General features: G+C 37.4%; 1 protein-coding gene across 1 annotated transcript; it reads right to left on the bottom strand.

The window, feature by feature from the left end:
* Positions 1-72,198: 72,198 nt before the first annotated feature.
* On the bottom strand, positions 72,199-73,688 carry LOC128572482 (zinc finger protein 98-like). Its single transcript, XM_053572530.1, has 2 exons — positions 72,388-73,688; positions 72,199-72,241 (listed from the first exon to the last, which is right to left on the bottom strand). The coding sequence occupies exons 1-2, from the start codon at positions 73,686-73,688 to the stop codon at positions 72,199-72,201; spliced, it is 1,344 nt and encodes a 447-aa protein (XP_053428505.1).
* Positions 73,689-144,179: the final 70,491 nt, after the last annotated feature.

Below are 144,179 nucleotides of genomic sequence, written 5' to 3'. Positions count from 1 at the left end.
ATAGTGAATAAAATTTTCACAGATATTTTTAAAAGATAAAGAATCAAACATGTGACTTTGTTTATCACAACTGATTATATTCATCTTGAAATATAGACACATAAATTCTAAGAAAGATGAGTAGAAAAAGTATACTTTCCTTAATTTTGACTTTTTCTTAAGGTAAGCTACGAAAGTCTAATAATGTTTGCTTCATACTAGAAATCAAGGACCAGAAGTACAGAAACAACAGAAACCTTATTGCAGAGAAAGAATTGTTATTCACTAAGTCAACATTTTGGAGTGTGTACATTACATTACACTACAGAGCTAACCAACTGAAGATAAGAATATAGGCTGAGGGGCGGTGCCTGTGGCTCAGTCGGTAAGGCGCCGGCCCCAAATACCGAGGGTGGTGGGTTCAAACCCGGCCCGGCCAAACTGCAACCAAAAAATAGCCGGGCGTTGTGGCGGGCGCCTGTAGTCCCAGCTACTCGGGAGGCTGAGGCAAGAGAATCGCTTAAGCCCAGGAGTTGGAGGTTGCTGTGAGCTGTGTGAGGCCATGGCACTCTACCCAGGGCCATAAAGTGAAACTCTGTCTCTACAAAAAAAAAAAAAAAAAAAAAAAAAGAAAGAAAAGAATATAGGCTGAGAACAGGGAATTATTTCAAATCACAAATTATAATACATATAAAAATGCAACATTTACATGTGTTCAAAGGGCTGAATTTAGATAAGTGGGTATTTTTATTGTTATTTTCAAAAGATGGAACAGGTAATTGTTGTAGCGCCTTGTTAAAATTTATGATAGAGGGCCAATGCTACACTAAGACAATATCTCATGTCTCTGGTATGATTTTTCTGTGGTTTCTGTCCCAAGTATTTATTGGTCTATCCATTAATTCACTTTTTTCATGTATTTGCTGTATAAAGAGGAAGTAAATACAGAGATAAATTTCTGATACACATATTAAACATTTTAGTTTATAAGGAATGTCTCTATTTCAAAACTTGAGTTTGAACTGTGATTCTACAATAACATGAATTCAGTATTTTAATAAAATAAGCTTATCAACATGGTGACACAATGTAAAGGACCACCATCAATGCACAATTCTATCATCGTGTTAAAAGAAAGGAAATAGTGATGGCTCCACCTGGAGGGGAAGTAAAAAGTGATTTTGGACTAAAGTATGTTAACTTAAAGGAGCTTCTTCTGTGTTCTGATAAATAGTGGTGTAAATGTGAACACCTGATGATCGTCCTGACGGCACTAGCAATGTATGACAGAAGCTAACAATTAAGTGTAGACAATAAAAATCCATTCAGTTGTTGGGCCCAGTGGCTCACACCTGTAATCTCAGCACTCTGGGAGGCCAAGAAGGGTGGATTGCTGGAGGTCGGGAATTCAAGACCAACCTGAGCAAGAGCAAGACCCTGTCTCTAAAACCTAGCTGTGCGTTGTGGTGGGTGCCTGTAGTCCCAGTTACTTGGGAGACAAGAGGATCACTTAAGTCAGAAGTTGGAGGTTGCTGAGAGCTATGATGCCACAGCACTTTACTGAGGGCAACATGGTGAAAGTCTGTCTCAAAAAAAACAAAAAAAATAAATTCAGTCAATTCCCAAACTTTTCATAGTATTATCAATAAGTGAAAGGAGAAGGAAAAAGAACTGGAGAAAACCAGTGATGAGGAGGATATAAAGAAATGTGAACAGGGAACATGCATTGTAATAGAAGACATATTTTAAGTTCCCTACTTACCTGCCGAAGAGCAGCTCAGAATTTTTAAGAATGTTTAAGCACATGGTTTCAGAGCCGTCCTTCTGAATCATCCATGGTTAGAATCACTTCAAATTACTTCCTTCTTTGTACAGCCTGTTAGGAAACAAATTAGTGGGAACAGATTCACATCTACAGGAGAGTTTATAAGGACTTTAAGTGGGAATGATGTGTCTTCTCCACTTATCTTGTAAGGACAATCAATACCATGAAGTTTCTATGATTACATCTGCAGATTAGTGAAATTTAGAAACAGGAGGTAAGCCTGAGTTTATTACTGCTGTGCCCCTGGAGAAAGGGTTTCAAGTGTAACAATGATCTCCAGAGAATAATTTATTATAAAATTTTTAATTAAAAGCAAAGTAAAAATTTATCAACTTGGAAAAGAGAAAATAACTGGTAAACACAACTTCCACAAGAAGTACATTGGACCTTCAGCAAAATCAGTTGAGATGTTTTGGTCAACTGCCAATCCATTAATTGTAGTGTAAAAAGTTGATTGCTATCTTCATCATCAACATCATCATCATAATCACTGTATTACCATATATATTTGTTGAAAAGTATGTACTAGATAATCTCCTAAAAATTGAACATGTATGTATATCATTTTTAACCTTATGGAACACAAATGAGATAGTACCATTACACTAAATTTACGCCAACTAACAAAAGTAAGTATATTAAAATGTCAGAAAACTGTAAAATCTGAATTTATTTAATATAAAAATTATTTTAAAAGGGAAATATTTAATACTTATTGTATGCTTGCTATATATTCTGATTCCCTGACACATACTTAGAATATCTTCCATCAGAAGCATATAAAGTAGTCTAAGCATTAAAAAAAAATGAAAAATTGGTAAAGATGTGGACAAATTGGAACTCTTGTGTACTGTTGGTGGGAATATAAAATAATGCAGCTGTTATTAAAAATCATCTTAAGTTTCCTCAAAAAACTTAAAACCTTAAAAATAGAGCTGCCATGTGATCCATCAATCCTACTTCTGGGTACTTATAATCAGGATAAAAAGATATTTGCATACCTGTGTCCACTGCAGCACTATACACAATAGCTAGGATACGTAAAAACTGTGAGCGTCCATCACATATGAAAGGCTACAAGATTAGACATCACAAGCTCATCCTAGAAAAAGTGCTACATACCTCACTGCTGAATATCACTATGGTCAACAGACCACCAAGGGGAATACTTTGAAGGTGATTATAATGATATTCAGCAATGAGGTATGTAGTACTTTTTCTAGGACTAACCCCACCTCTTGTTTGTTTCTCTATGTTCTATTGTCCTGCTTGAAGAGATGTACAAAAAAAAACTCCTTTGGTGGAGTCAGTCCCTGACCCCACAATGGTCTGCAACTGTTTTAAAGAGAGTCAAATGCTTTACAGAAGTTTTCTTAAATACATGTAGTGATTTATTGTACTTAAAGATTTCAGAAACTTAGTCTAAAGATTGTGCATTTAAGAATCTTATTCCTTACTATGAAGGAGCAACTGTTTTGTCTCCACATACATTTTGTAAAATCTATCCTCCCCACTTATTGGAACTGTCTTACATCTTTGCAACACTCACATATGTGTCATACATTTTTTTGAAGGATGTTTATTTCCAGATACTCTTTAGTTTTTCAGCCTGTTTTCCTGTTCAGTTGTTCACCATATTTCACATTGGTTCCAAAGTTGTCAAAGTCAATTTTTAACATTTTTCTCCCCTGGTCAATTCATATATGCCTTGTCCTCTCAGATAAAATTTAGAATTATTTTGCCAAGTTTCTCCAGGAAAAAAAAATTATTGGTGCTTTAATTAAGACTGAATTTTATTAGTTTTATAATTTTTTCCAAGTTTAACATATACCAGTTGCTTTATCGTTTTTATTGTGTAGAAATGTTTTGTTAATACTTTCTTAATATTATGAATGAATATTTGCTGACATATGTTGGGGTGTTTGACACTATTACTAACACCACAGTTAGTCCCTGCAGGGAGCATATGAGAGCTGAGACCAGAGGCTGAGGAACCAGATGAAAAGGGAAGAACTGTGCTCCAGGTGGATAGACCCCTGAGTCAGAATGTCCTCAGAGAGACAAGTGCCAGGAATCAAAAGACAGCAGAGGGCCGAGCATCCCAGCCCCTCAGGGACAAACATACTACACTCAGGACTGCAATAAATAGCTCATACACAGTGTAGAGAAGTGTTACAAAGTGTAGAGAAGGAGTGTATATGACAGATTTGAAGACTGATCATTAATCAATGCTCATTTAGGAAATAATTCATGTATAGATGTGAAATTGGTTTACAATTATGGGGATTTGTGTTTTGGAGGCTATGCAGATTTATAAAATAAATGAGAAATTAACTCCATACCCCCTACACACCGAACAATTTTAAAATGTTCATTTTTGAAGGTTTTCATGGGATGCTTTCTCAATTAGATCTATTAACATTTAACTTTTCCAAGTTTAGACATCTTATTATATTCTTTGCAATTTGACTTTATATATATGAGTACATTATCTACTTATAATCACATATGTATATTTAGTGTACACATGCACTTATATAAAATATATTTTAAAATAATCTTCCCTGAAATTTTGAATGTTAAAATAACTCTCATACTGTAAATATTTTGCCACTTTTCCAATATCCCTTCTTAGATAATTTTTCTTATTCTTAATGATGTTTTGTGGTCATTTTTCTTCCTCAAATATCATTACTATGGCCAGAAATAGGTCTTTTTTTTTTCAATTTCAAGAATCAACTATTCAAATATTCCATCTATTTAGAGTCCATGAATATCTATATAAATCTTTTATATTCTTTTCCTGTTATTTATATTTATCTTGTGGCCATTTTTCTAACTTACTGGGTTGAATATTACATTACATATTTTTCCTATACCAATTAAATTCCTATATGCTATAAAATTTTGTCTAGCTGTGACATCTTTGGCTATGTCCAAAGACATATGTATGGCTTCTATACATAACATAATTAACTTAAGGCAAGTTTGAGCTCCCTTCGATGTAAGTAGTGTTTTCAGCATACAGGAGTATCTAACCTTTTTTCTATATTATCTGACACTGGAAGAATAAGAGTTATATTGGGCTACACATTAAATACACAAACACTAACAAAAGCTGTTTAGCCAAAAAAGGTCTGTGAATACTTTTTGCAACATCAGACACCACAGGTAAGTAAAACAATCCTCAAATAATCTGCATGTAGCCCACGGACCCCAGATTAAACACCACTGCATATATTTCAATTTCTCTAATTTAGATATAAATGTTTTATAATTACTTTAGAGCTCTAATATATTTTAGAAAAAAAAAAAAGAAGAAGATTTTTCTATGGAGACCAACTGAACATATTAAGGACATCAAGCACCTCCATTTAAAATTAAAATTACAGAATTGTTCCCTTTGTTCTATTATAGGATTTTCTGAATTATAATCTACATACGCTTAAAGCACTTTTTCTTTGTATCTTTTAACTCTGTATTTTCAATTTTGTACTTTTTCTTTTTTACTTTCTTTAAAGAGTAAACCTAAACTTTAAAAGGTGATGTTGATCCCACATAACGTTTTAGCTGTGATTAATATAGGTGTTTTCTATCCTATCTTACTGTATGCTTTTCTAAATCTCCCATGCTGTTACATTACATTGTTATTTAATATTTTCAAATATTTTAGAGTACACACATGCATAAATATATGTCCTTGTAACTCATTGTAATACTAGTAACTAATTTTTAAAAGATTGTTCTCTTTTTTATAGTTGTCTTTGTCTTGCAATCACTAAGTAAAAGTCTATCTTTTTCATCTGATTTTCTGAAAAAAATGTTAATAATTCTTTATAATTGTATACATATTTATCATCAGTACCCTTCTGAGAAAAAAAGAAACATTGTGGGTGGTATCTTTTACTCCTAGAATAATGCTTGGTGAAAAGATAGGTCAAAATAAATAGTTGAATGAATGGATGAATAAATGAAAGCTACTTTCCGGTACTCTCCATTTTCCATTTTATTTAAATGGAATCTGCTGTTATGTAGATTATTAGCATTCCAGTTTAAGATTTTGTTTTATATCTGTCTGTCTCTTTTATATTTTTCTTTAAATTTCAGATTAATGGACAGGGTACAAATGATTCGATTCCATAGTTTGCACTTGTAAGATTATAGTCCAATTAAAAGGTGTGTCCTGCACCCAGGTGGTGTTCCACATACCCATACAATTTACCCATTGGATGGAAATTTATCCAATGATCTCTCCACCACTGTCCCTTGAATTTCATTGAGTTTTTATCCTTGTTGGTAAGAATTATGTTGCATCATATTGACATTATTTTTCAACCATCTGTAGAGTAGAACCTCCATAGCTAATCTTCTCTCTACATTCAACACCTTCTTAAGTTGACCTGATTTCCACAGACCAGACATATATCACATGTATTTATCAGCACAATAGGCATAGTTCCTTATGTTGACCATCTCAGTATTTTGACCAGTTTGTTACAGTCCCCTGGGTGGTCAACTTACAGAGGTTCTATGAAATTTCAATTGAAGTTGATGTTTACTACTAGTATTATATAATTACTTCACTTCTTCATTTTGTTTCATCTACATAAATATTGAGATGTATCTTTTTTTTATTAAATCATAGCTGTGTACATTGATCTGATCATGGGGCATCATACACTAGCTTCATAGACCGTTTGACACATTTTCATCACACTGGTTAACATAGCCTTCCTGGCATTTTCTTAGTTATTGTGTGTCTCAGAATGTCATACTGTTTGAGTTGGGGATATTACCAACAATTCAAATGTATCTAATAATATCAACAATAACCTTATTAAACACTTAGCACATTATATACACTATAGTCTAAGAAACTGACAAATATTGAATGATGTAGTCTTTGAAATGTTGCCCTTTCTTTTATCACAAAGCAAATGGGAAAACTGATGCAACAATAAGTTAATTGCTTGTGGTCACATATTTGGGTGGTGGAAAAAAGAATAAAACACAGGAAATTGTGGCATCAAAGCTCTCACTCCTTACTACAATACTGTTTATCTTTGATTTAGACATTTCTTTATTTTTATGTGGAGTTTACCATTTATAAGAAGACTTTTGTGGCTGGTGTGAACTTTAGGCAACTGTATATTTCCTTTCTTTTATTCTGTTTGTATGCTACTAGCTTCTTTTACTTCAAATAATTTTCCAGGATGTTCACAATTGTATGCACTTTTCATTCAGTGAAACTTATCCATATCCTATGGAGTAGAATTTCATACATAATATACTTAAATTAATGCAAGTTGACACTTTTTCTGGCATCATGCTTACGTTAAAGTATTTCAGGTTTTCTAATCTAGACATAAATCCTTTACTACTTTAGAAATCCAATATGTTTCAGTGAAAAAAGTCTTTTGTTCATTTCACAAAAGTATTCTTTGCAATCTCTATTACTAATTTTCTTCCACTGATAAAAATCACTCTTTTTAAGAGCACTATTTATACTTTCTTTTGTAGTCTCATTACTCCATACCTATCTTCCATTCCAGGAAGATGTATATACACCCATGTGTTATGATGTATTTTTCTTGTGTTCTCCACCCCTCACCCAGAAGAGTTTCCAGGACCCAAGGTTAGTGTCCCCATGTGATGGGCTCACAGGCTTTGATAATAAGACTCAACAGGCTGAAGTGTTGGTGGAGGATGGAGAAGCATGTGGACACCAGTAACTTCTCCTGGACAAGAGAAATCTACTCCTGCATCCAGACACACCTGGAGATTCCTGGGTTCTGCCCTTCCTGTGAAGTCATTCTTTGCAGATCACGTCCATGTTCCAATACCAAGGCAGGCTCATATGTAGTGCTCCAGGCAACTACACAGACAGAACACACCCCCTCTGACCAGAGCAGCCTATTAAGGACTGTGATATTCAAATAAGATCTCCTGTTCTGATTGGATAAAATAGACCCCATATGCCAACTCTGACTGTATAATCTTTTGTAACAGATTATCCAACTTGCTCATCCAATCAGAACATTTTCCCAGTACATGTCATTTGTATATAATTTTCTATAAATAGGTCTGCTCCTGGCTGTGCTTTTTTTTGTTTTCAAGGCTGTGCTTTTCTTGGTTGTTTTCTTCCTGGAAGATTCCTGAGTGGCACCTTTCATCAGGTGGCCTGGGCATGTGGGGCACAGCCTGCTTGAGGTGGCCTGGGAATATTTTGCTCTCTTCCACTATCACTGTGCAAGCACCTGACAGTCCTGCGTCCTGGCTGGTGCCTCATTGGAGCCCTATGGGCTCCAAGCTGTGCTCCAAGCAATGAGTGGTGTGGAGAGAGGCAGGTAAGGACAGACCCAGAAGGGACATGGGAGAGACCATGGCCCTGACAGGTGGTGGCCTGATGGACTGAGAACAGATGCCTGGGTGGGGACTGCTCACCAGGTGTGAGTGGCATGGAGAGTCCAATGTTTGGGTTGTTTCTTCTGGTGCTCAGAGATCACAGACCCTACCATTTGTGTGATGCCCAAAGCTATAAGCCCACCAGGCAAGTGCAAGGCTGCCATGGACAGCTAGGCTTGGAGGACAGTCCACTGTCCCTGCCCTGAGCCCCAGTTCCTGGCCAACATCAGTTAGTGAGAGAGGGTGGGCTTTGGAGAGCGGCTGTGAGTGGGTCAGCTGAATACCAACCTCTGTACCACAGCAGAGATCAAGTCAATATGACACTCTAGCACCATCCCCACCTCCACGCTCTTCTCATGCCGGGTGGGTTTAGGGGTCTACTTCCAGGACTAGGCACCCAATGCCTGATGGAGGTAAGTGGACGGATATCTCAGGTGTGTGGGTCAAGGTCTAGTAGAACCTGGAGGGACTTTGTGAGGTTGTGAGAACAGGGAAGAGGCAGGTTCACTGGCCCCAGTTTGCTCCCAGTCCATGCGCTGGATGCAAGCAAACCTTTCCCTTCCCACACCAGGAAGAGGCTATAGCCTAGTGAGAGGATAGGTGGCTGAACAACCCCAGTGTGTTAATAAATGAATGAGCCAGGAGTGGAGGCCCCTATGGCTGGGGGTTGGAGGCTGGTTGCTTCCTGGACCTAACAGCTTAGTGGCCCAAGAAGAGCCAAGTAGTCTCTGGAGGTGTGGCTGATGTCCCTTTGTCCCAAGGAATTCTCTGATAATTGGTGGAGAGGAAGGGACCTCAGGAAATGGTGCCTGAATAAGGGGCCCCAGAGCTGCCTGTGAAGACACTTGGGGTCCTCCTTTGTCAGGTCAGAAACTTCAAGAGGGAAAGAAACTGCCTCCACCTGAGAAACAGTGAGGGTTGGGATTCTCACAGGGTGAAAGAGGGGCTGGCCTTTAGAGCTGGATCTGGGTGTCTGGCTCTGGACTCTGGGTAACAGGCTAGGGGTAGTGGTGGGATCACCCATGCTGCAGATGGGGAGACCAGGTGCAGGGCTCTAGGAGTTCCAGAAGCAGTGAGGAGACCAGGGATGGCCTGTGAGTGGCTTCAGTGTTGACTCTGGGTGAGCTGACCACCACAGATGTGAGTACAGTGTGGGGGAGGGGAAGGCAGGAGTTAAGGGAACCAGCAGGTGAGTATATGGTCCAGCAGGAGAGGTAGGTGGCTCTGGGAATCATAAAGAGGGTGCTGGAAGAATTTCCTGATGGATGGGCTATGGTTGAGAGAGAGAGCAGTGGGGTACAATGCCTAGGTGGTTGGCCTGAAACAGTGGCAAGTGGACTTTGCCCAGCCATAGAGGGCCAGGGATGTGGGAGTGGGGTGAAGGGGTAGGGGTGAAGCCTCTGGTTTGAGATGAGCTCAATTTGAGATTCTGAGAGACCTGCAGATGAAGGTGTTGGTGGCATAGACTTTGGGGGTCCAGTTACAACTTGGGGACCAATAATATGTGGGCTGAACCCCTGGGTCACCTGGGGTGGAGCAGGAAAGGAGATAAGCAACATCTGTGGGTAAAATCAGAGGTACAGTTCTCAGGAGAGGAGCAGACCCATCTCAGAGAGAGGAATGGATGGGTAAGAGCAGGTCCCAGGAAGTGATGGAGATTTTCTGGCTCACTAGTCTCCTCAGCTGCTTCCCCAAACACACTCTCTGGCACCCCAACCCTGAGTCCCTGGTTGCCCCTGTTTTCCTGGCCATCCCAGGCAGGTGTTCCATGTTTTGTCTTTTGTGTCCTTGAGCTGTGAAGTCGCCTTTCAAAAGGCACCATCTGGCAGTGGGCAGCCTTGAATCTTTGTGGTCTCTCAGTTTGGGAAATGGTCCCTGCCATGGCCAGCAGAACTCTCTCAATCACCCCTGGGTCTCCACATCCCCAGTGCTAGAGGGGATATAGAAGGGCAACTCAGAGCTCCAGAAGGTTTCTCTTCTCAACTTCTATCAATACTCCTCTCCCATGGGCCTCATGTCTTCCGTCAAAACATGGGTTTGAACCTGTGGGTGGATTGCAGCAAGGCTTCCCCCTCCTCTATGGTGGAGCCTTGGTGCCTCCCTCCTGGGGAGCTGCAGTTCCCCGGGTCTTCATAGGAAGGCAACCCAACAGCAGCTCCCAGGAAGCATAAAAAACAGTTGGGCTATAAGTGTGGGGGGGTGGCAATGCTAGACACCAGACTCAGGAGAAGGTGGGGACTCCATCTCTACCAGTGGGTGCTTGCCCTGGAGCTCTGAAGTGAGGGTCTCAGATTCTAGTGGTTCAGTGTCACCCAAGCTGACTCCATGGCATCTGACCCTGCAGGTGGCTTGGTTCTGCCTCCTGGTATTGTGCTCCCCAGGCCTGTCCTGGCTCATTCACCAACCTGGGATGCCTTGCTGGACTACTCCCAACCCCGGTATGTCTGCCCCAGCACACCTCCCTGCAAAGACAATGGCTCCCTGGGAAAATGCTTTTGTACCATGAAGTCCCTAGGTCAGGGTAAAGTCATGCCTAAACACCCTGGATCTTTCAGCAGCAGCCGCTTTCAGATAGGGGACGAGGGGAGGGAACACATGACCCAACTGTGAAAATGTTTGGGGTGGTAAAAGATAATGGTGTCCATGTTCCTGAGAGCTTTGTTCAGCCCAAACAGGGGTCCTTGAAAGGGCAGAACTCTTTCTACCCACTAGGGGAAACTGAGGCTGGGGACTGGACAGAAGCTGCTTTAGAAAGGGAGTCAGGTCAGACAGGCATCTGTTCCTGCTTTGGTTATGATTTTCAAGTATACTTTGCCAGTAGAGGCCCCTTACCGGACTCAGCCCTGGTGCAAGGATAAGAAACTGTTGGCTGTACTGGCTATCTATATCATTTACTTCCACTGCTTGACCACCAGCAATCCTGCTCCCTCCACCTCCTAGCTAAAGAGCCCCAAGGAGTTCCATGAAGAACATCACATCTAGGCATCAAGGTGGGCGTGGCAGTGGCGATAGGGCCTTTGGACTTTAGAGAGCAGTGGGAATGGGATCTGTCTTTCTCTCACTTTCCCTTTCACCCAGAGCCATGAAGCCTGGTAATGGGGAGCCTCAGACTATTGTCACTCCATCTGTGTGGTGGAGAGTAAGTTTGGCAGCATGTAGCAGATGTACAGGTGAGGGTGAGGGCTGTGGGCAGGGGACAGGCAGATGGGCATCCCTTCACCCCCATTTTCCCCTGGAAAGCTGCTGTACTCATGGGTCCATTCTGCCTGCAAGGCTGCTGCCCAACCAGTGTCCAGCAGCTTAGCACAGGGAGGTAAATGGCAGTAAGATGGGCCCTCTGCATGCCACAGCATGGGGAGGTGCAGGGGAGTGGGCAGTCTTGGGGCTCCACTTCATTGAAATATAGCAGCATTGTAGATGTTTTTGAGAAGCCTCTGAAAGACAAAGTTATATCACCAGTCAGGAGACAGATGCTCTTTAGTGGGCTGTTCCGAATATGAACTTTCTGCTGACTTATAAAACATGCCAGAAATCAAGGCAAAATTAGATGCAGTTCCTATTAGAGTAAATATATATGTGTCATTCCGTAAAAGTTGGAATCACTCCAGTGACTTTTGTCCTTCACAATGTATTCAAAAATGTCTGCTCCTGTTTAAAAAATTTGAGGATCCATGTTCTAAACATTTGAAATAAGTGCTTTCCACTGCAGCTTTGTGCTCTCTGAAATCCCACAATGAGTGACAAACTCCTGGATAAGATTAAGTCTCATATACTTATCAAATATGGTGTGATCTTCAGATCCACTGTAAAATGATGGAATAAGGTCTATTTCAGCAGTTCTTAACCTGTGGTTATGACCCCTTTGGACAGTATTAAAGGTTTGAGGCATTAGGAAGGTTTAGAACCACTGGTCTATTTGAATTACAGCAGATGCAAAATGGAAAAATTAAGATGGGCTATTCTGGAAAATGTGGAATTATTTTTGCATTCATGAGTTTTCTGTTAACTTACATTCATTAATGGAAACACACTAAAACAAATCCTTAATTCTGACAAGTTTAAACTGATATCCTTGAAAATAAAAGGATATAAATTAAATTAACATTGATTTCTATTTATTCAGTTTTTCATTTATTTTTGACACAATTTTTGGCTTGTTTTTGGAGACAGGGTTAATAGTTTCTTTTATTAGGGTATTAAAAGGTTTACACTTGATTTATCAAATTTATTTCTAAATATTCTTTTTTTTTTAATTATTATTAAATGGTTTCCTTAATTTCATTTTCAGATTGGTCATTGCTAGTATATACAAGTACAGTTGAATTTGGTATTTTTGTTTTGTGTCTTATGACCTTGATGAACTCATTTATTTGTTCCAGTTGATTTTAGTGAAATCCTTATAAACGTTTATGTTCAAGTTCTCTCCATTAAGAGATGATTCTAATCTTTTATTTTCCAGTATGGATGATTTACTTTGGTTTTCTTATACTAGTTCCATGGTGAATAGAGTGGTAGAGTGGACATTCTTGTCTTATTTCAAATATTTAGAACATGGATCCTCAAATTTTTTAAACAGGGGCCAGTTCCCTGTCCCTCAGACTGTTGGAGGGCCGGACTATAGTTTAAAAAAACAAAAAAACAAAACAAACAAACAAAAAAAAACTATGAAAAAATTCCTATGCATACTGCACATATCTTATTTTGAAGTAAAAAACAAAATGGGAACAAATACAATATTTAAAATGAAGAACAAGTAAAGTTAAACCAACAAAACTTACCAGTATTTCAATGGGAACTATGGGCCTGCTTTTGGCTAATGAGATGGTCAATGTTCGGTTCCATATTTGTCACTGCTAGTTGTAACATGTGATGCAAGTGTGCATCAGTTAGTCTAGATCTGATTGAAGATTTCAGATGTTTCATTCTGGAAAAAGTCTGTTCACAGATATAAGTGCTACCAAAGATGGTTGCCATTTTTAGTTCATGGTCCCTGAAATTAGGATATGTCAAAGAGGGAAGAGATGCATAGAAATTAGAAAGGCTGCTTGACTTGAATGTGTCTTTCAGAGAGTCACAATTCTGCAGTTTAACCAGTTCTATTTGGTAAATCATATTCACATTTTCAATGTCAATAGAAAATGGGTTACAGAAAAGCTGTATGTCCTATTCATAGAGATGAAGCTCTTTAAATCTAAATTGGAACTCCTTTTGCAGCTTTTCCAGTGAATCCACACATGTTTTATTTGGGAATCCAACCAATGGATTTTCTAATAACAGAGTTTGAGTTGTGGGGAGATGGCAGAAATTTTCCTCGTTCACTTGTTTGATGAGGAGGCCTAATTTTACTTCAAATGCTTTCACATGCTATTGCATATCACAGATGAGCTTCCCCTTTCCTTGAAGGTGCACATTGAAACTGTTGAGTAGCTCTGTTATATCTGTCAGAAAGGCAAGGTGCCATTTCCATTCCGCATCATTGAGCTCTGGTACTTGTTTTTTGAAAGCACAAAGGCTGTAATCTGTGGAGGTGGGTCATAGAAATGTTTCAAAATTCTCCCTCGACTCAGCCAATGGACTTCTGTGTGGTATAGAACATCTTCACAGGCAACATTTAGCTCAGACAGAAATTCCTTAAATTGTCTGTGGTTTAGTGTATTACCTCTAATGAAGTTAACACAAGATATTACAGTTTTCATAACAGAGTCCCACTTCAGTGATTTACTACACAGCAGTTGTTGGTGGATGAGGCAGTGTATGGCTATTGGATGAGGATGGTTATGTTTGTCCATCTCTTGGTTAATGCAAGCAATTACTCCTTTCTCAGATCCCACCATGCTAGGAGAACCATCAGTTGTCACACTGGCTAGTTTTGCCAAGTCCAGCTCCAAACTATTCACAGTTTGGCAAACCTTTTCATAAACATCCTCTTTTGTAGTTGTTCCTTTGATGCTTTGCAGTGCAGCAAGCTCTTCTGTGACTTCGAAATAGTAATTCATACCAGGAATAAAAATTAGAAGTTGTGCAGAATCACGAACATCATTACTTTCATCAAGTGCCAAGGAAAAATAGAAAAGGTTTTTTGTGGAGTTTTGCAAATGCTGATGCAAATTGTCTCCCATTTCTTCAATCCTTCGTGTAATTGAGGCTCCTGAAAGACTCACTCGTACTAAATAAATCGGCCTTCTCTGGACACATCTCTTTGGCAACAAAAAGAAGGCATTCTTTAACAAATTCTCCCTCCACAAATGGTCTGCCAGTGCACATTGTTATCTTGGCAACTTGAAAACTTGCTCACAGTGATGAAGTATTTAGCTATTTCTGCTTCACGAAAGTATTTTGCTGAGTTTTCAATGTATATTTCAGTTTTAATATTTTATATTTTCTCACTTATCTGACCAAACTATCATATTTATCTTTATGTTGAGTTTGATAATATTGACGCAAATTGTATTCTTTGAACACAGACCCTATATTCTGGCATATCAGACACACAACTCTTTCCTTGTACTGCATGAAAAAGTAATCATAAGTCCACTGTTCTTTGAATATCCTATACTCTGAGTCAACTTTTCTCTTTCTTGATATCATTGTTTCCTAGGGATTCCAAATTGCTATTAGTAAAATACATACATACATATATATATATATATATATATATATAGTACTCCAAAAACAATATACCAGCAATAACTTTGCCCACACAGAGACATATAGACTGCACTGCCCATCAATGCAGTCTGATCAGTGTCCATCAATGAAGCTTTGCCAGTCCACATTATTTCAGCCTCACTAGTGCCTATATGGTGGAACTCCGCTTTTGCCTCAGGCTCACATTGGTGCGATGCAGGAACAGGCACAATTACAGAGCCTGTTCCTCCACCACCTTTCCAGTTCACACTACCCTGTGTGAACTGCACTGCAATCTGTGAACTCGCACAGGAATCTGATTGCATGGGTGGAAGACCCATGTGATCAGATTCCACTGCAGGAAAAAAGAAGGCACATATGCCTTTTTTCTTCCGAATTAAATGTGAGTTCAGCCATACAAGCATATGGCTGAACTCACACTGCTCAGAGATTGCAACAGTGTGAACCAGGGCTTACACAGAACACAATATTCAACATCATACACAACTGAATAGTAATCAGAATATAAATGCACTTACTGTCAATTAAATTGGGTTTCCTACTCCTCGCCTGTCTGCAGAGCCAGATTAAGTTCCCATAGGGCCCTAGGCAGATTATCAGTTTGGAGCCCCCATGTGATAACACTGAGCACTGATAATTTGCATTAACACTGACCACTGACCATTTGCGATAACACTGACTGCTGACAATTTGCATTAACACTGAGCACTTACAGTTATAATAATCACTGAGCATTGACTATTTGCATTACCTCTGAGCTCTGACCATTTGCATTACCTCTGAGCACTGACAATTTGCATTAGCACTGAGCGTTGACTATTTGCGTTATCACTGTGATGCAACCCCCCTAGAAACTATCCCCAACCAACTAACCAACTTAAAAAAAAGGCTCTCCTAACTTCAAAAAAAGGCTCTTCTAACTTCAAAAAGGCACCCCCATCTGCAAAAAATGACCCCCTAAGCTCAGAAAAGAAAGGCCCCCCTTAACTGCAAAAAAAAAGGCCCTACTAACCGCAAAATAATAATAAAAAAAAGACCTTCTAACTTCAAAAGAAAAAAAATCCTAACTTGTTCTTACCTCGGTCCTTAGGCAGCAGCAGGCTCTGCACATGCAACCTAGTGACTCCTCCGATTACACCAGAGACTGAGATGAGGAGTCGAGAGACAGAGAAGGAGGGGTGGGAAGAGATAGAGAGAAAGAGATGAGTCAGAGAGTAGGAGGGGATTTGGGGAGCGTGGGGCATATTCTACACATGTACACTGAGGCTGGACAGTGGGTTGCTAAGCAGGACGGCAATAACACCCAGTGGGGAGAGACAGTGAGAAGGATTGGAGTCGGAGAGTTGGCACACATTCCACACATGTGCACTGTGGCCCAGGACAAGTCGGCTGCTAAGCAGGACAGACAGCTGTGGCAAAAAAACCCCGGCGGGCCTGATAAATTCCTCGGTGGGCCACATGTGGCCCGCAGGCTATACTTTGAGAACCCCTGGTTTAGAAAAACACCCAGTATTTTTACCATTATGAAAGTGTTGTCTGTAGGTTTTTCTAATCTTTTTAGCACATCCAGGAATTTCTCTTGTATTTCTAGTTTCCAGGGAGCATAATCATGAGGGTGTTTTGTCAAATGCTCTTCTATTTCTATATAAGGGATCTTCTTGTGGTTGTTCTTTATCTGGATATTTTTGTGTATTATACCAGTTAATTTCTGAATGTTAAGTCAATATTGCATTTGTGAAATAGTCACCTGTAGTCATAGTGATCAATACTTTTTAAATGTTACTAGATCCAGTTCCCTAGTAATTTTTTGAGGTGGTCTATGTATGTATTCCTCAAGGATATTCGTCCATAGTGTCCTTTAATTGTGATACTTTGATTTTAGTAATAGGGTGCTACTTGTCTGATAGAATGAATTGGGAATAGTGTTTTTTATTTTATGGAAGACTTTTTGAACATAACTAAATGTTTAGTAAAATTATCAGTTAAGCTATGTGGCTCTGGGCTTCTCTTAGTGAGAAGACTTTTAATTAACTAAATATCTTTATTGTTAGATGTATATTCATATGTTCTATTTCTTTTCTTCTTCCTCTTTTTTTTTTTTTTTTTTAGAGACAGAGTCTCACTTTCTCACCCTCAGTAGAGTGCTGTGGTGTCACAGCTCACAGCAACCTCCAGCTCTTGGGGTTAGGTGATTCTCTTGCTTCAACCTCCTGAGTAGCTGGGACTATAGGTGCCCTCCACAATGCCTTGCTATTTTTTTGTTGCAGTTTGGCCGGACCAGGTTTGAACCCACCACCCTCAGTATATGGGGCCAGCACCCTACTCACTGAGCCACAGGTGCTGCCATATATATTCTATTTCTTCTTGAATTTATTTTGGTAATTCATGCCTTTCAAGATATTTAGTTTTACTTTGACTCTTCTTCCTTTCTTTTATTAAATCATAGCTGTGTACATTAATGCAATCATGGGGTACTATGAGAAGGTTTTATATACAATTTGAAATATTTTCATCAGACTGGTTAACATAGCCTTCCTGGCATTTTCTGTTTTTTTTTTTTTTTTTGTTTGTTTGTTTTTTTCCTGGCATTTTCTTAGTTATTGTGTTAAGACATTTATACTCTACATTTAGTAAGTTTCATATGTGCCCTTGTAAGATGCACTGTAGGTGTGGTCCCACCAATTACCCTCTCTCCACTCATCCTACCCGCTCCCCTCCCCTCCCTTTCCCCTTTGCCCATATTCTTAGGCTATAATTGCATTATAGCTTTTAACTATTCTTTCAAGTGGACTTGTCCTCCTTTATGCTTTCTTTATTTTCTTACATGAGAAAATTTACAAGACAACCAGCATTTGCCCTCCCTTAGTTTGTAACCATGAAAAGATGTCATTATTGGAGTATGAGTCTTTCATTGAATGTAAAATATATTTCCTCAGTAAAGACCTAAAGATAACATAAATATGTAGTTCTAATTTCATATGTTAAAGTCCTATGTGCTTTTTTCCTTCCCCTGAGCCTGGGTAGTAAGTTTCTGAGGTCTGTTCTTTAACTTTGAATGATTTCAAATGGAATTCCATGGATACTACTCACCAGGGAAAAGAAACAGGAAAAAATCTCTCCATTATGGCCACATTGTAATTTAAAAAGTGCGGTAAATACATTATAAACTGGCTGCTCAAGTCTCCTCTGCCATTTTCTCTTCTTCAAGGCCAGAGCAGGTCCTCTCCAGGCTGGGTCCTGCCGTTACCCAGAGCATGACTGAACAGTCTGCCATGAAGTCCAGGACAAGGCAGTGAGCTGAAGAGAGTGACTTCACAGGAGGGCTGATTCCCAAGTGTGTCTGCAGGTAGGAGCAGGTTTACCTTGTTTGGGAGAATTTGTGGGGGGTCCACACACTTCTCCATCCTCTCAGATATCTCAAGTCTGGTAAGTCTTATTGTCAACATCTGGGAGCCCACTACTTGAGGACCCTGATCACAGGTCCTGGACACTCTTTCCTGCCAGGAGGACACAGGAAGAATACATTGTAACACATAGGTGTGTGCACATCTTTCTAGAATGGGCCTCTGGCTGTTCCAGGTCTCCTCTTGTGGGTGCTGCCTGGATGTCCCAGCATCTCTAGGTGGGGAGAAGGGTCTTAAGCCCAGTGAGGAAAAAGAGCAGCTCCAATAGCCATGCTACATCACCAGAGCTCCAGCTTTATTTCTCTCAGGTCATGCTGGGTATGGGGATTGGGAGTGTTGCCTTATGTTGTCAGAGGGACCAGGTACAATCCTCAGTGGACTGAATCTGTCTGGCTACCTTCTATAGCTATTTTGGGGAAATGTCAGGTTGGTCTTTTTCTTCAGTTGGGTAGGGGCTGACTTAGTGTCCCCTACCTGCCATTGTGTTATTTGTTCTTGCTGCCACAACATAAGGATCCACTTTCAACCTTTTTGGCATATGAATATCATTTGCCACCACCTCAAAGGAGGGCCCTAAGTATAGAAAGTGTGCTCAGGGATGTGACCTGCTGTACCTGTACCCAGGCCAAGGGATTGTGGTCTCATATGCTCAAATACAGGGCAGAGGCCAGCCAGACCCTTGCCCACTGCTGCTCATGGGGCCCATGGGGACAGTGCCCTGGCCTAGCCTTCTGCCCTGCTGCTTTGTTCCCTGAAGGAAGAAGACGAATACTGCGCCACCTGCCTGTGCTCTTGTTGGAGGCTCCAGGCTCCTAGGAAGCAGAAAAACTAGTTGGGCTATAAGGGTGAGGGGTGGCAGCAATGCCAGACACCAGAACAGGGAGAATGTGGGTACCCTGTCCCTACCAGTGGGTACCTGCCATGTCCTGGAGCTCTGCAGAGAGGGTCTCAGGTTCTAATGGTGAAGGGGTGAGGCACCATGAGGCCCATGGGGAGGAGTGTGGACAGAAGCTGAGAAGAGGAACCTTCTGGAGCTCTGAGCTTCCCTTCCCCAGTTGTACTAGCACCCCCTTTATGATTCCCACAGCCACCCACCTCTCCTGCTGGTCTCAGGTTCTAGTAGGTGAAGGAGCAGGAGGTGGCTGCTAATTCTTGAATTAGTGGGATATATTCACTGGATTTTAGGGGTCTCTCAGGAGCCCAGATGTCAGGACCCAGCCTGTCCAGCCACTAAAATGCCATGTCTTAAGTGTTTGTTCATGCTTCTTAGTGTATTTTCAGAGAATGGAATTGTCATCTCAGTGTGCTTTAAGCACATTTCCATTAACTCTCTGCAATTAATGGTCACTCCCCATTCTCACGGTAGTGTTAGACAACCATTTATTTCCATTCTGTCTTTGGGCCTTCCCTTTTCTGGATTTTTCTTATATTTGGAATTATACAGTATGTGGCCTTTTGCTTCTCATTTCTATTAGTTTTTCTCATTTGTTTGTTTGTTTTTAAGGTTTGTTCCTGTTGTGGCTGCATTATTACTTAATTCATTGTGATTGCTCAGTTGTATTTCATTTTAAAGATATAACTCAATATTTTTCCTTATACTCACTGGTTGATGTTACAGTGCTCTTCCACATTTAGCTATCATGTATAGTGCTGCAATGGGCCTTTGTATGAACCCCAGGTTTCATATCATTGAGCAGAGCTTCTGAGTCAGTATGGTAATTCCATGCAAAACATTTTGAGAGATTGACACATTGTTTTTCAAACTGGATACACTATTTCACACTCCCACTAACAAGGTATAAAGATCTGTATTCCCCAAATACCTGCAGCACTTATTTTCTTCTTCTTCTTTTATTTATTTATTTTTTTTTTTTTGACAGAGTTTCACTCTATCTCCCTGACTGGAGTGCCAAGTGCTGAGACATCATAGCTCACAACAGCCTCAAACTTCTGGGCTAAAGAAATCTTCTTGTCTCAGCCTCCTCAGTAGCAAGGACTACAGGCATGTGCCACCATGCTTCACTCATTTTTCTATTTTTAGTAGAGACAGGACTGTCTCACTCTTGCTCAGGCTGGTCTTCAACTCCTGAGCTCAAGCAATCCACCCACATAAGCCTCCCGGAGTTCTAGGATTATAGATAGGCCTAAGCTTGTATTTTTCTGTTGTTGAGATCAGCGTCATCCTTAAGGGTATCCAGGGGTATCTCTGTAAGGTGTGGATTAGCATATCTCTGATAACTAATATTAAGCATATTTTTACATGCTTATTCACAGTTTGTATATCTTTTTTGCAAGGCAAAAAATGTTTATTAAAATTAACACTTCATTTTAAAAATTGTGATTTTTTTTCCTTTTTATTGTAGTTTTAAAAAACTGGTATTTGTAGAATATAAATGTCTTAAGACAATAACTAAGAAAATGCCAGGAAGGCTATGTTAATCAGTGTGATGAAAATATTTCAAATTGTACATAAAACCAGCGCATGGTACCCCATGATTTCATTAATGTACATAGCTATGATTTAATAAAAATAAATAAATACATTACAGCACACTTTGAAAATATATTCCATGTTTTCATTATTTTTGGTAATATTTTGAATGCTATTGTTTTCTCAGTTATATTTTTTAAATGTTCATAGCTAGTATGCAGAAATACAATTCATCATGTGCTGGGTCATGCTCAACAAAAATGACTCCAGGATCAGAGGCCAGATCATTTGACCATCTTGTGTAGAGAGCAAGAAGAGGAGAGGGTCCCAAAACCTAGGCCAGGCAAAAATGTCCACAAGGTGAAGATGGCCAACTGCTAATAGGAATGGCAGTTTCCAAAAGATCTTTGGGAATGAGGGCACTGCCATTGATTTCATAGGATGGGTGATGACCTTAGCAGGTGGTAAAATTCAGAATAGAAATGAGGTTTTAAAAATGCCACCCAAAGGATTAGTAGTTTTTCTGAAAGGAAAAAAAATACACTTTAAATCTCTTGTTTCTGCATATTACTTGGTGGAAAACAGAAATTATTTTTCTCCATGTAGTAAGTCACTTGAAACATTAAATGAGAATAACTATTATTATTACTGCCAATCATTATTGTAACTCCCTAAGTTATTGATTCCCAGGCAGGTATCTAATTCATATTATGTAATTTTTACCTTTCTTTTCAAAAGGAGGTCAAGTTTTTCTCTTATTACAGGTAGGAAATTCGCCTCAGGTAAATAAGTTAATATGACACTAGGTCCTAGAGAGCCCGTTCTTCCTGGCTCTGAAGCCCAGGCCTTTTCCACTAAACTGAGTGAGATGCCTCTTTAGATGGAGCAGGTAGACAAATAAGGACTTCAAAGCAGAGATTTATTATAGTTGTTAAAGGTGTTTAAGAAAAGGAGACAGTAACATGAAGTGGGTACAGATGATAAAGGAGGTAACCTTAGCTTTTTCATGAAAATGATTAACACTCTAATTATTTTAAATTTCAATAATCTTCAAAACTTTAGAGTGGCACACTAATGTTTATTAACATTTTAAATCCAAGAAAACAGTTGATGTGATACTTCATTATAAGAGTAATCATAGACTATGACCAGAACAGCAGTTAAGAATTTCCATTCTATTCATTAGCCTTTGAAATGCAGTTTCTGTAAATAAACCACAAGGTTAGGAACCCGTGGAGTGAGAGGAAGCTTCTTCATAGAGAATAGCCTCTTTTCAATGAATATGATGAGGGCTTGTATTGTATATTTGTTTCCAAAGGGATGTTAGCATTTAAAGATTAGAAGTGCTGCAGTCTTAACTAATTATTCTCTTCTGGCCCCTTTCTGCCTCTGCTTCTCCCAGATACCTTTCATGAATCCAGCTCCAGGCAGACATTGTTTCTGGACACCTGCCCTACTCCCATGACTCGTGCCCTCCTGGAATCCTATAACATTCAGGATGAATGTGGGAACTATATGGATGATGAGAATGTCAACAAAATCATGCCACATACTTATTAGTATTTTGGGTCCATTGACACTAAGGAGATGGAGGACATAGTGGTGAATTTCTACAAAGCACATATGTATGTTGTCATGATTCATGGAGGGAGATTGGTCATGGTAGATTGAAATAGTGTCTCTTGTAACATTTGGTAGACATTTGAGCACAGTTTTGGGGATTATCCAGGTTTCTTTTTGGATAACCTAGCCCTGATCAAGACAACCTGCACCCCACTCTGGGATCTCCTGTCATTGGTTTGGTGACGGTAATATAAGGACCTATGCTGATGTTCAAATGTTTTATTTACTTGATCAATGTACTTTTCCCTAGGATATCTCATTTTCCTTTAACCTATACACACTGGAAATAAACATAAACACATACATGTTTGTCATTTCTATTTCTTCTGCCTTTTTTCTTTTTGTCAGTAGAGTGCCATGGCATCATAGCTTACAGCAACCTCAAACTCTTGGGCTCAAGCAATTTTCATGCCTCAGCCTCTCGAATAGCTGAGACTACAGGCGCCTGCCACAACACCTGGCTATTTTTTTAGAGACAGTCTTGTTCTTGCTCAGGCTGGTTTTGAACCATGAGCTCAGGCAATCTACCCACCTCAGCATACCAGAGTTCTGGGATTATAGGCATGAGCAACCATACCCAACCATCTATGGTTTTATTACCGTGGTAAAAAGCCTGTATTGAGTATTACAAATTACTTAGATTTGTAAAAAGAAAAAAGAATGAAAAGACAAAGTATTGAAGTTTGAATTAGAAATGTAGGTGGTGATGGATGCAGGAATAGCAACAGAAATGTGGGGGTGGGGCTGGGTATGGTACTCACACCTGTAATCCTACCACACTGGGAGGCCAAAATGGGAGGATCGCTTGAGCTGAGGCAGTCCCAACCAGCCTGAGCAAGAGCAAGACCCTGTCTCTACTAGAAGTGGAAAAATTAGTCATATATCATGGCTCACACTGTAGTTCCATGTACTTAGAAGGCAGAGGCAGAACATTCACTTAGCCCAGTGTCGGTGTGCATCCACTATCCCATCCTCATGCCCATTATGTCAGTGCCCACTGTGGGCACCACGTCATTGCACAAATAAAAACATCCAGGACATGGATTGAAGGTACATGCCTGCAAGAGGTGGGCTTCCCGTCTGTCCTAGAACCCTGAGGAAACCTCTCTTGGCCTTTTATTGAAGCCTCATACAACAGAAGTGGGGGCTCATGTGCTAGGATCACATATTTAATGTTTGCTAAGTGTTCTTTCTGCCCAAGCTCAACTCCCATCCTGTTGCTATATGAATGTTACAAAGTGTAAAACTAGCTTGCTAACAAGCTATTGATCTTCTCTCAGATTTTATCTCATTAAGGTAGACAGCTGCTTGAAGGCTTGTCTCCAGGCTGCAAAACATCTCCATGCTGGCTAGGATATTGTCTTGCTCCTATTACCTTCTTCAAGTGTCAGTGGCTGCTTCTATCAGCCTGGTGCTTGGTCTCCTACAGCCCCGGAGTTGGAGGTTGAAGTGTGCTGTGATAATATCATGGCACTCTAGCTAGGGCAGCAGAGTGAGACTCTTGCTCAAAGAAAAAAAAAAAACAGTAATATGCAGATGGTTACTTTATGCACAGAAGATGACTCCTTTGGCTTAGCTAAATATTACTTAAAGTACATTAGTAATTAAATACCGTATTATACTTTGGGAATATTTGTATCTGCATGAAAAGGGAATGGGTTTTACACAAGTTTTTCAATGTTTAGTTACCCAATTATAATTTGATTTGTATTATAAAATTGTAGATTTAGAAAATACTTCGTAAATGTTCGGAAAGAAACTTTCACATATTACAAAACAGTCCACATTTATTGACTTTTCTTTACAAAATTATGAATACAGCTTGGCACCTGTAGTTCAGTGGCTAGGTCACCAGCCACAAACACCAGAGCTATTGGGTGGGTGCCTGTAGTCCCAGCTACTTGGGAGGCAGAGGCAAGAGAATCACTTAAGCCCAAGAGTTGAGGGTGCCATGAGCTGTGATGCCTCAGCATTCCACCAAGGGTGACATAGTGATACTGTCTCAAAAAAAAAAAAAAAAAAAGAAAGAAAGAAAATAATGAATACAATGTTTCACTCTAAATATGTTCTTACTGTGATTTAAGTTGTAATCAACAGGCCTTTATTGTGTAGTTCTAATATGAATTATCAGGTAGTGAAATACCTTGGGAAGATGAACATTAATAGGACATGGACTTGTTCTCCAGGAACTTAAAATTTGTTAAGTTAGGGATAAAGCTAAGAATGGAAATAATTGTAGTATGGACAGAATGTGATAATATATCAGAAGTATAAAATGAAATGCAAGTAATTTCAGTATTCATTATGGTCAGTCCTAGCAAAATAATAGTAAGGAGTAAGAATTTGTTCTATCTCAGAAAAATGTAACCACTTTTTTTTTTTTTTATTAAATCATAGCTGTGTACATTAATGTGAACATGGGGCACCATACACTAGTTTCATAGACCGTTTGACACATTTTCATCACTCTGGTTAACATAGCCTTCCTGGCATTGTCTTAGTTATTGTGCTAAGACATTTACATTCCACATTTACTAAGTTTCACATGCACCCTTGTAAGATGCACCACAAGTGTGATCCCACCAATCCCTCTCACTCCACCCACCTTCCCCCTCCCTCTCCTCCCTTTCCCCCTTCCCCCTATTCTTAGGTTATAACTGGGTTATAGCTTTCATGTGAAAGCCATAAATTGGTTTCATAGTAGGGCTGAGTACATTGGATACTTTTTCTTCCATTCTTGAGATACTTTACTAAGAAGAATATGTTCCAGCTCCATCCACACAAACATGAAAGAGGTAAAGTCTCCATCTTTCTTTAAGGCTGCATAATATTCCATGGTGTACATATACCACAATTTATTAATCCATTTGTGGATCGATGGGCACTTGGGTTTTTCCCATGATTTAGCAATTATGAAGAGGGCTGAAATAAATATTCTGGTAGAAGTATGTTTGTTATGGTGTGATTTTTGGTCTTCTGGGTATATGCCTAGTAGAGGAATTATAGGATTGAATGGCAAATCTATTTTTAGATCTCTAAGTGTTCTCCATACATCTTTCCTAAAGGAATGTATTGATTTGCATTCTCACCAGCACTGTAGAAGTGTTCCCTTTTCTCCACATCCACACCAACATCTCTTGTCTTGGGATTTTGTGATATGGGCTAATCTTACTGGAGTTAGATGATATCTCAAAGTAGTTTTGATTTGCATTTCTCTGATGATTAAAGATGATGAGCATTTTTTCATGTCTGTAGGCTGCGCGCCTGTCTTCTTCAGAGAAGTTTCTCTTCAAATGCCTTGCCCAGCCTGCGATGGGATAACTTGTTCTTTTTTTGCTTATATGTTTGAGTTCTCTGTGGATTCTGGTTATTAAACCTTTGTCAGAGACATAACCTGCAAATATCTTCTCCCATTCTGAGGGCTGTTTGCTTGCTTTACTTACTGTGTTCTTGGCTGTGCAGAAGCTTTTTAGTTTGATCAAGTCCCAGTAGTGTATTTTTGAACCTGCTTCAGTGCCCAGGGGGTCCTCCTCATAAAATACTCGCCCATCCCGATTTCTTCAAGGGTTTTCCCTGCACTCTCTTCCAGTATTTTTATAGTTTCATGTCTTAAGTTTAAATCTTTAATCCAGTGTGAGTCTATCTTAGTTAATGGTGAAAGGTGTGGGTCCAGTTTCAGTCTTCTACAGGTTGCCAGCCAGTTCACCCAGCATGATTTGTTAAATAGGGAATCTTTTCCCCACTGAATGTTTTTAATTGGCTTGTCAAAGATTAAATAACAGTAAGTAGCTGGATTCATCTCTTGGTTCTCTATTCTGTTCCAGACATCTACTTCTCTGTTTTTGTGCCAGTACCAAACTGTTTTGATCACTATCGATTTGTAGTAAAGATCTTGAAAAAACTATACTTTGTTTTTTATGGAATCAGAAAAAAACTCGAATAGCCAAGGTATTACTCAGAAATAAAAACAAAGCCAGAGAAATAACTTTACCAGATCTCAGACTATACTGCAAATTGATAGTAACCACTTTTTAAAAAAAAATCTTTGTTAACTTAAACCCATTATTTCTGTGGCTTTTTTCACCAGTAGGAATAATAAAAATCAACACTCTAACATAGAAATCGAAAGGATGGAGATATACCTCATTGCTATTAGTACATTTAGATGAGAGGATCTTAAGAGGAAAATGTTTGAAGTTGAGTCTGTTTTCCCAATTCCTAGTCTTCTGCCAACTTTCCTGAGTTATTTCCTCTACTCCAAGATTCCTCTATCTAAGCTTCGACACCCTGTGACCTGTTTTGAGCACATATATATGTATTTTTTTTTGCATTTACCCATAGCAACCATAACATATTTTTCTTTTGATTCTCAGTGGCATAGCTTCAGCAGAAGCTGATTATCAGTTCATAGAACACACCAGGGGACTGCCCATGTATGGAGTTCATCTGCATGAGGCTAAGGTACTATCATTGTCATGTTTTTTTTTGTTTGTTTGTTTGTTTTCACTGTTAGATGTGGATTCCCCTTTATTGCTTTTTTTTTTTTTAAATTAAATCATGGAAAGTAACATCATTCCAGTGTGTTCACTGAAGTTTTGAGAGGGCTCCGGCTTTAGAAAGGTCTAGTTAAAAAAAAAAAAGAATGGCCTAGTTAACTATTGGGAAAAGACTGTTGGCCTTCACTTGAGGGTTTATAGTATTTCTTCAGTTAATCATTGAGTTTTTGATAGTGGGAGGAACCATTTATTCTCCTCCAACTTCTTTTCACAGTCTTTTTAATGAATACCTTTTCATGGGTAGTTATTCTAAGCACAACTTTTTAGCCTTTTTTACCTCTTATCCTGGGTTATACTGAGTCCCAGCCTCTGCTAGGTGAAGGTCTATGTCTATCCCAGCTCCCTGTCCTACATTTGTATTAGGAGAGGGGAGCAGAACTCAGCAAACCTAATGAGGCTAAGGTGGCACAGTTCTGACTCCTTCCAAAAGCTTCCGGGCTGTGAAGGAGCCCTAGCCTTGGGCTCATTTCTATATATCTGTTTTGTACTTTGTGAAAGATCAAGTATGCTGGGCCAGGCTCACATGATGAAGCACCCTCAGTCTCACGTGAGAGGTAGTAAGATGATGGAATAATGGATATATGGAGCACTGATCATGATCTTGAAAGACACAATTCTGAATGCCATAGTCCTGAAAAATCACAATTCTAAAAATAAAATTCCTGAAAAAATAATTACAGAACCATATTGAAAAGATATTTGTTTATAAGTTTAAAAGGAGATTGATGTGAGAAACATCAAAACATGACAGAATACTTCATAGGCCATTTTACACAATAAAATAAGCAATAATATACCTATTTTTGTCAGCATAGATACTCTGGTAGTCTAGTGACAGTCACTTAGATATAATAACAGTTAGAGTAGGGGAACCCTATTCATCAATAAATGAAAGTGAAATCTGTAAATGCATAATACTATGGTTGTTACCAGTAACAGATGTCACTTATTCATGATTCTAGCTTAGGTATTATGTGGTGGGGAGAGTCAAGGAAGAGAATGGGAGCCAAGGTGAAATATGGATTTGGTTACGAGAAATGTGTCCATAGTCAGTGGAATATACTGAGGGAACCCACAGTTGTGAGCTTTGAAAGGACTCTGTCAAAACCTACCTGCAGTTTAGAAGCCCAGGTTGCATAATTTAGGAAATCTCTAGGAAAGCTTCTACTGAAACATATGTTTTATTTCTATGCCTCAGATTAATAATGCTTAAATTATTAAGTTTTTAAATATTTATCACAGTAAAAATGGTGGTAAACAGAAGAAAATAAAAGGTACTAAAATGTCTTCATATAGAAATAAGCACTGTTAATATTGTGATACATTTTCTTTTTTTTTTTTTTTCCTAAGATCTGTGAGCAGTTAAATTCTGATGCCTTTCTGAAATAGGTTAATACTATGAGTATCATTTTTGTTAGGCTTTTCTTTTTTAAAACTTTCTGTTATAAACATTTTTTTCTATGTCACTAAATAGCATTGTTTTTAACTACTAGATGTGGTACATATTTAATTTTCAAAGTATTTTCAAAGCAGCGATCTCATACAATTTGAATTTTTTTTTTTTTTCTGAAATAAAGCAGAGTGCAGGGAATGACTTAATTAAAGCCATATGTTATAAAGCAGTCCCATCTGCCTGCTACCTTTGGATAAATTCTAGTAGAAGGTGAAATAAATCATCCCAACATTTAAGAGTTTTTCAACTAATTTCCAATGAGGACAGGCTTCCTTAGTCAAGACACAGAAATAAGGAAGCAAGGAGACAACAGATTTGGGTCCCAAAAAGACCTCCCAAGCACATCTCTCCTTCTCTAAACCCTACTACACTTGCCACATATAAATCTTGCACCTTGTGATCATTGAGAAATCAATTCTCAGATGATGACAATGTTGCAAGGCTTCAAGATACTTGTTTTTAAATGTTATATCTTAGAAAGAAAGCTGAAAAGTTACAGACCCTGTTATAATATCAGTGTTTGCTTTGTAGTTAGGAGAAGAACACTAAAAAAAATCAAAGTAATCTTCATTCTGTTTGTTAGCTATTTGACTTGTTAGGTAATATTTGATGAGTAAGATGTCTGTGGCTTATGGAACAGATTATCAGTAGCAATTGAAAAGAAGTTTTCATGTAGTTTATAGTTTTGTGCCTTTATCTATTTGTTCATTTTTCATTGTCTTGAGATCAGATTTATTTATTTATTGCTGTTAGAGGAGTTCTTAACGATGCATTCATGTTAGGACAATTTGAAGAGTGTGGAATAAAAGGACTCTTGACAAAGGTGCAAGAAAACCACAAAGTATTGCAACATCTGTAGTACCCCTGGGCTGTGTCAGCATCCCTTTTGACCTCCCTAGATCTGAAGGTTGCAGGGAAGACTGCATACCTGAACCCAGAAGGGCAGATGTGTAGAGATGGCTGTCAGAGGGACACAGGCAGTGTGATGCCAGCATGCAGGGAGAGAATTTGAGTGTAAAATACCCTGACCTCTCCTCCATTCTTCTCCATGATCTCTTGTGAGAATGTTCCAAACTCATTTGGCAGCCAGTCATCATGAGATCCTGTTGTTATCCACATGGGGCAGCTTCCTGAGGTGCTGAGCAAGGCAGAGCAGGTGTTCCTTTATAGACTCTCCTTTTCTGTTTTTGCTGCCTAGTGGCAGAACTCACATATGAGGGGTTAAGACATGCTTTTCCCCTTTCACTCACTGCCATTCACCTTGAATTCCTAGTCACACAAATGATAATAATCCTAAAACATTGCTGTAGAGCAATACCAAAATCAACCAATTTACTTGAATCTGCATTGTCTTTATTTTTAAGTCAGAAAAAATGGCTTCCTTGTCCTGTCCAAAGATTCCTTCAGACTAGAGATGTCTTGTGCAATGTTTCCAACCTGGGTTGCCTCCTCTCTTGTGGTGAGAACATGACACCATGGGCAATCTTCCACCTTGCTCCCTGTGGCTGTGGGCAGGGATGGTTTTGGCAAAGTTACTTGGGCCCATGCACCTGCTTCACTCCACCTTTTTATTCTATTCCTAGAGAGAGTTGTGGCTGCAAGGACAGGGTGAGTAAAGAAATAGACTAGATTTTTAAAAACATGCTTGGGTTGATCTAATATAGTTTTATTCGTATGAATTATTCAGGTATCACAGTATTCAAGTATCACAGCAGAGAAAGCAACTGGCATCAATTTCCTTGACCTGTGCTTGTATTGTTTAAAAGACATGTAAATTGTGTTGAATTTTTCTTAGTAAAGGCAATCAAGATATTTTGCTTCTATTGAAGTGGGAGTTAGACTGAATATGGTGTTTAATACAGCATGTTTTTCTGACAGTTTGTTTTATGTTAATGACTTCTAAGAATGTGAATACATTTGAATAGTATTCTTCAATTTTATATTTCTTTCTTCAATTTTGGAATGCTATAGGAGTAGACATAATTTACCCCTGATATGCTTTTGTTCATTTTCAGTCACAGTGAGAAGTGTTCCTCACCCTGAAAAAGGACATTATACCAGTTAGTTGTGAACTCACCCAACCCACCTTTCCATCTCCTATCTACTGGGTTTCTATTGAGTTTTACTTCAAGATGTGCACATAAGATTGGAATTTTATATGTCATGGATGAGATCCAGTTCTCCCCTTAAAGACAAATGAGGATTTGTACATTTTCAAGATTGTGCATCTTAGACCCTTAGCACTACTTGAAATGTGAGGGGGTAATCTGTCTCTTTGTCCATTGATCTGGTTTTCTAAAGGTCCTTCAGGCTCTTAATTATTCTCAATTGTCATCTATTTTAAATGAAAGCTCTGGGGAAAACAAACTATTAATAGCTTCAATAATAGTCTTTTAAAATATGCCAAGTCAAAGGAGTGCTTAATGAGAAGTCAACACTCTGACTTACTGAAAAAGTTCTTGAAAGAATTTAGAGATTTCAGTAAAATTTTCTGTTATGAATTTATGCTTTGTGAACTACTGGCATCATTTCAAGAGCTGTTGGGTAGGGTGATTTATCTGAAATAAACTGGCCTCAAATAAGATGGTTGAGTGCATCTTAGGGTAGACCAATAGATAATTTCTGATGGCTATAAGCCTTTGGGAAAGATGTTTCATCTCCTTTATCTTTGGGATAGTTGATCTAGTTGTTTCCTTTTTTCCCTGTTATTGTTTAAAAATTTTTCTTATGGCTCTTGAAGAATACTGTGTCCTAGGGATGGGTGTGGTGGCTCATGCCTGTAATGCTAGCACTGTAGGAGGATGAGGAGGGTGGATTGCCTGCCTTCATGGGTTCAAGGCCAGCCAGAGGAAGAGCAAGACACCATCTCTAAAAATAGCCGGGCATTGTGGCAGACACCTGTAGTCCCAGCTACTCAGGAAGCTGAGGCAAGATAATCGCTTGAGCCCAAGAGTTTGAGGTTGCTGTGAGCTATGATGCCAAAGTACTCTGCTGAGGGTGACAAAGTGGAACTCTGTCTCAAACCAAGAACAAAAACAAGAAAAGGAATATTTAGTCCTATATTCATGTTGCAATAAATGCTTTGCAAATCAAATCTGATTCCTGAAGATAAATAGATTTGAGATATGCCTGTGTCCTATGATTTCCATTAATTTATGTACTATTACCATTATTTAAATAAAAAGGGATTAAGTTGCCAGTCCTTCTTTGAAAGACCTAATTAGCTTCTTTGTCATATAACTTCGGCATCTCTAATTAATTGGGTTAATTGGGTTATGCTTGGCAGAACATCAAGCTGGGAGTGTCCGGTAATGGTGTGTTCATCTATAAGGAAGAGCTGACGTTCTGACACTTTGACTGGGGTAACATGTCAAAAGTCTCCTTTAAAGACAGTGAGTTTTGACTTAAACTGAGACTCAAGGTGGTAAGCCATGTTTTACCATCTTTGGCATACCTAATCATTTGTATTGGTTTGCTCCTTTACAGCCTTGAGTGAAATGAATTCTGTTCCACTAAAATTTTAAGAAAATGAACTATTCTTTATTCCATTATAAAAAGGTCAATCTTCTTGAAGATCAACCTACATATACATATTTTTGTTACTAAACACACACACACACTCTGACATGAGCAGAAAAAGTCATAAATTCCTAGCACACAGTAGGGAAAGAACAATAATTTTTTTCTCGTTAAATTAAGTGGTAGAGATAAATAGGAATATGATAAAAGTAGTTTTAATGGACATTGAAGTTGGTTTGTTGGTTGATGTTGAATAACTTATACTTGATTTTCAAAGAAAATGGTATATCACTCTATGAAAAGTTCATTTTGTATGATTACATTAGATATACAATATTTACCTTTTTCAAAAAGAAATACTTCTCAAATTAAAAAGCTTCTGCACTGCCAAGAACATACTACCCTGTTTCCCCTAATATAAGACAGTGTCTTGTATTAAGTTTTGCTCCCAAAGATGTTCCAGGTCTTATTTTCAGGGGACGTCTTATCGTTCCTGTAGTAGGTCTTATTGTCGGAGGATGTCTTATTTTCGGGGAAACAGGATAAGTAAATCACATAAACAGCTCTCAGAATGGAAGAGGATTTTTGCAAGTTATACTTCCAACAAAGGTCTAATAACCAGAATACACAGAGAACTCAAACTTATTACTAATCAAAAAACAACTGATCCCATTTCAATGAGGGCAAGAGACATGAACAGAAGCTTCTCTCAAGAAGACAGGCGCATGGCCTATAGACACATGAAAAAATGCTCATCATCTTTAATCATCAGAGAAATGCAAACCAAAACCACTCTGAGATACCATCTAACTCCAGTAAGAGTAGCCCACATCACAAAATCCCAAAACAACAGATGTTGGTGTGGATGTGGAGAAAAGGGCACACTTCTGCACTGCTGGTGGGAATGCAAGCTAGTAAGTTCCTTTTGGAAGGAAGTTTGGAGAACACTCAGGGATATAAATGTAGACCTTCCATTTGATCCTGCAATTCCTCTTCTAGGTGTATATCCAAAGGACCAAAAATCATTGGGCAATAAAGATATTTGCACCATATTTTTCATTGCAGCTCAGTTCATAATTGCCAAGTCATGGAAGAAGACCAAGTACCCATCGACCCATGAATGGATTAATAAATTGTAGTATATGTATACCATGGAATACTATGCAGCAGTAAAAAATGGAGACTTTACCTCTCTTATGTTTACATGGATGGAGCTGGGAAATATTCTTCTTACTAAAGTATCTCAGGAATGGAAAAAAATTCAATGTACTCAGTACTACTGTGAAAAAAATTTATAATCACTCACTCTTGCATATGAAAAATGAAACACAACTTTAGCCTAGGATGAAGGAGGGAAGGGGAAGGAGATGAGAAAGGAGGGGTGGGAGGGATAGTAGTGAATAGTAGGGGGACCACACTTATGAAGCACATTGCATGTAAAAGTTGTATCTATCATGTGTAGAACACAAATGTCCTAATGCTATAATTGGGTAAATGAGATGAAAGCTATGTTGATTAGTATGATTTGTACAAATAATCAATACATTGAAAACGGCATAAATGTATTTATGATCTATGTACAAAATAATTAAAAAAAGAAAAAAAAGAATTAACTCAGATTTAAACCATAAAAAAAAAAAAAAAGACTTCTCATAGAAACATCTAAATCCATGCTTCTCAGTAGCTTCTCATTGCCTGGAATATGCTGATGTATTTTGTGTATTTATTCTAGAAGAACAAATTTGATGGCACTATTGCATTTAAAATGCCAAGTCCCCAGGCAGCCAAAAGGTTCTGGAAGGAGTGTGTGGAACAACATACCTTTTTCAGGTAATTTTAGGAAGGTAGAATGTTATGGTCATTGGCAGTCTCTACTGATTTGCAGATGGTAATATGGATAATATGTTAAGGACATCCACCTCTGTGTCCTTGGGTTCTCTGTTCTACTCTGTGCCATACCTCCCTTGTCTGCAGTCCCTTCCACGTCCATTTTTGTGGTCTAAAGCCATGTCTTGTATTCACTCACTCAGACCTGAGTCACTCTGCAGCTGTCCAGAAGTCCACTTCCTGACTCAAACCTCTTTCCTTCCACCACTACCACTCTGCCCTGCACCTTCTACCTTTCTTCTTTTCTGCTTTCACTCAACTTAGATTCCATTAAGATGATCTTGTCAGCCCCCTCTTGGATTAACTTCTTTCCTAAACCAGCCTGAGGCCTGTCATCTGGCCTGCTGGCTACATTGTCAGGACTGTACTTACCCCCTCAAGCCCCAGCACTGTCTTCCCATTGACATTCCCAGTCTGTTGGTTCTGGATGAATCTTTCTGCTGACTGCACCCCTTCTGTACTTGTTCTGCTAGTACTACCTTAAGCAGCACAATGATGGCAACAAAGGGAAATGTTCTTTGTAACAGAAACTAGCACAACTCTGTGGATTAGTGCTATTACAGATAATTAATTCACAGCATAAGCCAGATCCTCAGTGGAACTGGACAATTAATCAGTCCTTTTACTTCCTTTGCCATTCCAGATGTCCATAGTCATCTTGAGTTCCTAGTCCCCCCCACCCGCCACTCTCCTCTGATGCCGTCCATCATGTGGGTCACTGATGGTAGGAGCTGTGGGTCATGAGTTTTCTAAGTATCATGCCCTTCTCTTTCTCCCTTTTTACCCTGACCTAAGAATCATTCCTCCTCTCTAAACCCCTTTCATTCTTTTCCTCATCTGTCACAAGGATGAGATAGCCATTTCTCTACTTCGGTCCCTCATTTCATGCCTCAAAGCAAAGCAAAGAATCCTGCTGTGTACAATAAATTGTTTATTCGACAGTGCATGCCTTTGGCTTCCTTGCCTAATAAACATACTCATATCTTGATTTTATGGAAACAAACAAACAAATCTACTTTCACTAACTAACCATCTTTAACTTATGTCCTATCTCTTTTCATACTTTACTTCAAGGACATATGTTAACACGTAGTTTCCTATGCTTCTTTTATACTTTTCAGCAGTTTTCTATCACTGCACTCTACAGAACTGTGTGTCTAGACCATTTGTCTTTAAGGTCTTTGCTATGGGCTTTGGGGCTTATGCTGTTCTACCACAAACTAGCTGTGTGCCTGTGGTAACTGACTCATCCTCTCTGGGCTCCACTTTCATCATCTATCTGTGGTGATAACCATAATATCTTCCTGATGGGATTTTTCCAAAAATAAAATGAGGTAAAACAAAAATATATTGTTAGTGGATTATAATCTTTATCCTTGTCATAATTATTACCATTATTTTTAGTTTGTTAACACAGTTTGCTATTTTGAAAATGAGTTATCAGCTGGCACAAATAACTTCTTCTCAAAATTAAAATAACCAATATTTTTGAGACTATTCAAGTATATGTCTTTCAAAGGAGAAATGTAATCTGAATCAGTTACACTGATCTGATAAATCTTTGACAAGTTTATAATTTCTGCTGGTAGCCATGACCAATTTCTTCTCAAATCAACAGTAGTCTTCCTGCTATAAATCTAGTTAATGACATTTATGACACAAGTGTAAGGCAGATGGACAGCAGCTTTTGCTGTGAAATAACAGAAATAGAAATGACTGACACATGCTAACATTCATTGAGAATTGCTTGTCACACACAGAATTGATTGGTTTCTATTGCAGTGATTCATTTATTTCTCAGCCTTGACAAGGAAGCTGGTGCTCAGAGGTAGGTGCCTGCACAAGAACACAGCAGCCACGCACCCGAGCAGAGGCAGAGGCCCAGCCCTGTGACTCTGAAGCCCACACTCCCCACCTTTGTGCCACTCCCCACTTTTGTGCTGTCCTTTTATATTCTACTAGCAAGAGTTTCTGAGATACTTTAGTACTGTAAAGCCTTATTCCCCTTCATTATTTTTGCTAATCTACCATGGACTTCAATGTAATGTAGACCAATGTGATCCTGCAAACCATTGAGATAATTGTTAATAACAGTCCTTTTAGCATTTCAAAGTTTGTATAACATTGTATTGCAAAACAAAGCTATGCAAAACAGTATATATGACAAAGAAAGGGCAAATATATTTTGCTACAAGTCACTTTGCATCAAATCAGTGGATTTTATTCTGTTTTTTGTGTATTATAAAAGGGGCAAATGACTTTTTCTTTTTTCAGTGGCTTGCAGAATAAAGCCATTAAATAAACAGATCTTTCTGTTGATATTAGTGGAATGAGAAGCTGCTCCCTGTGTGTGGGTATGTAATGGAATCTGTTACCATTGTAAGTGCTGTACAAGGAATGTTTTAAGGTTTATATCAAATCATTCCATGTGGAGAGACTGAGGAACAGAAGAGCTAAGAAGCATGCCCTAAGGTAGTAAGTGGAGGATGTGAAATTCAAACCCTGATAGTGTGGCTCCAAGTGTTCCTAAGTGCATCCACGATGTTATTCTGCTCATTTGTATTTGCAGCAGACAGGAAATTCCCTGTATTTTTCTTAATGCCTATGTTGCTCTTACTGGCACGTGAACTAGAGATTAACATGATAGTCTTCTAGCTTGACATGAAACTGTCTCTTAAACTTGGCATTGTAGGGCCCAGAGTAATTTTAAATGTGTTAGTGACAGTGGTGGCTTCATAGAGAGCCCTGTGGAAACATTTCAATTAGTTAAATGTATGAATAACTTTAGTAACTGATAAGTGGATTTTTTAATGTTCTTCTATATGCCATGTAAATCATTAATGATATTTGATTTATAATGACAAGATTTAAAAAATTCAAATGTTCATATACTTGTTATGTAGTAAGTATGAATTCCTTTTTGATGCATCATTGATGCACATCTTGCTCAAGGCCTTTAAAATTTTATTAGGCTTAGTCCTTTTTTGTTATTTTTATACTCCCCAAAGTGAAATGATAGATGTCTTGTATTGATTTTGATGCTATTCTTACAAAGGGAATTTTGTAAGAAATCTACATTTCTGCAGTTCCAGAATTCTTATGTGAGACTTTTCAATGTACAGTTGGAGGCCCTGGCCATTGGCAAATTGCACTTCCCTGTAGCATCACCTGTGTTTACTTTGAAATGTAAGAAACACCTCTGCTACCCTACATGGATAGATACAAGCTAGGAAAGCCAGAGTGTATGGGTTCTTCTTTTATCAATTAGTTCTGATGTGCTGTTTGTCCAGGTGAATAGAGTTGATGGAGGATCACTTCTTGTATTTATGACATTTAGACTCACCTGGAATTCAATAGCTTTCATTGCAGAAGATTTCTAAAAAATCATACAGAAAGTCCAGTAATACTTGAAATGGTAAAGAGCTCTTTAAGCAATTACTCTCTTTGGGCAAATAATAGGAAAATTTTGATGGTGCTCTCAATATTCTTGCGCTATCAACTATACTCTTAATGAACTGTACAAGAGTTTTGAGATTATCTTTCTGTTTTGTGAGCTCTTGGTCAGATAATGAAAACAAAACAATGTCCATTTTATTGCAAAAAGATTTTCTTATTTACTAAAAATATGTTTTTACCAAAGTCTGGATATATTTGACCTTAAGGAAATTTGACTTTATTGTGAACCCAGGGTTTAAACAGAATTGTGCTAACAAGACAGGATTGTAGTCATCTCTGTGGAGCAACAGTGTGGTGTGTTCTTTATGGGAAAGAATCAGTTGATGGAGCAAATTCCTTAGTTGGGCATTTTTTTCCCAGAAGAAATAAACTAAAGTATTAAGAATTATCAATTGTGGCCCTGCACCTGTAGCTGAAACAGCTAGGGTTGCCAGCCACATACACCAGAGCTGACAGGTTCAAATTCAGCCCAGTCCAGCCAAACAACAATGACAAGTACAACCAAAAATTAGCTTGGCACTGTGGTGGGTACCTGTAGTCCCATCTACTTAGGAGCCTGAGGCAAGAAAATTGCTTAAGCCCAGGAGTTGGAGGTTTCTGTGAGCTGTGATGCCACAAAGTGACAACTTGAGGCTCTGTCTCAAAAAAAAAAAAAAAAAAGAATTACTAATTGTAATGGATTGCTACTTAGCATGTACAGCTAGGACTAAGAATTCAAACACAGCTGTATATAGAAATTATTTAAGCTAATACAAATAAAGAACCTTTGATAAACACTGACAACAGCTGCTCCTTTGCTCAGGTTGAGAAAAACCTCTTATTTGTGCATCCACTAATGTAGATTTACTCACCTTATTCCTGTCATAAAGGTGTGTGTTTAGCAGCATTTATAATGTTCTTTTCTCATTAGAAAGCTTAGGTAGCCTTAGTTTTGAGATATTAGCTAAGAAACTGTGTAGTTTTAAAGTTTCTTTAAGCACTCATTTCTAATTTAGGTCCTTTCTTTCCCATATAGGTTGGAGCAGGCAACTAAGGCCAGATTTCTCACCTGGTCCAAATTTCAGTACAGTGGCTGGACCCTGGCACAGGTCTGCCAGGCAAACACCCTCATCCATAGGGAAACACCAAAGGTTAGGTATACTCCTCTCATGTACATCTATGCGCCTTTCATTGAAGGTAAATACATTTATGATACTTTTGGATTTCACTTACCTTTCTTGAAACCAGTGAGGTTAGAAAATATTGATCTAGTTAACAGTGTCACCAGAAACACTTTACAGGGACAGACAGTCCTTTTCTGAGTAAATAAAATGCTTATTACACATATTCACAAGGAAATAATTTTGTAGTGCTTTGAAATTGTCACTCTAAATACACATTTTCTTTGTTCAGGTTGAATATGCCAAATCTGAAATCCAAAGTTCTCCAAGATCTGAAACATTTTGAATGCCAACATGTTTTCAAGGGAAATGGTCATTGGAGCACTTTGGATTTCAGGTGTTTGAATTTGGGATGCTCTGCCAGTACATATACATAATGCAGGTATTCCAAACCTGAGAAAATCCAAAATCTGAAACATTCCTGGACCCACACTTTTTGGATAAGGGATACTCAACTTGCATTCTTAGTGAACAGTAATATTCCTTTGGAGTTCTTTGCATTAATGTACACAGCTATGATTTAATAATAATAAAACAAAGAGTTCTTGCTTATGACATGTTAGACTTCATTAGGTGTGATTTATTTGGTTCAATTTCTTGAACTTAGATTCAATAGTAAATGAACTTGAATTAATACCAAATGGAATACTAAGGGCTCTTAGCATATGCACCTTATTTCAAATTAACATAAAACATTTTTAGCATTATCATATTTTTGAGTTAAAAACTCCTACTGAATCTTATAAGACTTCCCATAATATGAAATGTTCATTGTTCAAGAGATTAATTTTAAGTACAGCATTTTTTACAAAAATAATGGAAATTCATTTATTTGTTCCTCAACCCAAAAGGAGGTATATTTAAATGTGAATTTTTTTCTATTGGAATTATATTCAGCTACATATTTGTAGTTTTATAATAGTTACACATTAAAATAAATTGATGTTACTTTTCTTCATATGTGCACTCATTACCTGGTCTACTTCTGGGTTAATATGTTTCTATAAAAAAGTTAAGAGTATGTTTATCTTAGAATGCCTTATGAAGGACTTGTTTTATTTCTGTGAAATAGAAAGTGATTAGTATAGATAATATTCTACCTGAAGAAATAGTTTTTCTACATTTTTCATTGACTATTCTCATATGTATGTATATATGTATGTATGTATCTATCTATATGTGTACACATACATTTTAAGGCATATATACATACTTATATGTATATATGCACACAGATATGTAATATCAATTTTGAAATTTTATTTTAATACTGTTTATTAACAGAAATATTTTTTGATTTTTACTTAATATTTTTCAGAATAAGTAACAACTTATATTTTAAATAATTGAGTAAAATAGACCAGACACTGCTAAGAGATAAGAAAGCTCTCCCATTAGAGCAGTTTTGGCATCCATTGGTCTTGATCTACTTTTCCTAGAAAATAGCTTGATTCACGGAGACACATACAGATATATCTATCCTAGAATTTGTTGGTGGGCATTTTTGTATATAATTATTAAATCTTGATTCTGGTGAATCTCCCATATAATATCATTAGGCCACGTAAAAACTATACAAGAAGGTCAGGTGCAATGGCTCACACCTGTAATCCTAACACTCTGGTAGGCTAGGCAGGTGGATTGCTTGACCTCAGGTGCTCAAGAACAGGCTGAGCAAGAACAAGACATGGTTGCTACTAAAAATAGTAAAAACTAGCCATGCATGGCAGCACATGCCTGTAGTCCAAGCTACTTGGGAAGCTGAGGCAGGAGGATGGTTTGAGTCCCGGAGTTTGAGGTTGTTGTGAGCTATGACACCATAGCACTCTACTCAGGGAGATAGAGTGAGACTCTGTCTCCAATGATCAAAAAGAAAATATATATAACTATATAAGCGAACCATGAACCATGCTTCAAACAAATGTCCATACTTTCAAATAGTAAGCACTAAAATTCAGTGAATTACAGTCTCCCAACTAACAGGCACAATGTAAAGGTATATGGCACACCTCCTGGGTGCACAACACAACTACAACAAGGACCTTACCTAACTAATGCAAACATTGTAAACTAATCATTTGTACTCTCATATTAATCTGAAAGAAAAAAAAGAAAGTGAATTATGAATGTACTACAGCTGTCAGAATATCTTTTAGCTCCTCAAAAACTCTGAGCACTTTTTAAGGAAATAAAAAAATAAAAAGTGCCAATCCATGTAATTATTTTACAAGCGTTGGCCTGCGCCACAGAAAATTTATACAAGTGCTGAATCAATGTAATCATTGTTGTTGAATGTCCCATGAGAAACCATTGCTCTTTCTGAAACTGTCTCTTTTTAGCATTTATTGGAAACTATTGGGCTCTTTAACCCTTATATTGCAAGTTTTAGTGTTTAAAAGAATCCAGTGGATTTTTTCTTCTTTATATATAAACCATGCTTCAGGAAACTTGGCATGTCATATGTGCAGTTAGCACAGAGGGTGACAGAATGTCTGTATCTAAGAACAAGTTTTTTTTTTTTTTTTTTTTTGAGACAGAGTCTCAAGCTGTTGCCCTTGGTAGGGTGCTGTGACATCATAGCTCACAGCAACCTCAAACTCTTGGGCTTAAGCAATTCTTTTGCCTCAGCCTCCCAAGTAGCTGGGATTACAGGTGTCCACCACAACATCTGGCTATTTTTTGGTTGTAACTGTCATTTTTGTTTGGCAGGCCTGGGCTGGATTCAAACCCACCAACTCCAGTGTACATGGCTGGCACCCTAGCCACTGAGTTATAGGTGCCCAGCCAAGAAAACAATAATTTTTATAAGGAAAAGCAGCCAACAGCATAGTAATCCCTTATTTTTCCATTTGTGTCTGGGACATTGTAATTCTTCAGATGGGCAAGTCATCAAAAGGATTGTTGTGTTACTGTAAAAAATAGGAGGGCTTTGATGCCAATACATAACCAGACAATCAGTTAACTCTTTGTTTAAGGCTGTGTTCTTTTTTTAACCCCATAAAAATCTAGGCAGTAACCTGGAACTGAGCATTATTTTCTTCACAACCTCTAACTAACTCACTTTTATCTCTCATTGACATGTGCTGTATTTTCTTTTTCTCTTTATTCTTTAAATTAGGCTAGAATAATTTAAGTATATAAATAATCCTCACTCTGAAGTTTGGCAAATTAAATAAACCCTCTATTAATTATATAGAAAGTAAAAATGAATGTCCTATCTAAAGATCAAATAACAAAATAAAAATCAATCTAGATCAGCAATTTAAAATGGTAAATCTTCCAAGATTAGAAAATCGAACTAAAAATAAGGGAAGGCATCCATTTAAGAGAACAAACCACAAAGCTGCATGGTGGCCAGTGGAGTGTGTGGGAGAAATTATTTTCTGAACGTTGAAAGTATGAGCTGGGCGCTTCTTAGACTGGATCACATGGGAAGGGAGGCCTACTGAGGAAGAAGCAGATCAGTTGAGACTTAAGTGTGAGAAGGAGGCAGCCAGTGGAATGGCCGGCGTTTCTAAAGCATTCTAGGAAGCAGAGGTGGCAGGACTAAGGGAATAAATGAGGGAGTGCTGAGTGCTTAAAAGTATGCAGAGTCAGCATTTTGTCAGCTTTTAATTTGACATTCCTACACATTTTAATATCATTAAATTTGAAACCATATTAGGTCTTTTTTTATTATTATTTCACAATATTACAGGGGTATACATTTTTTAGTTACATAATTTGTTTTATACATTTTAAGTCAAAGTTATAAGTGTGCCTTTTAATCAGAATGTGTGCATTAGACCAATAAGGTGTGAATTTACTCAACCCTTTTTTCCCCTCCCACCTACCTGATTTCTATTGAGTTTTATTTCCAGATGTGCACGTCAGTATTGATCTACTAGTTGCAATTTAGTATTAAGTACGTGTGCTGTTTTTCCCATTCTTGTAATACATCATGTGGAACGGCCTCCAGTTCCACCCAGGTTGTTAAAAAACATAGTAGATCACCTTTTTTAAATGAATGATTGCTACTCTATAGTATACATATATCACATTTTATTTATCCACTGATATATTGATGGGCACTTGGGTTGTTTCCACATATTTCCAGCTGTGAATTGAGGTGCTATAAACAATTAGGTTGAAAGTGTGTTTTTGGAGAACTTGGAGCTTAATCTGGCTGTTAGTGCTTGTTTATGGGGATGTCTCTGAGAGTACATATATCTGGTCCTGACAATGTGTAGGAGAAAAGTGCTGGTGTTGAGTTGCCTGTGGGTTGCTGTTGGCAGTGACACGTGTGGGAAGAGTAGGAACAGAAAAGACTCTGTATGCAGGAGTGCTAGTTCTCTGATGGGGTGGGCATCTACCCAGAATGTCCATGTTCTGGAGTCATGCAAATCACCCAGAACCCTGTGGATTTCACAGTCTGGGCTGGAGAAATGTGTGTGTGTGGACATTAGAAGAACAAAACCTGAGGAATTGAAGAATCTTGAGAAGGACAAAGGCCCAAGTTAGGTGGAGAAGCAATATGGCACCTGCCATCCCAGTTTGAGTCTGTGGGGGCAGAAAGTGTTCTTGTGGGCTGGGAGCTCAGTGACCACAAGCAGTTCCCAGCTCACTGGTGGCAACAGCCTCTGTATTCATGTGGGGAGAATGTCTCTCCAGTAGGTAAGGAGCCCAACAACAGCCAGAGATGTGGGGGAAAGAGAAGCAAATTGCTCCATCTACCCTTCTCACCGTACACCAGGTTTCTCAGGGGTTGTCTTCTGCTGATATCTTGCTCCATTGTGTTCTACTCTGCAACTTTCTCATGGAATCTCCTATAGGTTTTGACTCTTTTCCATAGAAATTATACCCAATCTCTGATTGATTCTTTCTTTTTTCTTTTTCATCTAAAATACTTTCTTTCTCAGATGATCCAGCAACTGGTGTCTCTGGTCAGCCATCTTCTCTCTCTCCCTGGCATATTTTTTCATTATCCAAAGATTCCTGAGTGTTTGTAATAGGTGCTTTGAAATCATAACCATAAGCTAAAGAGTTAATCATGGCCATATACATAATTTTCAAAGGAAAATTATTAAAATATTATTAAAAGTTAAAAAGAAAATTCCTGGAAAATTGTTAAGGGGTGCCAAGTTCTGAAAAGGTGAAGTAGAACTAGAGGAGGGAAGAATGGTTCACATTCAGAAATATATCCAAGGACCCTGTTGGACATGCTGGTGATGAGAGATGAAGAAGAGTTCTAGAAAATGTCCAGGTCACCGGCCTGAGAAAATACATTGGTGCAAAGATGAGCATAGCTTCCCTAAGGTGTCATTGAGTAGGAGAGATGAAGAGAGAGCACATTAGGGCCAGGGATGCTGGGTGGGGGAGGTGTCTATATATTAGATTTACTGTACAGTATATTGAGGCATGGAAGAGGGAGATTTAAAAAATGAAAAATATTAAACATGAACATAGAAGTTAAATTCCTCAACTTTACCTTGATTTTCTTGTCTTTTGGATGGTATTCACATTAATGATGGCCTTATGGAGTAGTTCTTAATATTTATTGAAGTAAATGATTTTAATAATTATGTAACTATTTGTTACAGTACATAGATTCAGAAATAAATCTAGGCAAGATTAAAACAACTCAAAAGAATTGCACTCTACAATTGTAATTCTGAAGTTTTGCCCAGACTGTGGTGTTTCAGCTGATGTTAGAGCCCCTCCCACTGTCAAGCTCCATGATCAGGGTATATCCTGCAAAAATCTGTGATTTGAGACCCTATGTAGTTCAGTTGGTTGCAATTTAGAGTACTTTCACAGTTTGGTAAAAATCTAAAACTTACTTTCTTTTGTATGGTGGTATTTTGTGAACTCGATCAATGTTCCCATTCCTATTAATTGTTTACATGCTGTTTACCTGTTTAAGGGGGATTTCCATAAAATGTTACCATTTATATATCCTAAAGTAATCCAAAATTTCTGTTCCTTACTAGATGAAATTGGTGTTGTGGACCAGTCCAAAGAGGGATGTTCTTGTCTGTGCTAGAGAGATTACATCAAATGGCCCTGGCATCATCATCATTGCCATCTTATGACACAGGGACAGCAGAAGAACATTGAGAAGCCTAATTAAAGCCCTGTACTTTTTGAAAGATGTAGAACATTAGTACCTTATGTAGTTTTAAATGTCCACCTAGACTTGAGGTTATCTGTTGCATTTTCTGTTTCACAAATCAAATATTTAAAATTGGTGATTGTATATTCTCTAATAGATAAAATTTTCCAACTTTCAAATATGTGTTGGCTCTTGATGGATCTCACTGTGGTTGCTATCCTTTTCTATCAAAATATTTTCTTTCATGAAAATTGTATTAATGCAAGTAGGTAATTTACCGGACTTTTCAACTCTCTTCATAATTATCTGACAAAATTCCTAAATTATAAAAGCTAGATGGTTCAAAATGTATATTTGGTTTGTTACAAGCAAATTTTAATTTACTTTTAATTGACTTACTGATTTTAATTATGTTGACTTCAATTTTCAAAAACAAAGGTATTCCTTATGAAAATTTTAATTTTTCATTAATAAACTATAACTGATCAAGTCACTCTCAAGGAAAGGTAACTGTTATGTGAAGAGTAAAGATGGTGTGTTGCCATTGGCTTTATTTTGTGCATACACCATAGTGAATGGACAAGTAATCTATAAAGTTTTGTTTTGCTTTTTTTTTTTTTTTTTTTTTGCAGTTTTTGGCTGGGGTTGAGTTTGAACCCACCACCTATGGCATATGGGGCCGGTGCCCTACTCCATTGAGCCACAGGTGCCACCCACCTATAAAGTTTTTAAAATGCCAGTAAAATCACTGGAATATTGATTTGAAGAGTCTTAGATTTCTTCAATTCTCTTTTCAATGTCTGCACGAAGTAACTTTTTTTTAACACATAACATGAGAAGTAAGCATACACACACACACACACAAATGAAATCTACCTGTGCATTTATTATGTTTTCTAATACTAACTTTGAAAATTTTAAAGACATGCAGCATGAATTTATAAAGAACCTGCTACATAAAGTAGCTGCATTAGTATCTTGCATTAGTGTGATCCCTACTTTAGAGTGAAAGTTTTTACTACCAACCCATTTCTTTTGTCCTTTCTCTCTGGCATCATTTTTCCTTTGACTGTATTCCAAGTGCCCAAGGAATCTTGTACCAATAGCCCCTAGTATGCAGCAGGGAGGAGGTCTCAAGGACCACGTGGACCTTGGCTCATGCCACAAGTACAAGTGCTTCATATAGCAGGAGACATTAAATTATTTGCATTTCATTGTAAAAGAATTTGTGTCTATCATCTTGAAATATTATTTGGTTAAAAAGTATATAGTTGAAAACAATAGAAATTCTGTCCAATAAGGTGGTATCCTTCATCTTCTGAGACACTGACAGATACTTATTTTTGTAGTCATTCCAACAAGGTACCCAGTAGAGTAACTCCTTACATCTGAAACAGAAGAGCACAGCATATCAGAAAGTCTCTGTTTCATTTTGCTTACTTAACTTGACACATGTAGTTATCATTTTTATTTTTATGTTCTTGTAAGTTTCAAAGGACATGCTGCTTGTCTGCAGCTACTGACTGGGTATGAGGGTATTTTTACTAATGCTTTGAATGTCTGTCAGCAACCAGGTTTAAAATTAAATAATTTTTTTTAATTTCATAACATGTTCTTGCAACCAGTTTGAAAATAATAATTCAGTTAGCTTATTTTTGTAAATTTTATGTGATAAAATTTGTCTACTTTTTCTTCTTTAAAAGTAGACCCTGTTCTTCATTTTATGAAGTATCTTGCATTAGTGTGATCCCTACTTTAGAGTGAAAGTTTTTACTACCAACCCATTTCTTTTGTCCTTTCTCTCTGGCATCATTTTTCCTTTGACTGTATCTGTTGTGTCGTTTGGCATTAACCATGGCTTTGCTCTTGAGAATAGATTGTTTTTATGAGCCCACCTGTAGCACTCATCCATCAGGCTTCCTCTTTTCCCTTAAACCTATTGCCTGTCCCTGGAATGGAGTTGCAGAAGAAGACCCCTTTGAGGAGGCTGACCAGATCATCCTGGACAGTTTAGCGTTCCTTTCCACAAGTGAAACATCAGAGCAGGGGTGGCCATGAAGTCACCACACCTGATTCGGTGTTGGATTCTATTGTAGTCACTCCTCAGCCTGACTGTCCCCCCATCCATGAGAAGACTCTTAAGTGGATGAGCATGACGATTCTGAGTTTATTGCTTTTCCATCCATTTCTACAAAGGTTGAACCTCTGGCTTCCCCTCCCTTCTTCATGAAGGTGAGTATCTTGCTTTGCTGGGTCTTCTCGAGGTCTGGGTCTCTTTCTTACACTCTGGTGTTCAGGACTATGTCCCCATCTCCTCCCCTTTATTCATTCCTTCCATTATTCCTATCTTGGGCTACTTCTCTCTGCTTCTCAGTCAGTTCCTTATTCTCTCACATGTCCCTTCTTCTAGCTCTGTCCCTCTACTCTCTGCAGAGCAAAGCCACTTCCTTTAATATTTCTTATAACTGTGACTTGAATGACAAAACAGAGGAAGAGGAAGCAATATCTGATACTCCTACATAAGCTTCTATATTAGTGCAGTCAATAAACTACACTTTATTTTCAATTTTTTTTCCTGCAGTTTTTGGCCAGGGCTGGGTTTGAACCCACCACCTCCTGCACATGGGGCCAGCACCCGAACCCTTTGAGCCACAGGCACCAACCAATCTTTTTTTTTTTTTTTTTTGAGACAGAGTCTCACTATGTTGCCCTCGTTAGAGTGCTGTGGAGTCAAAGCTAACAGCAACCTCAAACTCTTGGGCTTAAAGAATTTTCTCATCTCAGCTTCCCAAGTAGCTGGGACTACAGGTGCCTGCCACAATGCCTGGCTATTTTTTGGTTGTAGTTGGCCCGGATTGGATTAGAACCTGCCAGCTCCAGTGTACGTTTCTGATACCAATGAGCTATAGGCACTGAGGCTTCAACCTTTTTTTAAATAGTGTAAATATGTGCATAAAGTTCACCACTGATTATCTATAACATGACATTTTCTGCAAATTTTCACAAACACAATGTTTTAGTACATGAGAAATAAGCATGGATACTTCTCTATTGATATCTTTTGACCAGGTCCACACACTCTGAGTTGAGGGCAAAATTACAAGAATATTCTATAAATATCTAGATTAACTAGTTTAAAACTAAGGATCAGGGGTAGGGGAAACCCATGTTACACTTCAAAATCCATACTGGATTTCTCCATTTTATGGACAAACATTCTGTTCGTTTAGGATGGAAATTTTTTGTTTTGATGAAGAACTTTGGAGGATGCTGTGGACATCAACTGTAATTGATGTCTATTAGTAGAACTCCTTAGGATTTTTATTTCTCTGGCTTAAACCAAAGAAACCTTAAGATTGTCTTTGAATTTATGAGGATGTAACTAATCTTTACTCCTGACATTTGTTAGTCTAATCTCAGAAACTCTTTATCTCCCTATTATTGTAGCATCGAGGGACCAGATGAATTTTAACAATTTTTTTGGTCAACCCCACATTATGCAATTATATAAAGAGTCACTGCCTGGAACTTTATAAGAAAGAACTATTACTTTTAGCAAATATAGGAAAACTTCTGTAAGTTGACTGCCCAAGGGATTGCAACAAACTGGTCAAAATGTGGAGGTGGCCAACGTAAGGAACTAGGCCTGATGTGCTAACATGTCCTTGTAGTTTGATTTCCTGTACAGATTTTTAAGGCAATATCATACAAAATCTCATAATCAAAACACAGTAAAATCATTTATACAGTATCATGCATAATCAATACATTTACTGTGTTCTAAGGATTTAATCATTCTTTCTGAAAAAAAAAAAAGTCAATCCTGGTCTGTTTCTTACTCTCATAACAAACACAACTGGAGAAAGCACTGTCAACACTCGCCACACTGCTCAGCTTACCTGGGCATTTTCCCACAGCACAGGACTTCAACTGCACATCAGATGCCTTATATCCCCTTCTTTTGGAGTCTCTGCCATTTCTATCATCCTCATGTGCTTCTCCCTCGTCATCGACTGCTTCATGTACTTTTCTGTTGCTCTTTCAGAGAGGAAGAAGCAGTGAGGAAAACAAGGCATGGATACCAGAAAGAAGCAAGCCTGATGTGTCTGGAAAGGTTTGTTGAAGGCAAATTTTAGAAGGTCCATGTCCAGCTTAGTTTAGGGTTTGCTTTGTAGCTTATTGCATTGGGTATTTGAGTATGGCAATAGCAGTTTCAGCAGCATTCTTCAGTAACATTAACTTACCTGTGGTGGGCAGGATTGATGCCTCAGTGCTATATCAGATGAAGTACCCATAAGGAAATCATTATACAGGTGAGGCAATTATTATTTGTGAAATGGAACTGGATACGTCTATCATGAAGAGTAGAATTGAATTTAACTTGGAAGGTAAAGCAGGAATGAAATATCCTATGTGAAAATCTATAAAAAATGAATCTAGCATTTTTCTCTTTTTCAGTCAAATGACCTCAGTGTCAGTATTACTCTCTGCAATGAAATTGTACTAGTGTGCAGGGCTTCATGAGCAACAGAGCTCATCCAGAGGAGATGGTGCCTAGATATGAAACACAGGCCTCAAATGGCCTGTAAAAGGGCCTTGTGAGGAGACAGGAGTTCCAAAAGGCAATAACAAATTTCAGCAAACAAGGAAAAGCAAAAGCATTTTGCTGAGTCATTTGAATAACAGAAGCTAAGATTCATTTAACTGGAAAAAAATCAACTAGATTTCATTTCCCTTACCTGTCTTCAGGAGATACACAAATATCTATGAGAGAAAAAGACAGCAATAGGCAAGGGATAGCAGATAGCTGTTCTCAGGACCACTTTATACTACTAAAAATTATTTAGGAGCCCAAAGAGCTTTTGTTATGTGAGTTATGTCTACTGAAATTCCTTGTATTAGAAATAAAAGGTGAGAAGTTTAAAATTATTAAGTTAAAAATAATCAATTAGTGAAAGAAGCCTGTCTATAAATGCTATGTAGATTATATGATTTGAACTATATGACATTCTGGAAAAGGAAAAATGATACAATAAAAAAGATTGGTCATTGGCACTGATCTTGGAAGAGTCATAAAGTATTGGGAAGATATCAAGCTCATGGTGACTAAAACAGTACTGTCCAAAATTTTTATTTTCACCTAAAGGTTTGGATTTTGTTATTGGCAATAAGAACTGTTAATTGTGTTTCTTGAACTGGCAGGCAGACCTCATTTTCAAGTATAGGTCAGCCATTTATCCAAATTGAATAGCACAGTTTTTTCAGTAATTATTAAAAAAAAAAAAATGTTGGTTTAGGAAAAAAGCAGCTACTCACCTCACACTTAAAATACTTACACACTTTTCGTCTAGACATCTTTGTACTCCTGTATGCAGGGAGAGTGTTACCTGTGTACTCTCCATTCCATCACACAGAATAGTAAAAAGATGTACTTAAGGATTGAAGTATAAGAAATTAACATTTTCTCTTATGCATTAAGGCCATCTTTAAGTGAACCTGACTTAACTGTTTCACTGTCAGTTCATGCTGGCAAAGAATAAGGTGAATTCTAGTAAAGTTTGATGCTATTACTTTGACCTATGTATACTGAGATACCAACAGGTTTACTCACCATCCTTGTTGCACCATTGGTTAAAATGTTAACACACTCAAAAGGATGAACAATGTCTTTTTTTTTTTTTTTCTTGAGACAGAGTCTCACTCTATTACCCAGGCTAGTGTGCTATGGCATCATAGCTAGAAAGAATGTCAAACTCCTGGGTTCAACAATCCTCCTGCTTAAGCCTCCTGACTAGATGGAACTACTGGCACCCACCATGACAGCAAACTAATTTTGTTATTTTAAGTAGAGATGGGGTCTTGCTCTTCCTCAGCTGGTCTCAGACTCCAGAGATCAAGCAATCCTCCTGTCTCGACCTCCCTGAGTGGTAGGACTACAGGCTTGAGCCGCTGTGCTTGGTCTCAAACTACGTCTTAATATAATTTTGAAAACAGTTGTGACTCTCTGACCCCCTTAATGTGTGTTGACAGGGTCTGTAGATCACAATTTATCTATATTACAGTGGTAATATCAACATTTTAAGAATTGACTGTTTTGTAGGTTAACCAAATAGACGTTTAGCATACTTGCATTTTTGACTGTAACAGTTTTATAGTTTGAACAATGGAAATCCTGCTTAAAAATTAAAATCAAATATGCTAAGTGAGAACCAAATGAGAGCAAAATTAAAGCTTAGCACTAGAAATAACTGTCAGATTTATAAAGTATTATACTTAAAATTGAACTTTGCACCTGAGTACATGGACTATCTTTCCTTATACATATATTCACAATTCTTTATTATATTACTGCTCAGGGGCAATTGAATCTTCATTAATGTGAAGAAATGTTGCTTCCTTCCATTAGTATTTGTATTGTTGTATAATAGTGAAAAAAACATTTTTTATTGGGACTTTTTTAAAAAATAAGTCCTTTATCACAAAACGCAGTGTTTCTAGTGCCTGGTGTCAAGTAGCATTTAAATATCAGTTTACTAAATCAATTTCTAGAGTAGAGCATTCTCAAGAGGAAGATCCATATTTGAGCTCCTTGTGTCAGGAAGCTCCAGGGTTGGAGTTTATAGATAAGAATCTAGAAGTTGTTTGTGCAAACTGGTCTTGGGATGGTGGAGATAAATCAATAAGAACTCCCTGAATCCTCTGTGAGGGCTAAAGACAAGATACAAAATAAGCAAGGATCACTGAAGAATGTGCACATAGAGTTAGACCTGTATTTAGAGGAAGTTTAGCCATACTGGCCTATTCTCACTTTGGGCAAAAGAGAGGGACACAAAGTAGGTAGTGTGACTATAGTAGTTAGAATTATTTCCTGACATTGTAGAGTGGAAGTGGGAAACCAAACATGGTTCAGGTGTTTTTGTTTTTATTGACTTAACCAGAATTCTGATACATAAAGTATAAGCCATCTACTTAAACCTATGATCCTATCTAAACTCAAGGTGAACCTCATAATGTTGTAAAAGTAAAAGCAGTTGGAGTTAATGCCTGTCAATTTGTATTGACAAAGTGATAATGTCACAACTTCTGCAAATATGAGTAAAATTCAAGCTTTATATGATGCAGTGCTAGTTTTCATTTTGGTTTGGATACAGGATAAATTATTTAGACTTGAAATCTAGTCTGTTCAATATTGTCATATGTGTTAAGTTTCTCACAGCACTCTAGAGGACAGAAAAGTATGAAATGTCTGATGCTTGTGTAGCAATGACATTGGAAAATCCATCTTTGTCTGCCCCCTTCCTGACTTAAGAGCTGGATGTTTGATACTTATCACATTTCTACATATGTTTAAGTACAAGAAACAGTCAAAAAGGTTGCATGGATTGTAAATAAAATCTCCATACAATAGGTTATCCCCATTCATCTGCTACAGGGTGTTCTTGACACAATTAGTATCTAATTAACTCAGTTATACTCAATCTACTGCTTTTTAAAGAACAAGGAAATAAACTTAATTTTAACATTAGTGTTACAACAAATGGAATTTTCTTTAATTTTGAAGTGTTCGGAAGTCCAAGAACACTTCAAAGTTATCATGTATCTTACTTGTTACCAGAAAAAATGACTTTATTAAACTTTGTAGTGGTTTGATTGTAAATAAGTAGGAATACATTATATTTGAGTTTAAATGGGTAACTACATCTTTTTCTATATTTAGGTTAGTAAATGTTGAAGTTTTTGAGATCAAGATCTATTTTTTTCCAATTGTTAATATTGCTGGTTTATGCAATAACCTTGGAGCAAGTTTAATTTTAGCTTTTTCTTACAAATTTATGACTCATTGCAAAGTGAAATCTTTATGATGAAAACAGATTCACAGAAATAAAGTAACCCAGAGAGTGGATCCCTAAACATTGTTCTCCCTGTAGGTTTCCAGTCCCTGCTAACATCAGAGGTACATTTTCTATGATATCATCTAGGGTGGGTGAAATGGCAGCTGTGTTCAACAAATGCTGTACATTCACTGAGCAGAGAAACACAGATACCACCTTTCAAAGAACAAGGACAGGCAGGAGAACTGAAGGTCTCATTTAACTGCCAAATCCAATTTGATCAGTGGTTTTATCCATTTCCCCTCAGTGTCTACCACATTGCTTTTTGTAATTGTTAACCTGTAAAAAGACTTTGTGTTTTCTTCATTGATTTTTTTCCCTGCTTAGAATCAAGCAAATGTACTAGAGAATAACGAAACACCCTACTTTAGCAGACAATAGGGTAGAACACCATGAATTAGATTAATTTATCCTGAATAATCAAGAAGCTATAATATTATCTGTGATAAACCTAAATGTTGGGAGGTTCTCCATTAAATCAAGACTTAATTTTGTACATCTGATTGGCTTTAGTACCAGTGTTTCTTGGAAAGGGCAATAATTACCACTCTCCTTTGTCTTCTGTAATTACTTGTCATTTGCTAAAAATCCCATCAAGACCTACATTCACATGAGACTTAGTTCTCTCCTCTTTTTTTGAGACAGAGTCTCACTATGTCGCCCTTGTTAGAGTGCAGTGGTGTCACAGCTCACAGCAACCTCAAACTCTTTGAGCTTAAGGGATTCTCTTGACTCAGGCACCCACCACAATGGCCAGCTTTTTTTTTGGTTGTAGTTGGCATTGTTGTTAGGCAGGCCTGGGCTAAGTTTGAACCTGCCAGCTCCAGTGTATGTGGCTGGCCCCCTAGCTGTTGAGCTATTGTCCCTTTGATCATACTCCCAAATCTATGCCTCTAATACCAATGTCTCACCCATGCTCTCAGTCTGCATTCACTTTTTTAAGTTCTCGACTTTAAGCCTCATAGTCCTCTGTGATATTTCCTTTCTAATCACCACACTCTGATTCTTCTTCCACAGTGGCCCCACTCAGTTTTCTTTCTTCCACCTGATTTGTGTACAGCCCCTCAAGTCTGAGTTCTTGCCTTCCAACAGTAAGGCCTAATGTTAATCATCTTTCCAGCCAGCCTGGATTCCTGTATTTGTCTCCTGATTAGTGTTCCTACCTCTATGCCTCCATGCCTTCAGCCTAGTCATCACACTGAGGCCACAGCAATGTTTTCAAAATTTAAACCAGGCCTTGCCAGATCCTCTAAACCAAAGACATTTTCAACCTCCTTTACTAGGTTTATCAGACCTTGCATGAACCAAACAGCCCCCACCTCTTTGACCTGCCTTTGGCCTCTCCCTGGCCTTTGTCTCAATGTTCTTTCAAAATTCTTTTTTTCTTTTTGTCTATTAGTTGAACTTTATACATCTGAGTCTAGTATTAAAATTTAGGCCTAATATTTCTTTCCTCACATCATTCACTATACCAATACTTAGCTTTAATAATGTCTACTTCTTCACCTTTCTATTCCTCCCATTCATTTCTGCCTCCTCCCTTCTCTTACACTTTCATGCCCATCTTACTGTCATGGTGAATACCATGCACTTTCTCACTCCCACTCCCCATTCTTCATTTCCACATTCTGCTTCAACCACCTGAAGTGCCCTTTCTATTCATGTCAACAAAGTCATTTGGACTGTGGTATTCCCTCCCTGAGTGTAGCTTTAGAACCCACTCTGGTTTCTCTTCATTAGATTTTCTATATACAAAATTTCTGTGCTTCATGCTAATTAAATCTATCACAGTGAACTCTTCTTTGCCAGTGGCTTCTAGTGTGCTTGTCAGTTCTCCTGGCTTAGAATCAAGCAAATGTACTAGATATTCTAAGGCCCTCAAGGGTAGAATACCTTCTTGTGCTTGTCATTCAATAAACATAATATTTACTGTAGAGCTTGGTGGTTAGTAATTGTTTATTATTTGATTGTAAACTTGATTCATGTTGCTTAATATTTTTAAGGCTTTCTTTTTGTAATGTTTAACACTTGTCTCTTTTTTTCTGACCTAGGATATCATTTTTATGTCTTTTAACATTTGAGGCTGAAGAATTTTGACCATTCTAAGTTTTAATGTCCCACCACTACTCCAGCAAATCCATGGTATGAATTTATGATGATAACCTTAATCAGAAACCTGAAGAATAAAAACGCCCACACAAGGCCTAGTCTATATTGTTTCCCCCATTTTAATAAATTCTTTAGTTGTATAACCACTTTTAAACATTTTATGTTTTTTTTTCCCAAAAAAATTAACAGGTCTTGTTCTGCTTTTCTGCCTCCTTTGTATACAATTATCTGCTTTTTCTAGCTCATTTAGATCAAGTGACAGTGAACAAAGCCAGCTGTTCTGGGAAGGTGCTGCTCACATGAACAGGAGCTGTGGTGCAGAAAGGAAATGGTAACTAGTTTAGGTGGTTCTTTTCCTTCTTCCAGCTTTTAAACATTCTCCAAGGGATATCTTTGCTTTCCTTGTATATATTTTGTTTTATTTTCGGGAAATATATTAGCTGTACCATATCAATCTTGCTTCTCTGATTCACATCTTCTTTTATTTTGTGTCTACTAAGTCTTAATGTATCAGGCAAACCCAACTCTGCTGAGGGCCTGCATCTGAGTCTGATTGAGACAGCTTATTGGTTAGCTTTCTCCAAGGCACATCAGATTATGAGCTTACTTTTCTATTTTTTTTTTTTCTGAGACAATCTCACTCTTGTTTCCCTGTTCCCATGGCATCATCATAGCTCACAGGAACCTCAATATCTTAGGCATGAGCAATCATCTTCCCTTAGTCTCCTGAGTAGCTGGGACTATAGGCATGTACCACTACACCTGTCTAGTTTCTTATAATTTTAGTGGGGATGGGGTTTCACTCTTGCTCAGGCTGGTTTCAAACTCCTGAGCTCAAACAATCCACCAGCCTCAGCCTCCCAGTGTGCCAGAATCACAAGAGCTTACTTTTCTTTTAATACTATACAGCAAATGGCCAATAGGTATATTATTTTTTATGTGTTTAAATTTGTTCACTAGTCATTTAAAGTAAGTGTATTAAATATAATTTGCATAACTGTTATCTCTGAGAGCTTTTTCCATTAAATGATCTCAGTTTCTCTACAATTATTATAAAACAACTCTCTGGAGAAAGTTATTTCATCAAGCCAAGGCTTTTTGGTCACATAGCACTGCATTACTAAATGCAGTACTATGGAACCAAATGTCAATCTATAAGCATATTTACCATCAAAATATTTGTGATAATAACATTGAGATTGAGGTCATAGGTGGATCTTCCCAGGATGTTTAGAAAACTATTTCCCTCACACTTCTAGTGATAATAACAGTAATAGGAAGAGAGTTTGTCTTCACAGTACCCATGGACAAGTAAATACATAATTCAGTGAATACTCAATGTTAATTTAGCTGACACAGTGAGGTCAGGGTTTCATGTTGTGGAGGCACCCAGAACATTTACTGGGACATGGTACCCACAGAGCCCCTCAGAACAATGTTGATTACTAATCTCATATGACTGTTTGTTTGTTTGTTTTTAGTACTTTGTATTTCTTAGAACGTATTTATCTGGATGTTATAATCTCATCTGCTTCCAAAACCTCAAATACTAGAAGAAACAGAAAGATAAATCACTAAGATGTCATAATGTGGATTTGAAAAATTGTAAATGGAGAGAATATGTTTAAATTTCACAACTTATTTATAATAATTTTTCATTTGTTGAAATTTCTGTGCACGTTATCTGATATGCTCTATTTGTCATCCCTTGTTAGTATATATGGCGTTGCCTAAATTTTGATGAATTCAGAGGTCTCTTTTGATTGGCACATTAATTATTAAGTCAGAAAGCAAGATTCTATGAGCATACATTGAAAATTCTAATAATTATTACTAACAAAGAAGAAAATTCATTTCCAAAGAGTTTAACATTTTGAATTCTTAGGGTTGTCAGAGGTATGAATTTTGAGAGTTATCATAATTATGAATTCTGATGTCTGAGATTTACTTTTGCCTAAGAACTTAAGATTTCAAGGAAAAGCGGTTGCTATTGTCTAGAAGGGTTTAACTGTTCTTGGTTTCCTATTTGCTACCAAATTATGACTAGAAAATTCTGGACGATATTAATCTGGGCAGATTCATTATAATTTTTTTAGGGCTTTTAGGTTATATTCAGAGAACACAATATGTGCCCTCCCTTGCCCAATTTTATTTTGTCAACTTACACAGGTTCAGGGTGTGGACTGGACATGGACTCTCAGGTTCCCAATATCATAATGCTGAGTTACTAACACAGTTAACTGGAGAGACAGATAATATAAACAGCTTTGGGTGGGCTCTGTAACAGTTTTGTTAAATTTTCATTGTATAATAATGGGAACATGACAGTAATTAAAGAACCTATTATTTTATTGAAAGTCTCCAATTGGAGAAACATTATCCCTAGTGGGGATTTCTTTCAGATACTACATTGGAATTAAGATTAGGAGCTACTGGGGTAAGACCAACCTTTGGACCCTGGCGAAAGGCCTTAGGGAAGAAAATATAACTGGATATAGGGTCTTGTCAGGGGACTATCAGGCTGGACTAGGTGGAGGCTGAGACAGCAGCAATGGAGAGGATCAAAGCAGTCCAGGACTTTTGCATTGTAATTGAGTACAATAAACTGCAGAAATGAGTGTCTTTAGTCAGACACATAAGAATATACAATGCAAGGAGTGCAAATAATGACTTCTCACTAGATGGGTAAAAAGAATTTTAGGGTGGGCCTGAGAGGAAGAAACTGGAAATGTCTAGTACTAGTGGGGCATTCTTGCTTTTGGTCATCCAACAATCTTTTGAATTTTATTTAAAAAATATGCTGTTCAGAGATGACACAATCACAAAGTAAAGTTATCACATGTCCAATTTATACACCCAAGAAAATCTTTTTTTTTTTTTTTTAGACAGTGTGTCAAGCTGTCACCCTGGGTAGAGTGCCATGCACCCAATAACATCTTATGTTCTTGGTACTTTCTTTCTTTAAGCTTTGTCTCAGGAGTAAATCCTGAAGGCTGGACACAGATTGGCAGAAAGGAGCTGGAGGGCATTAGGGCTCAGTCTTAGGGTCTTCATATATTCTTTTAACCACACTTCGCATAGATGTACATAGCATAGATGTACATCTTTGCATAGATCCACAAGTGGAGATATTCACACACTTCTATTTAATCTGAAGTGCTGTAATACTTCAGGGTAAGAAATCACAATGGCAGAACTACTGGGAGGCCACATTTTCATTTACACCCAAACTAAACATACAACACCTTCACCAACAACTTTCTTACCATTGATCTCTTATCCTCCTGCTGCTATGGGAATTGAGAGTGTAAACATGGAAGCTAAGTGGTATCATCTGCCTGAGTCACATAAGGAGAGGCAGAGAGACGGCCTCTCCATCTGCTGGTAAGCACTGCACAACATGCTGTATGCCAGAGCACAGCTAGGGCCCAACCATGTCCAAAGCCCTGGCCCTAGAAGGCAGTGTTCAGGTGCACTGAGCAAGCTGCCTCCCAGAGGATTTTATTTTTTGTTTTTGTTTTTTTGAGACAAAAGTCTCACTTTTTTTCCCTCTGTACAGTATTATAACCCATAGCAACCTTAAATTATTGGGCTAAGAGACCCTCCTCCCTCAGCCTCCCAAGTAGCTGAGTCTGCAGGTGCCTGCCCAGCTAGTTTTTCTATTGTTAGTAGAGAAAGGATTTAACTCTTGCTCAGGTTAGTCTCTAACTTCTGTGCTCAAGCAATCCTCCCACCGCATCCTCCCAGCACACACACACTCACACACACACACACAAAGATTAGAACTGATAAACAAATTCTGTAAAGTTGTGGGATGCAAACTTATAAGTAGCATTTATATATGCAATTACAAATAATCATAAAAAATTAAAAAATGATTTCATTTACCATAGCTACAAATTAAATAAAATAGGAATAAACTTAACCAAAGGAGTGAAATATTACTACAGTGAAAACTATAAAATATTGATAGGAGAAATTTAAAAAGACACAGAATGAAAAGATATTCTGTGCACTCAAATTAAAAATAAATCAATATTGTTAAAATATCAATACTATTCAAATCGAAAAAAGAAAAAAAAATAAAATTTATATGGAATGAAAAGAGACCCAGAATAGTGAAAGCATTTTTAGAAAAAAATAAAACTGGAGGAATCACCTAACCTGACGTAAAACTTTATGATAGAGGTATAGCAACCAAAAGAGCATGATGCTGGCAAGAAAAGACACAGAAACCAATGAGAAAAAAATAGAGAACTCAGAAATAAATTCACACATCTATAGTAAATTTACCTTCAACCAAGGTGCCAAGAACCTACTGTGAGGAAATGTCAATCTCTTTAATAAATGTTGCTGGCAAAACTAGGTGTCCTTATGCAGAAGATTAAAATTATACCCTAATCTTTCTCCACAACCAAATATCAACCCAAAATTTATTAAATACTCAAATGCAAGTTCCCTGAAATGGGAAACTATGAAAAAAAAAAAATTTTAGAGCTTTTGTCTAAAGGGCAAGGGCTTCTTGAGTAGTACTCCCAAAGCACAGGCATCTAAGGCAAAACTAGACAAATGAGATCACCCCAAGCTAAAAAGCTCTATACAGCAAAGAAAACAACAAAGTGAAGATTTAATCCACAAATGGGAGAAAATATTTACTAACTAACCATATGACAGGAGATTAATAGCTAGAATATATTAGAAGCTCCCAAAACTCAGAGGGAAAAATTAAATAATTCAATTAAAAATGGGCAAACTAAAAATGTTTCTCAAAAGAAGACATACAAAAGGCCTTCAGGTATATTAAAAATGCTCAACATCACTCATTACCAGATAAATGCAAATCAAAACTGCAATGAGATACCATCTCACCCCAGTTAGAATGGCTTTATTCAAAAATACAAGCAGTCCAGTGTTTGGTGCCCCATGATCACATTAATGTACATAGCTATGATTTAATATTAATAAAAGAATACAAGCAGTAATGCATGCTGTAGAGAATCTGGAATGCAATGTAGTACAACCACTATGCAGAAGAGTACGGAGGTTCCTTAAATAACCAAAAAAGCAACCCCCCTGTTAGTTATACATATAATAAAGGAAAATTAATTCTATCAACAGGATATATTTATTCCCATCTTTATTACATTATTCACTATAGCCAAGATATAAAATCAACCCAAGTGTTCATCAACTTATTAATAAAGAAACTGTGGTACATATACACTTTGGCATAATACAGCACCACAAAAATCCTGCCATTTGCAACAATATGAATGGAACTGGAGAACATGATGTTAAGTGAAAAAAACAATCACAGAGAGAGAAATCATATATGTTACATGTGGGAGCTAAATATTAAAATTTGATTTTATATAGACACTGAGTAGAATTATGTTACCTAGAGGCTGAGAAGTGTAGCAGGTAGAGGGAATAATTTGAGGATGCTTAATGGGTGCCAAAGTATAGTTAGAATGAATAATATTTGATAGCACGACAAAGTGACTATAATCAACAATAAGCTAAAATATACCTTAAAATAACTAAAAGAGAAGAATTAGAATGTTCCTAACAACAAACAAATAATATCTAAAGTACTAGATACCCCAATTACACCTTTTTGAATTGTTCACACTATATTTCTCTATAAAATCATCACTTAACCCTAAAATGTTATAAATTATTTAAGCAATTAAAAATAAAAAATAGATAATAGACTTAAACACATCAGCCAACACAAGAGAGTAGAACTTATCTCCATGAATCAATCAATAAATAAACAAATACAAGAAAAAGAAGAAGACCTACAAATTGCTAGTGTACATATGAAAACAAAGTCAGTAATCATCAGGCAATGGGAAATATGCTATAAGATCTCAACTCTACCCTGTTAAATGGCTACTATTAAAACATAAGCTGAAACGAGTATTGGAAAACGTGTAAACAAAGGGAAGTTTTGCACATGATTTGTGTGAATATAAATCAGTAGATTATGAAAAAATAGTACAAATAGTTCTTTCAGAATTAAAAATAGAAATATGATATGATGTAGCAACCATAATATTAGATATATACCCCCAAAATTATAATCAGTATATTTTTATTTTTTTATTAAATCATAACTATGTACATGAATGCATTTATGGGGTACAATGTACTGATTTTATATACAATTTGAAATGCTTACAGTAAACTAGTTAACATATCCTTCATGACACTGTTTGTTGTGTTAAGACATTTATACTCTTAATAGTTTTAACATGGACCCTTGTGCACAATAGGTGAGGTCCCACCAAATACCCTCCCTCCTACAAACGTCCCCCCTCTCCTTTCCTCTCCCTTCTCTTCTCTCCTTCAATCTGGACTGTAGTCTTGTTTTATTATTCATATGAAAGTGTGGGTGATTATATATTTGTTTCATAATAGTACTGAGAACACTGGATACTTTTTCTTCCATTCTCGAGATACTTTACTAAGAATAATATGTTCCAGCTTCATCTAGGTAAAAATAAAAGATGTAAATTCTCCATCTGTTTTTATGGATGCATAATATTCCATGGTATACATATACCATAATTTGTTAATCCATTCATGAGTTGATGGGCACTTGGACTGCTTTCATGACTTGGCAATTATGAATTGGGCTGCAATAAACATTCTGGTGCAAATGTCTTTGTTGCAAAATTATTTTTTGTCATCTGGAAATGTACCTAGTAGAGGAATTGCAGGATTGAATGGCAATTCAATCCTGCAGTTTTTAGTTTTCTAAGTGTTCTCCAAACTTGTTTCCAAAAAGGATGTAAGAACTTGCATTCCCAACTGCAGTGCAGAAGTATTTCCTTCTTTCTGCATCCACACCAACATTTGAAATTTGGGGATTTTGTGATGTGGGCTACTCTTACTGGAGTTAGATCATATTTCCCAGTGTTTTTAATTAGCATTTCTCTTCTGATTAAAGATGATGAGCATTTTTTCATGTGTTTGTAGGCCATGCACTTGTCTTCTTCAGAGATGCTTCTGTTTGAGTCTCTTGTCCACAAAGAAATGGGATTATTTGTTCTTTTCTTATTAAATAGTTTCGGTTTTCTGTGGATTCTAGTCATCGACCATTTGTCAGAAACATAAACTGCAAATATCTTCTCCCATTCTGATGGCTGTCTGCTTTCTTTACTTACTGTGTTCTTGGCTATGCAGAGGCTTTTTGTTTGATCATATACCAGTAATATATTTTTGGTGTTTCTTCATTTGCCCGGGGGTCCATCTCATACAATATTCTCCCAGGACAATTTCCTCAAGCATTTTCCCTGCACTTTCTCCCAGTATCTTTATATTTTCCTCTCTTAAGTTTAAATCTTTTATCCAGTGAGAATAAATTTTTGTTAATGGTGAAATGTGAGGATCCAGTTTTAGTCTTCTATAGGTCACCAGCCATTCACCCAACACCATTTGTTAAATAAAGAATCTTTCCCACAATTAATGCTTTTGATAGGCTTATCAAAGATCAAAGGATGATTAAGTGGCTGGGTTCATCTCTTGGTTCTGTTCTGTTACATATATCAACCTCTCTACTTTTGTGCCAGTACCATGCTATGTTGATCACTATAGATTTATAGTATAGCATGAAGTCTGGTAGTGTGATTACTCCTGTTTTATTTTTATTTCTGAATAATGTCTTGGTTATTTGAGTTTTTTCTGATTCCATATAAAACAAAGTACCATGGTTAGTGCTTTTAGCTGGATGGTGGTTAGAGCACTGGCCCCATGCATCAGGAGCATCAGGTTCAAATCTGCCATGGCCCGCTAAAAAAGAAAAAAAAGAAAAGATTACTATTTTTTCCAAATCTTAAAACTATGACAATGATGCTTTAATAGCTATTGCATTACATTTGTAGATTGCTTTGGGTAGTATGGACATTTTAACAATGTTGATTCTTTCCAACCATGAGCATGGTATGTTTTTCCATTTGTTAACATCATCAGCTATCTCTTTTCTCAGTTTCATAGTTCTCTTTATAGAGATATTTCATGTTCTTTGTTAGGTAAATTCCCAGATATTTCATCTTCTTTGGCATCTTACTGTAAAAGGAATAGAGTCTTTGACTATATTTTCGGTTGACTATTGTTGGTATATATAAAAGCTACTGATTTGTAGGTATTTATTTTGTATCCTGATACACGGTTGTATTCCTTGATCACATCTAAGCATTTTGTAGTTGAGTCCCTAGGTTTTCTTATGCATATGTGCATAAGATCATATCATTCCTAGGTTTTCTGTGTATAAGATCATATCATCCATGAAGAGTGAGAGTTTGATCTCTTCTGTCCCCTCTGGGTACAATTGATTGCCTTCTCTTGAGTGATTAAAATAGTTAAGACATTACTATGTTTAACAGCATTGGAGACAATGAGAATCCTTGTCTATTTCCAAATCTGCGTGGAAATATTTTTAATTTTACTCCATTTAGTATGATGTTGACTGTGGGTTTGCTGTAGATGGCCTCTATCAGTTTAAGAAATGACCCATCTAAGCCAATTTTCTTAAGTGTTTTAATCTTGAAAGGATGCTAGATATTAGCAAAAGCTTTTTCTGCATCAATTGAGAGAATCATATGTTCTTTTTTTTATTATTTTATTTATGTGGTGTATTGTGTTTACAGATTTCCATATGTTGAATCAAACTTGTAACCCTGGAATAGAACCAACTTGACAATGGTGTATAATTTTTTTTGATGTGTTGTTACATTCTGTTTGCTAAGATCTTATTGAATATTTTTGCATAAATATTCATTAATGATGTTGGTCTATAATTTTCTTTCTTTCTTGGGTCATTTCCTATTTGGGGAATGAGGGTAATATTTGCTTTGTACAATGTGTTGGTAAATATTCCCCCTTTTTTATGTGTTGTAGAAGGTTATGTAATTTAGGTACTAGTTCCTCTTTAAAGGTTTATAGAATTCTTAGGTGAAGCCATCTGTTCCTGGACTTTTCTGTTCTGGGAGGTTTCATATAGTTGATCCTATTTCAGTGTTTGATATAGTTTATTCAAAATTTTGAATTCTTTCTGGATGAGTCTTGGAAGGTGGTGTGCTTCCAGGTATTCATCCATTGTCTTCAGATTTTCATATCTCTGAGAATGAAGTTTTTTCTACTAATTATTAAGGATTTTTGAATTTCTTAGGTATCTGTTGTTTAACCTTTATAGTTTCTCATTAATGACATTAGAGATTTTACTTCTCTGTTTCTAGTTAAATTAGAAAAGGGTTATCACATTTGTTAATCTTTCAAAAAAAACCCCAACTTTTTAATTTGTCGATCTTCTGAATGATTCTTTTGTTTTAAATTTCATTTAGTTCTGCCCTAATTTTGGTTATCGCTTTTCTTCTGCTGGATTTGAGGTTGGAATGTTCTTCCTTTTCCAGTTGCTTGAGATGACCCATTAAGTTTTGACTTCCCCTTTTTCTTTTTTCTTAATGAAAGCTTCCAATGCCATAAATTTCCCTCTTAGGACTGCCTTTGCAGTATCCCACAGGTTTTGCTAATTCACATCTTTGTTATCACTTTGTTTCTCCAATTTGATAATGTTCTTCTTAATTTCATTTTTGACCCAGCTTTCATTCAGCATAACCTTATTTAGTTCCCATGACTTTGACTATGAAGATTCCTGTTGCTGTTGAGTTCAAATTTTCTTCCATGATAATCCGAGAAAATACAAGGAACAATTTCTGTTGTTTTAAATTTGCTAAGGTTAGACTTGTTACCTAAGATTTTATCAATTTTAGAGGATGATCCATGGGTGATGAGAAGAATGTGTATTCAGTTTTTAGGATAAAATGTTCTGTAGATATCTGTTAAGTCCATTTGTTCTAGAGTTGAGATTAAGTCTGTTATTTCATTGTTTAGTTTATTCCTGGAGGATCTATCCAACACTGCAAAAGGGGTGTTAAAATCTCCAACTATTGTAGTGTAGGAAGATATCAAATTGTTCATATCTGTTAGGGTTTGCTTTATAAATTGAGAAACAGTCTGATAGAGCACATAAATGTTAATTATCAAAATCTCTTCATGTTTAGTTTTTCCTGTGACAAATATGTGGTGTCCATCATTATCTTTCCTTTATCTATGTTGGTTTGAAACTAATTTTATATGCAAATAAAATTGCAATTCCTGGTGTTTTCTGATTTTCATTTGCCTGTATTATAGACATCTGCCCATTCATCCTGCGTCTTTTTTATCCTGTAATGTAAGTAGATACTCTTCTATGCAGCATATATCTGCTCTGAGTTTTTGTATCCAATCAGCCAATCTGTGCCTCTTTGGAGGACAATTTAAGCCATTCACATTAATTGAGAGAATTGATAAGCATGGTAGTGTTTTGGTTGTCATGTTTTTCAAAAGTCCAGTGGAAATTCTTAATCCTTCAACATAGTGGATGATAGTTTTTGTTTAAGGCTTTCTGGGTGAGATCACTTTGGTAATAGACAACTGTGCTGTGCATTATATAAAATGGGATTGAGCATTTCCTGGATAGCTGGTATTGTTACTACAAATTTCTTTAACATGTATTAATCAGTAAAGTATTTGATTACTCCATCACAAATGAAACTCAGTTTAGCTGGATACAGGATCCTGGGCTGAAAGGTGTTTTCATTTTAGGAGATTGAAGGTCCATGACCATCCCCTTCTCACTTGAAAAGTTTTGGCTGAGACATATGGAGTCATTCCAATATTCTTCTCCTTGTAGGTAATGCTTTTCTTACATCTGCTGTTTGCAAAATTTTTTCCATCATAATACCTTTGGAAAAGTTAATTACAATATGTCTAGGAGTTGCTTTATTTGGATTGAGTTGAGCTTGGGTTCTGTGGTTCTGAAACTGTCTACTACCTGAATTTCTGTATCTCTTGCCATGCTTGAGAAATTCTCCTCCACAATATCTTGGAGTAGATCACCTGAACCTTTAGAACCATCCTCTTCTTCTTCAGAAATTCCTATAAGATGAATGTTTGATCTTTGGACATGGTCCCACAGCTCTCTCAGGGAATGATCAGTTTTTTCTCTCCATCTCTCTGCCTCTTTGAGTATTTGGGAGTATTTAAAAGCTTTATCTTCAACTTTGGACATCATTGCTTCTGTATATTCAACTGTATTACTCAGGGATTCTAAAGTATTTCAGAGCTCCTCCAACAGCTTTTTCATTTCCTTGAGCTCTGCTATATCTTTTCTCATTGTGTCTACATCCTTGGACATTTTGTCTTTGAATTCATTGATTTCTTAAGACAACTTTTCACAACACTTTGGATTTCAATTTCCATCTTTTCCTCCATTCTATTAATTTTATTAGCCATCCATATTATGAATTCTATTTCTGACATTTCAAGCATTTGTTTATGAATAGCATCTTCTGTTGTATCTCCTTTATCATTCTTTGGGGGAATTGATCTACTCTTACTATTCCTGTTGCCATAGTTTTTATGTTGGTTCCATCCCATGATTATTTACCACAGTTGGCTAGTAAAGCTGGTTGGGTGTAATTGGATTGAGGACTCCAGGAGTTGTAGTTAAGTAGCCCTTTACCAAAGACCTGAGACTGGTGACCGTGGCTTTTCTTGTACATCTGTATAAAGGTCTCTTTGAGTCCTGCTGCCAGAGACTCTGAGGAGCTGATTGATGTGAGGGGGCTAGATTGCTCTGTCTTATATTCAACCAGTCTCTATGCAATCCTAGTGAGTCAAAGAATTTGGGTTGTTATCTCAGTTGGGGGGAGATACAAACAACTTAGACAACTTGGCCCCCACCAACAACAATTGGAAGAGGAGAATCAGCCCCTGCAACTACAACACAACAAGGGCTCAACTTTGGAGGGTCTATGGGTGGCTGTCCCAGGTCAAGAGTTGCAAACCAATTGTCCCCAGCAGCAGAATCACTGATCAACTGGGAGTGTTCGAAAGGACTCTAGCAACCAGAGATCAAGGATCCATTGGCACCTCAAGTGTGGCTCCCAGCAGTGCTCAATGGTATAAAGAAGGCCCATCCAGCAAAAAAGTTAGTCCAGAGGTGTAAATGAGCCAGGGATATGTGCCTGCCAGAGTCAAAGGGGATTAAGTTCCTCCTTGTCTGAAATGCTGAAATATATGACCAGCAGGCTGGAGGACACCAAGTCTGGCTCCCTACAGTGCTCAATGGAGACTGAGGAGTATTCCAGCAGACTCTGTCCCAAGTCAGCAGTTACCATTACAGCATGAGTCTATGCATCTGCCTCAGATGTACTCCTCCTCTGGTACCCCTGCCAGGTAAGGTCCATGTCCCTCCAGCAGCACAAGAGAATCTGGGAGGTGTCTATTAAAAATTTGACCCCAGAGGAAGTAAGCCACTGTAACTGCACCGTGATCTGCTGTGTGGGTCACTGAGCCACCATTAGTGTCACACCACCACCACAATGCTGCTGCCACTGGCCCCACTGCCACAACTTTCATGGCCCTGGGCCAGTCCCTCTCTCTCCACATCTCCCCTCTTCTACTTGTGTCACAGTTTCTGTCCAAATGCACTGTAGCCCTTTAAAAAGGAACCACCAGACACTCTGGGATCTAGGCTCTGACTGGCAATTGAGGGCAGAAGGGTGGACTGGGAGTTCAGAATGGCAGGGAAAATATTCAACTTTTATTCTGGGAAAGATAATGCACAGGCTAACAGAGAGGTCTCTGTGTTGAAGTAGTACCAGCATTCAGTGTCTCTCTCCTGTAGTTTGAAATCAGAGGTCTTCAGTTCACTGCTCACTGGTATAGAGCACACAGTGAGCCACTGTCTTGGGGAAGGTTATGTACTGTGATCCTCCTTTGGATAGGTTTTGTACCAGAAGTTTGTTTCCTAGGAGTTGCAGCTTGTCTCAGAAGGGATAATGTGTACTCATTAAACTTCTCTTTCAGCTCAGCTCCCTACCCTCAGCTTTTTGGGGATCATTCTGACCATTATCTCTCCCTCTGGACAGGAGTCTCTGTTGAAAGCTGGCCTCACTTGGACATATTACCTATTCCCTGACAAATCAGTGTGTTTAAAAGGCATCATTACTTGCATGTTTATTGTGGTGCTATTCACATAGCCAAGATATAGTATCTGCAAGTCCACAACTGAAAGATAAATAAAAAATGATATATGTGTACAAAATTATATACTATTCATCCACAAAAAGAAAAATCCTATATTTTTAAATAACATAAGGGAACTTGGAGAACATGGTAATTAAAATAAGACATATGCCTCGTAATCTGTGGTATCCAAACAATTTGCTCTTACTCAAGTAAAGAGAAGAATGGTGGCACAGAGAGAATTTTAGGAAAGAATGGGCTTGAGGACATGTTTTTTAAAAAATACTTGATTTCAGTTAGATAGAATAAATTTAGGACATTTATGTATTGCATGATAATTATAGTTAATGATGATGTACACATTTTTAAAATATGTTAAGAAGGTGCTAAGTGTTCTTTATCAAAAAGGTTATAAGTATTTGAAGTAAAGCTTTTGTTAATTAGCTACAGTTAAGGATTAGAATATATATACATACATATATATTAGATTAGAATATATATATATACACACATATATGTGTCAAAACATTACATTTTACAAATTGAATACATATGTTATCTGGCAATTTAAATAAATAAAAATAATTGAAGTATATAGCAATGTTTCAAATACTGAGGCTGAGTCTTTGTCACAAACTTAGCTGAGCAGTATCAAACATATATCATTTTAGTGCTGATTTTTGTCATTTCATTTTTCCGTCATAAGCAAAGGAACTGTGATATTTATCAGCATATTTAGGATCCAGCAAAAAACATGAGAGGGGCCATGTGCTTTAAAGTTTTTATTTTACGTTCAAGTCACCAACATTCCTGGTGCTTATGGTTATGGTATGGAATATGGAGGTATGTGGTGCTTACCATTATATCTTTAGTCACTGCAAACACAGAAAACAAGATAGCATCTAAAATTACTGATAAAATTTTCAATTAGAAACCTTCCATAATCCCTGACATTCCTCTACAGAGAATGACCAAAACTTCAGCCACAATTTCTTAGTAAAGTATCTCCAGAATGGAAGAAAAAGTATCCAATGTACTCATCCATACTATGAAACTAATTTATGGCTTTCAAATGATGCTATAACGCAGTTATAACCTAAGAATATGCGGAAGAGGGAGAGGGAGGATGGAGAGGGGGAAGGATGGAAGGATGGGGGACGATTGGTAGGATTACACCTACGCTGCATCTTATATGGGTACATGTGAAACTTACTAAATGTAGAATATAAATGTCTTAACACAATAACTAAGAAAATGCCAGGAAGGCTATGTTAACCAGTGTGATGAAAATATGTCAAATGGTATATAAACCAGTGTATGGTGCCCCATGATTGCATTAATGTACACAGTTATGATTTAATACATAAATAAATAAATAAATGGTTTATGAAATACAAAAAAAAATGAAAAGAAAGAAAACCATGGACTGTGTGGTGCAACCACTGAAATAAAAAAGATGAAACAATGTAATACAAATTTGCTAAGACCACAATAAACAGCCATTGAATAGTATAATTCAAAGACATATTATTTTCTAAAACTAAAAAGATACACTCAAACATGATATGTTGGAATCATATGTTGTACTACATATTTAATGATAATTAAACTCAAACTTCTTCACTTACCATAAACCATCTTTCAAAATTCTTATGTTTATTATGCAGTGATTGTCATAAGCATAACATGGTTATGTATGTTTTTCTTATTTTATTTTCATTTTTATCACACTATGTATTAGGATAAAATAAATACACTGCTGAGTGCCTGATTTAAGTCTATGGCATTCACAATCATTTATCTTTATACTTTCCTGAAGACTTTTATTTTAAAAGACATTGAATTACACTGACTTCTATTAGGTAATCAGAATGCTGAATTTATAAAATGTAAATGGCCTCAAAATGTTTGGTTCAAAATAATTTTTCTCAAATGAAAAATTTCTAAGCTTCTGGGAAATTTTAGAGTACTGTGAGAAATTTCACCTAGAATATAGAACAGGGGGCAAGTTGTGGCCATATCACTGGCAAAAGAAGCCTGGCTGTGACACATATGTTGCTGGTAATGAAGAAAGAGAGATAGAAATAAACTGGGGATAATTACAAAATTGATGAAACAGAATTTCCAGTTATTAAATTAGAGAATTTGTTGAGGCGAATTTGCCCTCTCTTGATATGTGAATCAATGCTATTTATTTGCCTTGGATATTGTTAATTTCTTAGCTACAGTTGCAAACTCCTCCAGATATATTTACTGCCAAATATAAGGCATCTATTACTTACCTATCAATAGGCTATATTTGTTCCCCTAACTCAAATTTTAAAACAATTTCATGATTTATGAGGACTTCCTAGTATTTAACTGGACAAACTAGCCTAATGAAATCATTATACTCAACTATGTCAATGACAAACACTGTAAGAAACACTCACCAAATCAAAAACGGCTTAAATAGGATTCTCTGATTTAGAGGAAAAATATAGAATGCACTGAAGGACTGAAATATAAGTTAATACTCTGTGGAGTTACTTTCAGTTTCAGATTATTTCATGAGCACCTTTAAATGTTATAAAAATTATTGTTTTACTCCTTGAACAGGTCATATAAAGAACACTTCGTAAACTTTGAAATAAGAAAATTGTGTGTTAAATTAGATAAGAGTAATCAGTAAAAACAGAAGACTTGCATGGAGGAGATTCTGAGCCAGAGTCATAAGATTTTAGAAGAATGAACTGAATGTAGGGCATGAAAGAAATATTTACTTTCAGAAACTTAAATGTTTCTAGTTCATCAGCATATTATCAACACTTTTTAAAATATCTTTTTTCCCAATATATTTCTTTTTCTTTAGAAGTTGGTTATAAAACCAATTGACAGAAAAATAATTAATTGTTCTATAATTCTGTTACATGTAAAGATTTTCTTTAGAGTGATATATTTGTATATTTACTTACATGTAAGTAAAAAATGTGTGTTTCACAACCCAGTGAGGTAGCATGTTCAAAGAAAAATATAGGATAAAATCTTATAAATAGTCATTTGGGGTTCATAAATGTATGGAATTTTATTATACTAGGCAACCTTTATTTCAACAACTAAAGCAACAATGTAACTGAAAAAAGTAAGAAAACTTTAACCTATAGGAACATTATTCTTCTAAGTATTTTAAATGTAAAGCAGCTGGCAAAATGGATCACAAGACATGCTATTTTAGTATGTAACCCAATAGCACATTCTTATTATTCATTACCTACAACTTGGAGTAAAAAAAGATAAGTTAATGTTGGTCCAAAATAGTACTTCATTCAATCTATAACACTCAACACATTAAAAACATTTTTGTGAATTTAATAACACTGATTTCACATCTAGTCTAAAAAAAATCCCAAATCCAGTGTATTTTATTAGAGTAATGCACATGTTTTAAAATGATTTACTTCTAAAATGGTAACTGTTTTACCTTCTTATCATTATGCAGAAAAATATTATCAGGTAATGTTATTTCATGAATCACTTATAATATTTTCTTAGGTGTCAAGCACAAAGCACGTCTCTGCTTCATAATATAACATTTCAGTATTTTCAAGTTTCTAAAAAATGTACACAAATATTGACCACATAATATATAAAAACCTTTAATAATTCTAATGTAGCAAAAGTTAACCATGCATTTTCAAATGAACACTGGGAATAAAAGCAATAGCATTGCTGCATTGTGAGTTAAATTACATCAGTACATGCTTGTCAACAATGCAAAAAAGTATCTCATTTTTAGCTTTACCATGTCCATAAAAAGTACCTTTTACATGTCATTATGACAGGCAGAAAATCTATATCTGCTTTTTAAACTTAAAATCAATTACCAAACTATTTTAACCAGATTATTCACTGTAATTGGCAATCTTGTTTAGCATAATGTGTGAAAGCCTTAGTGCCTTAGTTCATGCTACTGTGAATCCCCTGATATTTGTTTACGCTAGTTTTTTTTTTTTTTTTTTTTTTTTGTAGAGACAGAGTCTCACTGTACCGCCCTCGGGTAGAGTGCCGTGGCGTCACACGGCTCACAGCAACCTCCAACTCCTGGGCTTAAGCGATTCTCTTGCCTCAGCCTCTGGAGTAGCTGGGACTACAGGTGCCCGCCACAATGCCCGGCTATTTTTTGGTTGCAGTTTGGCCGGGGCTGAGTTCGAACCCGGCACCATCGGCATATGGGGCCGGCGCCCCACTCACTGAGCCACAGGTGCCGCCCTTATGCTAGATTTTTGATTAATTTGTGTTCAACTTATTTCATCAGTAAAGTATTTTAAAATATATAAAATTGTTGTTTTCCACGGTTTGTGTTTTACAAAAATATTTTCCACATTTATATTTATTAAATTTCTAATAAAACTATTCTGATTTTAAATAATGTTTCAGGAAACATTGGCATGTCCATAAGATCTGTGATGTTATTAACATTATTTCCCCACTCTAAACTTTTATTGTTGTCTTTCAGTATATGCACTCATGTTCATGCTAATGCTAATAGTTTAAGAAAGCTCTTTTTGCAATCATTACATTTATCTTACTTTTATCTAATATGACTTTTTAATGTTGAGTAAAGTGTGAACAGTTATTGAAGACTTTGCCACATTTGCCACATTTATAACATTTTTCTCTAGCATAAATTCTTCTATGTAGAGTTTAGTGTGAACACCTGTTCAAGGTTTTGCCACATTCTTCACATGTGTAGTGTTTCTCTCCAGTTTGAATTACTTTACATGCTGTAAGAGCTGAAGACTTGTTACAGAGTATGTCACATTCTTCACATTTGCAGGGTTTATCTCCAGTATAAATTTTGTGTTGTAAGAGCTGAGCACTGGTTATTCACATTTGTAGGGTTTCTCTCCAATGTGAATTTTCTTATGCGTTGTAAGAGCTGAGCACTGGCTAAAGGCTTTGCCACATTCTTCACATTTGTAGGGTATCTCTCCAGTATGACTTCTTGTATGTCTTATAAGATGTGAGCAGTAGTTAAAGACTTTGCCACATTCTTCACATTTGTATGGTTTCTGTCCAGTATGAATTCTCTTATGTGTTGTAAGAGTTGAGGAGTGGTTAAAGGCTTTGCCACATTCTCCACATTTGTAGTGTTTCTCTCTAGTGTGAATTCTCTTATGTCTTGTAAGAGCTGAGCAGTAGTTAAAGGCTTTGCCACATTCTTCACATTTGTATGGTTTCTCTCCAGTATGAATTCTCTTATGTGTTGTAAGAGTTGAGGAGTGGTTAAAGGCTTTGCCACATTCTCCACATTTGTAGTGTTTCTCTCTAGTGTGAATTCTCTTATGTCTTGTAAGAGCTGAGCAGTAGTTAAAGGCTTTGCCACATTCTTCGCATTTGTAGGGTTTCTCTCCAGTATGAATTATTTTATGTCTTTTAAGAGCTGAGTAGTGGTTAAAGGCTTTGCCACATTCTTCACATTTGTAGGGTTTCTCTCCAGTATGAATTCTATTATGTTTTTTAAGGTTTGAGCACTGGATAAAGGCTTTGCCACATTCTTCACATTTGTAGGGTTTCTCTCCAGTATGTATTCTCTTATGTCTTGTAAGATTTGAGCACTGGTTAAAGGCTCTGCCACATTTTCCACATTTGTAAGATTTCTCTCCAGTATGAATTCTCTTATGTTTTGTAAGAGCTGAGCACTGATTAAATGCTTTGCCACATTCTTCACATTTGTAGGGTTTCTCTCCAGTATTAATTCTTTTATGTATACTAAAAACAGAGCACTGGTTGAACATTTTACCACATTCTTTACACTTATAGAGTTTTTGTCCTGTGTTAACTTCCTTATACGTAAAAAGATTTGACCTGTCATGAAAAGCTTTGGCACATTTGTTACATTTGAAAGTTTTCTTTCTTGTATTTCTTACCTTGTGCTTAGTTAGATTTGTAGATTTACTAAGGACACACATACATTTATTACTTTGAATGATTGTCCTATGTGTAGTTGAGAAGATTTGGGCTAGTCCACTGTAACACAATTTCTGCTTCTTACCCTCACCCATTCTATCCCAGTCTTTTCTTAGGGGTAACTTGTCCAGGCCACAACTTCCATATTTTCTCCTTATTCCTTTTTGTAATGATTCCATGATATCCTGCTTTAGCAAGAAGTCCTGGGTATAATGTGAAGACATTTCTAAAAGAAATGAAAATAACAATTTATCTCACTTTTGAAACTCAGGGGAATGCATTTCACCTGGAATTCTGTTGCCTTTCAAAGAACTGGTGTTTGTCTTCCTTAGACAATATGTAACTCTCTGTTTTAGATATGAACATATAAAAGAACTGTGGTATTATAATAATAATGCATAAAACATTTAAAGATTGTGCTATAAAATGTGACTGACAAAAATATTTTTTATGGAACTGAATTTAATTTGTACCATGTTAACATATGGTATAAATGTAAGAGATGTGGAAAGTCTCATGATAAATATAAGGAGTATTTATAGAAACATAGGGATGAAAATGTGAAAAGATAGCATATGTCTAAAAGTCAATGTGACAAAGGATATCAAGAGAGCAAAAAAGAAAATAGTGACAACTATAGAAAACAAATAAGTATAGAGAAAGTGTAAGTTCTCTACTTTAAAAAAATTATACAAATTGATACACTAGATGTTCCACTTAAAACACATACATTAAATAAAGGGACTAAAAACCCAACTATATTGTGGACATGGGTCTCAACTTTGTATCTAATGAAAAATGTATTAAAATTGGCAGGATAGGAAAAACATATCCAAAAAAATGTTAACAATATGAAGGCAGAAGAGGTCACAATTATGGTAGACACATTATATTTTATGTCAGTAATATTGTATGTTTTAAAATATACTTTATTTATTTATTTATTTTGAGACAGAGTATCATTATGTTCTCCTCATGAGAGTGCTGTGACATCACTAGTCACAGCAACCTCAAACTCGTGAGCTTAAGCTATACTCTTGTCCCAGCCTCCCATGTAGATGGGACTACAACCACCTGCCACAACGCCCAGCTATGTTGTTGTTGCTGTAGTTGTTGTTGCAGTTGTCATTGTTGTTTAGCAGTTTCGGGGCCAGTTTGGAACCTGCCAGCATCAGTTTATGCGGCTTGAAGCCTTCTCACGAAGCTACAGGCACCGAGTCAAAAAATATACTTTAAATACTGTCACAAGAGACAAAAGACAATAAATATTAAAAATATCATTCACCTGAAAGTAAAAATTGTATATGTATATAAAAATATGTACATTATGTATGTATGCATATATATGTATATCTATATACACACATATGTACATTATGTGTGTATGTATATATGTCTGTATAGATATATACACATACATATACATATATATCTATATACACATATATACATACATACATAATGTACATATTTCTTACATATATATACATATATACACACATATATTTACATTTATATGTATATATACACACATATATATACATATATACACACACATATATACATACATACATAATGTACATATTTCATTCTCTTGAATGAAAATTCACAAATATATAATGGAAGCACTGACAGAATTGCAGCAAGAGGGAAGAAACTATATAATAGGATACTTCAACATTCCATTTTCAGTAATGAATAATACATTCAGTCAGATGACTAACAATACAACAGAGGATTTGAAGATACTGTAAAGTAATGAGTTCCACCAGGTATAGAGACAGAGGAAAGAAGAATACACAATCTTTTCAATAGCTCAAAGCACTTTTCTGGAAAGACCACCTGTTCTGCCATGAACAATTTTTAAGTAATTTTAAAAATGGAAATTCTATACACTTTCATTTAAACATGACCCTAGAAGATATGGTCTTAATAGATATACAGTAAACATTTCTCTCTAATAAAACTAAATATTAGTTTTTTTCTCATCCGCCTATGGATCATCTTTGAAAAGTGATCATATATTAGGACACAAATAAAACCTCAACAAATTCAAAAGAATGGAAAATATACCTTGTATCATAGCAGAATATTGGAGAATAAAAATAGAATTCACCAACCACACAAATATTCATACCCACATAAAGGCATGGAAAATCAAAAATATTTTTCTGAACAACAGCTCATTTAAGGATGTGTTTAAGAAGAAAATCGTTAGATTTCTTGAACAAAATATAATAATGGAAAACTGTGGGATACTGCAAAGGCAACTTTACGAGAAAAAAATTATGGTATTAGATGCTTTCATCTAGAAAACATAAAGTGATCAACCCAACTACATAATGGGCTATTACAAGCAACTAGGAAAGAACATACAATCCAATCTAATACCATGGAAAAGAAAATAAATAACCAAAATGAGAGAAGACTCACATAAAATTAAAAAACAAAATAATTACTCAGAAAATCAGTGAAATAAAACATTGTTTCTTTGAAAGATTAATAAAATCAGTAAATAATTGGCCAGACTAACCAGTAATAGAAAAGTAAGATATCTAATAAACTTGATCAGAAAGGAAAAGGGGGAAATAACAGATGCCATGGAAATACAGAAGATCTTCTACAATTACTACAAAAAAGTCTATGACCAGAAATTTGAAAATATAGAGGAAATGGACAAATAACTGGAAACATACCACCTTCCTAAACTCAACCAGAAAGATTAGAAATTTTGAATAGACATATATCAGGCACTGACATTACATCAAAAATATAAAGACACACAAAAAAGAAAAGTCTTGAACTAGATGGTTACACACCTGGATTCTACTAAACATTTAAAGTGGAACTAGTACTTATATTGTATAATCTACTAAAACAGAGAAGAATGGAATCCTTCCTAACACAATTCAGAAAGAAAATATCACCTTGATTCCAAAACAAGGACAGCACCCAAGAAATGAGGAACATTATAGCCCAATATCATTAATAAATATTAAGATAAAAACATATAGTAAGATTGCTGTATGTAAGGATAAAAAAATTATACATCATGATCAAGTAGGCTTTATCCCAGGGATGCAAGATTGGTTCCACATAGGTAAATCCATAAATGTAATTAACCACATAAAGAACATAAAATGTAGTCTCGGAACCAGTAGCTCAGTGGTTAGGGCACCAGCCACATACAATGGGGCTGGTGGGTTTGAATCCAGCCCAGGCCTATTAAAGCAACAATAAAAACATTAAAAATATAGCAGGGCATTGTGGTGGGCACCTGTAGTCCCAGATACTTGGGAGGCTGCAGCAAGAGAATCACTTAAGCCCAAGAGTTTGAGATTGCTGTGAGCGTAAATGCCATGGCACTCTACCAAGGGTGACATAATGAGACTCCCTATCCTTCACACACACACACAAAAAAGCATATCAGAAATAAAGACCATGGGCAGCGCCTGTGGCTCAGTCGGTAAGGTGCCGGCCCCATATACCGAGGGTGGCGGGTTCAAGCCCAGCCCCGGCCAAACTGCAACCAAAAAATAGCCGGGCGTTGTGGCGGGCGCCTGTAGTTCCAGCTACTCGGGAGGCTGAGGGAAGAGAATTGCTTAAGCCCAGGAGTTGGAGGTTGCTGTGAGCTGTGTGAGGCCACGGCACTCTGCCGAGGGCCATAAGGTGAGACTCTGTCTCTACAAAAAAAAAATAAATAAATAAAAATAAAGACCATATGATTGCTTCAATTGATGCTGAAAACGCATTTGACAAAATCCAGCATCCTTTTATGGCAAGAACACTAAAGAATATAGGCATAGATGGGACATTTCCTAACCTTATAGAGACCATCTAAAACTAACCCACTGCCAATATCATAAAAACTGAAGGAATTTCCACTTAGAAATGAAACCAGACATGGATGACCACTGTTAATAATGCCTTTCGATATAGTATTGATAGTCCTAGCCAATGTAATCAGGCAAGATAAGAAGATTAAGAATATTCAAATGGGGACAATGAAGACCAAACTCTTGCTCTTTAAGGATGACATAATCTTATACCTGAAAAAACCCTGGGACTTAACTATGAAGCTATTACAGAAGTTCAAAAAATATAGCAATATCTTGATAGACAAAATCAATGTCCAAAAAAATATAGCCTTTATAATACACCAATAATAGACTGAGAATCAAATTAAAGACCTAACAAAATTCATAGTGGCTCCAAAGAAAATGAAATACCTGGGAATATATCAGCAAAAGACATGAAGTATCTTCATAAAGAAAACTACAAAACACTGAGAAAATAAATAGCAGAAGACATTAATAAATGGAAGAACATAACATGTTATTGGATGAAACAAACTGACTTCATTAAAATGTCCATACTACCCAAACTGATCTGCAGATTTAATGCAATTCTCATGAAAGAACCAATGTCATATTTTAAAGAACTTGAAAAAGTAGTACATTTTAAAATATAGAATCAGAAAAAATAGCCAAAATGGTTCTTAGAAATAACAATAAACCTGGAGGCATCATGTTACCATACTTCAGGTTATACTAAAAGTTTATAATAATCAAAACAGCATGGCACTGGCACAAAAATAGAGATATCCATCTATTGACTAGAATAGGCAACCTAGGGATGAATCCAGTCACATATCACAACCTGATCTTTGATAAACCAAACAAAAGCATGTACTGAGGAAAAGAATCCCAATTTAACAAATGTTTATGGGAAAACTTGTTAGGCACATGTGGAAAACTGAAATTGGACCAGCATTTCTCACCACTGACAAAAATTGAAGTCTGCTGGATAAAAGCTTATATTTAGGACATAAAACCAAAAATTCTAAAAGAAAGTTGAGAAAAATTCTTGACAAAATGGACCTGGGAAAAGATTTTATGAAAAAGAACTTTTTGGCAATTGCAGCAACATCAAAAATAAATAAATATCATATGATCAAGCTAAAAAAGCTTCTGCACAGATAGGGGTACCACAACTAAAGCCAAGAGAAAGACTTCAAAATAGGAGAATATATTTGCATGCTATGAATCTGACAAAGAGCTGATAACTAGAATCTACAGAGAACTCAAATTAATTGATAACAACAACAAAAACAAACGAACAAACAAAAAAAAATTATAAGGTGGCAAGAGACTCAAACAGAAAGTTCACTGAAGAAGGCAGATGAATAGCTAACAAACAAAAGAAAAAATGTGCATAATCCCTAATAATCAGAGAACTGGAGATCAAACACCTCTAAATATATTGCCTAACTCCAAAGAGTAGCTCACATCATAAAATGCCAAATCTGAAGATACTAGAATGGATGTGGAGAGAAGGGAACACTTTCACTGCTGGTGGGGTTGCAAACTAACTCAACTTCTATGGAAAGAAGTATGAAGAATTCCCAAATAACTAAAAAGACTTCTATTTGATCCCATAATCCCATTATTAAGTATCTACCCAGAAGAAAAACAATCATTTTACCACAAGGACATTTATACCAGAAAGCTTATTGCAGTTCAGTTCACAATTGCCAAGACATGGAAACAATCCAAGTGCCCATCAACTCCTGAATAGCGGTTTGTTGTTGTACCAACAAACTGTGGTACATATGTGCTATGGAGTACTATTGAGCTTAAGAAAAGTTGGATACTCTACATGTTTTGTGTTTACTTGGATGGAGTTGAAACAGAGTCTTCTTCATAAAGTATCACAAGAATATAAAATTATAAATTTGTAATGTGTCAGTGTACAACAAAAACACAATTTATTTAACTCATTACAAGATTACAGGACGTAAAGATAATACAGAAAACATGTCCCATTGGGAGAAAACAAATCTTAAGGAATTTAGAAATGGCGGTATTTATATTATCTAAAAAAAAATTAAATAATAATCTTAAAAATGCTCTACATTCAAAAACAAAACAGAATAGAATCTTCAAAATGATGCCTGATGAAATTGAGATATTAACAGACAGATGAAAGCTATACAATGCACCCAATTTAAATTGTAGAGGTGAAGAATATAACTGAGTTGAAATATTTACTAGAGATGTACAATAGTAGAAGTAATGAAGCAGAACAAACGCAAAAATTAAGAGTTATTATTGACCAGTATATTTAATAAATGAATCCTAGAAGGAGAATTTAGAGAGAGAATTACAGAAAGGTTATTTGGGAAATAAAAGAGCTGAGAATTTCTCAGATTTCTAACTGATAAAACAAAAAAGACCTACAATAAAGAATCCTTGGCCTGGGAAAATTTTACTTCAAAACCAAAAATAAATAAATAAAAATTTCTCAAAACAAAAATATTGATGATGTTTTTCTCTACTAGAAAAGTCCTACAAGAGACTCCACTATATGAAAAAATGAAATAATGTTGGGTAGTATTATAAAAAACACAAACACAAAAGATTTCTTTTTGAAAGCAAATTTATACACAGACATAGAATTCCCTATCATCATAATCATGCTGCATACAACCCTCAAAATTCTTCTACAGAATTAAAAAAAAAAAACATAAATGTGCAGAGTTTTCAATATATGCACATAATATAAAACTTATAATTTGTGACATTAATAAGTATGTCATATAAAGAGGTACAGATTTTCTATTTACTTGTAATTAAGTTAAGAGATTAAAATATATTGTTATAACTTAGAGATATTTTATGTAGTTTCCATATCTTAAGATGATCACAAAGAAAACACCTATAAAAAATCTTCAAAAGCAAATGAGAAGATAATTAAACCATTTTACTGCAAAATCAACAAAACAAACATGAAGGCAATGAGAGAAGAATGAGGAAAATTGTATCTAGAGGGCACATGGAAAAGAAAAAAGAATGACAAAAGTAAATTCATTTCTTTAAATATAAATAGATTAAACTTCATAATGAAAGACAAAATGAATATACAGAGACTTAAAACAAGACCCTACAACTGGCCACCTGCAAAAGATTCCCTTTATCTCTAAAATGTCAAGTAAGCTAAAAGTATGAGATAGAAAAAGATACATGCAAGTAATCAGGAGTGGATGAGATGTTCATACTTACACAAAATATAGGCTGGACATGGTGGCTCACTCCTGTAATCCTAGCACTCTGGGAAGCCAAAGTGGGTGGATTACCTGAGCTCACACGTTTGAGACCAGCCTGAGCCAGAGGGAGACCCTGTCTATTAAAAATAAAACAGCAAGCCATTGTGATGTGCACCTGTCATCCCAGCTACTTGGGAGGCTGAGGCAAGAGAAATGCATCAGCCCAAGATTTTGAGGTTGCTTTGAACTAAGATATGATGGCACTCTATTGGGGGCAACAAAGTGAGACTGTCTCAAAAAAAAATACACTTTGATTCAAAAGTACTAACAGAGACACAGATTGATAGTATATAATAGTAAAATGGGTCCATTAAAGCAGAAATTTATAATACACATTACAAAGATACTCAAATGAAACATATATGGATATATAAAATAAATAGGTAATATATATATGCTTCCAAATACAAACAGAAGTGTGGACAGAAGTGTAGTAAGATATATTTAGCAACACAATAATTATAAGACACTTTAAGATCTAATTTTTAATAATTAATAGAAAATAAGATAGAAGATCAAGAAGAAAACTGAAAAAAAATTCTAGACTGGTTAGACCTAAGAGGAGCATATTACACAATATTCCTTTATTTTTTATTTTCTCTATACATATACATGTGTTCATTGGGTTTCCACTTTCTGCCTTCACAAAATGAAAAAGGCTTAAAATTTAATAACAACAATAATTAAGATAAGGACCAAAAACAAAAACCATGTAAAGAACAAATGAAGATAAATACATTCAGAAAAGAAATCAGATGATTGCTACAACAAAATATTGAGCAATAAAAATAATAATAATGCAAAAGAAAGTAACATTCATATTGTCAGATAAAAGTGTGTCTGTTATAGAATGCTTTGACTCTGAGGTTCAATATGGAGTCATCAGTTAACTTTTTTTCTTTTCCAAAGTCTCAAAAAATTGACAACTAATATTTATAAATAAAAATAGAAGATAATTTCAAAACACAGATCATGCCAAATCTTATAAACAATAGAAAATGAAGAAATACTTCAAAATCCTTCTACCTCATCTGGATATTCCTGATATTAAAATTGGAAAAATATATTATAAAGGGAAATTACAAACATATTTCACTTATGAATGAGGCTGTAATATCCTAAACAACATACTAACAAGTTGAATTAAAAATTATTGTTCAAATAATGTACTTTGGTCAAAATAAAATCCAATTTATGTGAGAATTAGTCACTATTTTCTTTTTTTTCCTTTTCCTTTCCCTCACCCCCTTCATCCTTCTCTGTCTGCTGTCCCCTTCCCCCACCTCCCACCATGTCATTGTTATTAATTGTCTTCATATCAAAGTTGAGTACACAGGATTCATCCTTCTCCATTCCTGTGATGCTTCACTAAGAATAATGTGTTCCACCTCCATCCAGGTTAATACAAATGCTGCAAAATCTCCCTTTTTTTAAATAGCTGAATAGTATGCTATGATATAGATATATCACAGCTTGCCAATCCATTCCTGGATATAGGGGCATTTAGGCTGTTTCTACATTTTAGTAATTGTAAATTGAGCTCTGACAAACAGTCTAGTACAAGTGTCTTTATAATAAAAGGTTTTTTTTGTTTTGTTGTTGTTTTTTTTCCTTCTGGATAGATGCTCAGTAAGGGGATTCCAGAATCAAATGGGAGGTCTAGGTTGAGTTCTTTGAGGTTTCTCCATACTTCCTTCCAAAAAGCATGTATTAGTTTGCAGTTCCACCAGCAATGTAAATGTGTTCCCTTCTCTCCACATCAATGCCAGCACTTGCAGTTTTGAGATTTTGTGATATGGGCCATTCTCACTGAGGTTAGATGATATTTCAGGGTGGTTTTCATTTGCATTTCTCTAATAATTAGGGTTGATGAGCATTTTTTCATATGTTTGCTAGCCATTTCTTTGTCTTCTTTACAGAAGGTTCTGTTCATCTCTCTTCCCAATTGATGTATGGGATTGTTTGCTTTTTTCATGTGGATTAATTTTTCTATACATCCTGGTTATTAAGCTTTTGTCTGATTCAAAATATGCAAATATCTTTTCCCATTGGGTAGGTTGTCTATTTGCTTTGGTTATTGTCTCCTTAGCTGTAAAGAAGCTCTTCAATTTAATTAAGTCTCATTTGTTTATTTTTATTGTTGTTGCAATTGCCATGGCAATCTTCTTCATAAAGTCTTTTCCAAGGCTGATATCTTCCAGTGTTTTTCCTATACTTTCTTTGATTATTTTTATCATTTCATGCCTTAAATTTAAGTCCTTTATCCATCTTGAATCAATTTTTGTGAATAGAGAAAGGTGCAGTTCCAGTTTCAATTTTCTGCATGTGGATATTCAGTTCACCCAGCACTGTTTATGGAATAGGGAGTCTTTCCCCCAGTGTACATTCTTGTTTGATTTATCAAAGATTAGGTGGTTATAAATTGTTGTTTTCATTTCCTGGTTTTCTAGTCATTTCCAAATATCTATGTCTCCATTTTTGTGCCAGTACCATGCTGTCTTGACTGCTATAGCTCTGTAGTATAGTCTAAAACCTGGTATGCTGATGCCCCCAGGTTTGTTTTTATTACTAAGAACTGCATTAGCTATATGTTTGTTTTTTTTTTATGGTTTCATACAAAACACAGAATCATTTTTTCTCTGTCTTGAAAATATGATGTTGGTATTTTAATAGGGATGGTATTGAATCAGTAGATTGCTCTCGGAATTATAGACATTATAACAAAGTTGATTCTTCCCAGCTATGAGTATGATATGCTCTTCCTTTTTTAAAAGTCCTCTGCTATTCCTTTTCTTAGGGTTTCATAATTTTCTTTATAGAGGTCCTCCACCATTTTTGTTAGGTATATTCTTAGGTATTTCATTTTCTTTGGAGCTATGGTGAAGGGAGTTGTGTCCTTAATTAGCGTCTCATCTTGGTTGTTGGCGTATAGAAAGGCTACTGACTTGTGGACATTGATTCTATATCTTGAGACATTACTGCATATTTTGATGACTTCCAAGAGTCTTGTAGTTGAGTCTTTGGGGTTCTCTCAGTATAAGATTATATCATCAGCAAAGAGGGAGACTTGGATCTCTTCTGCTCCCATTTGGATTCCCTTTACTTCCTTCTTTTGCCTAACTGTATTGACTAGAACTTCCAGCACTATGTTGAAAAGTAATGATGACAGAGGACAACCTTGTCTGGTTCCAGTTCTAAGTGGAAAAGCTTTTGGTTTAAATCCATTCAGTAAAATATTAGCTGTGGGTTTATCATAGATAGCTTCAATCAGTTTAAGAATTGTGCCACCTATGCCTAACCTTTTAAGTATTCTAATTAGAAAAGGATGATGCATTTTATCAAATGACTTTTCTGCATCTATTTATAGGATCATATGGTCTTTGTTTTTGTTTCTGTTGATATGATGAGTAACATTTTTGCATTTATGTATATTGAACTAGCATGGCCTCCCTGGGATGAAATCTACTTGATCATGACATATGAGTTTTTTGATGATAAGCTGTAATCTATTGGCTAGGATTTTGTTGAGAACTTTTGCATGTATATTCATTAGTGAAATTGGTCTTAAATTCTCCTTTTTAGTTGGGTCTTTTCCTGGTTTTGGTATCAGGGTGATGTTTGCTTCGTAGTAGGGGATGATTCCTTCCTCCTCAATTTTTTATAATAATTTCTGAAATATGGGTATAAGCTCTTCTTTGAAGATTGAATGGAATTCTGGTGTGAAACCATCCAGACCAGGGTATTTTTTTGTTGTTGTTCTTGGGAGTTTTTTTATTGTTTCTTTGATCTCAGTGCTTGAAATTGGTCTGTTCAGGAGCTCTATTGCATCCAGGCTAGGTCTGGGGAGGGTGTGATTCCAGATATTGACACATTTCCTTCACATTGTCAAATTTCTGGGCATAGAGTTTCTGGTTCAGAGATAGAGAATCAGCAGAAAAATCCTGGCAACATGAAATACCAGTCCAGAGCAACCCCTTCAAGGAACCATGAGGTAGCTACATCATAGGATTCCACTTATAAAGAAATGTTAGAAATGACAGAGGAGAATTTAAAATACAAATGATGAAAACAATGAAGGAAATGGCTGAGAAAGTGGATAAAAAACAAAAAGCAATGAAGTAAATTGCTGAAAAAGTGGAAAATAACCAAAAGGAAGTCCAAAAGCAAAATCAAGGAAAAGATGAATGAAGAATATAGAAAGGATATAGCACAGCTGTATATCAACAACAGATTAGATGATACAGATGAAAGAATCTCAGAGGTTGAGAATAAAGCTCTTAAGATAACTCAAATAGTTCAAGAGGCAGAAAAGAAGAAAAGAGAGAAAGCAAAACATTCACTGACAGAATTATGGGACTCCATGAAGTGTACAAACATATGAGTTATAGGTATCCCAGAAGGGTGAGAAGAATGCACCGGAGGAATGGAAGCCATTCTAGAGATTAGTATAAATGAAAATTTCCCAAATGTTACCAAATACTCTGACATACACTTTTCAGAGCTACCTCAGTCCCCTGGTTGCCTCAACTCAAATAGAGCTTCTCCAAAAGATATTGTGATGAATCTATCTAAAGTCAAGACAAAAGGAAATATTTTGCAAGCTGCCAGGAGTAAGTGCCAACTGACCTACAGGGCTAACTCCATCATGGTAACTGTGGACTTCTCTAATGATAATTTTCAGGCCAGAAGACAATGGTCATCTACCTTTAATATACTTAAACAGAACAATTTCCATCCCATAATTCTATATCCCACTAAGCCAAGCTTTAAAATTGATGGAGAAATCAAATCTTTTACTGTTATGCAAACATTGAGGAAATTTGCCACCACAAAACCACCTTTACAGAAAATAATTCAACCTGTTCTACACACTGACCATCACAATGGACCTTCAGCAAAGTAAACACCCAGAATTAAAGAACAGAACCTAGCTTCCACAATGACGCAAAAGACAGAACTAAGCAATGGACTTTCACAAAATAAGATGAATAGAATGCTACCACATTTATCAATTATCTCAATAAATGTCAATTGGCTTGAATTCCCCACTAAAGTGGCATAGACTGGCTGATGGGATTAAAAAACACAAGCCAACTATTTTCTGTCTACAGAAAACACACCTCACATCAAAAGACAAATTAAAACTCACAGTTGAGTGTTGAAAGTCAATTTTTCAGGCAGACAGAATTCAGAAGAAAACAGGGGTTGCAATCTTATTTTCAGATACATATGGATTTAAATCAACTAATGTCAAAAAAGACAATGATGGTCACTTCATATTAGTTAGGGGAAAAATATAATAAGAAGACATTTCAATTCTAAATATTTATGCACCCAAGTTAAATGCTCTCAGATTCTTGAAATAGAACTTAGTATGAGCAATATGATACTCTATAACACCATGATAACAGGGGACTTTAGACCCCTCTCTCAGAGCTGGAAAAATCCTCTAAACAGAAATTAAAGAAAGATATAAAGGATTTAAAAGTGACCCTAGAACAACTGTGCTTGATAAATGTGTATAGAACACTCCATCTCAAAGATAAAGAATATACATTCTTCTCATCATTCCATGGAACATTCCCAAAATTGATCATATCCTAAGAAAGAAAACAAACTTCAACATAATCAAAATAATTGAAATTTTACCTTGCATCTTCTTAGATAACAAGGCACTAAAAGCGGAACTCAACTCCAACAAAAATGTTCAACCTCAAACAAAGGCATGGAAGTTTGAACAACCTTATGCTGAATGACAGTTGCATGCAGGAACAAATAAAAAAGGAAATCATTAACTTCCTTGAGTATAACAACAATGAGGATACAAGTTACTAAAACCTGTGGAATACATCAAAAGCAGTCCTGAGAGGAAAATTTATCACTTTAGAAGATTAAATTCAAAAAACAGAAAGAGAGAGCATCCAAGGCTGTATCAGAGGGTCAAACTTGGACACCTGTGATTTCCATCCTATAGTACCTCCTGTAAGAGATAAGGTAGTAACAGAGCTAGCACAGGGCAGTGTACTCTTACCTTCTCTATTCCCTTAACTTTTATTTAAGCTATGGTGAATTTTTTCTTCAAGAGAACCAGATTTGGTTCTTTATACAGAATTTTCCAGTGAAATAAAATGTGTTGCAGTAAAAAAAAAAAAAAATAGAGAGAGAGAGCATCAACAAACTCACAAGTCATCTTATGGAATTGGAAAAAGAAGAACAATCTAAGCTTAACCCAGGAAGAGGGAAGAGGGAAAAAGGAAATGCAGCTTAGGTGAAGACCACAGATTAAGAGAAATACTAGAGCCTTCCAGGGAGCTCACAGGGAAAAATTAAGGAGCAGAAAAATAAAGTAAAGAAGAGCATATTGGCATGGATTAAACACAGACCAGCTCAGAGCCCAGTGAAGAAATAAGGGGGGAATTCATTTTGCTTCTCATACTCTTTCAGTGTCCAGTGGACTGCTTAATTTTTTTGAAACTTTTCCACCCATAAGCCCAAGCACTGGGGTAAGCACATAACAGTGAGGAAAACTTGCATGATCTCAGAGCACGGGTATTTCATATGCAGTCTACCCCGCAAGTAGACTGACTTCAGAGGCCAGAGAACTGGCTTTATTCCATTCAGGTTCTTATTTCTCCTAATCCCTCTTCCACCCACTGCAGCTGAGAAAGCAGTTTGAGGCAAGAATTTGGTGAGTGGCCATCTCTCCCAAGATAGTACATCCTGCAGTCTGTGTTTTCCACAGAGATGGAGCCCACATCATTCACCTTAAGGAACTTCAGGGGACAAGGGCACATGACATGGGGGCTCCTTATCTTCCAGCATTTCACAGATATGAACATCATTAGGTCAGACATGCAAGGCCAGATCCCATAACCCTGGGCTCAATGAGGTGGTGGGGACACATAGTGAGGAGGATCAGGAGATAAGCTTGGGGAATTAGGGAGTCCACATGAACTGATTTGATGGAAGAACACTTTGAGAGACTGAAACATGGTGATCTGGATTAGTCCCCATAGCCCTGCTGGAAAGTTGGAGGATGGTGTGTTCCCTTGGCAGGGGAAGCTCCCAACACAGGATGATATAGTAAACGAGCATTCATGCCCCTCTACTATAAGGAGCCCTCCTGATATGGACAGGCCTCCCAGCAGCTCTCCCTAGTAGTCATGGAAATAAAACTGAGCCCTGATGAGGCTTTCAAAGCCTTCCAGGTTCATGCAACCTAACCATGGTTTGCTTTGCTCCTACAGTCATCTCTGCTATAGTGGAGATTAAACAACATTCTGGGAGATCTAGAGACCATCCTAAAACCTGGACATTCAAGTGCTGCACCCAAGGATTAAGTTTACTAGAAGTACAAAATAACATTGTGACAGTTGGCCCTTCTTTGCAAGCATCAACCATTGATGAAAAGAACAACTCCACACATCATTATACTATCCTCCAATTCAACCAAATATGGCATGCCTGACTATATAATTCACAAATTCCACCCACCACTTTGGAGAAGTGCAAAACAGGCATGCATATAGTGGCTCTGGCTCCAAATTTCCTCAGAGCAATATCTAAAGCTCTCACTTTTTCCATGACTGAGGTTCTGTCCCTATAGCCAAACAGCCACAGCTGGGTCTGAAAGTCCATCTCTGAGGCTCCAGAGCTGTGTCTGGACCCCAAGATCCCACTACTGAATAACCACTCCAAACATGGTGCCAGCAGAACCTCTCTGAGGTCCAACATGTCATTCAGGACTCCCAAGCACTGAGCAGCTTCACTCCTTAACTTGGATCAAAAATTCCTCATCAGGGGACACCCAGTGTCTTTCATTTATGTTAACCTAGAACTGAGAGAAGGAACCAGCAAAATAATTCTGTTGACAGTGAAAAGCAAAATACTTTGACACTCAAAAAGAATGCAATGGATTTATGGCAGTGAACTCCACCCACAAAGTGCCGAAATGACAGATATTAAATTTAGAATTTGAATAGCAAAAATGATGATTGGAATTATAAAGAAAGTTGAAAACCAACATGTAGAAGCCAAAAAAAAAAAAAAAAAAAAAAATCAGGGAAGGAACATCTGTGTCTCAAAGGAGTAGGGCACTGAACCTATATGCCGGAGATGGTGAGTTCAAACCCAGCCCTGGCCATTAACTGCAAATAAATAAATAAGTAAATAAATAAATCAGGGAATAAATGAAAAATAGATAAAGGCATTAGACATAGGTACATAAGAATGGTTATTACAGAACTTAAGAAAATTAAAGAGTCATTTAAGGAAAATCAATATTCAGTTTAAAGCTTAAACAACAGTTTGAACCAAGGAGAAGAAAACAACTGAGAGGTTAATGACAAAGCTCTTTACACAACCCAGTAATTAAAATAAGCAGAGAACAGTATAAAAATTCCAAAGCAATCATTGTAAGAGATGAAAGATGATGTAAATCAAATGAACATTTGGATTATAGGTATCCCTGAAAATGAGGAACAAGTTAAAAAATGGAAAACTTATTTGAGAAAATTATTAAAGAAAACACACTGGAATTCCCAGAAATTCAGACACACAGATACAAGATGTACATAGAACAGCAGGAAGATTCATAGCAAATAGGTCAGCACTAATAAAATACCTAGTAATTAACCTGAATAAAAACGAAATGAAGGAGAAAATTCTGCAAGCAGCAAGACGAAAGCCTCACATAACATACAAAAGAAAAGCCATCAAGTTAATAACAGACTTCTCAAAAGAAATCTTACAAGCCTGAAGGGATTGGATCCTCATCTTCAATCAGCTTAAACTGAAGAACAACACCACAGATTTTTGTATCCATGCAAATGGAAATGAAAATAGAGCAGGTATATCCATTCTCATATCAATAAAATTGACTTTAACCCAACAAAGGAAAAGAAATACAGAGGGTCATTATGGAATGGCAAAGGAAACTATCCAACAAGACATAAAAATCATAAACATATATGTGTTCAAAATGGGGGCTCCAAGATGAAGCAAATCTTGATAGAGCCAAGCAAATAAATAAATTGTACCATCATAAATGCTGGAGACCTCAGCACTCCACTGTCAGAGCTCAATAAAACATATAAGTGGAACATAAGTAAAGAAAAAAATACAAAAACAAACAGAAATTAAACCAACCTCAAAATCAGATGTACCTAATGAGGCATACAGAACATTATTTTCCATAAATACAAAATGCACATTTTTCTCTAGAGCACATAAGGTATTTCCAACACTGTTCATATCTTATCCCACAAAACAGGTCTCAACAAATATAAAAAAATCAAAATTATGCCATGTATCTTCCCAGAACCACTGCTAAATAAAACAAGAAATCATTCACAAGATAAAACTTACACAAAGTCATGGAAAGTAAACAACCAGCTGTTGAATGACCCTAAGTCATAGAAGAAGCCCAAGTGCCCATCCACCCACAAATGAATTAATAAATTGTGTTATATGTATACCATGGAATATTATGCAGCCTTAAAAATAGAGTCTTTACCTCTTTTATATTTACATGGATGGAGCTGGAACATATTCTTCTTAATAAAGTATCTCAAGAATGGAAGAAAAAGTATCCAATATACTCAGCTCTACTATGAAACCAGTATATAAGCAAGCACATTTCCATATGAAAGCTATAACTACAGCCCAGTTGAAGGGGAAAGTGGAAAGGGAGGATTGGAGAGGGAGAGGGATGGGTGGAGGGAGGGTGATCAGTGGGACCACAGTTATGGTTCATTTTACAAGAGGACATGTCAAATCTAATAAGTGTAGAGTATAAATGTTTAAACACAATAATTAAGAAAATGTGGTGAAGACTATGTTAACCAGAAAAAAAAAAAGAAGAAATTTAGATGGAAATTTAAAAAATTCCATAAAGGGAAGGGCAAAGAGGATGTCATCTATCATTGGAACACTGAAAAAGCAATCCTCAGGGTAAAGTTTACACCCTTAAGTGCTTTTTTAAAAAGGGCAGCATGATCACTAACAGCATATTGTCACAGGTCAAGGAACTCCAGAGGGAAAAACAAGCCAAATTCAGAAACAGCAGAATAAAAAAAGGAAAAAAAAAATTCATACCAGAACTAAATGAATTAGATGACAAGAAAAAAAAAGAGGATTGGCCAAAACAAAAAGTTGTTTATTTTAAAAGGTAAACTGTTTGGATGACTGAGGCATGTCCCCCATAGTCTGGTAAAAGCTACAGGAAATCGACTCTACCACTCCTATGGGGATTTGTCTCTCACACAGCTGGCTCCCAAGCCAAAAATAACATCAAGTAAATCAGGAAAACAAGACCAGGTCTCTTTGGTAATTAGCTAGCTAGTAAATTCTCACAACCACATGAAGAATAAAAGTAGTGAAGTTCACGCCATCATCTCCTCCCCACCACCCCTCCCCACACCGCCCCGGTTTTAACCATGGGGTACCACCTACTGTTATTAGGGTAATATTTTTTTCTTCTCTCTTTTTCTTCTCCTAATCTTGGAGCACAACCTGGTGTCCATGCAATATATGTATTTTTTTAAATAATGAAGGTTTTTGTCCTTTTTCATTTTTTTTTTTTTTTGGTTCACATCTTTGTTTTTCTCTTGTCTTTACCTTCTCAATTTTTTGGTTATTTTTCTACTTTTCTTATCTCCCTTAAACAACAACCAAGATAACCTTCCTTTCTCTCTCTCTCTCTCTTCAGTCCATTTGGTATGTTTGGTTTTTTTGGACAGAGCCTTTTTCTGAGGCCTGCATTGCAGTGCTGTAGCATTGGCCTAGCTCCTGTTAGCTTTCATTCCAAGGATCTGTAAATCCCTCCTGCTTTGGCTTCCTGAGGGGCTGGAGCTGGAGGTCCCACCATTGTTAATGGCTGTTGTCTTCTATATTTGATGGAAGCAGACTTTCACTCTGGCTCGGGCTGGTAATGAACATACAATCTTGTGTGATACCCTTGCCCTCGAACCCAAACCACTGGTATTGGTGGTATGGTTCACTATGCATGGGATGTTACCATTATTTTCACTACCTTTCTTCTTTCTATCCTTTTTCCTCATTCTTTTGCTCTCCTCTCTCTTTCATCCCTGTACCAAAGGGCAATTTTAATCTCAAAGCACAAAAACAAAACAGATTAAAGAAAAGTGAGAGAAGTTAAGTAGTGAAAGGAAGTAAACAAGAAGAAGCAACACATGTGGAGGTACCAACAAAAACATTCTGTCAAAATGAAAAACTGAAACAGATTAATCCTGCAACGGATTAACCAGCAGCTACCAAAGATGATACCAATTATGTAAAAATGGAAGTGAAAGAAGAGAATTTAGATTATGGATGGAAAAATTATGAAGGGAATTGAAGGGAAAGTGGAAAGCAACCAAAATGAAATTAAAAAATTGACCCAAGAAATAAATGAAAGATGGGATGAATTTATAAAAGATATATGAGTTTAAAGTACTGAAGGAGTCATTGAAGGAGTTTAAAGTGCAGTAGAAAGTTTTAATAACAGTAAAAAACAATGAAGAAGAAAGTATCTTAGAAGTTTAAGACAAAGCTCTTGGTCTAACTCAGTTACTTGAGGTGGAAGAAAAGAAGAGAGTAGAAAAACAATGATCTCTTAGAGAATGATCAGATTTCATAAATGATATAAAGATACAAATTGTAAGATCCCTGAAGGAAAGTGTGACCCAAAGCATGGAAGCCCTACTGGAGGATATCATAACTGACAATTTACTAAGTATAACCAAAGATTCAGACACACTCCTTCCAGATGGATATCAAATCCCAGTTTATCTCAATTCAAAGATAGCATCTTCTAGATACATTGTAATGAACTTGGCTAAAATGAAAGAAAATTTTGAAGGCCACCAGGAGTAAGCACCAATTGACCTACAAAGGCAAATCCATCATGGTGACAGATGATTTTCTAGCTGAAACTTAACATGCTAGAAGAGACTGGACTCTTGCTTGTAATATACTTAAATGAAACAATTTCCAACCTAGGATTCTGTGTCCTGCTAAACTAAGTTTCAAATTTGATGGACATATCAATGTTTTACCAACCTGCAATCATTGAGGAAATTTGCCACTAAAAGACCACCTCTCCGGGAAGTATTCAGACTAATACTACAAATATAACATAGCAATGGACCACAAGTTTTAAAGTCTCTCAAGAATGAAAAAAGAGCATCTCAGGTACTTCATAGTAATTTGAAACTAGCAGATAAACAACTACAATTTCACACAATTGGAAAACCACCATTTACTTCAAGAAGAAGGGACAAGGAGAGGGAAGGGGCAAAGGAAGCCTCTACTTAATAGATACAATGTAGAAGTATACAACATACCTCCTAGGTAAATAAATCAAAGACAACTTCAACTTTTCCTAAGAAATGCAAAAAATGGAGCTTAATTGTATGTACTCTTCTATTAATCTGAAATTTTAAAAGGATAAAATGAAATAAATTTGGGAATAAATTACATTATCATTTAGATATAGTTAAAGGAAAGTAGATGAAAATTCTACTGATTCTTCACTTCTGTGAATTAAATGTAAATTTATAAATTATTTTATTATATATGAGGTGCCTATTATCTAATTCACCTCATGTGTCATAAAAATTCCAGTATATTATTCTAACCTTTGCATAAAATTATAGAAATTTTTGAAATGAAACAAATTAGAAATTAAAAATATAGTGAAAGGATATTGCCAAGTCAGTGTATTGAAATTATCCACTTCAATATTTCCACACAACAAAAATCGTTTCACATCCATCCATGCAAAAATTTGTGTAATTTTGGGGGAGGTAAATAGAACATTGTAAAACCCTAATGGAACTCAGATCCCAGGAGGGCCAAGTTAAGATGCCAGAGTCTCACCCAGATGGCAAAGTTCAGGACACATGGTCTTCATTACAGATTAGAAAATGTCTCATATAACTTTATTCCATGGAGTCTCCAACTTTTTTCAGTCACAATCTGGGAGTGGTCCTGCTCATCCAAAGATGTGGCTGGAGACATGTCTATATCTACCCATGAGGCAAGCTGAATATTTATGATGGTGAATTTATATGTTTTCAACAGACATTATTTTCTTTCCTTTCTTTCCCTTCTTTCCTTCCTTTACCGTCTTTCCTTCATATATTTCTGTCTTTCTGTCTTCCCTTCCCTTCCTTCCTTTTCGTCTTTCTTTCTTTCCTTTCCTTTCTTCCTTTCCTTCTTCTTTCTTCTCTCTTTCTCTCTTTCTTTCTTTCCTTCCTTCCTTCCTTCCTTCTTTCCTCCTTCCTTTTCCTTCCTTTTCTTCCTTCCTTTCCTTCCTTCTTTTCTTTCTTTCCTTCCTTTCCTTTCTTTCTTTTCTTTCTTTCCCTTCTTTCTTTCCTTCTTTCCTCCCTTTCTTCCCTTTCCTTTCTTTCTTTCCTTCCTTTCCTTACTGTCTTTCCTTCCTGTCTTTCATTTCTTTCTTCATTTCCTTCCTTTCCTTTCCTCCTTTCCTTTCCTTTCTTTCCTTTCCTTCCCTTTCTTCCCTTCCCTTGCTTTCCTTCCCTTCCTTTCCTTCCTTCTTTCCTTCCTTCTCATCCTTCCTTTCCTTCCTTCCTTCCCATCCTTCCTTTCCTTCCTTCCTTTCCTTCATTTCCTTCCTTTCTTTTTTCTCTTTCTTTCTTTCTTGACAGAGTCTCACTATGTCACCCTCATTAGAGTGTGTAGGGTCACAAATCACACAAATCTAAAACTCTTGGGCTTAAGCAATTCTCTTGCCTCAGCTTCCCAAGTAGCTGGGACTACAGGCACCTGCAAAAATGCCCAGATATTTGTTGCTGTTGTTGTTGCAGTTGTTATTCTTGTTTAGCTGGCTGAGGCTGGGTTTGAACTCACCAGACTTGGTTTATGTGGCTGGAGCCATAACCACTGTATTACAGTTGCCAAGCCCATAAGTAATATTTAAATCACTAAAAGAGATGGAGGTGTAAATCTTTCTAAAAAGTATCTTCAAATGGCAAGTGTTATTTTTAATATGATAACACTGATTCATCACTAAACACAAGGTGAAATTAAGACTTGTTCTTGTGTGGTCCCTAAAGCAGTTCTCAGACTCAGTTGCAGCTCTTTTAGCTACCATCTTTGTCCAGTCCTACCTGTGCATAGTTCTAACAGGAATGCTTCTTAGGTACTCAATAGAACCATGCCAATCCACACCTCTGGTATCCGGTCCACCATATGTTAACCCAACTTCAGAAACCTACCTTAGTGCCTATTCTATAGAGATAAAAATTCTAAAGACAGGTTCAACACCTGTAGCTTGGCAGCTAGTGTTCCAGCCACATACACTGGAGCTGGGAGGCCTGCCCAACAACAATAATAATTAGAAAAAAAAATAGCTGGCATTGTAGGAGGCAACTGTAGTCCCAGATACTTGGGAGCCTGAGGCAAGACAATCACTTAAGCATAAAAGTTTTAGGTTGCTGTGAGCTGTGATACCACAGCGCTCTACTGAGGGCAACACAGTGAGACTCTGTCTCAAAAAAAGAAAAAGAGAATTCTGAAAACAGTCTACATTCTCCAGAAACCAAATATTTAGAACTACACAATCCTCTCATAAAAGGCCAAAGGCAGACTCCACTACAGAGCAAATGGCATCCTTGTAACCTTCGTACAACCATTATCCACTGAAAATCCAAAGGATATTACTTTATATCAAGTACCTAAAAACAAAAACAAAAAAAATATTTGCATGAAAAAAATTACAAAAACCGGAAGAAGTGTTTGAGCCTTTAAATGAACAGAGACCTATGAAGGTTATAGTGTTCCAACTCTTAATTCTTCTATCTTATCCCATACTGCAAGTTCTAAGCAACAAATTTAGGCAAGAACATGATGGAAAAATTCAAATTCAAAAGTAACAAGTAAAATTTTCACTGATTTCTAGACTAAGCAAGAGTGACACTCTGTTTCTAAAAATAGGGAAAAAATAGCTGGGCATTGTGGCTGACACCTGTCGTCCCAGCTATTCCAGGGGTTGAGGCATGAGGATCACTTGAACCCAAAAATTTGAGGTCACTGTGATCTCGGCCAAGACCATGGCACTCTAGCCCAGGCAACAAACTGAGATTATATCTAAAAAAAAATTACTGCTTGCAGACGACATAATCATATATACATAAACCCTGAAGATAACACCAAAAAAACAGTTTGAGGTAATGACCCAATTCAGTTAATTCTCAAAACAGGAAATTTACATACAAATATCAACTATGTTTCTGTATACTAAAAACCTGCCCCAAATATGGAAGAATACAGTCTTAATAGCATTTTAATAATACATTTTTAAGCAATAAATTATACCAAAGGGGTAAAATATGTTTCTAATGAAAACTAAAAGATAGTAATAAAAGGAATAGAAGAAGACACGAATAACTGTAAAAGATATATCATGTTTATATACTAAAGGAATAAAGTTCCATGTTATCCCAGTCTACAGGATCAATGCACACCCTATCAAAATCAACAAAACAAAAAGTTAGTTTTTGAAAGGACTAACAAAATTGATAAACTTTTGCTAGTGTAACCAGAAACAGAAAAGTAAAATCTCTATTATTATCAGTCAGAAATCATAAAGGAGAAATAACAGACATGTCAGAAATTCAAGAAATCCTTTATTATTACTACAAAAAAACTCTACTCTCAGAAACATGAAAATCTGAAGGAACTGACTAATACCTGAAAACACACCACCTTCCTAGACTTAACCAGAAACTATCTATAAATTTTAAATAGAACTATACCAAACGCTGAAATAGCTTCAACTATACGAAATTTCTCAAAAATGAAAAGTCTGAGACCAGATGGCTTCACATCAGAATTCTACCAAACCTTTTCCAAAACAGAGATAAAGGATGAATACTTCCCAACACATTCTATGAAGCAAATATCACCCTGATCTCCAACCAGGAAAGGACCCAAGAAAGAAAGAAAACTATAGACCAATATCATTAATGAATATCGATGCAAAAATACTCAATAAGATTCTAGCAAACAGAATTCAACAACACATAAAAAAAATTATACACCATGACCATGTTGATTTTATTCCAGGGTTACAAGGTTGTTTCAACATACATAAATCTATAAATGTAATACATAACATAAATAAAATTTTTAAAAGACTATATGATTCTCTCAGTGAAGGTAGAAAAAGCTTTTGGTACTATCCAGCATCCTTTTATGATCGGAACTCTTAAGAAAATAGGTTTAGATGGGAAATTTCTTAAACTGATAGAGGCCATTTACAGCAAACCCACAACCAATATCATACTGAATGGAGTAAAATTGAAAATATTTCCACTCAAATAAGGAGCTAAACAAGAATGCCCTTTGTTTCCACTGCTATTCACCATAGTAAGGAAAGTTTCAGCCATCACAATCTGGTAAGAGAAGGCAATCAAGGGTATCCAGATGGGGTTAGAGATCAAACTGTCACTCTTCACAGATGATACAATATTATTCCTGGAAAACCCCAGGGACTCAACTACAAAACTCTTAGAAGTGATCAAGGAATACAGCAGCATCTCAGGATACAAAATCAATACTTACAAATCAGTGGCTTTTATATATACCAACAATAGTCAACCTGAAAATATAGTCGAAGACTCTATTACTTTTACATTCATGTCATGTAAAATATGTGGTAATTTACCTAACAAATGATGTGAAAAATCTCTATAAAGAGAATTATGAAACACTGAGAGAAGAAATAGCAGATGTTAAGAAATGGAAAAATACAACATGTTCATGACTGGGAAGAATAAATATTGTTAAAAGGTCCATACTACTGAAAGCAATCTCCAGATTTAATGCAATCTCTATTAAAGCACCATTGTCATAATTTAAAGAGCTTGAAAAAATAGTACTTCCTTTTATACAGAATAAAAAAAAAAACCTCTAATATCAAATACATTACTCAGAAACAAAAACAAATCAGGATGTATCATGTTATACGATTTTAGGCAATACTACAAATCAATAGTGATCAAAAAGCCTGGTACTGGGATAAAAATAGACAGGTAGATGTATGTAACAGAATAGAGAACTAAGAGGTGAATCCAGCCCCTTATAATCATTTGATCCTTGTTAAGCCTATCAAAAGCATTAATTGGGGGAAAGATTCCTTATTTAACAAATGCTGCTGGGTGAACTGGCTGGCTACCTGTACAAGACTGAAGCTGGACCCATACCTTTCAACATTAACAAAAATTGATTCTCACTGGATAAAAGATTTAAATTTAAGACATGAAATTATAACACTATTAGGAGAGAGTACAGTGAAAATGCTGGAAGAAATTGGCCTGGAAGAATTTTTTATGAGGTGGACCCCCCTGGCAATTGGAGCAACACCAAAAATATATTATTGGTATCTGATCAAACTAAAAAGCCTCTGCACAGCCAAGAACACAGTAAGTTAAGCAAGGAGACAGCCCTCAGAATGGGAGAAGATATTTGCAGGTTATGCTTCTGACAAATGTTTAATAACTGGAATCCATAGAGAACTCCAACTAATCAATAAGAAAAGAACAAATAATCCCATTTCTTTGTGGGAAAGAGATTTGAATAGAAGCTTCTCTGAAGAACACAGGAACATGGCCTACAAACACATGAAAAAATGCTCACCGTCTTTAATCCTCATAGAAATGCAAATCAAAACTACTTTGACATATCATTTAACTCCAGTAAGATTAGCCCGCATAACAAAATCCCAAACCTTCAGATGTTGGCACGGATGTGGAGAGAAGGGGACACTTCTACACTGCTGGTGGGAAAGCAAGCTAATATGTCCTTTTTTGGAAAAAGTTTGCAGAACACTTAAGGAACTAAAAGTAGACCTGCCATTCAATCCTACAATTCCTCTACTAGGTATATAACCAGAGGATCAAAAATCATTTTAGAACAAAGACATTTGTACCAGAATGTTCACTGCATCCCAATTCACAATTGCCAAGTAATGGAAACAGCCTAAGTGCCCATCAACCCAAGAATGGATTAACAAATTGTGGTAAATGCATACCATGGAATACTATGCAGCCATAAAAAGGTGGAGACTTTACATTTTTTTATGTTTACCTGGGTATTCTTTTTAGTAAAGTATCTCAAGAATGGAAGAAAAAGTATCCAATGTACTTAATACTACTATGAAACCAATGTATAATAACCTACACTTTCATACGAATGATAAAACAAAACTATAGTCCAGAAAGAAAGAGGGAATGGAGGGAGGGTGTAGGGGAGGAGGGAGGCCATCAGGAAGGAGGGTATTTGGTGGCAGCTCATCCATTGTGCATAATGCAATGGAACATATCAAAAGTATAATGAATATAGTTTAAATGTCTTACCACAACAAATAAGTAAGATGTTGGTTATGGTAAAAAAGTTTGATGTAAGCTTTTCACATTGTATTTCAAATTCACATTGTACCCTGTAAATGCCTTAATGTACACAGTTATGATTTAATAAAAAAATAAAATAATAAATTAACAAATAAAATGTTAGTGGTATTTTTCACAGTTAAAAAAAAAATCTAACATTGTATGAAACCTTTGATGAGCCAAAGAAATCTTGAGCAAGAAGATAGTGTTTTTCTGATTCTGAAGTATATTTCAAGATTATAGTAATAAAAGCAGCATGGTATAAAAAAAGCACAAGAAACAATGAGACAGAATAGAGAGCCCAGGAATAAATGGATGCATGTAATGTCAACTAATCTATGATAGGAACACCAAGAATACAAAATGATGAAAGTATGGTCTTCTTGATGCTTGGTGCTGGGAAAACTGAGCACTCACAAGGAAAAGAATAAAATTAGACAATTTTTCTTATGCCATGCCTCCAAATTACAGGTATATAAAGAGGTGTTCAACACTAAGAATCATCAGGAAAATGCAAAGCAAACCATGATTAGGTATCACTTCATACCTACTAGGATGACTGTTATGAAAAAAGGAAAGAGATAACAAATGTTGACATGGGGGGCGGCGCCTGTGGCTCAGTGAGCGGGGCGCCGGCCCCATATACCGAGGTTGGTGGGTTCAAACCCAGCCCCAGCCAATTGCAACAAAAAAATAGCTGGGCGTTGTGGCGGGTGCCTGTAGTCCCAGCTGCTCGGGAGGCTGAGGCAAGAGAATCGCCTAGGCCCAGAAGTTGGAGGTTGCTGTGAGCTGTGTGATGCCACGGCACTCAAGGGTAATAAAGTGAAACTCTGTCTCTACAAAAAAAAAAAAAAAAACAAATGTTGACATGAAACCTTAAAATGTTTTAACGTAAACATGTCAATAAACTCTCTTGACATAAGTCTTGTAATGATTTTCTTTTTTCGGGGGGACATGACATAATAAGAAGTGGAACAAAATAAAAAAATCAGCAAGTTGGATTGCATCCAACTAAAAAGCTTCTGTACAAAATAAGAAAAGCTATTGGAGGAGAGAAAATAGTGGTGAATTATATTTCTGATAAGATGTTAACATCTAAAATTCTAAGGAATTTCAATCCAATATGCAATAATACCCAAAATATCCAAGGAATTCATATAATTTTTGATTAAAATTATTGATCATTATCCAATTGAAAAATAGACAAGAAACAGAAAACATTTTTTAAAGGAAAACTCACAGTGGACTACAGGTACATGAAGAGGTTCTTAACATTACCAATAATTAGGAAGAATCAAATCAAAACCATGATGAAATATCCCTTCATACCTATTATGATGTTTAATATCAAAAAGAAATGAAAACAAATATTGGCAGGAGCATGGAGGAAAGCAAACCCTATAAAATGTTGTTGTTCATAAACTAATAGAGTCATCATGCAGATCTGTTAAAAAAGGTAAAAATATATAACTATCACACAGCCCAGCCATCTCCCCTCTAGATATTTAATGGAATGAAATAAAATGAAATAAAAATATAAATAAGCATCACAAATGAAAAAATCTACACCCCAGCATTATGAACAATTGACAAGATAATAGAAACTACTGAAATGGCTGCTAAGGGTGAACACATTTAAAAAAGTATGAGTTGACACTTACCATAGACTATTATTCATCCATGATAATGAAGAATATCCTGCAATTTCAACAACATAGTTGGCTTGAGTGGGCATTATGCTAGGTAACAGATGGCTGGCAAAAAAAGAGAAATACTGCTATAGGTAACATTAAAATCTAAACTCCAAGAAGCAAAGACTACATCAGCAGGTACCAGGGCCAACAGGCATAAAAAGTGTAGCAATGACCATGAAGGGTAGAAACTTTTACTTGTAAGATGAATAAGTCTTGGAAAACTAATATATAGCATCATGACTACAGCTACTAAGATAATAAAGTAAAAATAATATAATAATTCTTTGTATGTTGAAAATTTTCTAAGACAGTAGACCTTAAATGTTCTCACTATAAATAAATAGTGAATATGGAAGATGATGTATACATTTACTACCTTGAGTGTATTATTTCACAATGTACGTACATATTAAATTAATGCATTATACACAATATTTAGTTGTACAATTTTATTTGTGAAAAGGTTCTCATATTATACACATGCACACACATTTATACATACATACATACATACATTTGAATGACACATTTCTAATAATTTACTACACAGGAGAAAATTATGAAATAAAAGTTATCAAAATAATAATTATCAAATGGGAGTACAATTCTAACCTCCTCAATGACATAGTATATTTAGGAATTATATGGGGCGAGCAAATAAAATTAACTTGCAGTTGAGAAATTTGGACAAAGAGGATCTAAACGTCTAATATTATTTTATCCTAGAAAAAAAGAATACTTAGCAGTAAAATAACTTTAATTTTTTTTTTTAACACAGAATCTTATTCTGTCACCCTGGGTAGAGTGCTGTGGCATCATTATAGCTTAGAGAAACCTCATATGCTTGGGCTCAAGTGATCCACCTCCCTCAGCTTCCCAAGTATCTGAAACTACAGGCACATTAGATTTTCTTTTTTTTTTTTTTTATTGTTGGGGATTCATTGAGGGTACAATAAGCCAGGTCACACTGATTGCAATTGTTAGGTAAAGTCCCTCTTGCAAGCATGTCTTGCCCCCATAAAGTGTGACACACACCAAGGCCACACCCACCTCCCCCCTTCCCTCTTTCTGTTTCCCCCACCATAACCATAATTGTCATTAATTGTCCTCATATCAAAATTGAGTACACAGGATTCATGCTTCTCCATTCTTGTGATGCTTTATTAAGAATAATGTCTTCCACGTCCATCCAGGTTAATACGAAGGATGTACAGTCTCCATTTATTTAAATGGCTGAATAGTATTCCATGGTATACATATACCACAGCTTGTTAATCCATTCCTGGGTTGGTGGGCATTTAGGCTGTTTCCACATTTTGGCGATTGTAAATTGAGCTGCAATAAACAGTCTAGTACAAGTGTCCTTATGATAAAAGGATTTCTTTCCTTCTGGGTAGATGCCCAGTAATGGGATTGCAGGATCAAATGGGAGGTCTAGCTTGAGTGCTTTGAGGTTTCTCCATACTTCCTTCCAGAAAGGTTGTACTAGTTTGCAGTCCCACCAGCAGTGTAAAAGTGTTCCCTTCTCTCCACATCCACGCCAGCATCTGCAGTTTTGAGATTTTGTGATGTGGGCCATTCTCACTGGGGTTAGATGATATCTCAGGGTTGTTTTGATTTGAATTTCTCAAATATATAGAGATGATGAACATTTTTTCATGTGTTTGTTAGCCATTCGTCTGTCGTCTTTAGAGAAAGTTCTATTCATGTCTCTTGCCCATTGATATAAGGGATTGTTGGCTTTTTTCATGTGGGTTAATTGGAGTGCTCTATACATCCTAGTTATCAAGCTTTTGTCTGATTGAAAATATGCAAATATCCTTTCCCATTGTGTAGGTTGTCTCTTTGCTTTGGTTATTGTCTCCTTAGCTGTACAGAAGCTTTTCAGTTTAATGAAGTCCCATTTGTTTATTTTTGTTGTTGTTGCAATTGCCATGGCAGTCTTCTTCATGAAGTCTTTCCCCAGGCCAATATCTTATAGTGTTTTGCCTATGCTTTCTTTGAGGATTTTTATTGTTTCATGCCTTAAATTTAAGTCCTTTATCCATCTTGAATCAATTTTTGTGAGTGGGGAAAGGTGTGGGTCCAGTTTCAGTCTTTTACATGTAGACATCCAGTTCTCCCAACACCATTTATTGAATAGGGAGTCTTTCCCCCAAGGTATGTTCTTGTTTGGTTTATCAAAGATTAGGTGATTGTAAAATGTTAGTTTCATTTCTTGGTTTTCAATTCGATTCCAAGTGTCTATGTCTCTGTTTTTGTGCCAGTACCATGCTGTCTTGAGCACTATGGCTTTGTAGTACAGACTAAAATCTGGTATGCTGATGCCCCCAACTTTATTTTTGTTACAGAGAACTGCCTTAGCTATATGGGGTTTTTTCCGGTTCCATGCAAAACGCAGAATCATTTTTTCCAAATCTTCAAAGTATGATGTTGGTATTTTGATAGGAATGGCATTGAATAGGTAGATTGCTTTGGGAAGTATAGACATTTTAACAATGTTGATTCTTCCCATCCATGAGCATGGTATGTTCTTCCATTTGTTAATATCCTCTGCTATTTCCTTTCTGAGGATTTCATAGTTTTTTTATAGAGGTCCTTCACCTTCTTCGTTACGTATATTCCTAGGTATTTAATTTTCTTTGAGACTATGGTGAAGGGAGTTGTGTCCTTAATTAGCTTCTCATCTTGACTGTTATTGGTGTACACAAAGGCTACTGACTTGTGGACATTGATTTTATATCCTGAAACATTACTGTATTTTTTCATGAGTTCTAGGAGTCTTGTAGTTGAGTTTTGGGGTTCTCTAAGTATAAGATCATGTCATCAGCAAAGAGGGAGAGTTTGACCTCCTCTGCTCCCATTTGGATTCCCTTTATTTCCTTGTCTTGCCTAATTGTATTGGCTAGAACTTCCAGCAATACGTTGAATAGTAAAGGTGACAGAGGACAACCTTTTCTGGTTCCAGTTCTAAGAGGAAAAGCTTTCAGTTTTACTCCATTCAGTAAAATATTGGCTGTGGGTTTGTCACAGAGGACAACCTTGTCTGGTTCCAGTTCTAAGAGGAAAAGCTTTCAGTTTTACTCCATTCAGTAAAATATTGGCTGTGGGTTTGTCATAGATAGCTTCAATCAGTTTTAGAAATGTGCCACCTATGCCTATACTCTTCAGTGTTCTAATTAGAAAAGGATGCTGGATTTTATCAAATGCTTTTTCTGCATCTATTGAGAGGATCATGTGATCTTTATTTTTGCCTCTGTTAATATGGTGGATAACATTTATAGACTTGTGTATGTTAAACCAGCCTTGCATCCGTGGGATGAAGCCTACTTGATCATGATGAATGACTTTTTTGATGATAAGATGTAATCTATTGGCTAGGATTTTGTTGAGAATTTTTGCGTCTATGTTCATGAGTGAGATTGGTCTGAAATTCTCCTTTTTGTTTGGGTCTTTTCCTGGTTTTGGTATCAGGATGATGTTTGCTTCATAGAATGTGTTGGGGAAAATTCCTTCTTCCTCAATTTTTTGGAATAATTTCTGCAGTACAGGAATAAGCTCTTCCTTGAAGGTTTGATAGAATTCTGGAATGAAGCCTTCTGGACCAGGGCATTTTTTGGTTGGAAGATTTTTTCTTGTTTCTTTGATCTCAGTGCTTGAAATTGTTCTGTTCAGGAGCTCTATTTCTTCCTGGATGAGTCTTGGGAGAGGGTGTGATTCCAAATATTGATCCATTTCTTTCACATTGTCAAATTTCTGGGCATAGAGATTCTGGTAGTATTCAGAGATGATCTCTTGTATCTCTGTGGGATCAGTTCTTATTTCCCCTTTATCATTTCTGATTGAGGTTACTAGAGATTTTACTTTTCTTTTCCTCGTTAGTCTGGCCAATGGTTTATCTATTCTTTTATTTTTTCAAAAAACCAACTCCTTGTTTCATGAATTTTCTGAATAATTCTTTTGTTTTCAATTTCATTGATCTCTGATTTAATTTTGGATATTTCTTTTCTTCTACTGAGTTTAGGCTGAGATTGTTCTTCTTTTTCCAATTCCATAAGATCTCTTGTGAGATTGTTCATGTGCTCTCTTTCTGTTTTTCGAATGTAGGCATCTAAAGCGATGAATTTTCCTCTCAAAACTGCTTTTGCAGTATCCCACAGGTTTTCGTAGCTTGTGTCTTCATTGTTGTTACACTCAAGGAAGTTAATGATTTCCTGTTTTATTTCTTCCTGCACCCATCTGTTATTCAACAGAAGATTGTTTAATTTCCATGCCTTTGTGTGGGGTCAAGCATTTTTGTTAGAGTTGAGTTCCACCTTTAGTGCCTTATGGTCTGAAAAGGTACAAGGTCAAATTTCAATTCTTTTGATTCTGTTGATATTTGTTTTGTGTCCCAGGATATGATCAATTTTGGAGAATGTTCCATGGGATGATGAGAAGAATGTATATTCTTTTTCTTTGGGATGGAGTGTTCTATATGCGTCTATCAAGCACAGTTGTTCTAGGGTCTCATTTAAGTCTCTTATATCCTTGTTTCATTTCTGTTTAGAGGATCTGTCCAGCTCTGTAAGAGGAGTGTTAAGGTCCCCTGTTATTATGGTATTATCAGATATCATATTGCTCAGACTGAGTAAGGTCTGTTTCAAGAATCTGGGAGCATTTAAATTGGGGGCATAGATATTTAGAATTGAAATGTCTTCTTGTTGTATTTTTCCCTTGACCAATATAAAGTGACCATCTTTGTCTTTTTTGACTTTAGTTGCTTTAAATCCACATGTATCTGAAAATAAGATTGCAACTCCTCTTTTTTTCTGAATTCCATTTGCCTGAAAAATTGTCTTCCAAACCTTGACTCGGAGCATTAATTTGTCTTTTGAAGCCAGGTGTGTTTCTTGCAGACAGCAAATGGATGGCTTGTGTTTTTTAATCCAGTCAACCAATCTATGTCTCTTCAGTGGGGAATTCAAGCCATTAACATTTATTGAGATAATTGATAAGTGTGGTGGTATTCTCTTCGCCTTATTTTGTGAGAGTCCATTGCTTAGTTTTATCTTTTGCATCAGTGTGGAGGTTAGGTTCTGTCCTTTAATTTCTGAGTTCTTACTTTGCTGCTGATCCATTGTGGTGGTCAGCGTGCAGAACAGGTTGAAGTATTTCCTGTAGAGCTGGTCTTGTTGTGGCGAATTTCCTCAATGTTTGTATATCCGTAAATGATTTGATTTCTCCGTCAATTTTGAAGCTTAGCTTCGCAGGGTACAGAATTCTGGGCTTGAAATTGTTCTGTTTAAGTAGATTAAAGGTAGATGACCATTGTCTTCGTGCTTGAAAAGTTTCATTAGAGAAATCTGCAGTCAATCTGATGGATTTTCCCCTGTAGGTCAACTGGCACTTACTCCTGGCAGCTTGCAGAATCTTTTCTTTTGTCTCGACTTTGGACAGGTTCTTCACAATGTGTCTTGGAGAAGCTCGGTTAGAGTTGAGGCGACCTGGGGTCCAATAGCCCTCTGAAAGCAGTTTGTCAGAATCTTTGGTGATATTTGGGAAATTTTCTGTTATAATATTCTCTAGTATGGCTTCCATTCCTCTGTTGCATTCTTCTTCCCCTTCTGGAATTCCTATAACTCATGTGTTGGAACACTTCATAAAGTCCCATAATTCTGACAGTGAACATTCTGCTTTCTCTCTCTTCTTTTCTGCCTCTTTTACTATCTGAGTTATCTCAAAAACTTTGTCTTCTACCTCTGAAATTCTTTCTTCTGCATGGTCTAACCTGTTGCTGATACTTTCCATTGCATCTTTAAGTTCCCTGATTGACTGTTTCATTTCCTTTAGCTCTGCTATATCCTTTTATATTCTTCATATCATTCATCTCTGATTTGATTCTGTTTTTGGATTTCCTTTTGGTTATTTTCCACTTTATTAGCAGTTTCCTTCATTGTTTCTATCATTTCTTTCATTGTTTTCAACATGTGTATTCTAAATTCCCTTTCTTTCATTCCTAACATTTCTGTATAGGTGGAATCCTCTGCAGTAGCTACCTCATGGTCCCTTGGTGGGGTTGTTCTGGGCTGGTTCTTCATGTTGCCTGGAGTTTTCTGCTGATTCTTCCTCATGGGTGATTTCTTTTATCTGTTTCCTTGCCCTAATTTTCCTTTCACTTCCTCTTGCTCTTTAAGTTCTCGTGCCTGTGGACTAAGGGTTACAGGACCAGAAGGGTGAGAAAGTTTAAGAACAAAAAAGGGATGAAAGAAAGGAGGACCGAGTGATAAGGAAAAAAAAGAAAAGAGAAAGGAGAGGGGGTGGGTAAAAGGAATATTGACAAAAAGAAGAGAGGCACAGAAAGAGGGAGACAGAGCAATATATGTGTACAGTAGGGTACTTTGATACAACCTTAAAAAAAACCCACTTTCTGGGGTTTCCCAGTTGGGTGGTTCCCTTGAGGTTAGCAGCTCTTTGCTAACCTGATCAGACACAGTACCCCACCTCCACCAACTAGAGAGGAAAGACAAAAATGCTATAAATCAAACCAAAACAATCAAACAGAAAACTTTATGGCATAAAATTGGCTGGAAAAAAACAAAAATAGCGGTAGAAACACTAACAAATATGTAGTTCTAATTATTAAAATAGGCAGCAATGCGAAATTATAATTAAACTAGAAAAATTGAGAAAGAGAAAGGATCTGTATTCAAAAGGTTGAACTTAAAAAACAAAACAACAATCCACAACATCAAAATAAACAAAAAAAAAACAACCAAACCAAAAAAAAAAAAAAAAAAAAACACAACGAAAAACAAAGCAGTATGTATATGTTATTGAATATTGTCTGGACAACACTTGGTCTTCTGGGGTATGAGATGTTAATCACAGTTCTGATACGACTGGAGGCTGCTAGTTTCTCAAACCCCAGCAGGTAGACACCCTAAATCTCTCTTCGGCCCACTTAAAAGGCACTTTGATCTTGTTCACTTACTGAGCAGAAGCTTTCTCAGGGAAGTGCTTGTCGCTGGAATCACTGCTGAAGTGGCTATCCACTTACCCTTTGTGTCAAAACTGGTCTCCCTCTGCCCCCGAGGGTTAGGGCTGCAAGGTGGCTCAGACCCCGCCCTTAGGCTACTTGGTCGCTGGGTTACCAGCTCCCACCCAATTCTAGCTCTGCAACCCTGAGGGCGGAGCTTGCCGGGGCAGATCATTCACAATGTCTTCCTGTGACCCAGAGCCAAACACTATTATCTCCGTCTGGCTCAGCGGCTCAGACTGGGGCCCTAGACAAAAACCAAAGTTCTCCGCACTCCCGCTCAGGCTCTCTCCAAGGCAGTTCAACTGAGTGCCAAGTCCAAAGACACCAAAACAGTTCACAGTTAAGGGCTTTCTGGTTTGCAGTCTTGCTGCTACTGAACTTACAGTTGCAGGCGGGTTAAGACGGATTGAACACACGTGACCACTTGCCAGTTTTCCACTTTTTTAGTCCTCCTCTTGGGGTCCAGAAGTCTCTCGCTGACTCCCTGTATCCTCTCAGGGGTGATGATAGGCAGATCCCACCAGCCAGAGATGCCTGGACTCCTGTATCCCCAGACTCACAGTACCCAGATGCAAGGAAGCTGTTACTCGGCTGCCATCTTGCTCCGCCTCCCCACATTAGATTTTCTTATATTTAGGATCATGCTATGTGTTTTTATAAAATTAATGAGACTGAAATTCTGTAAAACTACCTATGAATCCTCCTTAGAATTAAAAATCATGAAAAAGAAAACATAAAAAAAAACCTTTCCTAGTGTTTTTTGTTGTTGTTGTTATTTGTTTCTTTGTTTGTTTGTTTTAAGAACTTAAGAAATGGAGCTGGGCATGTTGGCTCAGTTTTTAATCCCAGAAATTTGTTGGTCAAGTCAGGAGGATAAGTTGAGATCAGGATTTTGAAATCAAGTGGGCATTGTCATGCATGCCTTCAGTTGTCACTATTAAAAAGCCTGAGGTTATGGCTTGGTGCCTGTGGCTCAAGTGGCTAAGGTGCCAGTCACATACACCTGAGCTGGTAGGTTCAAATCAAGCGTGGGCCCACCAAACAACAGTGATGGCTGCAACCAAAACCTAGCCTGGCGTTGTAGCAGGTGACTGTAGTCCCAGCTACTTGGGTAGGCGGATGCAAGAGACTCACTTGAGCACAGGAGTTGGAGTTTGCTGTGAGCTGTGTTGCTACAGCACTCTACCCAGGGCAACAGCTTGAGGCTCTGTCTCAAAAAAAAAAAAGCCTGAGGTTAGAGTACTACATGAAACCAGGAGTTTTAGGTTGCAGTGAGCTACAATCAACCACTGGACATCAGCTGGGGCAACAGAGCAATAATCTGTCTCAAAAAAAAAAAATGGTTCAACATAGAGCTCTTTGACAATATGTACAGTTATTCCCATATCCCACAAATCAAGAAAAATGCTGTCAGATAATTAATTCCCTTATAACCCAAGAAAAAATGTTTGGCTCTTAACTACATTCTAAGGAAGATCACTGCATGGGGTTTGAGGTTTTTTTAGAGAATTTAAGAACATGAGATAAAAGATGCTCCTCTGTGAGAAAAAGACATACTCAGCCCTCTCTAAATTTCTAATAAATCAAAGCTTCCAAAACTACTTTTGAAGTTTGGCTTTATTCTTGATCTTTGGACCTTTCCATTGTGTTATCTGCCTCATTCCCTCTCACCTACCTGGGTATTTAGCTGTTGTCTCAACTATCTTTACATTCCAGGTCTCTTTTCTTTGCTCCAGACATGTGATCAGGTCTGATTTGGAGGCAGCAAAACCTGTTGGATTAGAAAGAATTCACATAACACTTCCTGTGGATTATCCAATTACCAATCTAGTATTGTCCTTAGTAGAAAAGAGAGAACATTATAGAACCTTCTGCACATTGTTTCCCAAGTTATTATTTATTGATAGACGCTTTAGAATAACAAAATAGTTCATGGGTGCCTGTGGCTCAAGGAGTAGGGCGCTGGTCCCATATGCCGGAGGTGGCAGGTTCAAACCCAGCCCCAGCCAAAAACCACAAAAAAAAAAATAAGAAGAAGAATAACAAAATAGTTCAAATTGATAGCTCCTGAGCTCCTCTTTGCACTACCACCAAATCAATAATAAGTGGTGGAAACTGGATTCTAAGGTGCAAACCATTTTTAGAATTTCTAGAGTTACTACCAGAGTGAAAGATACAGATCAGGTTAAGAAAGGGGAATGTTTGCTCCAAGACAAGAATCTAAATTTTTTTTACATCAACAAAACTTCAAATTTTCTTTGAAAGCATGGATATAGAACTCTTTGCTGTGAAGCAGAAATTTCCAAGAAGCAATCCACAGGAAAAGAAATTGATGCCCTTAGTGTGGAATAGGAATTGACCATTGAAGTTATCCTCACCCAGGGAGACCAGGTTTCTGTAGTTCTCTATCATCACATCCCTATACAAAGTCCTCTGAGCAGTGTCCAGGCATGCCCACTCCTCTGGAGAGGATTCTATAGACACATCCCTGAATGTCAATACTTCCTGAAAAAGACACATATTTACCAAGTGGTCATGGAGAGAGTTCTTAATTTCACAGGGAATATGAAAGTTACAGGAACTGTTTCTGACATGTGATTGACTGGGATTATCCATAATTTTCTTTAAAAAGAGCAATGTCTATTCATCTTAGAAGAAAATGTGGGGAAAACTCTTGATGATGTTTGACTGGGGAAAATATATTTTTTTTATAATATATATATTTTCAGACACAGTCTCACTTTGTTGCCCTTGACAGAGTGCATGGAATCACAGTTCACAGCAACCTAGAAATCTTGGGTTTAGGTGATTCTCTTGCCAAAGCCTCCTGACTAGTTTTGACTACAGGCACCCACCACAATTCTTGGCTTTTTTTTGTTGCAGTTCGGCTGGGGCTGGGTTAGAACCCACCACCCTTGGTATATGGGGCTGAAGCCCTACCCACTGAGACATAGGCGCTGCCCTGACTGGGAAAATATTTTACGACAAAGAACTCAGCAGCCCTTGCAACAACAACAAAAATTAACAAATGGGACTTCATTAAGCCGGCAAGATTCTGCACAGCTAAGGACCCAAAAGTAAAACAAGAAGACAAACTTCATAATGGCAGAGGATATTCATAGGGTATTAATCTGACAAAGGGTTTATTCAAGAAAATGTTCTTGAAAGTATTTTCTAATTCAGAGGAATGAAGTTGGCATGAGATGCATGAAACTAGTATATATATATATATTTCTGTATGATAAAGAAATTAAAAGCATCCAGGTGTATAAATGATGAATCCTGTATTTATAACACACATAACAAGATGTATGTATTTCTTACATAGACAAATATGGTGAATTAAAAGTATCATACAAATTTTAATGCATACAATGAATTGAAGATTTTTCTAAAATGGAGGTTGTAACTTAGGAGATCTGAGTGAGGCCTAGGTTTCTACATTTCAAAAAAAGTCACCAGTAAAGCCAAAGCTTCTGGCCCAAAGAGAATATTATGTCAAGCATCCAGTAAGTGGTAGACTTTGGTTTTGTCTCAGTTCCTATGACCCATGAACAAAGACGATGGTACTCATTTTTTAAAGAAAAGGAGGACCCCTGGGGAATTGAAGCAACACCAAAAATACAGTACCAGGACCTGATCAAACTAAAAAGCCCCTGCACAGACAAGAACACAGTATATAAAGCAAGTAAAGAGCCCTCAGAATGGGAAAAGATATTTGAAGGTTATGTCTCCAAAAAAGGTTTGATAACCAGAATCCACAGAGAACTCAAACATATTAGCAAGAAAAGAACACGTGATCCCATTTCACTGTGGGCAAAAGATTTGAATAGAAAGTTCTCTGAAGAAGACAGGCACAGGCCTAAAGACACATGAAAAAATTGCTCATCATCCTTAATCATCAGAGAAATGCAAATGAAAACCATTTTGAGATATTATCTAACTCCAGTAAGTGTAGCCCACATCACAAAATCCCAAAACTATAGATGTTGGCATGGATGTGGAGCAATGGGAACACTTCTGCACTGCTGGTGGGAATGCAAACTAATGTGTTCCTTTTGGAAAGAAGTTTGGAGACCTTCTGTTAGATCCTGCAATTCTTCTACTCGGTATATATCCAGAATATCAAAAATCAGTTTATAACAAAGATATTTGCACCAGAATGTTCAGTTCATAATAGCTAAATCCTGGAAGAAATCCAAGTGCCCATTGATCCATGAATGGATCATTAATTGTGGTATATGTATGCCATGGAATATTATGCATCCTTAAAAAAATGAAGACTTTGTCTCTTTTATGTTTGTATGGGTGGAGCTGGAACATATTCTTCTTAGCAAAGTATCTCAATAATAGAAGAAAAAGTATCCAATGTACTCAGATCTACTGAAACCAATATATAAACTCCCACACTTCCATGTGAAAGCTATAGCCCAGACACAACTTAGAAGGAAGGGGAAAGAGGAGGAAGGAGAGTGGGGAGGGAGGAGGCTGGGTGAAGGGAGGGGAATTGGTCATACTACACCTATGGTTCATTTTACAAGGGTACATGTCAAATATATTAAGTGTAGAGTCTAAATGCAATAATTAAGAAAGTGAGGTGAAGGCTATGTTAACCAGTTTGATATAATTATTTCAAATCGTATATAAAATCAGCACATTATACCCCATAAATGCATTAATGTACACAGCTATGATTTAATAAAAAAAAATATAAAAAGAAAACCTAAGAAGTAAAGCTCCTAGATTAAATAGTTTGTGAACATCAGTCAGCAAATATCCCAGACATATATTAATGATAAAAAATGACTAAGATTATAGTGGAAGAATTAGAGAGCAACTTAACCCAATGAATTTAACATACTGTCATGGGCAAATTTTATTAGGTACCACTACACCCAGAAGGACACAACATCACTTCTGTGATAGTAGTAACCAAAAAAAATTAGCAATAAAAAGTGTTAGTTTCATGCAAAGTTCATAATACAGAAAACTCCCATTTTCTGTAATCTCTAATAGTTCATTTCAATGGTTTGTCTTTAGTATTCTACAGAGAATGTCTATTCTTATTTTTATCCTTTTCAGAACTTTCTTAGTTCTCTCGGTTAATCAATGCCATTTACTGTATGCATTTTCTTAATCCAGTTCTTTATAGATCCTAATGGATAATCCAGATGGAACCTAAACAGAACATGTTCCCCTATTCACTCATGCACCAGGATCAGTCCCAATCCCCCAAAGGAGTCCTGGACATCCACAATTCTCACCATTGTATGTAGACTTGTAACAAAGAGAACATTTTCAATATTACAGATTGTAAATTTATTGGAAAATTTGCCCAAGGCATGTATGGGAGTTGGACCTAGATAATGCTCTGGTACATAGAGGAGAAGGATTTTACAGGGCAAGTAGTGAAAAGAAACTCATTAGCACAAACATCAAAAGTAAAGAAGAAAGGATTTATAAATTGTAAGTTCCATATGACATTCCAGGAAGAATAATAAACACAGCCCCTCACTTTTGATATATTTACCTGAGAAACAGCTATGACTTCTCCTTTTCCTTGTCTGGCATTTCCTTTCAGGTGAGATTGCCTACACAAATTAGAATTATATTTAGAGACTAATCCCAGAAAGGAGTCAGCACAATCTCTTTACTTGCTTTTACAACATACGCAGGCATGAGGGCCTTCAAGAGCAGAAAAGACTACACTCCCTTTTACTTTTTCATAGAAAGCATCAGGAATGATGAACTCCTCACACAGACCAAAATGTGAGTTTCTTTTCTCTTACCCTCAGAAGCCCTCCCTTGCCACAGATACCAGCACTTTGTGATAGAGCAATTAGCATATGGATCACACTGACCAGCTCCCACCATACCAAAGCAGAACATATCCTGGTACCTCCCTCTGGAATAAAAGCTGAATTCAACTCTCTTGAAATGTACCTTGGAACACTTGTACTTAACCTGGCCTCACTTAGTGTCATGTTGGGCAATTAATTAAAAGCCCATGGATGTTTCCACCAGCCCAATAAACAGAAACTTTGGGGAGGGCACAGATGATGGTGTTTTTACAAAGTGGCCTTGTGATCCTAATTGAAAGCCTAGGCTGAGAACCACTTAGCTAAAAATCAACTCTGAATCTTTAATGAGCATACAAATCATGAGGAAATGTGATTTGCAGGTGTGGGAAGGGTCCATGAATTGGACTCTTTGACAAGTGTCCTATCAGTGCTGATGTTGCCCCCAAGCTTATTATCAGCAGCACTCAGCTGGAGACAGCAGCCATAGCACAGAGTCCCTTATTGCCAACATTTATCGCAACACTCATATTTATGTTCCACAAGGAAGACCACAAATCCCCATTCTGTAATGTGACATTCTCTGCTGGTATGTTAAGGATTACTGAAGCTAGAGAAGGTGGCAATATCTGAATACATCTGTGTTTGGAAAATTGCAACTTTCTCGTGTATTAATGCAATGTTTAGTGAGCAGGTACTATGTGCTCGCAAGCATGGTATGGTGCACACTGATGGGAACTTCACATTGTGTGAGTTACTCCTTATAATACCCTAAGATTGGTACAGTGAATCATTCCCAGCAAAGTTGGGATGTGGTGCCCAGTCTTTATATTTTTTATATCACATAGCTATATTAGCTCCCTGGGCAAGATGTATAAAATTCTGGGACCCCACTCCAAATGGTCCTTTATGTTTACAAAGTCTATGCTGATCTTTGACACTGCAGAATAAGTCTCCCCTGAGGTTTTATACATCCTCACCCAAACGTCTGACCTTATCTTGCTAATTCCAGGTAGAAGCCAGGTTATGTGGCTGATAGATTCTAGATGAGATTCAGCCTGCTCTGTATTCATGGTGCTTTAGTGAGAGAAGAAAAACAGGAAGAGATAATTCCCTATGGAGTCTGCTCTAATGTGTTCTGAGGAGCCTCTGGACTTGGATTCAGACTCAGAGCTTCAGATTTAGGTGACTGGAGAGACAAGAATTTGGTAACACCCACTGCATATTGCTTTGCTTTTGAGCAATAGGAGGAGGCAGAAGAGGAGTTTCGAAGATCAACTCAGTGCACATTCACTCATCCCAGTTGGAGTCAGAGACCCCACATCATTGAATAATCTTCAAGTCTGAAGATTCCAGGTACATTCAGAGAATACTGGAATGGCTAATTGCCACCTTATGAGAGAGTTTCCAGAGGAATGTGATCTGAGTATATTCTATAAGGGACAACAGACCTCAAACAGGTAGAGCGATCTTCCTGTGTGCTCACGTTGGGACAGCCAAATTCCGTACTGCAAAATTGTGAACAAAGACCTCTAGTGTGAAGCTTTATGGGCACCTTTTTTATTTTTATTTTATTAAATCATAGCTGTGTACATTAATGCAATTGTAAGGTAAAACGTGCTGGTTTTATATACGATTTGAAATATTTTCATCTAACTTTCATCTAACACATAGCCTTCATGGTATTTTCTTAGTTATTGTGTTAAGATATTATATTCTACATTTAGTAAATTTCACATGTACCCTTGTAAGATTCACTGTAGGTGTGGTCCCAACAATTACCCTCCCTCCACCCATCCTCCCCCTTCCCCTCCCCTCCCTTCCCTATCTCCTTTCCCCATCTTTTATTTATTTTTTAATTCTAAAATGTTTTCAGAAAAAAATGATGAAAATAATTATTCCCAACATAGAAACCCTAACTGCAAGATGAAAAGCATAAAAAAAAACCCTTCTTCCCCTCAATTAAAGCAGAATGTGATGTGCCTGATTAGCAATCTACTGAGAGACTTCAGATATTAAAAAAGTCACTTATTTATAAAACTGGGAAAATTCAATCTTTTTAAAAAAGCTCTCCAAACAAAAAAATAATCCCTTTTCAGGGATTTGAGGGGATGAACATTTGAGAGCACTATTTATCATACATATTACATCCTAAATGCATCTGTTAATTAATAATGATCATCTGTGTTTGCTAATTAGCTTTATTCAACTAAGAAATATGCATCTCAAGTATATATAACAGGAGGTAGATTTGCAACTTAAAGCTTGAGGTATACTGAGGTTAGAATCACATCTTCATGAGGAAACTGAGATAGGTCACTATATCCTTGATATTTCATTTCTAAGAGATGGAAGTCAATTTAAAAAAAAAATTCTGATAGTGCAAGCCTTTTTTTCTTTTGAAAGGATTTAAATATATTTCAAAGATGTAAAAATGAACTTGTAATTAAATATTTTCTAAATTAAATGATCTGAGGAAAGAGAAGGGAGAAAAATACCTTCCTTTATTTTCAAGTTGGAAAATTAAGCCTCTTATTTCTACTTTGTATGTATGTTTACAACAGCCAAGTCCAAGGGTTTTGTCTGCAACATATGGGCATCTGAAATTCTGTAGGCCTGAATTTAGTAAACTCAAAGGCTGTCTCAAACACAGTGCCTATGAAAGTAGGTTTGGTTGGGGTTGAAAATCCCCAAAGGAGGGGGTGCTATTAAGGACCACTTGCATGGGTGAGGAACAGTGCAAGGTTGGTGGAAGGCCTGGTTTGTGCTACAGACACTGGCTGAGGCAGGGCTGTTCTCTGGCTCATTTTTGTGTTTGCTGAGTCAGTCGAGATTATGATCAAGAGGTCCAGATTCCTAGACAAGGTGAAGAACCTCGTTACTGCTGCAAATTCAGTCAGTTGTGTGGTTATGTAGAAATTCTCTAGTCTCCTGTGAGTGTTTTCAGCCTTGAATTCTAGCAGGAAATGTGCGCTAGACCTGAATCTTGGGGATGGAGCTTTGTCCTGGGAGGAGCCTAATATATCCAGTCCTCTAGACACCTGTTCGAAGTTCTGATTGGAAACAAGTGTTCTGGAGATGGAATTCCTGAGGGTGGCCTCCTGTCTAGGATGGAAGATAGCCAAGTCATTGTCTACTGTGCATATGCAAAAATGGGAAGGAATTGCATGGTGGCAATGAGTTTTAGGAGGCAGAACCCCTCCTAAAACTCATTGCGAATTCCTTCACTCTGTGCCCTCAGTCCCCCTTAACCCCAGGAGGAGATGTGGAATCACAGGAAAATCTGTTATGTTACAGCACATGTAGGAGAACAGATCTTCTCTTTCTCAAGACACTTGAAGTCTCCCTTCAGCTCAGGTCTCTCCTGACCCACCCCAGGTGAGATTCACAGGTGCCCGGGTACTCTCAGCTCTGCCAGGTCCCTCACTGCAGACACTGAGCCAAAGTGTAAGAAACCTGAGAGCAGCAAACAATTTCTTTTTATTTGTTACTTCTCAGGGTGTGTCACCAGAAATTCTGGGTGAATGTGTCTTAAAATGTACAAAAGCAAATATGTAAGCAAAATTTGTGTACCTCTGCAATATTGTAAAACTTAAAAATAATTGGCACATAAAGCATAGTTCAGTAATGTAAGGTAGTACCTTTAACAATGCTGGAATGTTGCGTACATGATAATACAGAAAACAAATTATTACTCAAGGAAAGTAATGAAGCAGATTGTAACTACATTAAGAGAAGAGATCCTGTTTATTATTATTATTATTATTATTATTATTTATTTTGTAAGCATGTGTTTTCTAGGACTTAAAGAACCACATCCCACCTGTCCTTTAAATACTTATATTTTCTCACTCTTTCAAGTGCATTATATAAGATAAATTTTTGAAAATACATTTCAAAAACTGTTAGGACTTTACCTAACAAACACAATGTAACTAAATCATCTGTAGCCTCATAGCAAACTCAAATGAAAATGAGAGGTTTGGGGATACAATCCTGCCAGAAAGAGAGAAGGCCAATCCAGGGATTAAGGATAGGCTTTATTTTAAAGGAGCAGAATGGAGTCTGACCAGAAATCTGCTCAGCTCACACAGTTTCAAGGGAGTTTTTATTAGTGTAGTTGGAATGAGGGAAGGGGTCATGAGAGGTGAGGGAAATAATCTTTTCTGAAGAGTGAAAGATGCTGTGTTCAAGACTGATTTTAGGATTGCCACCTTCTACAAAAGGTGTTAATCTTGGACGGCCTTATCTCTAGTGCCATCCAGGAGCAGGGTAGGAGATCCTGATGCTTCCAAGGAACACCAGTACTGAATCATTTAAGGAGGGTAGGGAGGGGTTTCTGTGATTGTGCCATTTGGTCTAGGACCTGCTTTCTATCATTAGTTGTCCTCCCAGGATGGCTATACTCTTGTCAGTGTCATCAAGATTTACAGCAGTATGGGAAGGGGGTTGCCCTAATCATGCAATTTGATTTCTGGCCTGCTTTCATTCTCTCTTTTTCTCCCATATAGCTGTAGTTTTGTCATAGTTCTGAGGATTTCTTCCCCACAGAAGGAAAGAATCAATGCCTATGCAAATAATATATGGAATTCTTACATGAAAAATCAGAGACATTTTTTGGTTGGAAGATGTTTTATTGTTTCTTTGGTCTCAGTGCTTGAAATTGGTCTGTTCAGGAGCTCTATTTCTTCCTGGCTAAGTCTAGGGAGAGGGTGTGATTCCAAATATTGATCCATTTCCTTCACATTGTCAAATTTCTGGGCATAGAGTTTCTGAAAGTATTCAGAGATGATCTCTTGTATCTGTAGGATCAGTTGTTATTTCCCCTTCATCGTTTCTGATTGAGGTTACTAGAGATTTTACTTTTCTATTTATAATTAGTCTGGCCAATGGTTTATCTATTTTATTTATTTTTTCAAAAAACCAACTCCTTGTTTCATTAATTTTCTGAATGATTCTTTTGTTTTCAATTTCATTGATCTCTGATTTGATTTTGGATATGTCTTTTCTTCTACTGAGTTTAGGCTTAGATTGTTCTTCTTTTTCCAATTCCATAAGATGGCTTGTGAGATTGTTGATGCGCTCTCTGTTTTTCGAATGTAGGCATCTAAAGCGATAAATTTTCCTCTCAAAACTGTTTTGCAGTATCCCACAGGTTTTGGTAGCTTGTGTCTTCATTGTTGTTATGCTCAAGGAAGTTAATGATTTCCTGTTTTATTTCTTCCTGCACCCATCTGTCATTCAATAGAAGGTTGTTTAATTTCCATGCCTTTGTTTGGAGTTGAACGTTTTTATTAGAGTTGAGTTCCACCTTTAGTGCCTTATGGTCTGAGAAGATACAAGGTAAAATTTCAATTCTTTTGATTCTGTTGATATTTGTTTTGTGTCCCAGGATATGATCAATTTTGGAGAATGTTCCATGGGGTGATGAGAAGAATGTATATTCTTTACCTTTGGGATGGAGTGTTCTATATGCATCTATCAAGCACACTTGTTCTAGGGTCTCATTTAAATCTCTTATATCTTTGTTTAATTTCTGTTTAGACAATCTGTCCAGCTCTGTAAGAGGAGTGTTAAAGTCCCCTGTTTTTATACTATTATCAGATATCATATTGCTCAGACTGAGTAAGGTCTGTTTCAAAAATCTGGGAGCATTTAAATTGGGTACATAAATATTTAGAATTGAAACATCTTCTTGTTGTATTTTTCCCTTGACAAATTTAAAGTGACCATGTTTGTCTTTTTTTAATTTAGTTGCTTTAAATCCACATGTATCTGAAAATAAGATTGCAAATCCTCTTTTCTTCTGAATTCCATTTGCCTGAAAAATTGTCTTCCAACCCTTGACTCGGAGCTTTAATTCGTCTTTTGAAGCCAGGTGTGTTTCTTGCAGACAGCAAATGGATGGCTTGTGTTTTTTAATCCAGTCAACCAATCTATGTCTCTTCAGTGGGGAATTCAAGCCATTAACATTTATGGAGATAATTGATAAGTGTGGTAGTATTCTATTCATCTTATTTGGTGAGAGTCCATTGCTTAGTTTTATCTTTTGCATGAGTGTGTAGGTTAGGTTCGGTCCTTTAATTTCTGAGTTGCTACTTTGCTGCTGATCCACTGTGGTGGTCAGCGTGCAGAACAGGTTGAAGTATTTCCTGTAGAGCTGAACTTGTTGTGGCGAATTTCCTCAATGTTTGTATATCCATAAATTATTTGATTTCTCCATCAATTTTGAAGCTTAGCTTAGCAGGGTACAGAATTCTGGGCTGGAAATTGCTCTGTTTAAGTAGATTAAAGGTAGATGACCATTGTCTTGTTGCTTGTAAAGTTTAATTAGAGAAGTCTGCGGTCACTCTGATGGATTTGCCCCTGTAGGTCAAGTGGTACTTACTCCTGGCAGCTTGCAGAACCTTTTCTTTTGTCTTGACTTTGGAAAGATTCATCACAATGTGTCTTGGAGAAGCTCGGTTAGAGTTGAGGCAACCTGGGGTCAAAAAATGCCCTGGTCCAGATGGCTTCACATCGGAATTCTATCAAAACTTCAAGGAAGAGCTTATTCCTGTACTGCAGAAATTATTCCAAAAAACTGAGTAAGAAGGAATCTTCCCCAACACATTCTATGAAGCAAACGTCACCCTGATACCAAACCAGTAAAAGACCCAAACAAAAAGGAGAATTTCAGACCAATCTCACTCACGAATATAGATGCAAAAATTCTCAACAAAATCCTAGCCAATAGATTACAGCTTCTCATCAAAAAAGTCATTCATCATGATCAAGTAGGCTTCATCCCAGGAATGGAAGGCTGGTTTAACATACGCAAGTCCATAAATGTTATCCACCATATTAACAGAGGCAAAAATAAAAATCACATGATCCTCTCAATAGATGCAGAAAAAGCATTTGATAAAATCCAGCATCCTTTTCTAATTAGAACACTGAAGGGTATAGGCATAGGTGGCATATTTCTAAAACTGATCGGAGCTATCTATGACAAACCCACAGCTAATATTTTACTGAATGGAGAAAACGGAAAGCTTTTCCTCTTAGAACTGGAACCAGACAAGGTTGTCCTCTGTCAACTTTACTATTCAACATAGTGCTGGAAGTTCTAGGCAAGACAAGGAAATAAAGGGAATCCAAATGGGAGCTGAGGAGGTCAAACTCTCCCTCTTTGCTGACGACATGATCTTATACTTAGAGAACCCCAAAGACTCAACCACAAGACTCCTAGAAGTCATCAAAAAATACAGTCATGTTTCAGGATATAAAATCAATCTCCACAAGTCAGTAGCCTTTGTATACACCAATAATAGTCAAGATGAGAAGCTAATTAAGGACAAAACTCCCTTCACCATAGTTTCAAAGAAAATGAAATACCTAGGAACATACCTAATGAAGGAGGTGAAGGACCTCTATAAAGGAAACTATGATATCCTCAGAAAGGAAATAGCAGAGGATATTAACAAATGGAAGAACATACCATGCTCATGGATGGGAAGTATCAACATTGTTAAAATGTCCATACTTCCCAAAGCAATCTACCTATTCAATGCCATTCCTATCAAAATACCAACATCGTACTTTCAAGATTTGGAGAAAATGATTCTTCATTTTGTATGGAACCGAAAAAAACCCCATATAGCTAAGGCAGTTCTTAGTAATAAAAATAAAGCTGGGGGCATCAGCATAGCAGATTTTAGTCTGTACTACAAAGCTATAGTGCTCAAGACAGCATGGTACTGGCACAAAAACAGAGACATAAACACTTGGAATCGAATTGAAAACCAAGAAATGAAACTAACATCTTACAACCACCTAATCTTTGATAAACCAAACAAGAACATACCTTGGGGGAAAGACTCCCTATTCAATAAATGGTGTTGGGAGAACTGGATGTCTACATGTAAAAGACTGAAACTGGACCCACACCTTTCCCCACTCACAAAAATTGATTCAAGATGGATAAAGGACTTAAATTTAAGGCATGAAACAATAAAAATCCTCAAAGAAAGCATAGGCAAAACACAGGAAGATATTGGCCTGGGGAAGGACTTCATGAAGAAGACTGCCATGGCAATTGCAACAACAACAAAAACAAACAAATGGGACTTGATTAAACTGTAAAGCCTCTGTACAGCTAAGGAGACAATAACCAAAGCAAAGAGACAACCTACACAATGGGAAAGGATATTTACATATTTTCAATCAGACAAAAGCTTGATAACTAGGATCTATAGAGAACTCAAATTAATCCACATGAAAAAAGCCAACAATCCCATATATCAATGTGCAAGAGACGTGAATAGAACCTTCTCTAAAGATGAGAGACTAATGGTAACAAACACTTGCAAAATGTTCATCATCTCTATATATTAGAGAAATGCAAATCAAAACAACCCTGAGATATCATCTAACTCCAGTGAGAATGGCCCACATCACAAAATCTCAAAACTGCAGATGCTGGCATGGATGTGGAGAGTAGGGAACACTTTTACACTGCTGGTGGGACTGCAAACTAGTACAACCTTTCTGGAAGGAAGTATGGAGAAACCTCAAAGCACTCAAGCTAGACCTCCCATTTGATCCTGCAATCCCATTACTGGGCACCTACCCAGAAGGGAAAAAATCCTTTTATCATAAGGACACTTGTACTAGACTGTTTATTGTAGCTCAGTTTACAATCGCCAAAACAGGGAATCAGCCTAAATGCCCACCAACCCAGGAATGGATTAACAAGCGGTGGTATATGTATACCATGGAATACTATTCAGCTATTTAAAAAAATGGAGACTTTACATCCTTCATATTAACCTGGATGGAAGTGGAAGGCATTATTCTTAGTAAAACATCACAAGAATGGAGAAGCATGAATCCTATGTACTCAATTTTGATATGAGGACAATTAATGACAATTAAGGTTATGAGGGGAGGAAAAGCAGAAAGAGAGATGGAGGGAGAAGGGTGGGGCCTTGGTGTGTGTCACAGTTTATGGGGGCAAGACATGATTGCAAGAGGGACTTTACCTAACAATTGCAATCAGTGTAACCTGGCTTATTGTACCCTCAATGAATCCCCAACAATAAAAAAAAAAGAAAAATCAGAGACAGCCTCTTTTCTGAACCTGTGCTTTCCCCCCAGGTTCTGCATTTTCAGCAAGAGAGATTTGACATTAGAGATATCATGGAAAAATGACATCATAAAATAAATGAAGAAGATTTCTCTTATCTAGTGTCAGTCCATTTATTCCAGAAATATCTACAGAGCTTCATGATTAAGTAGTTGGGTTTCTTAGTCTGTGAAGCAAAGTTCCTTTCTAATCACTACCAATATGCTCATAAAACTAACTCAGTGTACAGTTGAGAAGAACCTATGTAGAACCCAGGAAGAAGTAAAAAGAAATCATGTATAAAATATAGAGTCTGCACTGGATGATCCACATGCCAAAGAATGAGTAAAACTCTGATCTCAGATGATCTGTGTCAAATACTAAGAATGAGTAAATCTCTGATTTCAGTCATTTCAACATCAACTGAGTTGGGGAGAGGGGTTGTCAGAAAATTATCGCAGCCTCCTTTCAGTCAGCACTAGAACCTTGGGCCCCTCCACAGCCCGCCATACTCAAGAGAAATGTGGAACCCAGGATGGCAGAATGAAGACTGTATGTGTAAAGGGGTGTGAGGGATACAGGAGAAGAGCAGAATCTTGCTCTTATTCAGGCTGGTCTTGAACTCCTGAACTCAAGAAATCCCAGAGGGCTAGGATTACAGGCATGGGCCACTGCACCTGGCCTGGAGCTATGCCGCGGACCGCCAAGTCGATGGGCCTCAGTCCGAGGGAGAGCAGGGGAGAACGGTTCAGGTTGGTTGAAAGGTCGACGCAGGAAAATGACAGACTGCCACACACCAGTTAGTGAGGAAAGCAGCTGTACTTTACTGAATTTTAAGATTGGTATTTATACATTTTTTACAAAGCATTACAGGTCACGCAAGGTATTTTTACAACTCACTGACCTTTACAGATTATTTTTAAGTTTGCAGACGGGAGTAGTCATTTATTGTTCTTGCTCAATGTTTTGTCCCCAAGGAGGGGAACAAAGGTTAGTGGTTATCAGTGAAACTTGCTTGAAACTTGCATGCTTTCTCTTATCTATGTTAGTCAAGCTTAACTTCTCTAAAGAAACTTTTCTAAAAGAAAGATTTTATATTGTCATTTGTATTTGGATATTTAAATTTACTATATTTGATTGTTAATTCTTTATGTGTGTAAGGAAAGTTTTTCTGTGTGAGGCACTGTAGGTGGTGGGTGTGCATATCGTGATGGAACATCTTGTTTGCTTGAAATTGCATTGTCTTAATTCACTGGCATTTATGGTGGGAACGTGCTGCTAAACAGCTTTTCTTGGAGTCACTAAGCCTGACATAGCCATACTTGCTGGTTTTAACCTGGATCAGTAAATCACTGTGTTTGTTTAAACTCTCATAGTTCATTCTGACAAGACAAACAAGTATTCAACAAACATAGAAAGGTTTGTTACCAACGTGCCATAGTTCTCTTGACTGATTGCGTTCATACAATAGTATGCTAGGCAACATTTCTGTCGCTGTGCACACTGGAGGTGCTGGGGGCTTCGCTCCCGAGAGCACTAACCACCTTTTCATGCGTTTTACAACGCGGACAGCGCCGCCTCGCAACGGCCACTTGCCGGGAAGCCGGCAGTTCTAGTTGCCGTGGGTACGGCAGTTCCTCCTTTTTTGTTTATGAAACGCAATTCAAAGAGGTCTTGGCGTATGGTTTTGATAGAGGAGAGTAAACAACGCATGATACAAGGTACAATTAAGACAACACAAAAGATTAAACATCCAATAATAGCTATAAACACAATGTACTGAATCCAAGTTAAAGGATTAAGGGCTTTAAAATTATTAGTTAAAGATTGAGCCAATGCATCAAGAGATGTGGTAGGTAGGTGGGCCTCACTTATAGCTGTAATGTCTTTCTGTAAGTTTTGTAAGTCATGTGTTATGTCATTATTTTTTCATACTTCTTGAAGATGTGCTTGTATCTTGTTCCAAGGTTGTGAAAGATTGTATGGTAAAGGTGTGATACAGATAGCTTGAAAAGCTGAGTGACACTTGGTTTGTAGCTTGTGTTGTATAAACTTAATGTCTTGTCCTAGAGCTAAAACTACTTCTTCTAAAATGTTTAATTTGGCTTCTAGTTTGTTGTCAATACTAGCCTGTGTCATAAGAGCTAGTGTAATATTGTTACTCAAAGAGTTAACAAAGTGTGCTGTATGAACTTGTTGCACCAAAGCCGTTGTGGCTACAGCAAAAGTGGTTACTATAGAAATTAAAGCTAGAATGCCTAAAATTAATGCAACTACAAATCTTTTGGGTCTAATTAACTCATTGAGTGTTTGTAAAACTTGTAAAGCAGAGTTATCATACCAAGGATCATCTTGTAAGTTTACAGGTAACATAACATACGACGGCCTTTTTACAATCAACACAGAATTGAATAATCTTTCATTAAACAGATCAGTAGAAGTAATACAATTTGTTACTTTACATGCAGTACAAGTTATATGATAAGAATTTTTTAGCTGAGTGATAGTTAGGTATTTACTAGGAGCTAAAAGTAAGGCATATGGATATCCAACACAAACTCTTACTGATATTGCTGTGGGTTTAGCCATACCAGGTTTTTTCTCTAATATTACGTTGGATGCAGCAACAAGTCTGAACAAATCATAATGTATTTGAGTTTGATTTTGATCTTGCGCAACCCATATGGGTTCGACTAAACCAGGTGAGAACCATCGTCTGATAGGTTGAGAGCTATCAGACCACTTATATTGATGATATTTTTCTGGATTAATTAACAAGTATTTGTTATGATCATAACAAGAAGTAGGAGAGTAATCCCAGATTATTACTGTTGAGTTAACAGGAAGATGTTTACTAGCTGCATCTGGAAATCCACAAGAAAGCTAAGTAGGAGTTTTTGTTAATGATGATTCCCAGAATTGATCTTTATCTCTATATTTTTCTTTACAATTTGGAATGGGTAGCCAGTTCACTTGTTGAAAAGTTTCATTATAAGTGGAAGTTCCAAGGGTTTGTAATTCATACTCCCACATATAGCGTTTATTTGTATTTTCAGGATCTGGGGCATCAGTTAAAAATACCCTATAACTAGTAGGTAAACAAAAGGGAGGTGTTTTGCCTCTTAAAGTAAAGCAAATGGGTGCAGAGTCTGCTCTTCCAGTAAAATTAATTATGGCTGCAGAATGTCCTCTAGACTCTGAATCTTGCAACCCACCTAAACGGAGGGTATCATTACTTAAAATCTTAATAGGTTCTTGATCTAACCAGCCCACCGGGTGAAGCAATGGTGGGTTGGGAATGTATGCCCAGTAGGCAGCACCTTCTGCTACAGGGCTAGATAGTAAGGATAAGAAGGCTGCAAAATACATAGCAGGAGTTAAAGGGTTATTCTGTGTTAATAACAATTGCTTAGCTTGCTTAGTCAAAGCTTTGATCTGAGTCCAGGTGATCTTGCGTGCTCCCGGTGGATCCACATTCACGTTGCTCATTTGGTGTGTCAGGATCTGAAGCCGCCGCAGACGCTTTCTTCTCCGCCGGAGTTTCCGGAGGCGCTGGCTTGACGAGTCGATCTGGGATCCAGATGGGGGATTCGGCATCCTGGGGAAACACACAAGCATATCCTCGTCCCGAGGTTATTAAAATATCAGGGCCTTTCCATTGGCCCGATAACAAATCTTTCCACATTACTTTTGGGTATATATTAGTTGATTCTGGTTGCCAATGAGTTAAAGCTGGAGTTTGATCATTAGAATTAACATTCAAATGATTTAGGACAAATAAGGCATGAGATAAAATATGATGAGGGGAGAAATACTTATGAGCCTTTTGTAAACGTTCAATTTGTAACTTTAATATTTGATTAGTTCTTTCCACAATAGTTTGACCCTGGGGATTGTAAGGGATCCCCGTGGAATGAGCAATTTTCCATTGAGCACAAAAATTTTCAAATGCCTTTGAAGTATAAGCTGGAGCATTGTCAGTTTTTAATTGAAGAGGGACACCTAGCTGCTGAAAGCAGCCAAACAGGTGTTGCACAACATCTTTATAGGCTTCTCCAGATCTTGCAGAGGCACAAATATAATGTGAAAAGGTATCCACAGTTACATGTACAAATGACAATTTTCCAAAACTTGGTATATGAGTAACATCCATTTGCCATAAAACATTGGGGCGAAGACCCCGAGGATTGACTCCAAATTTTAAAGGATGATGAGTAAGAGGGCATGCTTTACATCGCAAGACTATTTGTCTTGCCTGTTCCCTGGTGATGTGGAACATCTTTCTTAATGCATTAGCATTTTGATGATGTAAAGCATGGCTACTTTCAGCTTCAGTAACAGATGCCACTACAGTTCGTGTTAAGAGGTCCGCAGTGGCGTTACCTTGGGCCAAAGGCCCAGGTAACTTTGTATGTCCTCTTATGTGACCAATGTAAAACTGATTAGTTCTTTGTTGAACTAAAGTTTGCAATTTCTTTAATAGAGGTAAAATAGTGGAAGTTCCTGTTAAAAGAGCAGTTTCAAGGGCTGGAAATAAGGAAGCAACATATTTAGAATCCGTATATAAGTTGAACTTCTGTTTGAAGTTCTCAAAAGCGGTAATTAAAGCCCAAAGTTCTGCTTGTTGAGCAGAAGTCTGTACCACTTCCTTTATGAGAGGTGGCAAACCAGGGGTAAAAACCACAGCTTTCCCTGTTGAAGAGCCATCTGTAAATAGAGTAATTACTTCAGACAGAGGCTGTCTAGAACACATAAGAGGAAACACAAGAGAAACTGTTTTTGTAAATTCAATTAACGGATGTTTTGGATAATGATATAAAATTTGACCTGTGTAGCCTTGTAAGGCTAAAATTCAATCCTCATTGTTTTGAAGCAATTGTTCTATTTGATTTTTATTATAAGCAGTTATAATAACATGAGGCTCTTTACCAAATAATTCTCGTGATCTTTTTCTTCCTTTATCTATAAGCAATGAAACTAGAAATGGATAGTCTGCAATAATTTTAGCTTGTACATGTGGTAAATGAATCCATTCTAAAATGCCTTCCTGCCATAGGCAGGCTGTAGGAGTATATTCAGTAGAGAAAATAAGTAAAGACCATGGGTGTTGGTAATTAACTTGTTTAACTTTTGCTTGAGTTAAAGCCTGTTCAACAACTTCTAAAGCTTGTAAAGCCTCTTTAGTTAATTGTCTTGGGGAGCGTGGATTTGGGTCCCCCTGTAAAATTGCAAACAATGGACTGAGAGTGCCTGTAGTAATTTTCAAATAAGGCCGAATCCAGTTTATTTCTCCTAAGAGTTTTTGATAATCATTAAGGGTTTGTAATTTATCTCTTCTTATTTGTACTTTCTGAGGGGTGATATAATCTGAATGAATCCATTGACCTAAATAACTAAGAGGCTTGTCTCTCTGGATTTTCTCTGGGGCAATGACCAAACCGAATTTAGTTAATTGCTCTATGGCCTTTTCTAACATAAGTTGTACTTGTGATCGGTGTTGGTGAGCAAGTAAAATATCATCCATATAATGAATAATATAAGCATCTGGGAATTGTACTCGTAGTGCTGCTAAAGCAGCAGCCACAAATTTCTGACAAAGTGTAGGGCTGTTTTTCATACCTTGAGGCAAAGTTTTCCATTGATATCTTTTGTAAGGTTCTCGCAAATTTAAAGATGGAACACTAAAAGCAAATTGAGGGCAATCATCAGGATGTAAATTAATGGTGAAAAAGCAGTCTTGTAGGTCAATAATTATGAGCGACCACTTCTCAGGTACTGCTACAGGAGAAGGAAGCCCAGGTTGCAAGGCTCCCATATCTTCCATAATGGCATTTACTGCCCTTAGATCTTGTAAGAGTCTCCATTTACCAGACTTTTTCTTTATTACAAATACGGGCGTGTTCCATGGGCTGGTGGATTCTTCTAAGTGCCCTTTGTCCAATTGTTCTTGTACCAGAATTTGTAATGCCTGTAACTTTTCTGTTGTGAGGGGCCACTGACTAACCCAGACAGGTGTGTTTGTTAACCACTTTATTTTACAGGCATAGTTTTCTGCAGTGGCCCCTATGAAAAACACTGATCATTTAACTGATCAGCAGTAACCAATTTCATATCCATGACATGTAAAAGGTCTCTCCCCCATAAAGTATATGGTAGGGAGGGTAGTACATATGGCTGCATAAAACCTGTTTTTCCTTCATACTCCCAAGCAAGATAAGATGTATTTCACATAACTCCAGAGACTGAACCAAGACCGATCAATGAAGAACTGGTTTTCTGAACTGGCCAGGCCTGGGGCCAGTCAGAAGCTGCAATACAGGTTGTGTCAGCTCCTGTGTCCATAAGCCCTTTAAATGTCCTTCCTTCTATCTTTATTTTTAGAAATGGGCGGTCATATAAGTCATGAATAAGAGCTACACATTCTGGGTCAGTAGATCCAAACTGGCCCTGCCCTCTAGTAGGTTTCAAATGAGGAGCAGGGAGTGGCACATATGGGAGTAACAGTAATTGTGCAATTCTTTGCCCTTTATGTATTTGGGTGGTTTCTACTAAAGCCTTTACCATGACTTTAATAGTATTTTTAGTATCCGAATCAATCACCCCTGGAATAACTTCAAAATTCTTAGTATAATTAGAACTTCTTCCTATTATAACACCAACTGTTCCTGGTAGTAATTGTCCTTTGACGGCAGTAGGAATTAAAGTAACTCCGTCCCACTTAGATATGATTACATCCTTTTCACTAGCAAGATCTAAACCTGCGCTACCAGGAGTTCCTTGCGGAAGGTCATGAATAGTAAATTCAGGAGCCTGAGGATTTAATGTAGATAAAGGCTGTGATGTAATGTCAGCCTGTTCTCCCTTGGAGTCAGGGCTGGGAGAACGCCCCTTATCTAGTTTTTTGACTTCTGCATACTTTGTCCCCCCGTTGTAACTTTACCTTTATCGGTTAAGGGGGTACCATCCTTATGAAATTTGGATTTGCATTCGTTTTTCTAATGCCGACCCTTTTTACAACGAGGGCATAAGCCTGGGGGATCTCTTCGTGGCTTATTTGCATCAGACCGCTTACAATCCTTTTGAATGTGACCTGGTTTACCACAATTATAGCAGGTTGGTATGGCATGTGGGGGGTCACAATTAAAACAGGTGTTAGTAGGATCTTGGTCAAATGCTCCCTTATTAAAGGTATTTTTTACATATGAGCTAAACTTTTGACCTTGCATGGCTGCAGCAAACGCCATCCCCTGGACGATTGCTGGTGAGGCATCTATACATGCTTTAATGTAGTCTTGTAACGTCCCTGTCTTTCTGATAGGACGTATTAAATCTTGGCACAGTGTGTTTGCATTTTCCCAAGCCAGTTGTTTAAGCAAGAGGCTGGTTCCCTCAGATGGTGGGAGCATTCTATTGATAGCTTCTTCTAATCGAGAAATAAATTCAGGATAAGTTTCCTCTATACCTTGTTTTATACCAGCTAAAGTAGTGCTCTTAGTTCCCGGAGGAGGAAGCTTACGCCAGGCTGCAACAGCATTTTCAGTGACCATTTTTAAAAATTGGCGTGGGATTGTGGTTTGGGCTTCAGTAGAAGCGAAATTATCTGTCCCTAACAGCATTGCCATAGTGGGCTGTATGCCTCTTTTTCCCCTATGCCGCTGAACACTTTCCCGTGATCTATCTTCATAATCCATTCTCCACAAGATATAATCACCTGGAGACAGTGTGGCTTTAGCCGTTTGTTGCCAATCATAAGGAGTAAGCCACAGGCTACCTATTGATTCCACAACTTGCAGGGTATAAGGGGCAGAGGCTCCCGAGGTACGAACAGCCTGCTGCAATTCCTTTAATGTTTTTAGAGGCAAAGGTTCCCAGGTTGGTGTCGCAGCCTCGTCATCAGGGAAATGTACTGGGAAAGCGAAAGTAAAATCACCCTGTTGGCGAGCTTCGCGTACAGCAGCCTGAAAGCCCGTAGGGGGCAGTGGCGGTACGCGTGGACGAGGAGCCTTTAAGGCTGGTCTAGGTCTTGCCATGGGAACATGCACTGCCGGAGGATTACGGCGGTGTCTAAAAAAATCATCCTCTGCATCTTCCTTTGCCATTTCATCCACCAGATCCCACTCATCATTATCAGAAGAATCATCATTCAGTGGCGGAGGCGGCAAAAGTTCTTTTAGAGTAGGCGCGGAGGGTGTTACTTCCTCATCAACTAGCGCCAGCTTGGGGTCTCCCAGAGCCTCCGGGGACACCTCATCATAGATAGGTGCCGCCTTAGTTTCAGGGCTGTCGGCTTCTGAGGCAGTTTCTCTCACAAACGCCTCTAAGAATGTATTATCAGCCAAAAGTTCCCTGATTTGTAACCATAAAGGAAAAGCCTGTGGGGGTAAAATTTGCTCCCCATGTGTCTGTATATAGGCGAGCATCTCTCGCCCTACTTTTTTCCAATCGGGTAGAGATAGCGATCCTTCCTCCAGAAACCAAGGACTAACCAATTTTACAAAATGCATAAGTTCCTCCAACCTTTTGAGGGAAACATGAAACCCATTTTTGTCTAGCAAACGCTGTAACATGACACTGAGCATACGTTCTTCCTTAACCAATGCGTGCCCCATGGTGCCTGTTGATTACTCACACTTAACCGGTCAGCCTTTACCGGCGAGACTGTAGCTCCCTGGTGAGAGTCACCTTCAACCTGAAAAGAGAGAGAGAAAAGAGGGGAAAATTACCTGTCCTTCAATGTCCCTGTTCGCGGGCGCCAGCTGCCACGGACCGCCAAGTCGATGGGCCTCAGTCCGAGGGAGAGCAGGGGAGAACGGTTCAGGTTGGTTGAAAGGTCGACGCAGGAAAATGACAGACTGCCACACACCAGTTAGTGAGGAAAGCAGCTGTACTTTACTGAATTTTAAGATTGGTATTTATACATTTTTTACAAAGCATTACAGGTCACACAAGGTATTTTTACAACTCACTGACCTTTACAGATTATTTTTAAGTTTGCAGACGGGAGTAGTCATTTATTGTTCTTGCTCAATGTTCTGCCCCCAAGGAGGGGAACAAAGGCTAGTGGTTATCAGTGAAACTTGCTTGAAACTTGCATGCTTTCTCTTATCTATGTTAGTCAAGCTTAACTTCTCTAAAGAAACTTTTCTAAAAGAAAGATTTTATATTGTCATTTGTATTTGGATATTTAAATTTACTATATTTGATTGTTAATTCTTTATGTGTGTAAGGAAAGTTTTTCTGTGTGAGGCACTGTAGGTGGTGGGTGTGCATATCGTGATGGAACATCTTGTTTGCTTGAAATTGCATTGTCTTAATTCACTGGCATTTATGGTGGGAACGTGCTGCTAAACAGCTTTTCTTGGAGTCACTAAGCCTGACATAGCCATACTTGCTGGTTTTAACCTGGATCAGTAAATCACTGTGTTTGTTTAAACTCTCATAGTTCATTCTGACAAGACAAACAAGTATTCAACAAACATAGAAAGGTTTGTTACCAACGTGCCATAGTTCTCTTGACTGATTGCGTTCATACAATAGTATGCTAGGCAACATTTCTGTCGCTGTGCACACTGGAGGTGCTGGGGGCTTCGCTCCCGAGAGCACTAACCACCTTTCCATGCGTTTTACAACGCGGACAGCACCGCCTCACAACGGCCACTTGCCGGGAAGCCGGCAGTTCCAGTTGCCGTGGGTACGGCAGAGCTAGGATTAAAAGATCAAAACTAAAATACTTTCATAAACCTTTGACTATAAGTTTCTTTTTATGTGCTGTATTTACTTAAAGTTTTATTTATTCTAATTTACTGACACTTTTCTTTTTTCTTTTTTAATTTTTTTTTTAAATTAAAGAGGTTTTTTGTTAGATCATATCTGTGTACATTACTGCATTTATGGGGCACAATGTGCTGATGTTGTGTGCAATTTGGAATGTTTACATAAAACTGGTTAACATATCATTCACCTCACTTATTTAATTGTTATGTTTAGACATTTAGTCTATTAATATATTTGACATGTATGTTTGCAATATGCATAATAGGTGAGATCGCACCGATTACCCTCCTTCCACCCATCCCCCACCTCTCTTTGCCCTCGTCTTCTCTCCTTCTTTCTGGGCTATAATTGTGTTTTATCTTTCATCTGAAAGTGTGGAATTATATATTTACTTCATAATAGTAATCAGTACATTGTGTATTTTTTTCCATTTTTGAGATACTTTTCTAAGAAGAACATGATCCAACTCCTTCCTTGTAAACAGGAAAGATTTAAAGTCTCCATCTTTTTATGGATGCATAATATTCCATGGTATACATATACCACAATTTGTTAATGCACTCATGGGTTGATGGTCACTTAGGCTGCTTCTATGACTTGACAATTATGAATTGGGCTACAATAAACATTATTTTGCAAATGTCTTTGTTGTAAAGTGATTTTTGGTCATCTGGATATGTACCTAGCACAGGAATTGCAGGATCAAATGGCAGGTGTACTTTTAGTTCCTTAAGTGTTCTCCACACTTTTTTCCAGAAGAGATGTATTAGTTTGCATTCCCTCCAGCAGTACAGAAGTGCTCCCTTCTCTCCACATCCATGCTAACATCTGTAGTCTGGGGATATTGTTAGGTAGGCTACACTTACTGGAGTTAGATGATATCTCAAAATGGTTGTGATTTTTATTTCTTGATGATTAAAGATTGTGAGCATTTTTTCATGTGTCAGTAGGCCATGTGACTGTCTTCTTCAGAGAAGCTTTTGTTCAAGTCTCTTGCCCACAATTAAATGGGATCACTTGTTCTTTTCTTACTTGAGTTCTCTGGGGATTCTGTTATCAAACCTTTGTCAGAAACATAACCTGCAAATATCCTCTCCCATTCTGAGGGCTGTCTGCTTGCTTTACTTACTGTGTTCTCGGCTATGCAGAGGTTTTTATTTATTTATTTTTTATTAAATCATAGCTGTGTACATTGATATGATCATGGGGCATCATACACTAGTTTCATAGACTGTTTGACACATTTTCATCCCACTGGTCAACACAGCCTTCCTGGCATTCTCCCAGTTATTGTGCCAAGACATCTACATTCCACATCTACCAAGTTTCACATATACCCTTGTAAGATGCCCTGCAGGTGTAATCCTACCAATTCCCCTCCCTCCACCCACCTCCTCCTTCTCTCCCCTCCCTTTCCCCCTTCCCCTTATTTTTAGGTTGTAACTGGGTCATAGCTTTCATGTGAAAGCCCTAAATTAGTTTCATAGTAGGGCTGAGTACATTGGGTACTTTTTCTTCCATTCTTGAGATACTTTACTAAGAAGAATATGTTTGATCAGATCCCAGTAATGTATCTTTGGTGTTGCTTCAATTGCCCAGGGTGTGGGGGTTCTTCTCATAAAGTATTCTCCCAGGCCAATTTATTCAAGTGTTTCCCCTGCACTTTCTCCAAGAATCTTTATAGTTTTATGTCTTAAGTTTAAATCTTTTATCCAGTGAGAGTCAATTTTCCTTAATGGTGAAAGGTGTGGGTCAAGTTTCAGTCTTCTACAAGTCACCAGCCAGTTCATCCAGCACCATTTGTTAAATAGGGAATCTTTCCCCCAATTTATGTTTTTGATAGGTTTGTCAAAGATCAAATATGATAGGTAGCTGGGTTTGTCTTTTGCTTTTCTATTCTGTTTCATACATCTACCACTCTATTTTTGTGCCAGAACCATGCTGTTTTGATCACTATATATTTATAGTATAGTCTGAAGTCTGGTAGCATGATTCCTCCTGATTTGTTATGCTTTCTCAGTAATGTCTGGATATTTGAGGTTTTTGCTGATTCCATATAAAACAAAATACTATTTTTCCAGAACTTTAAAGTATGATAGTTTTGCTTTAATTGGGATTGCATTAAATTTGTATATTGCTTTGGGTAGTATGGACATTTTAAGAATGCTGACTCTTCCCAGCCATGAGCATGGTATGTTATTCCATTTGCTAACACCTTCAGCTGTTTCTTTTCTCATTGTTTCATAGCTCTCTTTTTTTGTGTGTGTGTGGTTTTTGGCTGGGGCTGAGACATAGCTCTCTTTATAGAGATCTTTCATGTCTTTTGTTAGGTAAACTCCCAAATATTTCATCTTCTTTGGTACTACTGTAAAAGGAATAGAGTCCTTGACTATTTTTTCAGCTTGGTTGTTGTTGATTTATATAAAAGCTATTGATTTTTGAGTATTGATTTTGTATTCTGAGATACTGCTGTATTCCTTGATCACTTCTAAGAGTTTTATAGTTGAGTCCCTGGGGGTTTCCAGGTATAAGATCTTATCATCTGTGATATATGAAAGCTTTTGCTCTTTTGACCCTATTTGGATACCCTGGATCATGTTCTCTTGCCTGATTGCTGTGGCTAAGACTTCCATCACCATGTTGAAAAGCAGTAGAGACAATGGGCATCCTTGCCTGGTACCTGATCTGAGTGGAAATGTTTTCAGTTTTATTCTATTCAGTATGATATTGGCTGCTCATTTGCTGTAGCTGGCCTATATCAGTTTAAGAAATATCCCTCCTATACCTATTTTAAGTTCTCTGATCATGAAACAATGCTAGATATTATCAAAAGCTTTTTCTTCATAAATTGAGAGAATCGTAGGGTCTTTGTTTTTGATTTCATTTATGTGATGTATTATATTTTTAGATTTACATATGTTGAACCAGGCTTGGGACCCTGGGATAAAACCAGCTTGGTCATGGTATAAAATTTGTTTAATGTGTTGTTTAATTATCTTTGCTATCATCTCATTGAATATTTTTGCATCCATATTCATTAAAGATACTGATTTATAATTTTCTTTCCTTGTGTTTTTTCATGGTCTGGGGATCAAGGTGATATTTGCTTCATAGAATGAGTTGGAAAGTAGTACTTATTTTTCTATTTTTTGGAAAAGGTTATGTAATATAGGTATTAGTTCCTCTTTGAAGGTTTTGTAGAATTCTGATGTGAAGCCATCTGGTCCCAGACTTTTGTAGAGATTTCTATTGTTGATGCTATTTTAATACTTGATTTAGGTCTATTAAGCATTTACAATTCTTTCTGGCTGAATCTGGGAAGGTGGTCTGCTTCCAGGTATTGGTCTATTTCCTTCAGATTTTTTAAATTCTTGACAATAGAGTTTTTATAGTATTCATTAAGGATTTTTTGAATTTCTGAGGTGTCTGTTGTTATTTTGCCTTTGTCATTTCTGACTGAAGATATTAGGGATTGAATGATGCTTTTGTTTTCAATTTCATTTAATTCTGCTCTAATTTTGGTTATTTCTTTTCTTCTGCTGGGTTTAGGGTTGGAATGTTCTTCCTTTTCCAGTTACTTGAGATGGCCCATTTAGTTGTTGACTTTCTCTCTTTCCATTCTCTTGAGGAAAGCTCACAGTACTATAAATTTCCCTTTTGGAACTGCCTTTGCAGTATCCCACAGGTTCCAATAATTTGTGTCTTCATTATCATTTTATTCCAAAAATTTGGTAATTTCCTTCTTAATCTTGTCTATGCCCAAGTATCATTCATAACATTATTTAGTATAACATTAGCTTGCATGACTTTGTAGGAGTATGAAGAGTCCTGTTATTATTAAATTCAACTTTTATTCCATGATGGTTTAAGAAAATACTATGAATAGCTTTAATTCTTTTAAATTTGCTGAGGTTAGACTTGTAACCTAATATGTGATCCATTTTGGAGGAAGTTCCATGGGCTAATGAGAAGAATGTGCTTTTAGATTGGTTGAGGTACAGTGTTCTAAAGATGTCTGCTTAGTTCATCTGTTCTAGTGTTAGATTTAAGTCTAAAATTTATTTGCTTAGTTTGTTCTTGGAGGATGTATACAACACTTCCAAAAGGGTATTAAAATTTATGACTATTATGGTCCTGGAAGATATCAAGTCATTCATGTCTGTTAGGATCTCTTTTATAAGTTGAGGAGCATTCTGCTTGGATGCATAAATGTTCATAATTGAAATCACTTCATGTTGAGTGTTTCCCTTGACAAGTGTCTAGTGACCATCCTCATCTTTCATCACCTTTGTTGGTTTGAAAGCCTATTGTTTCTGTGAATAAAATTGCAACCCCTGTTTTTTTCTGATTTCTGTTTTCCTGAATTATAGATGACCATACCTTCACTGTGAGACTATTTTTATCCTTTAAGGAAAGATAAGATTCTTGTATTCAGCAGATATCTGGTCTGATGGTCCCCAGGTGATCAGCCCAGGTCAAGAGTTCCAAACTAATTGTCTCAGTCAGCACAAGTGCAGATCATGCGGAAGAGATCAAAAGGTCTCCAGCAACTAAACAGCAGTTGTCCACAAGTTTGACTCTCTCCTGTGCTCTGTGGAGTCAGAAAGGCCTGTCCAGAAAAAAGATTAGTCCAAGGGGGCCGGTGACTCCTTCCCCACCTTGCACCTCTGTCACCTTGTCACTGGCAACCCTGTAGGGCTGTGGCCCAGTTCCCTCCAATGAGCAAATGTGTCAGGGATGTGAGCCTGCAAGAGTCAAAGGAGAGACAATGTCTTCTTGGCCAGGCCGCTGCACTCTGCCACCAGACAGCAGCAGGGGTTGAAGCCTGCCTATCTCGGGTGCTCAGTGGAAATTAATAACTGTTCCACCTGTGTCTGTTCTGTTACCCTTGCAGCTAGTGATTCTCTCCCTCAGAGACCATACCTCTGCCCTGGCCATTCTCCTCCTCTGGAGCCCCAGTGGGGCAAGTTCTAGCTCCCATGAGTGGTCCACAGAGTTGGGGAGGTATATCTCCCACATTTGACACCTGGGAGTGTGCTACCTGGGGTTGGGTTAGGGGTGCCACTGCCAAAGGTCTGTGGAACCAACACCTCAGTCAGGGGTGGTGCACTGGGAAGGGGGTGCTGCCAATGGGAGATGCCCTGGCTGTGGATGAGGAGGTGCAGCTAAATCAGGTCAGAGGTGTGGTAGTCCCTGGTGGGAGGTGGGGCCGCTGCCAGTGGGAGGTGCACCCCTGTGGGTCAAAGGTTTGTCTACTGTTGGTCAGAGGTATGGCTGCTGTTGGTGGGAGGTGTGGCCGCTGGGGTTAGAGGTGTGGTTACTTTCAGTGGAAGGCGCCGCTGTCCTATGGGGATTGTGGCCACTGCCGGTGTGGGGGTGCTACCACCGTGGGTCAGAGGTACAGCCCTTGTGGTTGGATGTGTGGCTGCTGCCAACAGAAGGTGCACCCCTGTGGGTCAGATGTGCAGCCACTTCCCATCAGAGGTATGGCTGCTGCTGGTGTTAACTGTGGCTGCTGGGGATTGGAGGTGTGGCTACTTTCAGTGGAAAGTGTTGCTGCCCTATGGGAGTTGTGGCCACTGACTGGTGGGGGGGTGCCACCACCGTGAGTCGGAGGTACAGTCCTTGTGGTTGGAGGTGTGGCTGCTGCCAGCAGGAGGAGCCACAGCCCGGGGGTCAGAGGTGAGGCAATGGAGGCATAGCTGCCACTGGTGAAAGGTGTGGCCTCGGAGGGTTGGAGTATGGTAGCTGCCAGTCAGAGGTGCCACAGTTATTTGTCAGGGGTGTGGCCACCAGGCAGGTCCCCATGCTACATATTTACTTTTGCAGGAAGTGCCCACCCCATGCGATTGCCTGCTTCTACTACAGTTACAGTTTCAGCATAGCTGCGTACAGCCCATGAGAGGCCCCGCTCCAGCAAGAAACCACCCCACACTCTGGTTTGGGCAGGCGGTAGATTTCCAGACTGCCAGGAGATGAGGGAAGAGTGGACTGGAAGTTCAGAAACACAGGGAAAATATTTTTTCAACTTTTGTTCTGGGCAAGAGACTGCCTCAACTTGTAGCAGGATCTCTCTGGAGAAGGAGTCCCAGCCTTCAGCCCCTCTTTCCCATGGAGTGAACAAGAGGACTTCTGTTCAAAGCTGGCTTGTATGGAGCCCACAACCAGCCACTCTCTTGGGGGGAGGATGGACTCTCATCCTCTTTGGGATTGGTTTTGTACCTGATATTTGTTCCTTTGCAGTCCAAGCTTGATTCAGCAGGAATGATGTGAAATTATCACTCTTCTCTCTCAGCACAGATCCCCACCTTCAGCTTTATTAGGTTGGTTCTAGCCATTATTTCTCCCTCTGGACGGGAGGTTCTACTGAAAGCTGGCTCCAGATGGCCATCTTGGTTCCTCCCCTAAATTAAAAAGTTTACTATAGCTTATTGCACATTTTCTTCTGGTCCCTGAAGATTTTCTTTCTTTTATTTTTTTCCCCTTCCTTCCTTCCTTCCTTCCTTCCTTCCTTCCTTCCTTCCTTCCTTCCTTCCTCTATTTCTCTCTCTCTCTCTTCCTTTCTTTTTTTCTCTCTTTTGAGACAGAGTTTTACTCTGTTGCCCTGGGTAGTGTGTGTGTGTGTGTGTGTGTGTGTGTGTGTGTGTGTGTGTAACTCAAACTCTTGGGCTGAATCCATCCTCTTGTCTCATCCATCTGAGTAGTTCAGACTACAGGTGCCTTCCACAAAGTCCAGATAATTTTTTTTAATAGAGATGGGATCTCACTCCAGCCCAGAATGATATCTAACTCCTGAGATGAAGCAATCCGCCAGTCTCAACCTGGCAGAGCACTAAGATGACAGATTTGAGACACTGTGCCTGGCCCTAACATATAGTTTTTATTTAAGCATGTCTTTATTTTTACCTAGCTAAGAACCTAAAAGTTAAAAGCATTTTACTTGATAACTCAGAAGATTTAGCTATTATTACTAGATAGTAATATTTAATTTACCTTACTTATCAGAAATCATACAAACACAGATCATTTTGTCTCTGGCTGGGTTTATAGTTTTATGAAATTTTATCAAATGCTGACACCTTAATAACATAAAATTTCCAGTAAAATCTAGCTGAAAAATGTATGTTGACAATGTGAAAACAATTTTTTTTTTTTTTTTTTAGATTGAGTCTCACTCTGTTTCCCCAGGATTTTGGGTCTTGGCATTAACCTAGCTTGCAGCAACCTAAAACTCTTGGACTTTGACAGTTCTCCTGTCTCAGTCTCCTCAGTAGCTGGGACTACAAGACCCAGTCATGAGGCCTGGCTAATATTTCTATTTTTAGTAGAGATGAGGTCTTCATCCTCCACAGCCTGGTCTCCTCCACATAAACTCAAGGAAAACTTCTGCCTTGTATTTTCGGAGATGTAGAATTATAGGCATTATCCATCACACCAAACCTTGAAAACATTCTTGTTCCTACTATACCAAAATACTGTTTTTTATAACTCAGCTTATTTGTCACAGATAACTAAATCCACATGAACTAGGAAAGCATTTTGTTTTGTTTAATTTACTAGTGCTCCTTTATTTACAAGTCTATCAAGAACTGTGCAATAACCAATGGGAACCTGTGCGGAGCTTACACTAGGCCAGCAGCAGCTCATGTGCAGATAGCAAGTGCATCACTGACCATTCTCCCATGAGTCTCTTCATTCAATCAAAACTCATAAATCAAGTTGACAGAATAATGCATAAACGTATTTTGAGTTATTCAAAGCAAGGTGCCTTAAGTAATCATTAATAATCAGAAGAAGGCAAACAAAGGAAGGGAAAATCATGTAGGCACACCATGTGATTACAACTTATACTTTAAAAATTGGGGATAAAATTGCCTAACTTGCCTCAGTAATTTCTATCTATGCCTGGGCAGGACCCAGGAGTGGTAATCTTTGGTTACTAGGCATTATCTTCTAAGCCACAGGCAACAATGCAGGGAAGAGTGGGACATGGGATCTTAGACTGTGGTCCACAGGACCCCCAGAATCCTACCCTGAGAGAGTCAGGGTAGGATTGTGCAAACCACCTGTGGTTTGACATCCTGTGCAAACCACCGGGCTATTGCCAGCCTTGAGGGGATTGAGGAACTTAGACTCTGACTCTGGTCAACAAGACTTCCTGAAATCCCTGGCCTAAATGACACTACAAACCTGATTCACAAATTTGTTTATTATCAGGACATTTAATAGCAAGGTTAATTATTTTTTTTTCCTTTTAGACAGAGTCTCACTCTGTCACTTGAGCTAGAGTGTCAAGGCCTCAGCCTAGCTGAAAGTAACTTCAAACTCCTTGGTTCAAGCTATCCTCTTGCCTCAGCCTCCCAAGTATATGGAACTACAGTCATGTCCTACCAGGCCTGGATAATTTTTTTTTTTTATTTAAGTAAAGATGTGTCTTGCTTTGCTCAGTCTGTTCTCAAACTGTTTCTTTTCTTTTATTCTCTCTTTCTTTCTTTCTTTTTTTTTTTTTGAGATAGAGTCTCACTATCTCACCCTCGGTAGAGTGCCTTGGCATCACAGCTCACAACAACTTCAAACTCTTGGGCTCAAGTTATTCTCTTGCCTCAGCCTCCCAAGTAGCTGGGACTACAGGCATCCACCACAACACCAGGCTATGTTTTTTTTTTTGTGCTTATCAGTGTTGTTTAGCAGGTCTGGGTTCAGTTCAAACCCACCAGCCCTGGTGTATGTGGCTGGGCCCTAGCTGCTGAGCCACAGGCGCTGAGCCTAGTCTCAAAGTCTTGACCTCAATTATCCTGCCTCAGCCTCCCAGAGTGTGAGGATTACAGGTGTGAGCCACTGTGCTTGGACTAGGCTCATAGTTTCATAAAGAGAAATAGAACAATCACCTGATTATTTTCATAGATTCAAAAATTTCTAGTTAGCAGAATTTAAGTGCATAATTGATAATTTCAACTCATCAAGATTAGCCATAAGTAGAACTTTTCAGGCAGGACAAGATTCCTCATGCTTGTAATCCTAGTATGCTGGGAGGTTGATGTGAGAGAATAACTTGAACTCAGAAGTTTCTTTTGGTTTGTTTTTCACTCTTTTTTTTTTTTTTTGAGACAGAGTCTCACTTTGTCACCTTTGGTAGCATGCCCTATTGTCATAGCTCACAGCAACCTGAAACTCTTGGTCTCAAGACATCCTCTTGCCTCAACCCCCTAAGTAGCTGAAACCATGGGTGCAAGCTACAATACCTGGCTACTTTTTTTTTTTTTTCCGTAGAGATGGGATCTTACTCTTGGTAAAGCTTCTCTCAAACTCCTGAGCACAGGCAATTAATCAGCCCAGGCCATCCAGAGTGCTAGGATTAACATGTGAGCTAGTGTGCCCAGTCTTAGAGTATTTTTGTTAAGGCAGACTCTCACTATGTTGACCAGGCTAGAGTGCTGTGGCATCAGCATAGCTCGCAGCAACCTCAAATTTCTGGGTTCAAGTAATTCTCTTCACTAAGCCTCCTGAGTAAGTAGGCTAAAGATACTTACCAGAATGCTAAACTAATGTTTCAATTTTTATTAGAGACCGGATCTTGCTCTTTCTCAGGCTGGTCTCAAACTGCTAAGCTCAAGCGATCTGCCCGTCTTGGCCTCACAGAGTGCTAGGATTACAAGAATAAGCCACCTCACCTTTCCTGAGCTCAGGAGTTTGAGAATAACCTGAGCAACAGCAATACCCTGTCTCTACTCTAATTAGAAAGGTGGTGGAGCCTGATGGCTCATTCCTATAATCATAGCAATCTTGGAGGCTGAGGTGGGTAAATTGTATGAGGTCCAGAGTTGGAGACCAGCATGAAAAAAAGTGCGACCTATCTCTAATAAAATAGAAAAATTATAGGAACATCACAGCAGCAGCACCTATAGTCCCAGCTATGTGAGAGGCTAAGGCAATTAGGCAATTACTTAAGCACAAGAATTTGAGGTTCCTACATGCTTTGATTACACCATGGCACTCTAGATTGGGTGATAGAATGAAACTCTCTCTATATATATATGTGTGTGTGTGTGTGTGTGTGTGTGTGTGTAAGTGTGGTAGGCACATACGGTCTCAGCTATTTGGAAGGCTGACACAGGAGGATTGCTTAAACTCAGGAGTTTGAGATGGTTATGAACTAAGCTAATTCCACAGCACTCTAGCCTAAATGCTACAGAGTGAGGCAACAGAATGAGACTCTGTCTAAACAAAAGATTTTTTTTCAAACATAACAAAATGGTAAACAAAACAATACTATAAAGCACAATATTGCTTATAGTATACGTTAAATTTGCAGTGATCTTTATCCAAGGCATTAAAGGAGGGCAGAAGTAATAAAAATCATTATGTAAGACTTAATTTTCCAATGATATACTTACATTTCTGGACATACAAAGTCACATCTCAAGCAACTGGAAAAGGAAAAACATTCCAAGCGCAAACCCAGGAGAAGAAAACAAATAACCAAAATTAGAGCAGAATTAAATGAAATTGAAAACACAAGAATTATACAACAGATGAATAAATCAAAAAGTTGGTTTTTTCAAAAGGTCAATAATAAAAAAAAAAGAAAAGGTCAATAAAAATAGATAAACCTTTGGCCAAACTAATAAGGAAAAAAAAAAAAAGGGTAAAATCTCTAATCTCATCAATTGGAAACGACAAAGATGAAATAACAACAGACTCCTCAGAAATCCAAAAAATCCTTAATGAATATTACAAGAAACTTTATTCTCAGAAAAATGAAAATCTGAAGGAAATGGACCAATACTTGGAAGCACGTCACCTTCCAAGAGTTAGCCAAAATTAAGTAGAAATGTTGAACAGGCCCATAAATTAAGTTCTGAAATAGCATCAACCATACAAAACCTCCCTAAAAAGAAACACCCGGGACCAGATGGTTTCACATCAGAACACTACCAAACCTTTAAAGAGGAATTAGTATCTATACTACTCAACCGGTTCCAAAAGGTAGAAAAAGAAGGAAGACTACCCAACACATTCTATGCAGCAAACATCACCCTGATCCCCAAACCAGGAAAAGACCCAACAAAAAAAGAAAATTACAGACCAAGGAGGCGGAGCAAGATGGAGGCCGAGTAGCAGCTTCCTTGCACCTTGGCACCGTGAGTCTGGGGAGATAGGACTCCAGGCATCTCTGGCAGGTGGGATCTGCCTATCATCGCCCCTGTGAGGATACAGGGAGTCAGCGAGAGACTTCTGGACCCCAAGAGGAGGACTAAAACAGTGGAAAAACGGCAAGTGGTCACGTGTCTAAACCCGCCCACAACTGTAAGTTCAGAAGCAGTGAGACTACAAACCAGAAAGGCCTTACCTGTGAACTATTTTGGTGTCTTTGGACTTTGCACTCAGTTGAACTGCCTTGGGGAGAGCCTGAGCGGGAGTACGGAGAACTTTGGCCGTTGTCTAGGGCCCCAGTCTGAGCTGCTGAGCTAGATGGAGCTAATACTGCTTGACTGTGGGTCACAGGGAGCCATTGTGAGTGATCTGCCCCGGCAAGCTCTGCCCTCCGGGTTGCAGAGCTAGAATCAGGTGGGAGCTGGTAACCAAGCGACCAAGTAGGCTAAGGGTGGGGTCTGAGCCGCCTTGCAGCCCTAACCCTCAGGGGCAGAGTGAGACCGGTTTTGGCACAATGGGTAAATGGATAGCAACTTCAGCAGTGATTCCAGTCACAAGTACTTTCCTGGGAAAGCTTCTGCTCAGCAAGTTTACAAGTTCAAAGTGCCTTTTAAGTGGGCTGAAGAGAGATTTATGGTGTCTACCCGCTG

Source organism: Nycticebus coucang, chromosome 20, assembly GCF_027406575.1.
Source record: "Nycticebus coucang isolate mNycCou1 chromosome 20, mNycCou1.pri, whole genome shotgun sequence".
In the NCBI taxonomy this organism is placed as follows: Eukaryota; Metazoa; Chordata; class Mammalia; order Primates; family Lorisidae; genus Nycticebus; species Nycticebus coucang.
The sequence above is the reverse complement of the archived record's forward strand: the minus strand, read 5'-3'. Positions and strand labels throughout refer to the sequence as shown.

What these genes read in the sequence shown, in the direction of transcription:
- LOC128572482 (XM_053572530.1), bottom strand. Translation starts at nt 73,688, where the DNA reads ATGTCTTCACATTATACCCAGGACTTCTTGCTAAAGCAGGATATCATG. An exon ending in ATTGGAGAGAAACCCTACAA is followed by an intron (nt 72,242 to 72,387) that starts ATGTGAATAACC and finishes GAAACACTACAC; the next exon opens with ATGTGAAGAATGTGGCAAAA.